This window comes from Pongo abelii, chromosome 22 (genome assembly GCF_028885655.2).
Source record: "Pongo abelii isolate AG06213 chromosome 22, NHGRI_mPonAbe1-v2.0_pri, whole genome shotgun sequence".
In the NCBI taxonomy this organism is placed as follows: Eukaryota; Metazoa; Chordata; class Mammalia; order Primates; family Hominidae; genus Pongo; species Pongo abelii.
Window position 1 is genome coordinate 57000243 of NC_072007.2, and position 127054 is coordinate 57127296.

Here is a 127054-nt window from a genome sequence, read left to right on the forward strand (position 1 = left end):
CATGTGGAGACTTGCATCATGAATTTTTCCTCCAGAACAACTGAAAGAACAAATCAAGAAACCTGAGAGGACCCACAGACCCCTTGAAGGAAGCGATTGCTCCTGCAGGACCCAGGAGAGAACCTAAATACTCAGCCGCAGCAAGACCCGCCCAAGGAGAGTCTGAGCTCAGATATGCCTAGCCCTGCCCCCACCCAATAGTCCTTCCCTACCCACCCTGGTAACTGAAGACAAAGGGCATATACTCTTGGGAGTTCTAGGGCCCCACCCACTGCCTGTTCCTCCCCATACTACCACAGCTGATGCTCTCTGGAAAGTGCCAACTCTTGGCAGGAGGCCAACCAGCACAAAATAGTGCATTAAACCGCTAAAGCTAAGAACCCTTACAGAGTCCATTTCACCCCTCACTGGTGCCACCTCCACTGGAACAGATTCTGATATACATAGCTGAGAGACCCACAGACAGTTCACATCACAGGACTCTGTGCAGACAATCCCCAGTATCAGCCCGGAGCCTGGTTGACTTGCTGGGTGGGTAGATCCAGAAAACAGATAACAATCACTATACCTTGGTTCTCAGGAAACCACATCATTAGGAAAAGGGGGAGAGTACTACATCAAGGGAATACCCCATGGGACAAAAGAATCTGAACAACAGCCTTCAGCTCTAGACCTTCCCTCTGAGAGAGGCTACCCAAGTGAGAAGGAACCAGAAAACCAACTCTGGTAATATGACAAAACAAGGTTCTTTAACACCCCCCAAAATCACACTAGCTCACCAGCAATGGGCCCAAACCAAGAAGAAATCCCTGATTTACCCAAAAAAGAATTCAGGAGGTTTGTTATAAAGCTAATCAGGGAGGTACCAGAGAAAGGGAAAGCCCAATCTAAGGAAATCCAAAAACTGATATAAGAAGTGAAGGGAGAAATATTCAAGGAAATAGATAGCATAAATAATAAAAGCTACAGGAAGCAATGGACACATTTATAGAAATGCAAAATGCTCTGGAAAGTCTCAGCAATAGAATTAAACAAGTAGAAGAAAGAAATTCAGAGCTCAAAGACAAGGCCTTTGAATTAACCCAATCCAACAAAGACAAAGAAAAAATAATAAGAAAATATGAACAAAACCTCCAAGAAGTCTGGGATTATGTTAAAAGACCAAACCTAAGAATAATCAGTGTTCCTGAGAAAGAAGAGAAATCTAAAAGTTTGGAAAACATATTTGGGGGAATAATCAAGGAAAACATCTCCAGCCTTGCTAGAGACCTAGACATCCAAATACTTCTGAGAAGCACAAAGAACACCTGGGAAATTAATCACAAAAATATCATCACCTAAGCACAATGTAATCAGGTTATCTAAAGTTAAGGCAAAGGAAAGAATCTTAAGAGTTGTGAGACAAAAGCACCAGGTAACCTATAAAGGAAAACCTATTATATTAATAGCAGATTTCTCAGCAGAAACCCTACAAGCTAGACGGGATTGGGCACTATCTTCAGTCTCCTCAAACAAAACAATTATCAGCCAAGAATTCTGTATTCAGCAAAACTAAACTTCATATATGAAAGAAAGACACAGTCTTTTTCAGACAAATGCTGGGAGTATTTGCCTGTACCAAGCCACCACTACAAGAGCTGCTAAAAGGAACTCTAAATCTTGAACCAAATCCTGGAAACATATCAAAACAGAAAGTCTTTAAAGCATGAATCTCACAGGACCTATAAAACTAAATATAATTTAAAAAACAAAAACAAAAAGCCAAGGTATATAGACAACATATAGCATAATGAATGGAATGGTGCCTCACATCTCAATACTAACATCGAATGTATATGGCCTAAATCCTTCACTTAAAAGAACTTGCACAAACTTAAGGTAAACGGGTGGAAAAGACATTTCATGCAAATGGACACCAAAAGTAAGCAGGAGTAGCTATTCATATAACAGACAAAACAAACTTTAAAGCAACAGCAGTTTAAAAAGACAAAGACGGACATTATATAATGATAAAAGGCCTTGCCCAACAGGAAAATATCACAATCCTAAACATATATGCACCTAACACTGGAGCTCCCAAATTTATAAAGCAATTACTAATAGACCTAAGAAATGAGATAGACAGGAACACAATAATAGTGGGGGACAGGCCAGGCGTGGTGGCTCATGCCTGTAATCCCAGCACTTTGGGAGGCTGAGGCGGGCGGATCACGAGGTCAGGAGATCGAGACCACAGGGAAACCCCATCTCTACTAAAAATACAAAAAATTAACCAGGCACGGTGGTGGGCGCCTATAGTCCCAGCTACTCGGGAGGCTGAGGCAGGAGAATGGCGTGAACCTGGGAGGCGGAGCTTGCAGTGAGCCGAGATTGCACCACTGCACTCCAGCCTGGGCGACACAGCGAGACTCCGTCTCAAAAAAAAGAAAATAATAATAGTGGGGGACTTTAATACCCCACTGACAGCACTGAACAGGTCATCAAGACAGAAAGTCTACAAAGAAACAATGGATTTAAGCTATACCCTGGAACAAATGGACTTAACAGATATATACAGAACATTTCATCCAGCAACCACAAAATATACATTCTATTCAGCACATGGAACTTTCTCCAAGATAGACCGTATGATAGGTCACAAAATGAGCCTCAATAAATTTAAGAAAATTGAAATTATATCAAGCACTCTCTCAGACCACAGTGGAATAAAAATGGAAATCAATTCCAAAAGGAACCTTTAAAACCATGCAAATACATGGAATTAAATAATTTGCTCCTGAATGATCATTGGTTCAAAAATGAAATCAAGATAGAAATTTAAAAAATTCTTCAACTGAATGACAATAGTGACACAACCTATCAAAACCTCTGGGACACAGCAAAGGTGATGCTAAGAGGAAAGTTCATAGCCCTAAACACCTATATCAAAAACTCTGAAAGAGCACAAACAGACAATCTGAGGTCTCACCTCAAGGAACTAGAGAAACAAGAACAAACCAAACCCAAACCCAGCAGAAGAAAGGAAATAACTAAGATCAGAGCAGAACTAAATGAAATTGAAACAAACAAACAAAAACAATACAAAAGATAAATGAAACAAAAAGCTGGTTCTTTGAAAAGATAAATAAAATTGATAGACCATTAGCAAGATTAACCAAGAGAAGAAGAGAGAAAATCCAAATAAGCTCAATAAGAAACAAAATGGGAGATATTACAACTGACACCACAGGAATACAAAAGATTATTCAAGGCTACTATGAACACCTTTACATGCATAAACTAGAAAACGTAGAAGAGATGGATAAATTCCTGGAAAGATATAACCCTCCTAGCTTTAATCAGGAAGAATTAGATATCCTGAATAGACCAATAACAAGCAGTGAGACTGAAACGGTAATTTAAAAGTTACCAAGAAAAAATGTCCAGGACCAAATGGATTCACAGCAGAATTCTACCAGACATTCAAAGAAGAATTGGTATCAATCCTATTGAAACTATTCCACAAGATAAAGAGAGAACCCTCCCTAAATCATTCAATGAAGCCAGTATCACCCTAATACCAAAACCAGGAAAGGACAAAATCAAAAAAGAAAACTACAGACCAATATCCCTGATGAACAAAGATGCTAAAATCCTTAACAAAATACTCACTAACTGAATCCAAGAACATATCAAAAAGATAATCCACCATGATCAAATGGGTTTCATACCAGGGATGCAGAGATAGTTTAACATACACAAGTCAGTAGATGTGATACACCACATAAACAATTAAAAACAAAAATCACATGATCATCTCAACAGATGCAGAAAAAGCATTCGACAAAATCCAGCATCACTTTATGATTAAAACTCTCAGGAAAATTGGCATACAAGGGACATACCTCAATATAATAAAAGCCATCTATGAAAAACCCACAGCCAACATAATACTGAATGGGGAAAAGTTGAAAGCATCCCCTCTGAGAACTGGAACAAGACAAGGATGCCCACTCTCACCACTCCTCTTCAACATAGTACTGGAAGTCCTAGCCAGAGCAATCAGACAACAGAAAGGAATAAAGGGCATCCAAATCAATAAAGAGGAAGTCAAACTGTTGCTTTTTGTTGATGATAGGATCATTTACCCAGAAAACTCTAAAGACTCCTCCAGAAAGCTCCTAGAACTAATGAAAGAATTCAGCAATATTTCCAGATACAAAATGTATGTACACAAATCAGCAGCTCTTCTATACACCAACAGCGACCAAGCTGAGAATCACATCAAGAACTCAACCCCTTTTACAATAGCTGAAGAAAAAATTTAGGAATATACCTAAACAAGGAGGTGAAAGACCTCTACAAGGAAAACTATAAAACACTGCTGAAAGAAATAATAGATGACACAAACAAATTGGAAACACATCCCATGCTCATGGATGGGTCGAATACATATTGTGAAAATGACAATACTGCTAAAAGCAATCTACAAATTCAACACAATTCCCATCAAAATACCACCATGATTCTTAACAGAATTAGAAAAAACAATTCTAAAATTCACATGGAACAAAAAAAAAAGCCTGCATAGCCAAAGCCAGAGTAAGCAAAAAGAACAAATCTGAAAGCATCACATTACCTGATTTCAAACTACACTATAAGGCCATAGTCACCAAAACAGAATGGCACTGGCATAAAAAGAAGCACATAGACCAATGGAACAGAACAGAGAACCCAGAAATAACCCAAATGCTTACAGCCAACTGATCTTCAACAAAGCAAACAAAAACATAAAGTGGAGAAAGGACACCCTTTTCAATAAATGGTGTGGGGTAATTGGCTAGCCACATGTAGGAGAATGAAACTGGATCCTCATCTTTCACTTTTTACAAAAATCAACTGAAGATTGATTAAGGACTTAAATCTAAGACCTGAAACTATAAAAATTCTAGAAGGTAACATTGGAAAAACCCTTCTAGACACTGGCTTAGGCGAGGACTTCATGACCAACAGCAAATGCACTAAAAACAAATATAAATTGCTGGGACTTAATTAAACTAAAGAGCTTTTGTATGGCAAAAGAATAGCAGTGTAAACAGCCCATGGAGTGGGAAAAAAATCTCCACAACCTATACATCTGACAAAGGAGTAATATCCAGAATCTAAAATGAACTCAAACAAATCAACAAGAAAAAAAAATCCCATCAAAAAGTGGGCTAAGGACAATTCTCAAAAGAAGACATACAAATGGCCAACAAATATATGAAAAAATGCTCAACATCACTAATGATCAGGGAAATGCAAATCAAAACCACAATGTGATACCACCTTACTCCTGCAAGAATGGCCATAATCAAAAAATAGTAGATGTTGACGTGGATGTGGTGAACAGGGAATACTTCTACATTGCTGGTGGGAATGTAAACTAGTACAATCACTATGGAAAACAGTGTGGCGATTCCTTAAAGAACTAAAAGTACAACTACCAGCAATTGATCCAGCAATCCCACTACTGGGTATCTACCCAGAGGAAAAGTGATTTTATGAAAAAGATACTTGCATATGCATGTTTATAGCAGCACAATTTGCAACTGAAAAAAATACTGAAGCAACCCAAATGCCCGTCAAACAACGAGTGGATAAAGAAATTGTGATATTTATATATGAATACTGTATAGTCACAAAAAAGGAGTGAATTAATGGCATTCGCAGCAACCTGGATGAGATTGTAGACAATTATTCTAAGTGAAGTAACTCAGGAATGGAAAGCCAAACATTGTATGTTCTCGCTCATAAATGGGGGCTAAGCTATGAGGATGCAAAGGCGTTAAGAATAATATAATGGACTTTGGAGACTGATATGATTTGGCTGTGTCCCCACCCAAATCTCATCTTGAATTCCCATATGTTGTGGGAGGGACCCAGTGGGAGGTAACTGAATCACGGGGCAGGTCTTTCCTGTACTGTTCTCATGATAGTATATGTCATGAGATTTGATTGTTATTATATGGGGGCAGTTTTCCTGCACAAGCTTTCATTCTCTGTTTGCCTGCTGCCATCCACGTAAGATGTGACTTGCTCTTCCTTGCCTTCCACCATGATTGTGAAGCTTCCCCAGCCATGTAAAACTGTTCTCCATTAAACCTCTTTCCTTTGTAAAGTCTTTCCTTTGCCCAGTCTTTCCTTTGCCCAGTCTTGGGTATGTCTTTATCAGCAGTGTAAAAATGGACTAATACAGTAGATTGGTATTCAGTAGAGTGGGGTGCTGCTTAAAAGATACCCAAAAATGTGGAAGCAACTTTGGAACTGGGTAACAGGCTGAGGTTGGAACAGTTTGGAGGGCTCAGAAGAGACAGAAAATTGTGGGAAAGTTTGGAACTTCCTGGAGATTTGTTGAATGGCTTTGACCAAAAGCCTGATAGCAATATGGACAATAAGGTCCAGGCTGAGGTGGTCTCAGATGGAGATGAGGAACTTGTTGGGAACTGGAGCAAAGTTGACTCTTATATTTTAGCAAAGAGACTGGTGGCATTTTCCCCCTGTTCTAGAGATATGTGGAACTTGGAGCTTGAGAGAGATGATTTAGGGTATCTGGCGGAAGAAATTTCTAAGCAGCAAAGCATTTAAGAGGTGACTTGGGTGCTGTTAACGGCACTCAGTTTGATAAGGGAAACAGAGCATAAAAGTTCAAAAAATTTGCAGCCTGACATGTGATAGAAAAGCAAAACCCATTTTCTGAGGAGAAATCGAAGCTGCCTGCAGAAATTTGCATAAATAACAAGGAGCTGAATGTTAATCCTCTAGACAATGGGGAAAATGTCTCCAGGGCATGTTAGAGGTCTTCACAGCAGCCCCTCCTATCACAGTCCTGGAGGCCTGGGAGAAAACAGTTTCATGGGCCAGGCCCAGGGTCCCTGTGTTGTGTGCAGTCTAGGGACTTGGTTCCCTGCATCCCAGCCACTCCAGCTGTTACCCAAGGGTGGCGGCCCCAAGCCTTGGCAGCTTCCATGTGGTGTTGAGCCTGTAGGTGCACAGAAGTCAAGAATTAAAGTTTGGAAACCTCCACCTAGATTCCAGAAGATGTATGGAAATGCCTGGATGCCCAGGCAAAAGTCTGCTGCAGGGGCAGGGCCCTCACAGAGAATCTCTGCTGGGGCAGTGCAGAAGGGAAATGTGGGGTTGGAGCCCCCACACAGAGTTCCTACTGGAGCACTGCCCAGTGGAGCTGTGAGAAGAGGGTCACCATCCTCCAGACTCCAGAATGGTAGATCCATACACAGCTTGCACTGTGGGCCTGGAAAAGCTGCAGACACTCAATGTCATCCCATGAAAGCAGCCAGGAGGGAGGCTGTACCCTGCAAAGCCACAGAGGCTGAGCTGTCCAAGACCATGGGAACTCACCTCTTGAATCAGTGTGATCTGGATGTGAGACATGGAGTCAAAGATTTGACTGCCCCACTGGATTTCAGATTTGCATGGGGTCTGTAGCCCTGGTGTTTTGGCCAATGTCTCCTATTTAGAATAGCTGTATTTATCCAATGCCTGTACCCCTACTGTATCTAGGAAGTAACTAACTTGCTTTTGATTTTGCAGGCTTATAGGCGTAAGGGACTTGCCTTGTCTCGGATGAGACTTTGGACTGTGGGCTTTTGAGTTAATGCTGAAATAAGACTTTGGGGGACTGTTGGGAAGGCCAGATTGTTTTTGAAATGTGAGGACATGAGATTTGGGAGGGGCCAGGGGTGGAATGATGTGGTCTGCCTGTGTCCCCACCCAAATCTCATCTTGTATTCCCATGTGTTGTGGGAGGGACTTGGTGGGAGGTAACTGCACCACGGGGGCAGGTCTTTCCTGTGTTGTTCTCATAATAGTAAGTCTCACAAAATCTGATGGTTAGTATAAGGGAGAGTTTTCCTGCACAAGCTCTCACTCTGTCGTTGCCTGCTGCCATCCATGTAAGATGGGACTTGCTCCTTCTTGCCTTCTGCCATGATTGTGAGGCTTCCCCAGCCACATGGAACTGTGAATTCTCCATTAAACCTCTTTCCTTTGTATGTTGCCCAGTCTCAGGTATGTCTTTATCAGAAATGTGAAAATGGACTAATACAAGGACTCAGGGGGAAAGGGTGGAAAGAGAATGAGGGATAAAAGACTATAAATAGGGTGCAGTGTATATTGCTTGGGTGACGGGTACACCAAAATCTCGCAAATCACCACTAAAGAACTTACTAGTGTAACCAAACACCACCTGTTTCCCAATAACCTATGCAAATAAGATAAAATTTAAAAATTGCTACAGAAAAGAAAAAAAAAACCTGAATGCCAAGCTCCAAATCTCAGATAAATCCATGGACTGGATTGAGAACCTCTCTTCCCATTTGGCATGCTTTCCTCTGATTGACCCCCACCCTTCACCTATTTTACATATACCTACCCTTCCCTAATTGTTTTTTTACATTGTTGTTTCCATCTTTGAGTGGTGCCTTTGTTTTAGCCTTTTTTGCATACTCACAAACCAATCACCACGCACTCCCCCATTCTGAGCCCATAAAAGCCCCAGACTCGGCCGGGCGTGGTGGCTCATGCCTGTAATCCCAGCACTTTGGGAGGCCAAGGTGGGCAGATCACAAGGTCAGGAGATTGAGACCATCCTGGCTAACATGGTGAAACCCCATCTCTACTAAAAACACAAAAGTTAGCCAGGTGTGGCAGCATGCACCTGTAGTCCCAGCTGCTGGGGAGGCTGAGGCAGGAGAATGGCATGAACCTGCGAGGCGGAGCTTGCAGTGAGCCGAGATCGTACCACTGCACTCCAGCCTGGGCGACAGAGTGAGACTCCATCAAAAAAAAAAAAAAAAAAAAGGCCCCGGACTCAGCCACACTTGTGGGGACTGCCCACCTTCAGGCAGCGGGAGGACTACCTGAGTTGGGTAAGGGTAGTGCACCCAACTCGTGTCCCCCTCTCTGCTGAGAGCTGTTTTGTCACTCAATAAAATTCTCCGCCCTGCTCACTCTTTGGTTGTCTGCATAACCTCATTCTTCTTGGACGCGTGACAAGAACCTGGGGCCCGCTGAACAGCAGGTGCAAAAGGAGCTGTAACATTGTAGCCCTCCTTTACTCCCCTGATGCCAGGTGGACCATGCGATGGGAGTTTTGGTGGGGCCAGGCCAGCCTGGGAGCCATGGGCCAGAGTGGGGTGATGGGAACAAATGAACAGAGGTCCTGCTGACTAAAGCTTCCAGCTGGCAAAGCAGCAACAACAACAACAAAAATCCTGCATCAACCTCGGTAAACACAGAAAAAGCTTTTGAAAAAAATCAAAAAAATCCTAACAATATAAGGGAAATTTACCTGATAAAGGGCAAGTACAAAAAACCCACAGTTAACATACTTAATGGATACTTAATGGATCCTTCCTCACAACCAAGAAGAGGAACACCCAGGGGCTGGGGATTTCACAAGATGTGAAGACCAGTAGGAAAGGGTGGGGGGCACTTTAGTGCACTATCTGCACACCACCCAACACTCCTACTTTCTTGAATGAGTAGACTGCAGTCCAGAGGGGCCTGGCTACTGTAAGCCTGGGCAAAGGCAGTGATGTCCCTGCTCAGGGATCCTTGGGTATTAGAGAAGCTGAGGCCTTTTCCACTCTCTGCCTTGCAGAGTCAACTCTTGAGTGAGGGGGCTGGTACACTCAGAGGATGGTCACAATTCCTCTAGAGGTATAATCTAGGCAGACAGTGCTGTCTTGCTGACCTGGTGTTATTAACTTCCCTGAGGATAAAAATCACCTGAGTTCTTGTTTGATCAGTCTCACAGCTAAAAACCCCAGGGAGTCATGGTCCCACTTCAGACCTGGGGGGCCTGGTACTTGGGATATGTAGCAAGATCCCAGCAGAGTTTCGTGCAGTGAGCTGTAGGGGGCCATGGGACCCAATATGCCCTCTGCAGTGTCCCCCACCCCCTCACAGAAGAGGAAAAGTTCAGGAGTGGCCTTCTGAACACCTGAGATGCACTCAGCGATCTGTATTTTAAATTAGGGGTGCTGGGGTAAGGAGATATAAGAAAAGCTCCTTCTAGCCCAGCCAAGTCTGGCCTCCTTCCTGCAAGGTTTAGATCCTGGGGGCTTTGGGCTATTTTCCTGAGAAGAGTGCCAACCTCATCCTCAGCTCTCTGCTCAACATCCAGCCCTGTGTAAAAGCTCTAGGCTTGCCTCATGCTAACTTGCTTGAATAATGTGTATTTTCTGCACTCCTTCAGAGAGAGGCCAGCCATTTTCTCCCTAAATGCAGTGAAAGGAGGTTGTGCCATTGTCTTGCCTGCCAGGTCGCTGGGGCCAGTGGAACCTTCCTCTGATGTCCAAACACTTCCATCTATCTGCAATTACAAACATCTGATTTGTGTCTGCACAAGATAAGGGTGGAATCCCTAAATTTAAGAACCCCAAAACAAAAGCAAACAAACCCAGGTGTCTCCCACAACTTCCTAAGAAGAGTTTCCAAACTCTCTCCAGGGTCTTGGCTGGGGGCATGTGGGTTCAAGGGCCCCCATTTTGCCTTGGAGACCAGGATGGGGCCTCACAGGGCAGAGCTGCAGGGAATAGTAATGGGCCCATGGGGCTCACAGGGTGTCATGCTGTGGAGACAAACTGCCCACAGTGGAGATACCCAAGTAGGGCCCCAGCCAGCCTGGGGAAAATTTGATTCCCTTGTTGGTTGCAAGAGGAGCAGGGTCTGGCTGAACAGGCCTGGGTCCCTGCAGAGGTGGGGATCTGGAACAGTGGACAAGAGAGAGCCAGAGCTTGACAGAACGCCAGGGGAGCCCAGGATCACCAACTCTCCACTTCCGTCCTCACTGCTCCCTTTCCCCAGGCAGAGGCATGGGGTCAGGAGGGCACATAGCCCAGGGCTTGAGAGCCCAATAGCCTTCCTGCTGTCTCTGTCCCTGCTGGTGGGTACAGGTGGGGTATGTCCAGATACTGCCTGGGGGCCCAAGGCCTTACCCCCCGCAATCCAATTATTAGATGATGATTCCTCCTCTTGGTGGCAGGAAAGTCTGGCAATTGTGTTGCTTGTACTTCTGGCAGGGACAGCAGCCCCTGTAGAGGATAGTCCGCAGGGTCCAGAGATGGTGGGTTCTCGCAGCCCAACTTCTCAACAGCACCTTCTCACTGCAAGTCAACAAATGGGGTCCTCAGCTTGGCCCCAGGGTCTCCACCCTGAGAGACCAACACTGCTGGCAGGGCCAGATTTGCAAAGTGGCTGTGGCCCAGAATCTTGTGGATCAAACGGAGAAACTGATGGAGCACAAAAAATTCTGTGGCTGAACTGGCCATGGAAATGGCAGCCTGGGCAACAGGTTCATGAAAACAGACTTTTCACATGGTCCTGCCCTCCAGGCCTGAGCGAACTCCATGTGTTCCTGGTCTAAGCTGGGGGCGGGTTTCCCCCACCCCCTTGCCCGGGCCCATCCCCTGTCCACCTGGGGATGCTGGAGGCAACCTTTGGGGTAGGCCAGGCCTGTGCTGGCCACCAAGCTGTGGGGACTACCACCACCCACTCATGGAACTGGAAGGTGCCTCTGGGTGAGGGCTGGCCACACTCAGCTAGGGATTGCCAGGAGAGGACGGTTGGCATTTACAACCTGGAGCTAACGGCAGTTGATTGGATAAGTCCCCCCAGACCCCCTTTGGATGGTGGAGCCCCCGTGTGCTCAGAAGCTGCCCTGGGAATCCCTGAGGGATGGGGCTGGAGCCAAGCTCCTTGGAGGACCAATGTTCTCCCTGTCTGGTTTGGAAGCAGAGGGGGCTTCTGGGGACTTAGTCACCTTAGGATTCTTGGATCAGTGTGGGCAGAGGAGGCTCTGGAAGGGCCGATTCAACTTCTGGCCGAGGCGGCAGAGCATCCTCTGGGGAGGAATGCAGGTGGGATGCGGGCACCCGAGCCAAGGGCAGCCCAGAGCTGCCACCCGGCAGCAGCGCCCCTCCCGCCCCCCAACTTAGGGTCGCACCCTGGGCCTCCTAAGCTTGTTCTCCTGCTCCCCAGCCCGGAGCACGCACCAGGACCAGCCTTGCAGGGCCTGGTGCAAAATGAAAACATCGCCCTTTGGCGAAAAGTAACCAAGAATTTCCAGACGGCGAGAGCTGAGCGAGAAGTGAGCACAGGGCCCTAGGGACTCCCCAGGTGGCTAGATGTGAAGTGGCCTCGCTGGGTCCCCTCCGGCCGCTCCCAGGCCCCTCTCACCACCCCATCTCTTGGGCATCACAGCTGTGGTTCCTGCGTCTGCCCCACCCAGCCTCGGGCCCTGCGAGCCTCCGGGCCTCCCACACTGCCTGGGACAGGCAGGACTTCCTGTTTTACCCGCTACTGTTCAGAAGGCACAGAGGGACCCTGAGGAATGTGAGCTTTCTGAGATGGAGGCCACGGACCACAGGGAGCGCAGTGAACACTGGGAATGGGGCTGCTGGCCCAGCATGCATCGTGGAAAGGCACGTGACTGCCCAGGACCATTGGCAGCTCCCCTTCCTGGTGATTGGCTTAGGGAAGAACACGTGACCCAACAGGCCGGAAGTCCCCTGTGGAGTGGCTGGATACCCCCGGGGAAGCCTCCCTCTCCCGGGGGCAAGAGGGGAAGCTGCGTTCATTGCTTGCGTTCCCTTTTGATGGCGGTGGAGCGCTGTTGCTGCGCTTTTTTTTTTTTTGAGAGGGAGTCTTACTCTGTCGCCCAGGCTGGAGTGCAATGGCGCGATTTCGGCTCACTGCAACCTCCACCTCCCGGGTTCAAGCGATTCTCCTGCCTCAGCCTCCCAAGTAGCTGGGAATACAGGCTCGCGCCACCACGCCAGGCTAATTTTTGTGTTTTTAGTAGAGACAGGGTTTCACCATGTTGGTCAGGCTGGTCTCCAACTCCTGACCTTGTGATCCACCTGCCTCGGCCTCCCAAGCTGCGCTCTTTTTATTGAACGCAGGCCCTCGCGGTGGCTCAGAGCCCCGGGTAGTGCCCTCGGAAGCCGCATGTGCTGGAGGTACGTTGGAGGCAAGGATCCTGCAGCCGCGACTTGAATCGCATGGGGCACGGAGGCCACGCTGGAGCCCCCAGAGCTGGCTCGGATTCCGAGTTCTGATCGAGTTGCTTTTTCCAGGAGCGCTGCCAGCGCTGAGTGTTCACCTGGTGATCAGGCGCATCCCGGGAAGCAGGCCGAAGCCACCACGCCCTTGCAGGGCCACACTGGCCAACCAGGTGTTATCTGCATGGATGAGGAACGCATTTAAAGAACAGCAGTGTTTTCAAATGATGCTGGATAAGGCTTTGTTTTTTAAAGGTAGTGGAAGCTTTAAGGGTGCCCCAGGGTAATTTCTGTAGTCAGGGTTCCCTCTGGGTTAGGGTCTACACGGCCATGGCGGGCTGCACGGTGCACGCTTTATCACTGAGACCTGACTCCTAAGTTACTGTTAACAAGAGTCCATGGGGCCAGTCAGCTTACACACAGGCCTAATATAGCAGAAAGAATGATGCAGGCCGTTAAAACAGCCTTTGGAAAGAGGTTTTCAATTTTTCAATCACAAAGCAAATCAAGCTTCCTAATTAGCTACAACACGGCTGGAAAGCTCAGCTCCTACTAGGCTGCAAGCCCTTGCTGTCTGCTTTCTTGTGTGACCATCTCTGTTACAGGAACGGCTTGACTGCTTTCTAATCTCACTCATGTTCAAAGAACTCGTGGCAGGCAGTGGTAACCATGGCAACAAAGGCCATAAATTCCTGGAAGTCACATTCGCCGTCTCCATCATTGTCCAGTGTTTCCATGACTTTGTCCACAACCTCCTGCTCTTTGATTTCCTAAGAGAGATAAAAGAAGTTGCTGACCTTGTTTTTAAATGGAATTTTGGACCATCGAAACATGATTAAAAGTTGAGTGACTCTGATAATTTGTGTCCGAAATAACCTAAGAACATCAAATGCAAAATATCAGAAAAGATGTCTCATGTGACCAGGGGGCTGTTGTCCAAGTAGAAATCTCTGGGGGTCAGTGTCTGGCCCTGAGCTACTGGAAAAGGCTGAATGGAACAGCTAAGAGGTGAAAAACTGAAGGTTGTTATCATACTTAAAATACCTGAAAAAAAAAAAAAAAAAAAAGAATACATCTAGATCAGCCTGAACAAATGTCTTGAAATAAAAATAAACTTTTGGCCCTCCTAAACTTTTCATGTGTTTTGTGTGTGGAAGCCCCTGTCTCAAAGGCCTCCAGTGGAATTTAATGTTTTGAAAGTCTTCTTTGTTGCTGAAGTAACTCTTGGGAACATGGCCTACATTTGTTAACCCTGTATTCTTTTTCCCACTTGAATTGCTTTCTAGGTGTCATGAAACTTTTCCCTGACAGTTCTGCCTGGCATTGAAGCCAAATGAGTGGTGTGGCTGTTAAGTGATGTGCACAGCCTCAGAGGAACAACCACAGTGCAGGGCTACAAACATGGTGGGAAAAATTTGGGTATTGAACACTGATGAAGAGCATAAATGCAGAGTAACAATTCCCTGGGATAGGAAGGCTTGGCCTGAAGAAGTCAAGTGTAATGTGCAACAGCTGCCTTGGCTATAAGACACACAGGGGTCAGGCACGGTGGCTCACACCTGTAATCCCAGCACTTTGGGAAGCTATGGCAGGAGGAGAACTTGAGCCCAGGAAGTTTGAGACCAGCCTGGGCAACATAGGGAGACTCCATCTCTACAAAGAAAAAATGAAACAATTAGCTGGGCATGGTCCGTGTGCCCATATTCCCAGCTACTCAGGAGGCTGAGGCGGAGGATTGCTTGAGCCTGGGAGGTTGAGCCTGCAATGAGCCAAGATTGCACCACTGCACTCCAGCCTGGGTGACTGAGTAAGACCTTATCTCAAAAACTAAATAAGTAAACAAAACATACAGAAGATTGTAACTTCACGGGGGTAGGGGTGGGGAGGCACCTGTGGATGGGCAGGAGCAGGGCACTAACTTCAATTATATTATACATCTGCTTCCGAACTGAAATTACCTTGATAAAACAGGGCAGCAAATGTTTGTGATGCCTTGAAATGCTTACCATGCATTATTTATCATTTACACATTGAGACTCCCACGTGCGAAGCTTTTTCTGTGTATAAAAATAATAATAGTAGCTACTATTAGTTGAGCTTTCACTATATGTTAAGCACTTAAGCACTGTCCCGTTTCATCCTACAACAGCCATTGTTCCGAAGAAGAACCTGGGACTTTCAGATCAAGTCAGAAGCCAAGATTGGTGCAACTAGAAAACTGCGTGTGTGAGTGGGACTGCTGTCACTCTGTTGGCTTGAATGCCTGAGAAAACCAGTCCTGGAATCAGATGTGGGGACACCGTCTGCAAAGTTTCAGGCCTGTCTGCTCCACTCTGAACCATTCACAGTGGGGCAGTGTTTGGTGGGAGTGGGGACAGGAGAACCAGCCAGCGCCCCCTCCCGCTGCCCTGAAAACATGGACTGCCGTGCTGCTGGAGCCAGGGCTTGCCGTCTTGCACTGAGAGGCTTGGCCAGCTCAGGAGGGCAGCTCCCCGTCCCCATGTAGCAGAGCCCTGCCCTGGTATTTATCCTGGAATAGGGTTTGGTGAGACACTAGTGCACTGGCTCATTGTCTGGTCATTTCTCCCGTTTGTGATTGCTCATATCAGTGACCCAGGAAGCCCTTCATTACATTTCATATGTGCACACCACTGGTGCTTCACTCTGGTTCAAGGCGTGCCTCAAGCCAGCCTTGGTTCTAAGAGAGCATCAGGTACCGGCGGATCACAGTTCACTTCCATGAGGGCATGAAGTGGGCAGTAAGGACAGGTGGGTCTGATCCAAGGACAGTGGAGATGGTGATTGTGATTGCTCATATCAGTGACCCAGGAAGCCCTTCATTACATTTCATATGTGCACACCACTGGTGCTTCACTCTGGTTCAAGGCGTGCCTCAAGCCAGCCTTGGTTCTAAGAGAGCATCAGGTACCGGCGGATCACAGTTCACTTCCATGAGGGCATGAAGTGGGCAGTAAGGACAGGTGGGTCTGATCCAAGGACAGTGGAGATGGTGGGTAGGAAAATGAGTCCTAATGCAAGGGTCTGGACATACTTCCACCAAAAGCCACAGCGGGAACTGTCTGAAGAACAGGGCTTGCCAGGAGCCCTCACACAGCTTCCTAAAGTAGGGGCCCCAACTAAAGACAGTTCCTCACCAATATCCGTTACTCCACAGAGCCTCCTGCAAAGCCCCAGGGCTTCCAAAGGATGTGTACAGACCCCTGTCACGCCCTCAGTTAAGCCAGTCATGGTCATTCATCCATGTGCCAGGCTGGGTGCCCCAGAGCAGAAGCCATGTCTGTCATGCCTGCATATCTCACAGTTCTTAATTAGTGCTCAGTCAGTGTTTACTGAGTGAAAGTCTGGCATATCTTATCTCCATAGTAAATACTAAACATCTAGCTAAAGCCAAAATATATCCTTTTCCTAAAAACATTCCCAAAGCTTATTTTTAACAGTTTCCTTTTATGTTCCGTTTGGCCCATTGTAAGTAATGAGTCCAGCATTATTTGGGACGCTTTGGCCTTCGGGACCTTGATGCACCTGCTGTACACAAGATGGTTGATAAGGAAATGAAAACAAGGGGCTCATTTGAGCCAGCCCCACATTGAGGGTTCCGTTACTCAAACAAGTTTGCAGAAGCAGCCCAGGAGTCTTGGAAGGGAAATGAAATCACCTTCAGGGCAGCTGAGAAGATAAAGCCAGCGTACAGATGGATTTTAAGAGGAGATGGAGAAAGTGTCAAGTTTAAAAAGCAAGACTCACCTCTAAGAAATGGGAAAGCTCATTGTTGATGAGCTCCTTCAGTTCGGATTTCTTCAGCTTGTGCTTGTCTCCCTCCCTTCCAGAATATTGGTGGAAAACGTCGATGAGGGCCACCATGGCCTTCTCCAGCTCAGACATCCTAGGGGCTCGCAAAGGAAAGTTGCCTTCTCATCTATACCTCATCATAAAACATTTCACGTGTTATCAATACAGACCTCAACCCGGACAAGGGGGATGGAATGGCCTTGGCACTCTTTTCAAGCTCAGAGCAGCAGGCATGGCCTGGAGGGGCATTCTGGGAATTTGCACTTTTATCATAATCCTTCTCCCTGCCTCTTAGACAGCTGTGGGCCACAGGGATATATTCCCATGCCCTCTGAATTCTGGCTGGGTTGGGCCAACAGGGAAACTGGCAAAAATACAGAGGCAGAGCAGCAAGGGAATTCAGGGATTAATTTCTGCTTCCTCCCCACAGGGTCCCTCTCTGTTCCTGTAAGGCTCCAAGATGAGGTGGTAGAGTGCAGGTGAGCAAACCATCAACTACAAGCTGTTAAAATCAATCTGAAAGTGAGACAGTGACTAGGAGCAAAATAAGAAGACAAAAATCAATAGCATTCCTATATTCTATCAGTAAAGAAGTAGAAAATACAGTGCAAAATATCCTATGCATATAGCAATAACGTGATCTAAGACTAAGTTTAGGAAGAAAAATGTAGGTCCTTCCAAGAGATTCTGAGGAACATGAAATGTAGGAAGTTTTTCCTTTAAATTCATATGTAAATTTAAATCATTTTTAATAAAAATAATGGAATTATTTTGGATGGGTGACATGAAAAAAACAGTTGTAAAATTCATCAGGAAAAATAAATATGGTAGAATTGCCACAATCTTTTTGAAGAATTAACAGTGAAAGTTATTTGATCTACCAGGAAAAAAAATGTATCCTAAGTTTAACTGATTAAATGGGTGTGGTTCTGTCGCAGGGAGGGACAGAATCCAGCAGAAAGCTGAGCTGCTGAGCCTGCGTTCCACCTCCAGTGTACGAAAGGGTGGCTCATTCACTGCAGTGACTGGGACGGGGTGGTGGGGCGGGGGCAGGAAGAGGTGTTTCTCTGCAGCTGTCAAAGTAAGAGCCCTCCTACCTCCCTCACAGCAAGTACCTTACGCCACAGCCTACAAACCAAGGAAATATCTGGTCAGTCTGGAAATGAGGCGCATTTTACAAAGGTTGCCTTGTCAGTTGTTTCACAAAACAGATGGGCAGTCAGAGAAATTTACCAGCTTTTGGCCTTGAGTTCTAATCATTAAATAAGAACATTTGCACTGTCATAATTAAAAACAAATTAATAAATCAAATAGTGTTGAAAAATCGTTCCCATGTTGAATATGTGACTTACATCTTAAAAATAATTTGGAATTAGATGTTAAAAATTTTATTTATTTCTGATCCTCCGAAGGAAACAGGATTGAAGATTTTTTTATACTGGCCAGATCTTTGCTAAAGTCGTTCTGTTAATAATCAGTGTACTTTATTTTGCTCTTGAGTCCCTAAAACTTTGATAATTCACAAATAGAACAATTAAGATGGATTAAAATCTTTAACATTTCATGCTTTCTTGTTCTTTGCACTGAAGTTTTCAATTATTGATATATGCATGTTTGTATGTGTGTGTATTTTTTTAAACAAAACAAGACACTTTTACATCATTCGGATGCTCCTCAAACTCCATGATGATTTTGGGAAAAGGAGGTTAAATTGTTTTTCTATGAATTATGATTAATGGGATTATTACAAAGGAAAGGCATAAAACATGTATCCCATATATTAGAACACTAATAGAAACCACTAGAAAATATGGTTTTCTTCATAACCACACTACAAATCACTTAAAAAAAATTCTTGTTAAATTTTTCCCTTTGACCTAAGAAATAGTTGATGGTTTATAGTTTATCTTTTAAGAGAAATGGAAATAAATGTCCGTTTCTTTCTCACATTCTTTGAATGTCCTACATTAATCTTTTAATATTGAGAGCAAGAGAACTTTTGAACTTTAACTCTTTAGAAAGACAAGTTACCTAGCGTGTGAGGATCCCTCTAACGAAGGGGTTCGACCTCCCTGAGAAACTGTGAGACTGAGGAAAGTTAAAACCCACCAAAACCCCGATTTCTTTGACCCAATTTATTTGTAATTGTTACGTAATTTCTGAGTGGCGTCCTGAGGCTGTGGGGACCCTGGCACTTCAAACTGAGGGAAACTGGAAAACTGAAGAGTTACTTACCCAGGGCAGTGGAAGAAATAATAAGGAGAAAAGGGAAGCATTTATTTATGATATAGGACTAAACTAGCATTAGGTTCTCCATCATTTTCAGCCCCAGTGGGAAGCAAAATCTTTACTCTTCAAATAGTTACAGAAGAGGCAGTATTTGTAGTACCACTGGGAAAATGTCAACAATCACTTCTGGGCCACGAAACCTGACGTTTCTCTGATTTATGGCAAAACACACCTCTAGCTGTCTAGTGCTGATGCAGTCAGGTGTCCACAAAGCAGCAGTAATGTGGAGATTAAAACACATCATCCTATTGACACTTCTGAAATGCTGCCAATTGTCCTAAAGGGGCTTTTTAAGCTACCACTTAGTTTCTACCCCTCCATTCCCTTCCACCCAAAAGAAAAGAACCATTTCTTCCTGAGCGTCCTCTTGGCCTGGCTCTTTCTCACCTCTTCCTTGTCTCACCCCTTCCTGGTCTCCTTGCTGCAGGCGTCGTCTCTGCTGTGGGTCCTGGGCGGCAGGACTGGTGGGCAGAAGCAGCCTCTTATTCCCTCTGCCCAGGGAGGATGCATGAACCCTGGTGCAGCCCACTGCAGGCCGTGGCAGCCAATGGGAGCCGAGGGCGGGGGTGGCAGGGCTGCCAGGCCTGCACACAGGGCTGCATTGACCAAGCAGCCCCGGGGAATTGCTGGGAGCCAGGATTGCACATGGGCTGAGGAAGAAAAAAGGGCCTGTAGGGCAGGAAGTGGGGAGTCAGCTTTTTGTGCGATTTATTTATTACATGAATATTGATGTTCCCCTAAAGGCAAGGTTGGGGGTGGGGAGAGGAGAGAGACTTGGATTAATTGATTCAAACAAAGCAAATGTGCAGCCAGGAACAAGCAGCTTCCAAGTACAGGCTGCGCGTAGGAGATTAAGTGGCCTGCAAGCTGGTTTCTAATGGAGAGGCCCCTGGAGCTTCTCTCCTCTGCCATCCTCCCAGTCTGGCCCCACTGGGTGTGAAGTTCTGTGGACAGTAGTGCTTGTCTGTGGTCAGCCCTGGGCTCAACAGGGCTGCCTCAGAGAAGCTGCTGAGGCTGGTGTCTGCAGAGACTAAAACGGGTGGTTCTTTTAGCAGAAAACGTGATGTGTGGATTGTATCCCAAGGCCTTTCCCTCCACCCCAGGATGGAAGGTCACAGACTGTCAGAGTTGGACAATGCCTTAGAGATGTCCTGTTCGAACGCTGTTTTACAGAGGCATGTGGACGGTGTAAAAGCCTCCAGCCAGCCTGAGGAAGGAGAAGTCCAGCTGTCCCCTCAACTCGCTCGACTGGAGCCTCTGAACATGGGGGCCAGTTTATGGGTTCTTCTTCACAAGAGTGAAGAAGTAGGTGTTCCTTCTGACAAATTACACAAGAGCAATGGCCCAAACTCTCCAAACATGTCCATGGTCCCCAACGGATGCCTGACCCAGCATCAGGTCCTTCTCCCAACCCAATTTCAAAGTGGCCGTGAAAGGGTTTCCCACAAGATATCTGTGTACATGGCTGTTTTGCTGTCATTGTTTTATCTAGGAAGTTCTCTACCATTCAGGATCCATAAGTGTGCCCTGGAAATAGCACAGGGCTGAGAGCTGTGGTCTTGCGTGGCTTAGCCTGCCCCAGCCTCCTGTAAGGAATGGCCTGAGCAGTGTGGTTGGCCCTCACTTCCTCATCGGCTTCACCACCCCTGGCTGTGGTCTCTGCTGAAGGATCTGACACAGGCTTGCTCTGTGAAGCACAGAGCTTGCCTAGACCCAAGGAAGGCACAACTGTGCTCTGTGCCCCTTCCTTGCTCAGATGTTGGAGGGACCATTCCTGTAAGTGCTGACCACTTCCCCAGAGTGGCAACCTGAACTCTGGATTAACCCTTCAGTATCCATAGAAAACGATCTAGCCTGCTCCTGCAGGGGTTAAAAATAGTTTGAAATCCACTCATGCAATGACCGTACACCTGTGCCTAGGGCACTGCGTTCAGCAGGAGGGCCCAGGCGGGCCTGCCCTCTGCACACTGCAGCTTCCTGGGATGGCAAGTGCGGGGCTGTGGGTCCACCCTGTTCCAGGTCTTGGAAGCAGGCTGAGAGAGAGGATCTGCCACAGGGAGGAGAAGGGCTTTCAAGCACTCTGGGGCCCCAGGATGGTACTCTCTGCCCAGGCTCCCCAGGAGCTCGTGGGTACAACCTCACCAGCTTCCCACAGATTCCCACAATTGCTGGGTCTGAATCTTGGCTCCACCATTTAACAGTGGTTTGACTTTGGATAAATTCCTAAGCCTTTCTGTGAAAGGGGTGACCGTAGTCCCTACTTTGCAGGGTTGTTCTGGGTGTTTTTCCCTGACCTTCACACTTCCTGATCACCCTGGCTTACCTGTCCTGACCCCTCAGTTTTAATCTTATCCCATTAGACTGGACAGCCACCAGATCCAATCATGTGTGACTCCCACATTCACCCACCCCTGCAGGTGTATTCCACAGGAAGACCCTTCGCTAAGTAATGAGAAATGCATTATTGAATGAGTGGAACACCTGAAAAGTTCCATGGTCTGTAGCCTACATATGACCATATGGATTGCTAGACTAGACCCCTGATTTCAGCGGGATGATAATATTTCAGAGTAGCAGGCTAAGACAAGGTGGGCATGTCAGCCATAAACAGCAGAAGGAACACACCAATAATCAGAATGCCTTGGTCCACAGAGATTTTTGGCAGTGGTCAGTTGCTCACAGTGTTCCTTAGAATGAAGAGATGGACAGTCACTAGAGTAGTCTTTAATCCACACAACAGGAAAACCTCTAGGTCTGGTCACCAAAATACCTAACTTGAATCACCACAGTGGAGATCGTGGGCTCTCTCTGAGTTTCCAGACCTAAGTTGCGTCAGACCTAGAGCATCTTGATTGAAGGGAGAAGCCAAGGCCCCTTGAGAAAGAATCTGTGCTAGTGAGAAAGAATACCATAAACCCTCTTCCACACCTTTTCTGAAGTGTCCTGCAGCCATCAACTAATGAAAAGGAAGTAACCTAGATGTCTCAGGGATTGCCTCAATTGACACAAATTCCTGGGAACCAGAAATGGCACTGTGGCTCACCAGTCAAAGTAGAAGCTTGTGATGGTCAGTTCTTCACTTGATAGAGGCTCTAACATGAGCCCGACTCACAGGGGGCCCAGTTGGTACACTATTCTCCCTAGAGTTAGTTTTTCAGTTCCTGGTTGTATAATTGAAACAAACATACACTAGCTAAATCCCCTCACTGGCTCTCTTACGTATGAGATGAGGACGATGACGGTAGGAGAAGTTTGGTGAAAGTCCGGGAACTTCCCCTTCTTATCCAGAAATACTGAATCTCTGAAAGAGCTTTGGAGATTAATGCCACCATTAAAGGGTTGAAGTAAGCAGGCACTGTGACACCTCTTACAAACCCATTTAACTGGCCACTTTGGCCTGTGCAAAACTCATATTGTTACCAGAAAAAGGAGTCTCGATCCAGATCCAAAGAGGGGGTTCTTGGATCTCACACAGGAAGGAATTCAAGGTGAGTTGCAGAGTGAAGTGAGAAGAGATAGTTTATTGAAAACTCTTACTTTCCATTACAGAGTAGGGCATCCTCAGAAAGCAAGCAGAAGAATGCACTGTCTTTAAGTGCATATATAGCTGTTTTGTCTATGTAAAGGTTAAGCTAAGCTGTGACTATATGCGGGCGAGCAGACAGCATGGCAAAATTTATTATTCTATTGATTCAAAGAAAACTACCCTTAAGATTTAGTGTGTGTGTACATTAAAGCATAACTCTTCTTATCTTGAAAGCGTTTATTGTTTGGGTATTGGATGTCTGCACTCTCTGTTGTTGTAGCAGTGTGTCCTTGCAAGTATCGTTCAGCTGTTTCCTCAGCTATAAACATCTTAGGTCTACAGGTTTCGACTGCAAGAAATGTGCCTTGTTAATCTCAAAATGGAGCTGAACTTAAAGTGGCATTACTCTGACTCTTCTAGGCGCCTGCTTCCCTAACGATATGGATTATGAAGAATGTGGACTATTGCAAATGTAATCAGCTGGTGACTTCAATTACAGCTGCTGTGCCAGATGAGAAATCTCTACTGGAGAAAATCAACATATTCTCTGGCACTTTGCATGCAGCTACTGATCTTACTAATGCTTTTTTCTCAAACCAATTTGCAAGGACCACCAGAAGCAGTTTACTTTTACCTGACAGGGTGAACAATATACACTCACAGTGTTGCCTGAAGGACATGCCAGTTCTTCTGCTCTATGCAATGATATTGTCTGCAGAGATCTAGTCATCTTGTCAGTTCACACAACATTACACTGGTCCACTAATATTGACAATATTATGCTTATTGAATCTGAAAAAGAGGAAGTAGCAAAGGTGGGAGATGATCTCCACAAAACTTAGGGGCCCTCCACCTCAGTGAAGTTTCTAGCAGGTTCAGAGGTGTGGAATATGTTGAAATAGCCCCTCCAAGTGAAAAACAAGTTGATGTATTTTGCACCACCTCCTGTGAAAAAGAAACACAATATTCAGTTGGGCTTTGGGGATTTTAGATACAACGTTTATTATATTTGCATGTGCTACTTTCAGCCTATGAGGCTGGAAGTTTCAAATGGGGGTCAGAGAAAGTTTAGGCTGTAATGCAAGCTGCTTTACCACTTTGCTCATAGGATTCGGTAGATCCAGTGATATTTGAAGTGTCTATGGCACACTGAAATGCAGTGTGGACCCTCTGACAAGCACCCGTAGGAGAATTGCAGCACAGACCTCTGGGATTTTGGAGTAAGTCTACGTTCTCTTCTGCAGCTAACTGATCTCATTTTGAGAATCAGCGTCTGGCTTGCTTTTGGGCCATAACCATGGGACATCAGGAGACCATGCAGCCTAAGTGCTATCTGGTCTACCTGGCCATAAAGTTGGGTGTGCGTGTAACAGCAGTGTACACGCACACGGAAATGATGTATGAAGCTGATCTTAGGCAAATGTGAAGGTGCAAAAAGTGCATGAGTAAGTGACTCAGATTCCTTTGACACCAACTCCTGTTACATTGCCTCCCCTCTCTCAATCCATGTCTATGGCCTCCTGGGATGTACCTTACAGCCAGTTGACCATGGAAGAAAGCAGCTTACAGCTGGTTTACAGATGGGCTTGATATGTTGGTACTTCCCTGGATTGGGCAGTTGCGGCACTGCAACCACTGTCAAGGATTATCTTGAAGGACAGTTGTGAAGGGAAACCCTCTCAGAGGGCAGAACTTTGAGCAAGTACACTTAGTTGCCCACTATGTTTGGAGTGAGAAGTGGCTGAAAGTATGGATCAGTATTAATTCATCAGCAGTTGCTAAAGGTTTGGTTTGTTGGCAACTTCAAAGGAACAGGATTGGAAAATTGGTGACAAGGAAGGCTCTGAAAGAGGCATGTGATGGACCTCCCTGAAGGGGCTTATATTCCTGCTTCTAGTGGGACATGTTTGCTTTGTCTTGCTCCTGCTTCACAGCCCATCAGTGGTGCTTGTGCATGTGTATATCTGGTGGTGCTCTGTTCCAGCCACAGGTACAGAGAGGGCAGCCCTGGGTGACCTTGCAGCCTGGCCTGGGCCTGTAGCTGACCACTGCACACTCCAGAACTTCAGCTACGCAGCTCCTTCTGCATGTCCACCCATCGGCCTCAGCTTGCCTGTGCCCTGGGGTGTTGTTTCCTGCTGCACTGTCCAGGCTCACATCCACAATTGGACCCTGACACCTTTAGTGCACCCAACCCCCAGCCTTGGCTCACCTGTGCTCTACAGGATTGTTTGAAGAACTGTAAATGCTCTGAGATTTTATTCTGCTCACAAGCCAACAATGTAGAACATTATAGATGCTGGCAGAAGACATGAGGTTTGTGGGTCAGAGATTACTCATGGCAAAATTAGTAGCCAGCGTTTCATGTTCATGTTGGTTTCCTGTTGCCCCCATTTTGTCCGTTTGTCCCTCCACTATGATGCAGATGAGCCTAGATGCAGGCATGCACATGCCAAGAGTCGTGCTACAGTTGGCTACAGTCAGCAACACTGTGCTACAGTTGGCAACACTGAGCTTAGGGACTTGTGGATTTCATAGAGCGTGGTGATGAGACTTCTCTTTGTCCTTATTTCTGGATATTTCTCACTGCAAAAACAACTCTGGGAAGTGACCTGGGTAAATCGCTGTCAGGGCCTTGCATTCCTGGCTTACATAGCAACAGCCTGCAGGGATACTCAGTGCCATGGTAGTTGCCTATCCCAACCGGTGTTTTTCTGCTGCCTCACAATTGTGGACCAGCCCTGGCCTGGGCAACCAGCAAACTTTTCCCACAAAGTATGAACCCTGGCCTTGGGGAGGGGGGTCCCTCTTCTGAGTGTGCCTTCCTTGGTTGTTCTCCCTCAAGCCCAAGGTACCCTTTAGATTTCTCTTTGTAGTTATTGTCCTATCATAGTTTTATCATTGTTTATGTTGAACTTTCCTGTTTAAATTACTGTGTGGTTTCTGTCTCTTGATTGCACCCAGACTGATGTATCAACTAACAAGAAAAATGAAAAGTTTGGTAAAATTTTGAAATCTTTTGTCAGTCTAAAATTATTTTTTAAAAATTAAAAAACCCGGCCAGGTGCAGTGGCTCACGCCTGTAATCCCAGCACTTTGGGAAGCCGAGGCGGGCGGATCACAAGGTCAGGAGATTGAGACCATCTTGGCTAACACGGTGAAAACCCGTCTGTACTAAAAAATACAAAAAATTAGCCGGGTGTGGTGGTGGGCGCCTGTAGTCCCAGCTACTCGGGAGGCTGAGGCAGGAGAATGGCGTGAACCAGAGAGGCAGAGCTTGCAGTGAGCCGAGATCACACCACTGCACTCCAGCCTGGGCGACAGAGCAAGACTCCATCTCAAAAAAAAAAAAAAAATTAAAAAACCCATAATACGTGGAAAGAGTAAAGGTAGAAGGGACAAAATAAAATAATAACACTGATGCGTAATCAATAGTTATTTGTTTCTTCTGCTTATTTTGGATTTAATTTGCTCATTTTCTAGTTTCCTACAGTAGAAGCTTAGATTACTGATTTTATATTTTTCTTATTTTCTAACCCATGCATTCAATGCTGTCAGTTCTGTTTTGAGCATGGCTTTTGCTGCATCCCTCAAATTTTGTGAAGTTGTATTTTCCTTTTTACTTAGTTCAAACTATTTTAAAATTTTCCTTCAGATTTCTTCTTTGACCCATGTATTATTTAGAAGTGTGTTGCTTAATCTCCAAAGATTTTGGGATTTCCAGTTATCTTTCTGTTATTGATTTCTAGTTTAATTCCATTGTGGTCTCAGAGCATAGTTTTATAATTTTTATTCTTTTAAATCTGTTAGGGTGTGTTTTATGGCCCAGAATATGTATCTTGGTGATTGTTCCATGTGAGCTTTAAAAGAATGTATTTTCTATTGTTCTTGGATGATGTAGCCTGTAGCTGTCCATCATATTCAGTTGATTGATGATGCTGTTGAGTTCAATTGTATTCTTATTGATTTCACATCTGCTGGATCTGTTCATCTCTGATAGAAGGTTGCTGAAATTTTTAACTATAATAATGAATTCATCTATTTTTTCTTGCAGTTCTATCAGTTTTACCTTGTATATCTTAGCTGCCTCTTATTAATGCATAGAAGAAGTTAAAAATTGTTATGTCCTCTCGTAGTATTGACCCCTTTGTCATTACGTAATGCCCCTCTTTATCCATTATAATTTTCTTTGCTCTGAAATCTGCCACTTTTCTGGATTCATGTTAGCATGGTGTATCTTTCTCCATCCATTTACTATTAAATTATATGTTTCTTTATATTTAAATTAGGTTTTTTTGTAGACAATATATAGTTTGGCCTTATTTTTGATCCACTGTGATAATCCCTGTGTTTTAATTGGCATATTTAGATAATTGCTGTTCAAAGTAATTATTGATATAGTTGAATTAATATCTGCCATATTTTTCACTGTTTTCTATTTGATGCCCTTGGTCTTGTTTTTGTCTTCCACACTTTTTCTGCATTTTGTGGTTTTAAGTGAGCATTTTATATGATTCAGTTTTTCTTCTTTCTTGGCATATCAATTAATACTTCTTAAAAAATATTTTTAAGCATTGCCTTAGAGTTTTTAATATATGTTTACAGCTAATCCAAGTATACTTTCAAATTACACTATTATCACTTCTTGGATAGTGCAAGAACCTTATAATAACAAAAATGAGATTTACCATCACTTATTCATTCTCTGGTGCTCTTCCTTTCTTCATATAGACCTGAATTTCTTTTTTAAAAATGTTTAAGTTCCGGGGTATATGTGTGGGTTTATTATGTAAGTAAACTTGTGTCATGGGGGTTTGTTGTACAGATTATTTTGTTATCCAGGTATTAAGCCTAGTACCCATTCATTATTTTCCTGATTTTCTCCCTCCTCTCACCTTCCACCCTCCAGTAAGCCCCAGTGTCTGTTGTTCCCCTCTATGTGTCCATGTGTTCTCATCATTTAGCTCCCACTTATAAGTGAGAATATGTGGTATTTGGTTTTCTGTTCCTGCATTAGTTTGCTTACGATAGTTTGCCTATATTCCTGCAAAGGACATGTTCTTGTTCTTTTTTATGCTTGCATAATATTTCATGGTGTATATGTACCACATTTAGTCTACCACTGACGGGCATTTAGGTTGACTCCATGCCTTTGCTACCGTGAATAGTGCTGTAATCCCACATGCATGTGTCATTATGATAGAATGATTTATATTTGTTTGGGTATATACCCAGTAACAGGATTGCTGGGTTGAGTGGTAATTCTGTTTTTATGTCTTTAAGGAATCACCACACTGTTTTCCACAATGGTTGAACTAATTTACATTCCCGCCAACAATGTACAAGCATTCCTTTTTCTCCGTAACCTTGGCAGCACCTGTTATTTTTTTACTTTTTTTTTGGTTTTGTTTTTTGAGACAGAGTCTCATTCTGTTGCCCAGGCTGGAGTGCAGTGACTCGATTTTGGCTCACTGCAACCTCCACCTCTTGGGTTCAAGCAATTCTCCTGCCTCAGTCTCCTGAGTAGCTGGGATTACAGGCACGTGCCACCACGCCCGGCTAATTTTTGTATTTGTTTAATAGAGATGGGGTTTCACCATGTTGACCAGGCTGGTCTTGATCTCCTAACTCAGGTGATCCGCCCACCTCGGCCTCCCAAAGTGCTGGGATTACAGGTGTAAGCCACCGTGCCTGGCCATTTTTTGACTTTTTAATAGTAGCCATTCTGACTGATGGGAGATGGTATCTCACTGTGGTTTGGATTTGCATTTCTCTAACAATCATCAGTGATGTTGAGTTGTTTTTTTTCAATATGCTTTTTGGCCACATGTATGTCTTCTTTTGAAAAGTGTCTGTTCATGTCCTTTACCCACTTTTTAATGTGATTGGGTTTTTTTTTGTGTGTAGATTTGTTTAAGTTCCTTATAGATGCTGGATATCAAATCTTTGTCAGAAGCGTGGTTTGCGAAAATTTTCTCCCATTCTGTTTACTTTGTTGATAGTTTTTGTGTGTGTGTGTGTGCTGTGTAGAAGCTCTTTAGTTTAATTAAATAGATCACATTTGTCAATTTTTGCTTTTGTTGCAATTGCTTTTGGTGTCTTTATCATGAAATATTTGCCCATTCGTATGTCCTTAATGGTATTACCTAGGTTGTCTTCCAGGGTTTTTATAGTTTTGGATTTTACATGTAAGTATTTCTGTATGTTGATTGTTGTTCACAAACAGGGTTAGTCTGACTTCCTCTCTTTCTATTTAGATGCCCTTTATTTCTTTCTTTTGCCTGATTGCTCTGGCCAAGACTTCCAATACTATTTTGAATAGGAGTGGTGAGAAAGGGCATTCTTGTCTTGTGCCAATTTTCGAGGGGAGTGCTTCCAGGTTTTGCCCATTTAGTATGGTGTTGGCTGTGGGTTTGTCATAGATGGCTTTTATTATTTTGAGTTATGTTCCTTCAATATCTAGTTTATTGAGAGTTTTTAACATGAAATGGTGTTGAATTTTATCAAGAGGCTTTTCTGCATCTATCATGTGGTTAATCATGTGGTTTTTGTCTTTAGTTCTGTTTGTTTGATAAATCACATTTATTGATTTGCCTATGTTGATCTAACCTTGCATCCCAGGGATAAAGCCTCCTTGATCATGGTGGATAAGCTTTTTGATGTGCTGCTGGATTCAGTTTGCTAGTATTTTGTTGAGGATTTTTGCATCAATGTTCATCAAGGATTTTGGCCTAAAGTTTTCTTTTCTTGTTGTGTCTCCGCCAGATTTTGGTATTATGATGATACTGGCCTCATAGAATGTGTTAGGGAGGAGTCCCCCCTCCTCAATTTTTTGGAATAGGTTCAGCAGGAATGGTACTAGCTCTTCTTTGTACATCTGGTAGAATACAGCTGTGAATCCATCTGGTCCTGGACTTTTTTTGATTGGTAGCATATTTATTCCTGATTCAATTTCAGAGCTTGTTATTGATCTGTTCAGGGAATCAATTTACTCCTGGTTCAGTCTTGGGAGGGTGTATATATCTAGGAATGTATCCATTTCTTCCAGATTTTCTAGTTTGCATAGAGGTGTTCATAATATTCTCTGATGGTTACTTGTACTTCTGTGGGGTTAGTGGTAATATCCCCTTTGCCATTTCTAATTGTGTTTATTTGGATCTTCTCTCTTTTCTTCTTTATTAGTCTAGCTAGTGGTCTATTTTATTAATTTTTTTAAAAAACCAACCCCTGGATTTGTTGATCTTTTGGATGGTTTTTTGTGTCTCAGTCTCCTTCACCTCAGCTCTGATTTTGGTTATATCTTGTCTTCTGCTAGTTTTGGGGTTGATTTGCTCTTGGTTCTCTAGTTCTTTTAGTTGTGGTGTTAGGTTGTTTGATTGCGAGCATTCTAACTTTTTGATATGGACATTTATTGCTCAAAATTTCCCTCTTAACACTGCCTTAGCTGTGTCCAAGAGAGTCTAGTATGTTGTACCTTTGTTTTATTAGTTTCAAAGAACTTCTTGATTTCTGCCTTAATTTCTTCATTTACTCAAAGGTCATTCAGGAGCAGGTTATTCAATTTTCATATAATTGTATGGTTTTGAGCAATTTTCTTTCTTTCTTTTTCTTTTTTTAGATGGAGTTTCAGTCCATCACCCAGGCTGGAGTACAGAGAGGCAATCTCGGCTCACTGCAACCTCCACCTCCTGGGTTCAAGCAATCTTCCCACCTCAGCCTCCTGAGTAGCTGGGATTACAGGCATGTGCCACCATACCTGGCTCATTTTTGTATTTTTAGTAGAGACAGGGTTTCACCATGTTGGACAGGCTGGTCTTAAACTTTTGACCTCAAGTGATTCACCCGCCTCAGCTTCCCAAAGTGTTGAGATTATAGGCATGAGCCACCCCGCCTGGCCTTGAGCAATTTTCTTGTGCTGTGGTCCAAGAGAGTGGTTGTTATTATTTTAGTTCTTTTGCACTTGCTGAGCAGTGTTTTATGTCTTATTATGTGGTTGATTTTAGAGTATGTGCATGTGGTGATGACAAGAATGTATATTCTGTTGCTTTAGGGTGGAGAGTTCTGTAGATGTCTATCAGGTCCATTTACTCCAGTGCTGAGTTTAGGTCCTGAATATCTTTGGTAATTTTCTGCCTCAATGATCTGTTTAGTACTGTCAGCAGGGTGTTGAAGTCTCCCACTGTTATTGTGTGGGAGTATAAGTCTCTTTGAAGTGCTCTAAGAACTTGCTTTATGAATCTGGGTGCTCCTGTGTTTGGTATATATATGTGTGTGTATATATATATATATTTAGGATAGTTAGGTCTTCTTGTTGAACTGAACCCTTTAGCATTTTGTATGCCCTTCTTTGTCTTTTTTGAGTTTTGTTGGTTTAAAATCTTTTTTGCCTGAAATTAGGATTGCCACTCCTACCTTTTTCAGTTTTCCATTTGCTTGGTAGATTTTTACCCATCCCTTTATTTTGAGCCAGTGGGTGTCATTGCATGTGAGATGGGTTTCTTGCATACTTGTCATAGATGACAGCATACTATTGGGTCTTGGTTCTTTATTGAGCTTGCCACTCTGAGTCCTTTAAGTGGGAATTTAGCCCATTTACATTCAAGGTTAGTATTAATATGTGTGGATTTGATCCTGTCATCATGATGTTAGCTTAGACCTGAGTTTCTAAAATATCATTTTCCTTTTCTCTGGAGAACTTCTTTTAACATTTCTTCAGATCTGTTAGCAACAATGTTTGTTTTTCTCAGAAAGTCTATTTCTCCTTTACTTTTGAAGGACAGTTTTGCAGACCACAGAATTCTAGGTTGGTGGGTGTATTAGTCTGTTCTTACACTGCTAATAAAGACGTACCTGAGACTGAGTAATTTACAAAGGAAAGAGGTTTAATTGACTCACAGTTTAGCACGGCTGGGGAGGCCTCAGGAAACTTACAACCATGGCAGAAGGGAAAGCAAACACATCCTTCTTCACATGGAGGCAGCAAGGAGAAGTGCCGAACAAAAGAGGAAAAAGCCCCTTATAAAACCTTCAGATCTCGTGAGAACTCACTCACTATCATGAGAACAGCAGCATGGAGGTAACTGCCCCCTATGATTTAATTACCTCCCACCAGGTCCTTCCCATGACACATGGGGATTACAATACAAGATGAGATATGGGTGGGAGCACAGCCAAACCATATCAGAGGGTTTATTTTTACAACACTTTAAATATAACCATGTGTCATGTAACAACATTTTGGTCAATGACAGATTGCATATGCGATGGTAGCCTCATAGATTATAATGGAACTGAAAAATTTCTATTGCCTAGTGATGTTGTAGCCATCATAACATTGTAGTGCAATGCATTACTCATGTGTTTGTGGTTATAGTGGTGTAAACAAACCTACTGTGCTACCAGTCACATAAAAATATAGTACATTAAATTATGTCCTTCGCCCACTTTTTGAACAGACACTTCTCAAAAGAAGACATTTATGCAGCCAAAAAACACATGAAAAAATGCTCACCATCACTGGCCATCAGAGAAATGCAAATCAAAACCACGATGAGATACCATCTCACACCAGTTAGAATGGCAATCATTAAAAAGTCAGGAAACAACAGGTGCTGGAGAGGATGTGGAGAAATAGGAACACTTTTACACTGTGGGTGGGACTGTAAACTAGTTCAACCCTTGTGGAAGTCAGTGTGGCGATTCCTCAGGGATCTAGAACTAGAAATTCCATTCGACCCAGCCATCCCATTACTGGGTATATACCCGAAGGACTATAAATCATGCTGCTATAAAGACACATGCACACGTATGTTTATTGCCGCATTATTCACAATAGCAAAGACTTGGAACCAACCCAAATGTCCAACAATGATAGACTGGATTAAGAAAATGTGGCACATATACACCATGGAATACTATGCAGCCATAAAAAATGATGAGTTCATGTCCTTTGTAGGGACATGGATGAAATTGGAAATCATCATTCTCAGTAAACTATCGCAAGAACAAAAAACCAAACACCGTATATTCTCACTCATAGGTGGGAATTGAACAATGAGAACACATGGACACAGGAAGGGGAACATCACACTTCGGGGACTGTTGTGGGGTGGGGGGAGGGGGGAGGGATAGCATTGGGAGATATACCTAATGCTAGATGACGAGTTAGTGGGTGCAGCGCACCAGCATGGCACATGTATACATATGTAACTTACCTGCACATTGCACACATGTACCATAAAACCTAAAGTATAATAATAATAATAATAATAATAAAAGAAAAAAATTATATACGATACATAATACTTGACAATGATCATAAATGACCATCTTACTGGTTTATGTATTCACTATACAATACATTTTATTATTTTAGATGGTACTCTTTCTATCTATCTATATATGTAAAGTTAGTTAACAGTTACCAGTAAAATAGCCTCGAGCAGGTCCTTTGGGACATATTCTAGAACAAGGTGCTGTTATCATAGAGAATGACAGCTCCATATGTCTTATTGTCCTTGAAGATCTTCCAGGGGGAAAAGATGTGATGTAGAGGTGGAAGACAGTGATGTTGATGGTTCTGACCTGTGTAGGCTTAGGCTAATGTGTTTGTGTTTCAGTAAAAAAAAAAGTTTAAAAAGTAAAACAGTTAAAAATTGTTAAAAATAGAAACAAGCTTATAGATTAAGGATATAAAGAAAGAAAATATTTTTGTATAGCTATACAATGTGTTTGTATTTTGAGCTAAGTGTTATTACAAATGAGTCAATGAGAAAAAAAGTTTATAAAGTAAATAAGTTATGGTAAGCTAAGTTTAATTTATTATTGAAGAAAGAATAATTTTGTTTTGTTTTTGTTTTTGTGACAGAGTCTTGCTCGGTTGCCCAGGCTGGAGTGCAGTGGTGCATTCTCGGCTCACTACAACCTCCACCTCCCGAATTCAAGCGATTCTTCTGCCTCAGCCTCCCAAGCAGCTGGGATTACAAGCATGCGCCACCAAACCCGGCTAATTTTTGTATTTTTAGTAGAGACGGGGTTTCACCATGTTGGCCAGTCTGGTCTCGAACTCCTGACCTCAAGTGATCCACCCACCTCGGCCTCCCAAAGTGCTGGGATTACAGACGTAAGCCACCATGCCCAGCAAGAATATTTTAAATATTTTAAAATAAATTTAATGTATGACTGGCTGCAGAGGCTTAAGCTTCTAATCCTAGTACTTTGGGAGGCCGAGGCAGGAAGATTGCTTGAGTTCAGAACAGCCTGGAGTTCAAGAACAGCCTGGGCAACGCAGTGAGACCTTGTCTCTGAAATAAATAAATAAATAAGTAAATAAATAAATTTAGCATAGCTTAAGTGTACAGTGCTTATAAGCCTACAGTAGAGTACAGTGGTGCTTATAAGTCTGCAGTAGAGTACAGGAATGCTGGTAAGTCTGCAGTAGAGTACAGTAATGCTTGTAAGCCTACAGTAGAGTACAGGAATGCTTGTAAGCCTACAGTAGAGTACAGGAATGCTTATAAGTCTGCAGTAGAGTACAGTAATGCTTGTAAGCCTACAGTAGAGTACAGGAATGCTGGTAAGTCTGCAGTAGAGTACAGTAATGCTTGTAAGCCTACAGTAGAGTACAGGAATGCTGATAAGTCTGCAGTAGAGTACAGTAATGCTTGTAAGCCTACAGTAGAGTACAGGAATGCTTATAAGTCTGCAGTAGAGTACAGTAATGCTTGTAAGCCTACAGTAGAGTACAGGAATGCTGATAAGTCTGCAGTAGAGTACAGTAATGCTTGTAAGCCTACAGTAGAGTACAGGAATGCTGGTAAGTCTGCAGTAGACTACAGTAGAGTACAGGAATGCTGATAAGTCTGCAGTAGAGTACAGTAATGCTTGTAAGCCTACAGTAGAGTACAGGAATGCTTGTAAGCCTACAGTAGAGTACAGGAATGCTTATAAGTCTGCAGTAGAGTACAGTAATGCTTGTAAGCCTACAGTAGAGTACAGGAATGCTGGTAAGTCTGCAGTAGAGTACAGTAATGCTTGTAAGCCTACAGTAGAGTACAGGAATGCTGATAAGTCTGCAGTAGAGTACAGTAATGCTTGTAAGCCTACAGTAGAGTACAGGAATGCTTATAAGTCTGCAGTAGAGTACAGTAATGCTTGTAAGCCTACAGTAGAGTACAGGAATGCTGATAAGTCTGCAGTAGAGTACAGTAATGCTTGTAAGCCTACAGTAGAGTACAGGAATGCTGGTAAGTCTGCAGTAGACTACAGTAGAGTACAGGAATGCTGATAAGTCTGCAGTAGAGTACAGTAATGCTTGTAAGCCTACAGTAGAGTACAGGAATGCTGATAAGTCTGCAGTAGAGTACAGTAATGCTTGTAAGCCTACAGTAGAGTACAGGAATGCTGATAAGTCTGCAGTAGAGTACAGTAATGCTTGTAAGCCTACAGTAGAGTACAGGAATGCTGGTAAGTCTGCAGTAGACTACAGTAGAGTACAGGAATGCTGATAAGTCTGCAGTAGAGTACAGTAATGCTTGTAAGCCTACAGTAGAGTACAGGAATGCTGATAAGTCTGCAGTAGAGTACAGTAATGCTTGTAAGCCTACAGTAGAGTACAGGAATGCTTATAAGTCTGCAGTAGAGTACAGTAATGCTTGTAAGCCTACAGTAGAGTACAGGAATGCTGGTAAGTCTGCAGTAGACTACAGTAGAGTACAGGAATGCTGATAAGTCTGCAGTAGAGTACAGTAATGCTTGTAAGCCTACAGTAGAGTACAGGAATGCTGATAAGTCTGCAGTAGAGTACAGTAATGCTTGTAAGCCTACAGTAGAGTACAGGAATGCTGATAAGTCTGCAGTAGAGTACAGTAATGCTTGTAAGCCTACAGTAGAGTACAGGAATGCTGGTAAGTGTGCAGTAGAGTACAGTAATGCTTGTAAGCCTACAGTAGAGTACAGGAATGCTGATAAGTCTGAAGTAGAGTACAGTAATGCTTGTAAGCCTACAGTAGAGTACAGGAATGCTTGTAAGCCTACAGTAGAGTACAGGAATGCTGATAAGTCTGCAGTAGAGTACAGTAATGCTTGTAAGCCTACAGTAGAGTACAGGAATGCTTGTAAGCCTACAGTAGAGTACAGGAATGCTGGTAAGTCTGCAGTAGAGTACAGTAATGCTTGTAAGCCTACAGTAGAGTACAGGAATGCTTATAAGTCTGCAGTAGAGTACAGTAATGCTTGTAAGCCTACAGTAGAGTACAGGAATGCTGATAAGTCTGCAGTAGAGTACAGTAATGCTTGTAAGCCTACAGTAGAGTACAGGAATGCTGGTAAGTCTGCAGTAGAGTACAGTAATGCTTGTAAGCCTACAGTAGAGTACAGGAATGCTTATAAGTCTGCAGTAGAGTACAGTAATGTCCTGGGCATTCACATTCACTCTCCACTCAAGCACTAACTCACCCAGAACAACTTCCAGTTCTGCAAACTCTGTTCATCATAAATGCCCTATATCGGTATATCATTTAAAATCTTTTATATCATATTTTTACTGTAACATTTCTATGTTTAGATATAAAAATACTTACCACTGTGTTTCATTGCCTACAGTATCCAGTAGTAACATATTGGACAAGTTTGTAGCCTAGAAGCAACAGGCTGTATCATACAGCCTAGGTGTATAGCAGGCTGTACCAGCTAGGTTTGTGTAATTGCACTGTATGATGTTCGCGTAAGGACAAAATTGCCTAATGAAACATTTCTCAGTATGTATCCGCATCATTAAGTGATATATGACTCTATTTCATTCCATCTTCTTCTCGCTTGCGTAGTTTTTCAGGAGAAGTTAGATGTAATTTTTATCATGCTTCTCTATGGTAAGGTGTTTATTTTCTCTGGTTTCTTTTGAGATTTTTCCTTTAACTATGATTTTGTGAAGATTGAATGTGATATGCCTAGTTTTGGGGGAGGGGCATTTATCCTATTTGTGTTCTCTGAGCTTCCTGGATCTGTGATTTGGTGTCTCACATTAATCTTGGGGAAATTCTCCGTCATTATTGCTTCACATATTGCTTCTGTTCCTTTCTCTCTTTCTTCTCCTTTTATTCTCATTATGTGTATGTTACACCTTTTGCAGCTATCCCATAGTTCTAGGATATTATGTTCTGCTTTTCCCGCTCAGCTTTTATTCTCTTTGTTTTTTAGTTTGGGAAGTTTTTATTGTCATGTTCTCAAGCTCTCAGAGATTTTTTCCTCAGCCATGAGTCTACCGATGACTCCATCAAAGGGATGCTTCATTTCTGTTACAATGGTTTTCAAACTCTAGCATTTATTTTTGATTATTTCTTAGAATTTCCATCTTTCTGCTTTTGTTGCCCATCCACTCTTGCATGCCATCTGCTTTTTCTGTTAAATCCCTTAACATATTACTCATAGCTTTTCAAAATTCCTGGTTTGATAATTTCAGCATTCCTGCCATATCTGACTCTGCTTGTGATGCTTTTTTAGGCTCTTCAAACTAGTTTTTGTCTTTTAGTGTGCCTTGTAATGTTTTTTGAAGGCTGGAAATGAAATCTGGCTAGAAGGAACTGCTGTAAAAAGACCTTCAGTGATGCGGTGGTAGGTGCGGGAGAGGGAAAGCATTCTACAGTCCTATGAGTAGGTCTAGGTCTGTGGTGACTCTGCCTCCCGGAATTGTGACCCTCACAAGTGCTCCCCCATCCTGTAAGTGGAACAGGATGGCTGTAGGGGGCTGAAATTGTGTATTTTCCTTCACCTGCATGAAAGTCCAGAGCCACCTGGAGTTGGTACGTCAGGCTCTGATGTAACCCAGCCAGTTTGGCTGGGATAAAACAGACTCCTGAGGACAGGCATTGTTAAGAACAGAATGTCCTATCTCAAGATGTTTCCTTTTTTCTTCCCCCTGCTGAAGCACAAGGGGATCTTTCTCCAATATTCACTGTGAGGACCTGGTTGAGCTCCTGGAGGTAAAATTCACAAAAGTGTAGGGGCCCTCAGGACGGGGATCCCCCTGGAGGTTTTTGTCCCTCAGACTTGCCACACTGAGCCTCCAGCAATTTTTCAGGTTTTCCTACCCTGGCACTGGAGGTTTCTGCTGGAGATAAGTTGTGATTCTCTCTCCCCACCTGTCTGTCTCTCCAATGTTGGGAACAATAGTTTGTCCTGTGACCTCACTTCTCTACTGGATCTAAGAGGGGCTGTTAATTTTTCAGTTTGGTCAGCTTTTTACTTGCTGTTAGGATGGAGCAAAGATTTCTTAGCTCCTTACATGTTGAACTGGAAACCAAAAATGAGTAGTTACTTTCTGAAGATATAAAATCCCCAAAGTAATATAATAAGACATCACAAATGTCACTAGTCCACCTGTAAAATAATGTGTACTACTTCTTCCTCCCAATAATAAAAAAGCTTAAGCAGACAAGTGCCAACAGGCAGCTGGTTGCTGGAGAGCGATCACCACGGTGTTTCCCAGGAGAGTGAGACCATGCACTCTTTGGCTTGGGAAGAAAGGTGCCATTGTGAGCAACGCTGCCATGACTCTGTGGCCAAGAGCTATCACTTGACTCATGGTCATGGCATTGTGGAGAGCTGCCTGGCATTGCAGCCTGTGAAACTGTGGAGGTAATTGGGAGGGGGTGATGGAGGCTCAAGGCCCGTGGTGTCTAGTCTACCGCACCTTGAATGCCAAAGGCACCCATGTGGTTCACCCTCCGTCTACTCTGCAGATGGAGGGAAATGAGTTGATGTAGCTCCAGGTTTCCAAATGACGACCTGCCATGACAGGAAGGGGCTCTCCTTCCCAAGCAACAGTGCTGCCTGCCCAGGCCAGAGCACGAGGGAGCTTGTGGGTCAACAGGGGCCTCTATTTGAATATATAAATCTTCTGTTAAGATCTTCTTCAGTCGCTTGGATGTCCCTTCTCCCTTCATCCATTCAGCAAACTCTTGGCTCCAATCAACTAGGCAGCCAGCCCAGGGCCTTGCTGGGGCTGGTCAGGGGGTGGGAAGAGGTCATTCCAGAAAGGCCTGGGCAGCAACATTGTTTTCTCCCACAAAGGACGGTGCCATCCGCCACCAAGCCACTCACGAGGCTGATTCCAGTGACCGATGGCCACAGGCAGAAAAGGAGGCTTGTGTTCTAAAGGAATGTGAAGAAGAGACAAAAAGCTTCTGTTGTAGCAAATGCAAGTATTGATGCAATGAGAACTCACTGCCTTTCCTGTTCTAAAGAATGCTACTCCCAGCCAGCAGGCAGCCATGGGGTCAGGGCTTGGGTGCTGGAGCCTTGGAGCTGGGTTCAGATCTGACCTCTGAAAAAATCTTGTCAAACGACAACCTTTCTCAGGCTGAGTGAAAGAGAGAAAAAAAGCTGCACCCCTGAGAGGGCTGTCGGAGGAGTAAAGGAAATTGACATGCATATACATGTGCACACATACAGACACACGTGAAATGCCCAGAAATTGACACGCACATACATGTGCACACATACAGACACACGTGAAGGGCCCAATACACTCACTTGGGAGTCATTATTATTATTATAAAAGTTACTGTTCTTGTCTGCGGAACCTGGAGCTGGCAGGAGTCAGACTGGGCAAAGCAAACAGCAAATAGCAAAGGGACAGAGACTTCTTTCTGAGCCAGATATATTAGGTCTAAAAGGGCAGAGTGAACCTACTGGCTACTTTAGAATACTCTAAATCCAGGAGGCCTCCAATCTGGCAAATTAAGACAGAATATCAGCATTTCATGGGTATCACATTTTATTATTTTTGAACTGTGTCAAATTCCATTAATTCATTTGGGTTCTAACCAGTCATTCCAAAGTCTGTGCTCCCTTCCAGAAGTGCAGGCCCAGCATGAGCTGAGCCGGGGGCAGAGCAGGAGCACTGCTGTTTGCCCTGGGTCCATGGCAACGCCAGAGCCCAGCTCAACACAGCAGGGCTTTTGTTTTCATTTTTCAACTTTTTTTGAAGCTTTGAGAAGGAAGTGGAGATTGGAGTGTGAAGAGCCCACCCCACACAAAGCCGCTTTTCATGGCACTTGCTGTGCCTGTGGTTTCTTGCTCAGGAACTGAGTCTTGGTGAAATATGAGAGGAAGTGTTTGAACTGATGCTGGGGCAAGATCTCAAAAGGAAAACTGAGTTTTGTCTTTTGTAGAACTCTGTCACAGATATTTATTTTGATTATGCTTTTTATAACTTTTAAGGATTCTTGGAAATATGCAATAAAATAATGTCAGGATTAAATTTTTAAAAAATCATAGGATTAGCCTATTTGTTTTTTCACTCAACAGGAGTGTTTTCCATTTGACGACTTCAGAAGATCCCACGTCTTACAGCCCGTCCCTTCCTGTAGGACGCTGTGGGCCAGGATAGCACAGTACTTGGCCACATGCAGAAGTGAGCAGCCACAAAAGTCTAATCAATTGGTTGTTCAAACTACTTAACTCACATCTGTAATCCCAGCACTTTGGAAGGCTGAGGCGGGCGGATCACTTGAGGTCAGGAGTTTGAGACCAGCCTGGGCAACATGGTGAAACCCTGTCTCTACTAAAAATACAAAAATTAGCCAGGTGTGGTGGCGCATGCTTGTAGTCCCAGCTACTTGGGAGGCTGAGGCAGGAGGATCCCTTGAACTCGGGATACGGAGGTTGCAGTGAGCAGAGATCCTGCTACTGCACTCCAGCCTGGGTCACAGAGATTCTGTCTCAAAAAAACAAACAAAAACAAACAAAAAAACTCTACTTAACAAGTGAGGATGCATACGCCTTGACTGTAAAAATGCCTTCGTGGAATTGAACCACCTCGACAGCAACGACCCAGGAGGTGGAAATGAGTTATTTTATTTTAGAGATTTAAATAAAGAACATACCAAACATATGAGAGAAGAGGAAAGCTGAGAACCTAAAATCTGGAAGCTCGGTTGGGCACAGTGGCTCACGCCTGTAATCCTAGCACTTTGGGAGGCCGAGGTGGGCAGATCACCTGAGGTTAGGAGTTCAAGGCCAGCCTGGCCAACATGGTAAAACCCCATCTCTACTAAAAATACAAAAAAAATTAGCCAGGCGCCTGTAATCCCAGCTGCTGGGGAGGCTGAGGCTGGAGAATCGCTTGAACCCAGGGGGCAGAGGTTGCAGTGAGCTGAGACCGCACCATTGCACTCCAGCCTGGGCAACAAGAATGAAACTCCGTCTAAAATACATATATATATATATAAAATTTAAAAAAATCTGGAAGTTCAATCCCTAGCAGTTTTGCTACTGCAGAACAATAACCTCTTTTGCTTTTGAAAAACAAACTTCAAGTTAAAAACACTGTGAATAACCTGGCACTATATTTCAATTTTTAGTGTAACTGGAATACATCCACAGGTGTATTTAGCATCTAGTAGTTCTATTGAGTGCTAATGTAAATAAAATTTAAATCATAGGAGGAATAAACTATTTTTGGAATTAAAACTTAAGACAGTCTCCATAATAAAATCAAATAATTTGATGTAATTCCTGTAACATATGTATTAACATTAAGTTCAACATTTAAAATTAATTATGTTATTGTGTATTAATTTAGAAAATTAATTGCAATCTTCTGAACTCTGCCTTTGGGGCTCCCTGGAATGACGCCCGGGGCCGTGTTTGCCTGAGTCGCATGCATGCACCTCCCTTCCCCAAGTGAGGCCCACTTGGCTGTGCGCCTCCCCACAGCGGGGACCATGAGATGCAGAGGCAGACAAGGACAGCGTCTTGGTGATCACAACTTTTAAAACAAAAAACTCAGATGCCCAGGATGAGAGAGTGCACACCCCATGCTGATGCCCCACCCTGACCTTGCTGCTGCTGTGATGATGACCACAGAAGGACACCTGTTCATGGAGCCCTGGCTGAGCTTGCTCTGTCCTCAGCCTGTGCAGCTGGCCAGGTCCCTTGGCTGTAGGAAGGCTCCAGAGGCCTCTTTGGGTAGGAGAGTGTGGGGGACAGGTCAGCTGCTCTGCACACCAAGGAGCCAGGCCTCACAGGGACTCTTTTAGGGTCCCTAGATTTTGCAACTCAAGTGACAACCACTCCTGCCCCTGGAGTGTTGATTTGTGTGCTCCAATGCCCCCCAACATGTTGGCCATCAGGTGCCCTGCCAGGCCCTGCGTGTTCAGTGTGCTCTGGTTCCTGGGAGGCAGGTAAGACACTGAGTTCTGAACTCTGGAGGTGGAAGGGGGCTCCTTGGACAGTCACCTGATTAAGCACAGCCCTGACCCCATCCTGGTCACAGGGCTCCAGAGCACCGTGTGATAAGTCACACGCAAAGGAAACCCAGGCAATGGCATAAATGAGGTCCTCCCCTTAGCGGGGAAAGGAGCTTAGCAGCCTTCGGAGCCTCAGCCTGCATAGGAAACGCATGTTTCTTCATCATGATGGGGGAAACTGAGGCTCAGATAAGTAGTTCACCCAGGTTGTATCACTCAGTGTCAAAGCCAGGATTTGAACCTGGGCCTGCCTCCAGAGTCCAAGTCCCAACCACATGAAATGCTGCTGTCGTGGATCAGAGCAGGAGGAAACGCCCTGCTCTGAATCAAGGAGGTGCTTGGACTCTGCTTTGTTTTTGTTTTTGTTTTTGAAACAGAGTCTCGCTCTATTGCCCAGACTGGAGTGCAGTGGTGCAATCTCAGCTCAGTGCAGCCTCCTTCTCTAGGGTTCAAGTGATTCTTGTACCTCATCTCCTGAGTAGCTGGGATTACAGACATGCACCACCACGCCTGGCTAATTTTTGTAATTTTAGTAGAAATGGGGTTTCACCATGTTGGCCAGGCTGCTCAAACTCCTGGCCTCAAGCGATCCACTTGCCTTAGCCTTCCAAAATGTTGGGATTACAGGCGTGAGCCACCATGCCCAGCCAGACTCCACTTCTTGATGGAGAAATGGCAAGAGAAGAGCATGCGGGGAGGATTGCAGACATTGCTATGACCAACTTTGGAAAACACATTCTGCCCTCTGGCTGCACCCCCTACACATGCAAAATAGACTCACCCAGACACCCATGGTCTCATGCCATTATGGCAGCCAGAGCTCCAGGTCTCACCACCTAACCAGGTGCATGCGGGGTGAGGCTCCATGGGCACGACTCCTCAGGCACAGCCTCTTCAATGTGTTTGCTTCTCAATCCACAGACTTGTGACCTCAAGAACCAAGCACCTGACCCCACCTCTTCATCCTATGTCTAATGGGGATGTGGATAGGACAGACACCTTGGCCCCTGCCACTCAGAAGGGGGAAACTGAGGCAAAAAGCAGGCAGTCTGCAGAGATTCTGAAATCCAACCTGACCCAGGTCAACAGGTCTGCGATTAGGGCCCAGTGTTGCTCCAGGGACTGATTCTCTAGGCACCTGAGAAGAAAATAAAAGCCAGCTTGGATTAAAAGAACCAGATAGTACAAAATGAAAGTAGGCCAGTGGGCCCCTGAATTTCTACAGGCTAAGAAGACTGCTCAACCACAAACACGGGCTGCTTTTATTTTTCTAGTATAATTCCTTTAGTAACTTTGTGGGTTTTCTATAAATTTTATTGATGTTCACTCCATTAGACAAAACCTGCACCCCAGATCTCTTTTAAATAGACTATTTTCTATTCGGGGCTCTGTGTGAGGCTGTTGTGGAACAATGCTGTTAAGATTCCCAGAAGGTCTCCTTAATAGGGGCCTTGGAGGCACATGTGTACCATCCCTGGGAGGTCCTTTGCATCTGAAAAGGCTGGTGAGACACCAGTTGAACTCTTTCTGCATCTTAATGGAGGGTTTTATAATCCCACTCTTGGCATCATGTCTGCTCTGAACCCACATATTCCCTACAGGGCTGCGGGTCCCAACTTTGCCCTGAGCCCTTTCATTCTTTGAGAATCTTCTGCTGGGAGAAACTGGGGATGAAAATTAGTTTCATTTTCGAGCCCAGCAAATCCTGGCTCCTTCATGTTTTTATAAGTTCTGTTTGAAAACCCCATCATTCCTTCTCCAGTGCCTCTCTCCCTAATCATTCCTCATGATGTGCAGGTGAAAGAAGCCAGTCATTCAATGACAAGAGCCTTCTTTCCTTCACTTCCAGAACATGTGCTTGCTTTTCCTCAGTCCCTTGCCAGCTGCCTCCTCTCTGGGGCTGAGTCCCACAGCCAACCCCCAGTGTTTTTTGGCTTTTGTCATGGTAGCATCCCACTTTAAAGTACCCGATTCTGTTCTGGTTACTATTGCTGCATAAGAAACCACCATCTAATAGCGTAAAAGCATCAGCTGTTTTATTTTTCTCCCAGGGCATGATCGGTTGGCACAGGGTGCTGGTGTGGCTCAGTGTCTAGGAACTCAGCTAGGGAGACAGAACAGCTGTGGCTCTGCGGCTGGGGTAGGACCATCCCAAGGTCACGTAGCACCAGATAGGAAAGAACATGAAGGCTGGGCTCACCTGGAGCTGACATTTGCAGCACTGTGCATGGTGTCTCTGCGAGGCTGAGTTCTGAGGAGTGTCCCAAGAGCCTGCATTCCTAGAGGACTGAGAGAGCTGCATGGCCTTTCCCGAGCTGCCTCGGGAGCCACTGCAGGCCTCGCGACCTAGGGGTTACATCAGACATTACAAGCCCAAGACCAAGGGGAACGAACACGGACCCTGTTTCTCAATGGGAAGATGTCAAAGAATTTACAGCCATTGGGAAAAAAAAAACACCACAGCTTACTCTGTAGCCATGTATTATTTACATATTAGTCCATTCTCATGCTGCTATGAAGAAACACCTGAGGCTGGGTAGTTTATAAAGAAAAGAGGTTTAATTGACTCACAGTTCCTCATGGCTGGGGAGACCTCAGGAAATTTACAATCATGGCGAAAGATGAAGGGGAAGAAAGGCACCTTCTTTACAGGGTGGCAGGAAGGAGAAGTGCTGAGCAAAGGAGGAAAAGCCCCTTCTAAAAACCATCAGATCTCATAAGAACTCACTCACTATCATGAGAACAGCGTGGGGGTAGCTGCCCCCATGATTCAGTGACCTCCCACAGGGTCCTTCCCACCACACATGTGGATTATGGGAACTACAATTCAAGATGAGATTTGGGTGGGGACACAGCCAAACCATATCAAGGACTGAATTGTGTCCCCTACCTCCAAATTCATATATTGAACCCAATCCCCAATGTGACTGTATTTGAAGATAGATCCCTTAGCAAGGTATTCTATGCAAACCTGCCCCCAAAGGCGAGGAGGCTCAGAAACAGGCTGACAAATCAGTTTCTTAGAAACATTTAACAGGGATTTGTGAACAGAAGCTATGTCTGTGTCTTGGGCGGCAGTGAGGGAAGTGGGTGGATCTCCTCACTATTATCCTCCCAGACCCAGGGCTTATAGACCATAGGGGAAGAGTATGCATGCTTCAGAGGTGATGTGTAGGATAACTGCATGGTAAGTAAGGTAATGTCAAGATTGTTTTGCCCTAAGGGCAGGATTTACGGTAAGTGCATGCTCTTACACAAGGACCAGTAGTTAAAATACAAATCTTAGAGGCATTTCAGGAACTGGGGTCAATCAGAAGTCAACATGGAGGATCAGCATCCAAGATGGAGCTGCCTTAGGCTCCACAGGAGGTCATTAAGATTCAACAAGGTCATAAGGGTGGGTCACTAATCTGATAGCACCTAATCTGGTGCCCTTATAAGAAGCGGAACAGATACTGGAGTGCTCTCATTGCATGCACACAGTGGAAAGGCCGTTTGAGGACACAGCAAGAAGGTGGCTGTCTACGAGCCAGAAAGAGAGCCCTCACCAGAAATCTAATTTGCTGGCACCTTGGTCATGCACTTCCAGCCTCCAGAACTGTGAGAAAATAAATTTCTGTTGTTTAAGCCTCCTAGTCTGTGGTATTTTGTTAAGGCCGCCTGAGCGGACTATTGTATGAAAACCAGCTATCATCAGCTAGAAAACCAGCTATCATCAGCTAGAAAACCAGCAGCTATACCTGGTTATTGGAAAAATTGTTTTTTGAGGTTGTGGGACTGAGGTCCTTAGTTCTTGCTGGCTGTTGGCTGTCAGCCTCAGTGAGTTCCTAGAGGCAACCCTCAGTCCTTGTCATGGGGAATGTCCCCAAAATAGCCACTTGTTTTATCAAAGCTAGCAAGAGAGTCTCCTTGCAAAATGGAGGTCAAAATCTTATATCACAGAAGTGACATCCCATTACATCCCATTACACTTGTGGTATTCTATGGTTCAAAGCAAATCAAAGGTCCTGCCCACTAAAGGTAGGGGGACACTGAAGGCGTCAATAAGGGGCTGACTGCTGACAGCTCTCAAGCCCTGCTGCCCTTCCTCTGCATATCTTGGTGGTCTGATGAGGAAGTGTGCACATGGCTTCCCGTGGGGCCAGTGGGAAGCTCAAACCACGCAAGTCCCACTTGCACACATGAGCTCTTCTCTTTCCCTGTGCCCTAACCCCAAGAAAACCCAGGCTACCCACCTCCATCCTTTCCCAAGCCACTCAAGCCAGTTCTAGACCAGCTTGGGTGCTGGGCTGCTGCACCCAGAAGCACCCATGGTGGCTAACAGGTGTTTTCATGCCCTCTTAGTGTGTGTCACGTCATCCATCTCAACATTCGACCTATTGATTGGGAGGGGACAATCCTGAATTAGCAGATTGAACGCAGCAGGCACAGATACCAGGAGGCAGGGAAAGTGCGGCCACTTCAGAGCTGGCCAAACTTTGCTTTATGACAAACCATAGGTCTACTTTGCTTTCTTGGTAAATGTTCCACGTGTACCTGAAAATAACAGGCGCTCTGCTAGGGGTGGATAAAGTGGATATACTGATTTTATATATTTGTGTATATATGTAAGTCTCATGACGTATGCCGACATGACGTGTGTCATGTTGGTTAAATGAGCTGTTTGAATCTCTGTCCTCTGCCTTCTTGTTCTGAGTTACGTGACAGGTGTGTTAAATTCCCCAACTACAATTATGGATGGTTCCATTTCTCCTTTGAGTTATATTAATTTTTGAATTTCTGGATTTTATATTTTGAAGCTATGTTATAGACACACAAATTTGGGGCTGCTATTTCTTTCTACTGAATTGACATTTTATCATTATGAAATAATTCTCTTATTTCTGGTAATACCATTTGCATTAAAGTCTGCTTTTTACAATATCAGTATGATTTGTGTTTTACACTATCAGTATGGTTTGTGTTGGTGTGGTATTGTTTCACTCTTTTACTTTCAACTAAATGTTTCTTTATAGGTAAAGTATGTTTCTTATAACTGCCATTTAGTGAAATCTCTAAAAGAGATACTTAAAAATATTGGCATTGGCCAGGCACGGTGGCTCACACCTGTAATCCCAGCACTTTGGGAGGCTGAGGTGGGTGGATCACTTGAGGTCAGGAGTTCGAGATCAGGCAGACCAACATGGTGAAACCTCATCTCTACTAAACATACAGAAAAAAAAATTAGCTGGGAAGGGTGGCACACGCCTTTAATTCCAGCTACTCGGGAGGCTGAGGCATGAGAATCATTTGAACCCAGGAAGCAGAGGTTGCAGTGATCTGAGACTGTGCTACTGTACTTTAGCCTGGGTGACAGGGCTAGACTCTGTCTCAAAAAAAAAAAAAAGGCATGTTTTCTATCTTTACATTTAATGTCGTTACAAATATAGTTGGGTTTAATTCTGCCACCATGCTGTTTATTTTTATTTTATTTTTTATTATACTTTAAGTTCTGGGATACATGCCTAGAACATGAAGGTTTGTTACATAGGTACACACGTGCCATGGTGGTTTGCTGCACTGCTGTTTATTTTTCATTTGTCTTGTCTGTTTTTTATTTCTGTAGTACTCTCTTACCATTTTCTTTTCCATTTTTTAAATTTATTATTTTTCTTTTATCTTCTATTTTGCTTGTTGTCATACATCATTGTATTTTTTGAGATCTCAATATGCACTCTTGACCTGCCTGAAGTTATTAGGATACTTTTGCTTTGTCCTAACAAAGATCCAGCACATTACAATTGTTTATTTATCCCCCTTGCTCTGTGTGCGGCTGTTGGCATATATTCCACCTCTACACATTATAAACCTCACAAGTCACAATTATTGTTGATTTAAGGACAAATGTTAAAAATATATTTATCCATTTATTTACACTTTCTAGTACTCTTCTGTCCTTCCTGCAGTTATGAGATTATCTTATTTTAGCCTGAAGTTCTTCTTTTAGCATCTTAGTGCATGTTTGCTTCAGTCAGATTCTGTTTATCTGAAAATGAATTTATTTTGACTTCCTTTGTAATGGCTACTCTTCTTAGGCTTAGAATTATACATCAGCAGATTTTTCTTTTTTTTTTTAAATCATTATACTGTAAGTTCTGGGATACATGTGCAGAATGTGCAGGTTTGTTACATATACACGTGCCATGGTGGTTTGCTGCACCCATCAACCCATCATCTACATTAGGTATTTCTCCTAGTACTATCCCTCCCCTAGCCCCCTGCCCCCGACAGGTCCTGGTGTGTGATGTTCCCCTCCCTGTGTCCACATGTTCTCATTGTTCAACAACCACTTATGAGTGAGAACATGCGGTGTTTGGTTTTCTGTTCTTGTGTTAGTTGCTGAGAATGATGGTTTCCAGTTTCATCCATGTCCCCGAAAAGGACATGAACTCATCCTTTTTATGGCTGCATAGTATTCCATGGTGTATATGTGCCACATTTTCTTTATCCAGTCCATCATTGACGGGCATTTGGGTTGGTCCCAAGTCTGCTATTGTGAACAGTGCTGCAATAAACATATGTGTGCATGTGTCTTTATAGTAGAATGATTTATACTCCTTTGGGTATATACCCAGTGATGGGATTGCTGGGTCAAATGGTATTTCTGGTTCTAGATCCTTGAGGAATCACCACACTGTCTTCCACAATGGTTGAACTAATTTACACTCCCACTAACAGTGTAAAAGCGTTCCTATTTCTCCACATCCTCTCCAGCATCTGTTGTTTCCTGACTTTCTAATGATCACCTTTCTAACTGGCGTGAGATGATATCTCATTGTGGTTTTGATTTGCATTTCTGCAATGACCAGTGATGAAGAGCTTCTTTTCACATGTTTGTTGGCCGCATTCATGTCTTCTTTTGAGAAGCGTTCATTTCTCTTCATTATTTTTTCTCTAATCTTATCTTCACACTTTATTTCATTAAGTTGATCTTCAGTCTCTGATATCCTTTCTTTTACCTGATTGATTAGGCTATTGATATTTGTGTATGCTTCATGAAGTTCTCGTGCTGTGTTTTTCAGCTCCATCAGGCCATTTATGTTCTTCCATTTGGGGCTGGGTTTATAGTTTTGTAACCCCTATGCCAAATGTTGACACCTTATAGTAATTGGCAGGGATAAGTAGGAAATTGCTTGATAAATAAATGCAAACAAAATGTATGCTGGCAATTCTTAAGACATTTCTAAATTACTTTGCCTCTATTTTTAAAGCTAACTTATTTATTAAAGATTTTAAGTTAAGTAAACTTAACATTTGACTAGTCTTTCCCTTTTTCTAATAAAGTATTTTATTTGAGCACTTTTATTTTTATTTAATTAATAAATAATTTATTTGAGCACTTTTATTTTTCTTTAATCCAATTAATTAGAGCTCTTCTATATTTTTTTAATAGAGAAACATTGTGTACACAACACATAAATACATACATGTATTAGGTATACCGATAGAAGTACATCTTATAGATTCCTAAGACCTCCTTTTTTTTCTATCTTAGATTTGCAAACTCTTGATAACCTGTGTCACTGCCCTGGCAGTTGTCAGCTAAATAGCCCTAAATCTGCATATTGAAGGAAACTATTAGATGAAAAATTAGATAGCAAAATTTACATTTTAAGGTACAGAGAGGAAAAAGTCTGGTGGTGCTAAAGAGAGATTAAAAATGGATGCCAAATGAAACATAAAATTATGAAAATCTATCATAGGATTGTATAAGGAGACCAATTTTATTTAGATAGAGACTACCTATATTTTAACTGGATCTCTGAGCTCTGGGCAGACCCTACACTGAATCCTGGGTCTCCAAAAAGCGAAAATTATTATCAGGTTAGATTACATCATGCTTTTACAGTGCACTTAAAAAATTTTTTTCAACAAAGACATTTCTATGTGTCTAAACTATACTATTCCTTAAGAACTCCAGAGTAGCCTCTGTTGCAGTAAATATTTTAGTAAAAAAATTAGGTAACACAATACAAAAGCAAGCAGTTTAAGAGCTGAGATAAAAAAAAAAAAGAGCTGAGACGAACTTGTCTGTTTACACATTTGGGGTTCCATAAGGAAACAGAGGTTTCTCCTCCAAGGGGAATCTGGCACCTTCTCCGTTTTCTGTAAGGAACCCTGGGTATTATAAACTATATTAGGTTTCTCATGAAACAGACGGTGCAAGAGAAAGAAGAGACGGCAAAAGTAAATGAAGAAAACAGAAGCCAGTCAACTAAGAAGAAAAAAACTTTTGCTCAAAAAGACAAGGTCCTAAGAGAGAAACAAACAAACAAACAAACAAAAAACAAAACTCGAAGCCTTTTAAATACAAACACACACACACACACAGGCACACATACACACATATGTTGGATGTTAGCTTTTAATTAAGCTTTTAACCATTGAGCTCCTTAAAAATAAACTTTTTAAATCTCATTACTGGCTGGGCATGGTGGCTCACGCCTGTAATCCCAACACCTTGGGAGGCCGAGGTAGGCAGATCACTTGAGGCCAGTTTGAGACCAGCCTGGCCAACATGGTGAAACCCAATCTCTACCAAAAAAATACAAAAATGAGCTGGGTGTGGTGGTGCAGGCCTATAATCCCAGCTACTCAGGAGGCTAAGGCATCGGAATCACTCGAACCTGGAAGGTGGAGGTTGCGGTGAGCTGAGATTGTGCCACTGCACTCCAGCCTGGAACACAGAGCAAGACTCTGTCTAAATAAATAAATAAATCTCATTATCATATTTCAGCTAGGACAAACTGCTGCTATTTCAGAAGTACCAAGTATCAAACCAGAAAGGGCTTAATTTAGGAACTAAACCCAGGCTGTTGTGGTGGAAAAAAAGAAGGCAGAACCCTTAGGTATGGAACTGCAGCGTGGGGTGACAGACATTACTCTTTTTGGTTGGTCAGGCTAGCAAAAATGTGGCCTTGTTACGTTAGAAAAGCCCTTTAAGTAGTCAAAATAACATTTTTTTCTTTTTCCTTTTGCTAGCTGTTTTTCTACCCCCACCACATCACCTTTTGTGTGTGTGTGTGGTGGGGAGGGGGGGAAATTTAGCCACTTCAGAGGCCTCGCTTCTCATAAGTTGGAACTTTCCTTTGGTTTTGATCAAGTCAGATAGAGTTCATCAAACTCAATGCGAAAAAGACAAAAGAACAAAAAACAGAAACAACAACAAAAAAACCAGTTAAGCGAAACGAAGGATTGGGCAATTTATAAGATTACTGAGCACACTAATGGTAAGGAGAAATTAAGACCAGCTGGTTGTTAATAGCCAAGACAAACCCCAATTCAGCTACTTCCTAGGGATGGGTCTCAGGTTGAAGATTGCTCTCTACCATCCTATAAGCAGGGGAAGAAAACCCCTCATCTTTCCCGTGGGAAGCGAGCTCAAACTCCATAAAGGAGTTACCTGCCTCCCATTGCCATGGAAGCAAGAAAAAACTTGACATCCTTACGTTAGAAGAGAGTAAGGCACACCCCACCCCCCAACCCCCCCCACCAACACACAAAAGGAGTTGTACAGCAAAATAAACTAGATCTTGACCAAATCTGGGTAGATCAGGGATTCTCTGGAGTGGGTGCTTCCAGGCCTCAGCAAATTGTCCTATTGGTTTGAGCCATAAAGATAGCTCAAGCTGGTAATAAGGACTGACAGGAGATTTGTCAAAGGTCAGTGGCACCTCTACTCAGAATCCCTTTGTGGTTACCAAAATGTGAACCTTGAATATCTGAGTCAGATCTCAGTCAACTTAGGAAGTTTATTTTGCTGAATTTAAGGCTGCACGCCCATGACACCGCCGTCAGAGGCCCCGATGACATGTGCCCAAGGTGGTCAGAGCACAGTTTGGTTTTATACATTTTAGGGAGACATGAGACATCAATCAGTATATGTAAGATGAACATTGGTTTGGTCCGGAAGGGCGGGACAACTCGGAGCAAAGGCAGGAGAGAGCTTCCAGGTCATAGGTAAATATGAGACAAATCGTTGCATTCCCTTGAGTTTCTGGTTAGCCTCTCCAGAGGTGGCAATCAGATACGCATTTATCTCAGTGAGCTGAGAGATGACTTGGAATAGAATGGGAGGCAGGTTTGCCCTAAGCAGTTCCCAGCTTGACTTTTCCTTTTAAGCTTAATGATTTTGCAGCCCCCAAATTTATTTTCCTTCCACATTTTTTTTTTTTTAAATCAGACTTAAGGTCTGCCTTGATGTTAATGCTGCAGGAGTGTAAAAAGACATGTCCAACTCTTACTTCCCCTTAAGGCCAGAATAGTCTCTCAGGTTGAACTTCAGGGTTCCCTGGCAAAGGAGGGAGTCCAGTCAGACGGCTGCGGGGGATGGGGGGCTTCGAATTTTATTTCTGTTTTACAGACATTAGTGCCACCCATTTCTCCTTAACCCCAAACTTCCTCTCCCCAAAACAGAAGAGTCATCATTCTGCTTCCACTTATCCAGAAGGCAGGCAGAGGGCGCACACTGCGCAGCGCGGATGAGAAAGTTAAATGAATTATTTGCGGGAAGACAGAGGAGGGGGGGGTCCCCCAAGCCCCAGCCATTTTGTGGCTCGTAAGGGTTGTCGCTTCCCAGGCCGTGAATGGCCCAACCCCGCCCCCCACCCCAGGTCGGACTCCTGCCCCGCGCCCCTCTGGGTCGGACCCTAAGCCGAGCCCCCCAGCGGCGGGGCTGGGCGATTGGAGACGAGCTCCACACATGGGGGAGTTAGCCTCTGCTCGCAAGACCGCGGGAGGCGCAGATGTGAAGTGCGCCTGCGCGGGGCGCAGCCTTAGCGGCAGACGATCTGTGAGCAGTGCGCCTGCGCGAGTCGAGGGCGGTTGCTCGGCTTCCCTGGAATGGGGGATGTCTTAGGACTGCGCCGGCGCGGGGCGCCGGGCTCTGGGCGGGGCCTTCTCGGCTGACGGCCTGCGTGCACTGCGCTTGCGCGGGTTGAGGGCGGTGGCTCAGGCTCCTGGGAAGGACCGTCCGCCCCTCCGCGCTGGCGGTGTGGACGCGGAACCCAGCGGAGAAACGCGATTGAGGTAGGTGTCCTGATTGCCAGCTCAGGTGGCTGGACTGCACGTAAGGAAGGACAGGCCAGGTGAGGCGTCCTCGCACTGCGTGTGCGTCGCTGGCGGACAGAGGCCTCCGCCCCCTTTTGGGACCTCCGAGCGCCTTCGCGATCTCTGCCACCTGCCCTGGCATCCAAGCGGGAGCTTGGTCCCCGTCACACCCTTCCCTGCGCGCCGCGCCCCTTCCCGGCCACTCCCACCATCCAGCGCCTTCTACAGCCACGCCCACCCCACCACCATCTCTGTCACGCCCTTCACGGCCACGCCCACCTGCCTGGCGGCCCCTGCCCCGAAGCTCGCGGCGCTGTCCCAGCCTGACCCTCTCGTGCCCCTGCGTCCACGCGTGGCCCTCTCGCTTCCTGCCCCCTTCTCACCCCCCTTCATTGGCCACCTGTTCCCACCCTCCATGATCCTGTTCCTCCCGAGGGCATCTTAGGAGGGCTGGATCCTGCGCGCACCGCGGCCTCCACTCCGACCCCGTCCCAATTTGGACCCAAGTTTTCCAATGAAAATATAATTATGTAAATCAGTAAGCATTTGTAACTACGAATATCACAAAATAAGCTTCAAGTCTGGATTTAGAAGTGAAGCATGCATTTTAAACAAAGAATTGCTATGCAATTTTAAGAACACATTGATCCCAGAGCAGTGTGTGGATTACACTATCACTGGAAATATAAGAATTGAGAAGAAGGAAAAGACTGGAAGATGCAGACCTTGGTTCCTGTTAGTAGAAACACTGTAAAGTCCCAGGTAGGGACTTTTAATTGGAATTAAAGCTATCACAGTTCTAAGAAATTAACGAATACTGTCGACACCTGATCTAACAGAAACTAACAGGCTTCAGCAAATGAACAAGATTAACACCTTGCAGACTAGTGAAGAAAACACACTACTTGAAGTTTATGATTTTTAAATGCTTTTGTCTCTGTAAAGAATTGTAAATTTTCATTTCTATACTAATCTTCACACATACACATTTTACTTCTGTTTGGTAGAGGACATTTATTATGCACCTTAGAAGTTAAGTGAACTCAATTATTAAGCAATGTAACAAGTACTTTGTGTCTCCTTCTCTTTTTAAAAGTAGAAATGGAAAAGAAAATGAAATAAAGCAGCAGTTATGAGGCAGAGCCTAAGAGAACTATGGCAACATCAGGTGACTGTCCCAGAAGTGAATCGCAGGTAATTTCGGTTCCACTTCCTAAAAATCTGTGTTTAATGAATGTGAGCATTACAGAGAGCTAAGCGTCAGCTCACAGATGTGATGGAGCTTTGACTTGTGCCTTGGAAGGTGGCCACCGGCAGTAGAATGCTTAAATGTGAAGATTGTGAGGCAGAGGAAACGCAGTGCCTGTAAGGTGACATCCTGCCTTGGGCACCATAACAATTCTAAGGAAATACTTAGCCCCAAAACATAGCATCATTTAGGGTTCCGTTTTTGGTACGTGAACTGGCAAAGCAAGCATATTTTCTGAGCTGTTCAATAAAATTTCAGGCATAATACCAGCAATATATTGAAGGCAAGTTGGACACATTAGAAAAGATTTATGTATTCATACTGTTTCTGCTTGGGGTACTCATGTAGTTTCGTTCAAGTTAGCAGTAAAAAAAAAACCCTCAAATTTTAAGGAATGTTGATTATGTAAAAGTCACCAACTGAATAATAGATACTGTTTTTAAAAATCCAGCATTTCCGTATCTGTTATGTCAATTTTAATGTTTTCTTTTTTTCTCTTTCATTCCAATGATCTTTCATTTGGCTTTTTATATATAGGAATTTTATTTATAGTCAGAATCGTTCATTAATTTCTTTAATTATTCATAAAATGTTTTAATTCCGTGGACATCTTATTTTTCTTTCGAGAAATTTAACAAATGTTAGGACATTTCCAGAATGATATTGTAAACATCAACTACATTAAACGGTGTACATTAAGCTATATATATGTGTGTGTGTACATACATATATGCGTGTGTGTGTGTGTGTATATATATATATATATGTATATATAAAAAATACTGTCGGGTGTGTCTGTAGTTCAGCTACTCAGGAGGCTGAAGCGGGAGGATCACTTGGGGCCAGGAGTTTGAGGATGTGGTGTATTATGATTGTGCCTGTGAATAGCCACTGCATTCCAGCGTGGCCAATAAAGTGAGACTTCATCTCTTAAAAAAGAAAAAGCAACACTCTAGATAAAGTTTGTTCCCCAGTCTCAGTCCTATTCCTCCTCTTCTCTCTCTAGAGGCAAACACTACTGTGAATCATGAATCTGTTTTGTGCCACTGCACCATTTTTGTACCTCTATGGCTTATATAGATATCCTTGAATGACATATGATATTGTTTATGTGCGCTTTTTAGAGTTTCCATAAGTGGTGTCATACTCTCAGTGTCACCTGTAGCTTGCCTCTTCATTTAACTTTACCTTTGGGGAATTTGTCCTTGTTGTTATATGTGTAATGCTGGTTCAATCCTGCCACAGTAGGATAGTGTGTTCCTTCTCTGAAAGTGTAAAGTATCCTATTTGTAGATATCTGTATGGGCCTGTTGCAGTATATATAGGGTATATACACAGTAGGCATATACCCCATTTTACTTATTCCCCTTTTGTTGGACACTTAAGTTGTTTCTAGTTTTTTCTATTTCAAACAATGCTGTAGTGACCGTCCTTCTCCATACCTCTGTGCTCCAGTAATGGCATTGCAGGGTGCAAGGGATTGCAAGTTTCAGTTTTACTGGATAATGATCAGTTGTTCCCTACAATGACTTTATGAGTTCACAGGTCTGTCAGTAGCCCACAGTGGTGTTTGCTGACACTTGAGAGTATCAGACTTTTAAGTTTCGGTCAGTCTCATGGTTTAGAAATCGTATCTTGTTATCTCAATTTTGCTGACTGGTCATGGTAGTGCTTCAGTAATACTTGTGTTCATCCTGTTAATACCACCCTCCATTATAGAAGAGGTGTCTTATAATGGTAATTTGTGTTTTATCGCTTTTTTTCACACTTGATTAGTCTTTTCTTAGGGTTTTATCAATTTTATTTTTATAAAGAACCAATTTTATCTGTGTTGATTTCTCTGTTTTTCTATTTCATTGATTTCTGCTTTTGCCTTTATTTCATTCTGTTGTATTTGGGTTAATTTTTGTAACATCTGAGAGGGAAGCTTAGATAATTTATTTTAAACCTTTCTTTAATAGTCTTTAAAGCTATGACTTTCCTCTAATCACTGCTGTAGCTGTACCTCACATATTTAAATGCATTTTCATTCTTCAAAATATTTTCTAATATATTCAATGGAAATTAGAAGTTTTCTGGGCTATTTGAAAGTATGTTGATCAATTTCTAAACATTTTGGAAATTTTACTTTTTCTTATTTAATTTTGCTTTGATTACATTGGTTAGAGAACATAACATCCTCTATAATTTCAGTCTTTTAAAATTTATTCAGGCTTGCTTTATATTCTAATCATATGGAATATTTTGGTGAATGTTCCATGAGTACTTGCAAAGACCATGTATTCTGCAGTTGTTGAGTGTAGCATTCTATAAATGTCATGAAGATCAAATGTGTTATTAGTATTGTTCAAATCTCTATCTTTTCTGATTTTTTTGCCATCTTCTATCAGTTACTAAAAATTCTCCACTTCGATTGTAGATATATCTATTTTTCCTTTTGGTTCTATCACTTTTTGCTTTGTATATTTTGAGTCCCTGTTATTGGGTGTATATATTTAGTATAGGTTTTGTTTTCTAGATTAATTGACCTTATTTTTTATAAAATATCTGTCTTTTTACCTGTTAATAAATACTTCTTTTCTTGCATGTACCTTTTTTTAATGTTAATATAGCTGTACCAGCTTTTTTATCATTAGTGCTTACATAAAGTGTGTGTGTGTGTGTGTGTGTGTGTGTATTTTTTTTTTCCTCAACTTAAGTCCTTATTATTTAAAGCGTTTTTCTTGTAAAGAGCTAGTTGGGTCTAGCTCTTAGGTCTGTTTTTTTGTTCCTCTGTTAAACACAATTTCTGCCTCTTAATTGGAGTATTTAGTCTATTAACATTTAATGTTATGACTAATATGATTAAGTGTAACATTTTGCTGTTTGTTTTATATTTGTCACATTTCTTTTTTGTGCATGTCTCCATTCCTGCCCTCTTGTGGATAAAGTATTTTCTATAATTCCACATTGCCTCCTTTACTAGCTTGTTAGCTGTATCTTTTTATATTGTTTTAGTGTTTTCCCAAGAAATTGCAGTATGCATCCTAACTCAATTTCAGTCTTTTTTTTTAACCACTTCATAAGGTAAAGATCTTAGAAGTTAGTTTCATTTACCAGCATCCATATTTTTGTACTGTTGATGTAACATTTTAATTTTACATGTGTTGTAAACCCCACAATAAATTATCATTGTTGCTTTATGCTATCGAGTCTTTTTTTATAAAGTAAAATAAATAGTCTTTTTTATGTTTCCCAACATATTATTTGCCTTTTTTGAGGTCTTTCCCTTTTTCTTGCATTCTGTGTTTTCATGTAGGATCATTTCCCTTCAACCTGACAACTTTATGTTTATATTTACTAGTGTGAGTCTGCTGTGTCAAACTATGAAATGTGTTTTGCCTACATTTTTTTTTTTTTTTTTTTTTGAGACGGAGTCTCGCTCTGTAGCCCAGGCTGGAGTACAGTAGTGTGATCTCAGCTCACTGCAAGCTCCACCTCCTGGGTTCGCGCCATTCTCCTGCCTCAGCCTCCTGAGTAGCTGGGACTACAGGCGACCACCATCACGCTCGGCTAATTTTTTGTATTTTTAGTAGAGACGGGTTTCACTATGTTGGCCAGGCTGGTCTCAAACTTCTGATCTCAGGTAATCTGCCCACCTTGGCCTTGATGTTTTTTTTTTTTTTTTTTAATTTTGGAAAAATCTCCACCATTATCTCTTCATTTATTTTTTTCTGCCTCATCTTCTCTCTGCTTTTTCAAGGTCTCCATGTAAACATAAGTTAGAATTTTTGCTGCTGTTTGACATGTCTCATGCTCTATTCTTTTTTTTTTTTCATTTTGTGCTTCAGTTTGGAAAATTTCTGTTGACCTGACTCTTGAGGTGCTGATCATAAACAAGATAACTGGGAAAACAGTATGTTTGTAAAACAATTTCTTGAGATGTCAAATAGTATCTATATTATACAAAGAGTAGTCCCAGCTACTTGAGAGGCTGAGGTAGGAGGATTGCTTTAGCTTGGGAGGTGGAGGTTGCCATGAGCCAGGATCGCGCCACTGCACTCTAGCCTGGGTGACAGAGGGTGACCTCATCTCAAAAAAAAAAAAAGCGTATTCTTCAACCCTGGCATTCTATCCTCCAGAAATAAAATGTCGTCACATAAGCTTATCTGTGCACAGACTTCTTTTGTTGCAGCATCGGTTATGGTGGTAGAAAACTGGATACCAAGACAAAGTCTATCAATGGGGGATGGCTGAAGAATCAAGTGGAATTCCTGCTATGGAATATCATATAGCCATTGAAGGTAGTAAATCAGGGTTCTAACAGTTGGAGAGTTTTTCCAGAAGGTATTGTGTAAGAAAAGCAAAGTGCAGGTCAGGCGTGGTGGCCCACGCCTGTAATGCCAGCACTTTGGGAAGCTCAGGTGGGCAGATCACTTGAAGTGAGGAATTCGAGACCAGCCTGGCCAACATGATGAAACCCCATCCATTTCTAGCAAAAATGCAAAAATTAGCTGGGCGTAGTGACACACGCCTGTAGTCCCAGCCTCTCGGGAGGCTGAGACATGCGAATTGCTTGAACTGGGGAGGTGGAGGTTGCAGTGAGCCGAGACTGTGCCACTGCACTCTAGCCTAGGCGACAGAGCGAGACTCCATCTTAAAAAAAAGAAAGCCAAGCAAAGAAATGGCCTGTGTGTGTGTGTGTGTGTGTGTGTACACGTGTACACAGGGCTTTGTGTGTGACATGGGCATGGTGGAGGTGTGGAAGGCCGCACACCGGGCAGTTAGTAAGGGTTGCCTGGGCTGGGTGGATCAGGGATGGGGTGGAGAGCAAGCAGAGGGCAGTGCTGCCTTAGAGTGAGTCATGCTCCTGGCATAGGGAAAAGCACAAAGGGTACAAATAGGCAGTAAGGTAAAAAAAGATGCCAGCAAGTATTTTAAAAACGCCTAACCACACAAAGAGAGGGAAATGGAAGTAACAAAAGTGATTTTTACCCATGAAATTGACAGAGACTAAAGTGATTGGTATCTATTGAGTGAGAGTGTGGAAAGATTGGCGGTTCCCTCTCAGTAAGCGGTCCAAGGAACACCTTTCTGGAGAGCACTGGGTAGTAAAACCAAAAGCCATAAAGTACGCATAGTCTTGGTCCATCAAGTTCACATTCAGAGACTTACCCTAAGAAGATTAAGGTACATACAGAATGATTTATGTTGAAAGAAGTTCATCTTAACATAATTTAGAATAGTAAAAACTGAAAAGTCTAAATGTACAAGACTAGAAAACTGGATAAGTAAGTCATGATAATTCATAGACTGGAATACCATACAGATATTAAATAGTGTTAGAAGTATATTTAATAAGAAAAATGTTCAGAGTTTATAAAGTGAAAACCATAGGCCACAGGCTTATTGTGTGAACCCAGTGAACGCTTTGTACTTGTGTTACATGTCCACTTTTTTAAAAGTCTGAAAGTATAAACACCAGTGTGCTGTCTGTTATTATCTGTGATCAGTGAGCGAAATTACAGGAGGTTTTAATTTTCTTCTGTGTACTTGGTGTTTTCACACATTTTCTAAAGGAAACACGAATTACTTTTATGTTTAGGAAAATGTGTTTAAAATGTATGTATTGAGACAAGGTTGATTCATTGAACTGGAGTGTGTGATTTGAGGTTCTGCCCCCTGCAGTGATGTCTTCCAGGCAAGCTTATTCTTATATAAAGTGAATGGCCAGGCATGGTGGCTCATGCCTGTAGTCCTAGCACTTTGGGAAGATGAGGCAGGTGGATTGCCTGAGCTCAGGATTTCGAGGCAACATGGTGAAACCCCATCTCTACTAAAAATACAAAAAATTAGCTGGGTGTAGTGGTGCACACCTGTAGTCCCAGCTACTTGGGAGGCTGAGGCATCAGAATCACTGGAGAGGAGGCAGCAGAGGTTGCCCTGAGCTGAGATCATGCCATTGCCCTCCAGCCTGGGCAACAGAGCGAGACTCTGTCTCAAAAAAAAAAAAAAAAAAAATGGAGAGGTTGGGGGAGGCTCCAAGGACCTGTGTGGGTCCAAGCTGGGCCCTGCTGCCTCGTGGGGTTTGTGCCATGCCATCAGCTCTTTCCACAGGCTCCTGGCTGTGCCTGCCTGGGGCGCTGGGCCCCTGGCTCTGTCCTCACACTGGTTTCTCTTCATGGAGTTGATGATCACCTTCAGGAAGCAGAGCTGATGAAGGACAAGGGCTCCTCACCAAATAGACACTAGCGGTGCCTGTTTCTGACTTCTTGCTTTGATGTTCTCTTTTAGGGTCCAAATCATTTTTTTTTTTAGAAAAGAAATGTAGAGTGAAGGTGAATATTAAATAAAAATCCCATCAATAGTAGTAAAGATGATCCAAATAGTTTGTATAATAAATACTTGGACACATGAATCTGTATTTGAAATTTGAAACCATCCTAATAACATAGCCAAAAAAAAAAAAAAAAAGCTCCAGCGTCCTCTCCTCACCCTTTCCTTGGCTTTGAGCAGGGAGAAGAGCCTGCTGAGTGCAGTGAGGCCGGTCTCCTGCAGGAGGGAGTACAGCCAGAGGAGTTCGTGGCCATCGCGGACTATGCTGCCACCGATGAGACCCAGGTAGCCACGCGTGGTGGTCAATACTTTATGGCTTTCGGCATGTTCAGTGTCAAAATGAGATAAATTTTGCAGAAGTCACACCAAAGTTAAATGAAGAAGTATTCAGATGCTTAGGGCCACACAAGACCTGTGCGTGAAGCTCACAGCCTAACCAGTTCTGCCTCAAGCATGATGTAAAGATACCAGGCATGGAGTGGGGACCCTCAGCCAGGGGCAGAAGCATCTGTCCTGGTTTCTACTTGGAATTTAGAACCCACCCAGTTAATGAATAGTAAGGCTACCAAATATATCAAGCTATATCTGCTTGGACGTAGCTTTGTTTACTTTGTGACAGGAATTTCTTAGAGTAAGCCTCCAGTAACTCAGTTGGCATAGTTGAGTTACAATGAAGAAGCTGTTGAGAAATTCTCTCCTAAGCCATTTGAAAATGTTTACTCCTTCTTTTAAAAAATATCAGTTAAGCTGTGCCCTCCTTTCAGGTAGATGTTCCAGAGGCATCGCTAAGTCATGGTGTCACTTGCAAATATTCTCAGTTGCTGTCATTACCCACTGACTCCTGTTTGAAATCTCTGTGATTTTGTCACCATTGATGGGATTTATCACTGAGCCACATTTGAAATACCAATGACTGGTTTTCTTATTGAATTTTAACTTTTTTTTTTCCAGCTCAGTTTTTTGAGAGGAGAAAAAATTCTTATCCTGAGACAAACCACTGCAGATTGGTGGTGGGGTGAGCGTGCGGGCTGCTGTGGGTACATTCCAGCAAACCATATGGGGAAGCACGTGGATGAGTACGACCCCGAGGACACGTGGCAGGATGAAGAGTACTTCGGCAGCTATGGAACTCTGGTATTGCTTTCTAAATTCCCTGTTCAGCTGGCCAGGCGGTGGGTTCTCTCTAGCTTTAGTTCCTACTGCACCGTTCAGAGCAGGCCCATAGTCTTACAGGCCAGAGCTTCTCTGTTGTAGCCACTCAGCTTTGACATGGTTGTGTGGAAGCCACTGTGGACGACACACAAAGTGTGCAGTGTTGTGTTCCAATAAAACTTTATTTATGGATCTTGAAATTTGAATTTATACTGTACAGTTTTCATATGTCACAAATTATTTTCTTTTGATTTAAAAAAATCATTTAAAAATGTAAAAACCACTGTTAGTTTGGAGGCCATCCAAAAACAGGTGGTGGGCTAGATTTGGCCCATGGCTTAATTTGCCGACCCCTGGCTTAGAGATGTGATTTGAGCAATGAGATTATGTGCATGCTCCCTCAGTATTTAAAAAAAAAGTAGTAAATTTTACTTTAAAAATGAAATTAGGCTGAGTGTGGTGGCTGACACCTGTAATCCCTACACTTTGGGAAGCCAAGGCAAAAGGACACTTGGCTTGAGACCAAGTGTTCAAGACCAGCCTGACAACATAGTGAGAAAAAATAAAAAATATAATTCGTCTCTACAAAAAAAATAAAAAATATAATTAGCTGGGCATGGTGGTGCATGCACACCTGTAGTCCCAGCTACTCGAGAGGCTGAAGTGGGAGGATTGCTCAAGCCTTGGAGGCCGAGTCTGCAGTGAGCCATGATGGTGCCATTGCACTTCAGCCTGGGCTACAGAGCGAGAGCCTGTCTCAAAAAAAAAAAAAAAAAATTCTATAAATCTATGAATAATAATACTTAGGTCAGGTATGGTAGCTCATGCGTGTAATCATAGGACTTTGGGAAGCTGAGGTCAGAGCATCACTTGAAGCCAGGAGTTCAAGGCTGTGGTGAGCTATGATTGCGCTACTGCGCTCCAGCCTGGGTGATTGAACCAGACTCTGTCCCTAAAAAAATAATAAAATCCCAACTTCTAAATAGCTTACCAAAATTTTTTCCCTGCCATGGAGAAATGCCTGTAACCCGATCGTCCAGGCAACAATCTCTGGTTACATTTTAAAACTAGATGAAAACAGTTACTTGCAGGATGAATGTTATAAAAATGATGTTAGTTGAAAGAAGGAATAGGGCAAAGAATCTATAACGTTTGACTCAATTATATAAAGTTAAGAGGCCACATTAGAAGGTTTTTTGTTTGTTTTTGTTTTTGTTTTTGTTTTTTTTTTTGAGACAGAGTCTTGCTCTGTCACCCAGGCTGGAGTGCAGTGGCAAGATCCCAGTTCACTGCAGCCTCTGCCTCCCGGGTTCAAGCAGTTCTCCTGCCGCAGCCTCCTGTGTACCTGGGACTACAGGTGCGTGCCACCATGCCTGGCTAATTTTTGTATTTTTAGTTGAGGGGGTTTTGCCATGTTGGCCAGTCTGGTCTCGAACTCCAGGCCTCAAGTGATCCTCCTGTCTCAGCCTCCCAAAGGGCTGGGATTACAGGCATGAACCATTGCGCCCAGCTGGAAGGTACTGTTTGTGAGTGCGCATGGGTGCTGAGACTGACTGAGGGCAGGAGTGGCTCCCCTGATTGTTGAATGGAGGTTACCTGCTGGTAGGGGAGGCTCTGGGACCAGCGTGGCTGAGTCAGGAGTTCTGACGTGCTGGCAGTGTTCTGGGGTTGGATATAGGTATAGAGGTGTTTGCTATATAACAATACTTGATAAACTGTGCAGATACTTTTTATTGCACTTTTTTGTAGGTATGCCATATTTCACAATTAAAAGTTAAAAACTATTCATGTCTGTACGTGGTTAGTGATTTCTATCCATTAAGGAAAGATACATAATGAAAAGCCAATGCCAGCCTCCCAGCTCTGCCGCCTCTTAGCTGCAAGAACCACTGCCCACCAGATTCCTCTGTGCTTACGAAGTCCAAGTGACACCTAATGTATTTTATGTTTTTAATGTATAGAAAAGACATTGTTCCGCTACTCAGGTCTTCACCTTGCTTTTTTCACATAGCTGTAGTATTTTGAAGATCTCTCATATTGGCACCTGTCACTCTTTATAACAGCTGCAGAGCATTGTGTTACTTTAAAAGGATCCTGTTGATATTTGGACAGTGGTTATTTAATAGCTTTTTATCATGATAAATAATGCTGTAATGGAGTCCTATATAATCCTGTTAAATGCTGTTTAGAATTTCTATAGGGTAAATTCCTAGGGGGGGTGTGTGTGTGTGTGTGTGTGTGTGTACGTACGTGTGGTTTCCTTAAGTGGATCTTGCCAATTAGCCCTCCAGAAAGATTTGCTAATTATACACTTAGTCTGTTTGTGCTGCTGTAACAAAATACCTTAGACTAAATAAATTATGAAGAACAAAGCTTTGTTTCTCGCAGTTCTGGAGGCTGGGGAGGCACTGGCATTGGTGTCCAAGATGGCACCTCATGGCTGTCCTCACGTGGTGAAGGCGGGAGGGCTGGGAGCACCTCTTCCACCACAGACCCTTTCTTAGTAACCTCCAAAGGTGGCCTCTTAATGCCATCATGCTGGCGATTAGGTTTCAGTACATGGATTTTTGGGGACATTTCACACCATGGCATGGATCCACTGATGGTGTGTGAAAGCTCATTTCCCCACCACAAATCAAAGTGAAAAAGGACTTTGACCTTAAAGGTTAAATATGGCATCTTTTAGTTTTGATTCCCATTTTTTAAGTAAGATTGATCATCTTTTATGTGTTTATTGGCCTTTTGTATTTTTTCTTTTTTTGTAAACTTTCATATTATTTGCCCCTTTTGATTTTTGTTGATTCGTGTGTTAAGTAATTTAGCCTGAATTTGTGAATTTTTGTGACTTTGTGAAATTTTTTCCCACATACAACTTTTTTCTTTGTGTAGCCTAATATGTTTTTCTTCTCTTTGTGACTTCTTTTTCTTCTTTGTGAAAAACCTTCCTCACTGTAAAATTATAAATACCCACACTTTTTTTTCAGAACTGTTATGATTCTATGTTATTTTATTTTTGTTTTTTATGTTTTTTAGAGATGGCGTCACACTCTGTCGTATGACAGGCTGGAGTGCAGTGGTGCAATCATAGTTCACTGTATCCTCAAACTCTTGGGTTTAAGGGACCCTCACCTTAGCTTCCCAAAGTACTGGAATTACAAGGGTGAGGCACCCTGCCTGGCCTTCTGATCCTATTTTAAACAATGAGATTTTAAATAATAAAAAATCTAGAAATTATTTGTTGTAAAAAATATAATGTAAAATTCAACCCTAATGTATGCCCACAAATCTCCAGCGACCCCAGCCTCAGTTACTGGACAGTTCCCTTCGCATTGATGTGAAACGGTGCATTTGTCGTGCTCTGGATTTCAGGGGTCTGCTGTAGGATTCCTGTTGTTTCACTGGTCTGTTTACTGCAGTTCCCAGTGCTTCATCATTTCCATCACTGCACCTTTGTAGGATCTGCAAGAGCTAGGTCTCCAGCGTTCTTTTTTTTTTTAAAGCATTTTCCTCATTAGCCTTGGGCACTTCTGTTTTGAAACTAATTTTATTATCATTTTGTTGTGCTTCCTCCTTTAGTAGGTACTGCATGGAATGTTTATGTTAATTTTGGGAGAACCGACATCTTTATAACATTGACTCTCAGTCTCTGATTACTTAAGCTTTGTTTAATATCTCTTAGTATTTTAAGATAAGGATAATATCTCTTTATCATACGTGGTTGTGCACCTTTCTTGTTAAATTTGTTCCTAGATATTTTTTGTTTATTATTACTGTTATAAGGGGTTGGGTGAAGTGTTCTCTAAATACCAATGAGGTTAACTTGGTTGACAGTGATGTCCAGGCCTTCCACAGTCTTAAGAATTTTTCTCTCTACTTCTGTCAGTTACTGAGAGCACAGTGTTGAAATCTCTGATGATAATTGTGAATTTGTCTATTTCTTCTTGCATCTGTATCGGTTTTGCTCTATGTATTTTGAAGATCCGTTTTTAGGTACAGAAGTATTTAGAATAATCATGTCCTCTGGGTGAATTGATTCCTGTGTTGATGTGAACCGATGGGAATCTGCTTTGCTCTGAGCTGTGTTCTGTGTGGTGCTGATGTAGCTGCTCCAGCTCTGTCTCCATTGGTGTTGGCACTGTAGGCCTTTCCCATCCTTTGCTTCCGGGCAGGAGAGTTGGGCCTTGCTTTGTTGTCTATGTCTCCCACCTCCTCCTGCCTGTCCCTTTGTTTTTTATTCTGTGGAGTCTTGGGAGGCTCCACGGTGGGCTCTGAGGGCCTCGTGCAGGCTCCTGTCTGCTGGCATGGTCTGGGCGGCATCCTCACTCTGCTCCCACCTGCTGCCTGTCTTCTTTCTGGCAATGCTGTTTCTAGGCTGAGCCTTCTGCAGCTTGAGAGTGCTGGTGGGAGGGATGCAGCCTTTTCTCCAGCCCATGGTTTTGCTGTCTGCCCTGAGCAAGCCTTTCTCTGCCTCCTTTCCGGGTGGCTGATTCTCATGTGGGTGTCCTTGGGTTTCAGGCATTTTCCTCCCTCAGGACAAGGCTGGGTCTCTCGCTTATCCCTCGGGGTGAGCTCGTGTGTGCAGAGGACTTTGGGGGACCCCCTGCCCACCTACGCTGGCCTCTCTCTCATGGTGTATTGCTGTTTTCTCTAGTTGGACACCTGGCCCTGGGGAGTCTGGTTGGGATGCGGTGGTCCCTCCTGCCTCAGGTGGGCATGGGTGGTCCGGGCGACATTGCACCCCTGTGTGCACAGTGGTCCCTCTTGCCTCTCTGCTCACCTGGCCATGCTGTGCTGAGCTGAGGGACTCCAGAAGCCTATATTGTTGCTCTTGTGTTTTGCTCATATTTTTAGATGTGGGGTGTTGGGGTCAGGGGTCATCAGCTGTGGCTCTGACCCTCCATCTCAGTCCAGACCTCAGCATGGCTCTAGGTCACAGGCAGTGATTCTGAATATGCATTTCTTCCAGAAACTCCACTTGGAAATGTTGGCAGACCAGCCACGAACAACTAAATACCACAGTGTCATCCTGCAGAATAAAGAATCCCTGACGGATAAAGTCATCCTGGACGTGGGCTGTGGGACTGGGATCATCAGTCTCTTCTGTGCACACTATGCGCGGCCTAAAGCGGTGAGTGGGGTCTCGAGCGCATCCCAGGTGTTTGTGCCAAGGCTGGTGACGTCTGAGGTGGCCTCTGAGCGTGCTGACTTGTGACCCTGAGCTGTTGGGGGCTCACTGATGACACCATGGTCTTGGTGAGCGTCCTTGCACGTGGGGCTCAGGGTCGGTAAAATAGCAGTGTGTTGAGACTGCATGCTAGAGGCTGTGGCGCCCACGTATAATGAGTCACAAACAGCACAGACAGGAATAGGGCAGAATAGAAAATATCCCATGAATTGCGTGGGGCGGGGTATGTTCTGTGAGACGTTTATTTCAGTTGAGTAGAGAAACAGGTGCACCCACATGTCTGTACTGGGCCTTGGGTGTGGATGGTCTCATGGGGATGGGAGGGATGCACACGCTGGGCCCCCTCCCCACCCCTCTTGGGCCGTCTGTACTGTGCTGAGCCGAGCCGAGCTGCAGCCTTGGAGACTCCTTACACAGTGGGTGGGGTCGCAGCACAGTGTCCACCCAAGTCCAGGCTCTGCAGGACCCATGACCCAGCGCTTGGGCGCTTCCCACCAGACCCTTCCTTGAGAACCTGGGTTTGAAATTGTCTGACAGGCCTCAGATGTGGCACAGACCAGCATTGTCACTTGGGTGCTAAGAACTTGCTGTGCTGGTCATGGATTAAGATTGCTGTGCGTGTGGCAGCCGGCTCGGGCAGGCAAGCCTTCCATCCACTTGCAGCCCTGCATCTGTGTCTTGTCCAGGAGGTGGGGGCAGTTGGGAGGGTTAGAGGCGGCTCCTTTCTGGGTGCCCCTGGAGGGGCAGGTGTGGCCCAGCCCTCGCTGCCTCTGCTGTCTGGAACGCTTCTTCCATCTTGTGTCATTGACCGTTTCTCGTGATGCTGATTGTGACTCAGGAGAGTAGATGACGGGCCGTGTGCAGGCTGGATGTGCACTGACGGTGCCTCTGCTGCTGCAGGTGTACGCGGTGGAGGCCAGTGAGATGGCACAGCACACGGGGCAGCTGGTCCTGCAGAACGGCTTTGCCGACATCATCACCGTGTTCCAGCAGAAGGTGGAGGATGTGGTGCTGCCTGAGAAGGTGGACGTGCTGGTGTCTGAGTGGATGGGGACCTGCCTGCTGGTGAGGGCGGGTGTGCGGGCAGCTGGGGGCCGGAGCTGGGGGGCTTCTGAGCACAGGCTCGTCTGGGCCAACCTCAGGATCTCAAGGGTCGTGCATGATTCATTTTGATGTTTTCCCTAATGTGAGGTATAATTAATTTCTTGTGTGGACATTGGCTCAGTGTCTTGAATTTTCACCTGATTTAAAAAACGCCTTTATGAGAAATTTAAGTCAAAGTTCATGTAACATTTTCATGAGTGATTTACATGAACTGTGTTCTCCTCAGGGATCTGTAAAAATCCTGTGCCTAACAGGTAAGGCTGTTTCTTTAATGCCAGTAGGGCCTTCATCCCTGGCCAGGGTCTCCTCGCCTTAGAGTGGCGCCAGTGATGCTGTGACGCCACTTGGGCATCTGTAGGGCCAGCATATGCCTGTCCTGTCCTGGGTTGCTCACCCTGAGTTTCACATGTGGGTGGAAGTGGACTGTTTTCCGGTTGCTTGCGAATATGCCCTGCACAAACGCTGTCTGCTTGGAGGGAAGTTGACGGGAGTGTGGCTGGATGCTGTCTGCCTGGCGCTGTCTTCCTGGGCTCAGCATCCTGGGACACAGGACATTGTAGTTGAGCATCCCAACCTGAAACTTTGTCTCAGTGTAGAGACCCAGAAAGATGGGGTCTGGGTGAAGGAGTGTGGAGTATGGCTGCTGCTTCCCAGGAAACGGTTTCCCCTGGTAACAGATGGCATTGGGCCTTTAGTCCTGTTGAAATTTTGTTGTCAGAAGATAAATGTAAATAGACTCAATGTCCATGCTGTGACTTGGCTTATTAATAACATCTGTGGAGCCATAAGATGACACACAGGAGAAACGGGCTCCACTCCTACCCCCCGAAGGGGCATTCACCTTTGTCCCCGAACAGCAGCACCCATTCAGTAAGTATCTGTTGACAGCTGGTGCCCCGGCCACGGGGACAAAAAGAGGACGGAGGAGGAGTGAGGCTGTGGTGAGGCCAAGGTTGTGTGGGCAGCGATATGGGGAAGCCTGGCTGCTGGAGTGTCCGGCTGTGCCCTGGGTTGGGTGAGAGGGACACAGGAGGAACGCGGGGCAGAGGGAGGGGAGAGGAGAGGAACGCGGGGCAGAGGGAGGGGAGAGGAGAGGAACGCGGGGCAGAGGGAGGGGAGAGGAGAGGGACGCGGGGCAGAGGGAGGGGAGAGGAGAGGGACGCGGGGCAGAGGGAGGGGAGAGGAGAGGGACGCGGGGCAGAGGGAGGGGAGAGGAGAGGGACGCGGGGCAGAGGGAGGGGAGAGGAGAGGGACGCGGGGCAGAGGGAGGGGAGAGGAGAGGGACGCGGGGCAGAGGGAGGGGAGAGGAGAGGGACGCGGGGCAGAGGGAGGGGAGAGGAGAGGGACGCGGGGCAGAGGGAGGGGAGAGGAGAGGGACGCGGGGCAGAGGGAGGGGAGAGGAGAGGGACGCGGGGCAGAGGGAGGGGAGAGGAGAGGGACGCGGGGCAGAGGGAGGGGAGAGGAGAGGGACGCGGGGCAGAGGGAGGGGAGAGGAGAGGGACGCGGGGCAGAGGGAGGGGAGAGGAGAGGGACGCGGGGCAGAGGGAGGGGAGAGGAGAGGGACGCGGGGCAGAGGGAGGGGAGAGGAGAGGGACGCGGGGCAGAGGGAGGGGAGAGGAGAGGGACGCGGGGCAGAGGGAGGGGAGAGGAGAGGGACGCGGGGCAGAGGGAGGGGAGAGGAGTAGCCACTGTGTTTACCATGTTGCTGTGTTCCAGGGCTGCTCAGTGGCCGCATTGGCCAGACTGTGTTGCATCAGGGAGGCAGAGGCCAGATGTAGGGAACTGTGTGTCTGAGGACTTTGTGCCACATCCTGGGCACCGAAGGGAGTGCCACTGGTATGTGAGTGATGGAGTAAGAGGTGGGCTGTGTTTTGGAGGCCCCTGGGTATGTGTGGCCGGGACTGGAGGCTAGGGACTGGCTGTGGTCCAGCCCCAGCATGCAGAGAGGCCTGGGACAGCCTGTGTGAGGGGAGGCCCCTCTGTGTGGGAGGTGCACAGACTTCCAGGACTGACTGTGGCTTTACTGTCAAGATGCAGGAGCCAGGGCTTGGCATGGGGCAGGTGTGGGGATGCAGAGCAGGGCCAGCAGGCAGGATGTGCCGATGGGGGCCTGGCATGAGCAGGACGGTGCCTCCTAGCCCTGAGCCGCAGGGAGTGGGCCACCGGGACTGGCTGGGGGCCGGGGTAGGGAGGGCCCTGGGGAGGGTGGACATATGTGTGGGTCTTGAACATAGGATGCCCATCCGATGTGCAGGGCCAGCTATTGATTGGGCAGTGGGGACATGGCCTGGGGTCTCAGTGGGTGATGGCCTGGAGGGGCCACCCTGAGCAGGACATTTGGAGGAGTGCTGGGGCAAGTCAGACAGGACCATGTGGTGGTTTTCTCCAGTGCAGGCAGTGGAGGGGGAAGGCAGAGCTTTGCAGGTGAGGGCTTGAGGCAGTTCCGACTTCAGACTCCCCCCCAGGGAGACTGAGGGACCACCACCATCATTACTCAGGCCAAGGAGGCCCAGGACAGGGCAGACGGGGCTGCGAGAGTTCCTATGGCGATAGTTGTTGGGGCATAGGGTTGGTAGGCTTTGAGGGAGGGAGGGTGTGAATTTGGGAGTCGTTGGTGCAGCTGCACCCACCTTCACTTTCCATCCCCAGGCTGCCCCTCTCCTGAGCTGCTGCATTCTCCCCTGCACCTGTGCGTCTGGCCCTCTTCATGTCCCCCTGGCCTGCTGTCTGTCTGTTCTCAGAGCCCCTCAGCCCTCAGGCCTTCATCTCTCCTGGCCCATCTCCCTACTCTGACGCTGACATGTCGTAAAAGTCTGAAGACAGAGAAGAGTGCGTGTGCGTTTAGCACAGGAGGGGCAGCTTTCAGTCGGTGCAGCAAGGGCATGTAGTTGTTCAGAGATGGTGCTGGAACGACTGATTTGGAGAAAAGAGGCCCTTCTTCACACCGTCTGCTAAAATAAACCTCAGATGGGCTCAAGAGTTAAATATTTAAGAAAAGGAGGAAACATAAAAAAATTGCTACAAGTTTATTGTTAGGATGGGAAAGGTCTTTCTAAGAACCAAGTTCATAATGAAGCTGTCAAATAAAATATTTGACAAAAAATTCCGCTTCATACATTAGCACAGCTAAAAATTATTAAATGGTAAATGCAACTAAAGAATTGCAGCTAAAGAATTGCATGACGTAAAGGGTTGCAATAAGAAAAGCATAAGATAAAGGTAACCTTATGGAAGGTGAGCAGGGACCAGAAAGGCAGAGAAATGCCAGAGGCCAGAAGCTTGAACATTGTTAAATGCCACCAACAATTTGAAAGTAACTTTAATAGTTTTGACCTGGGAAGTTGGCTGAGCGATCCTCTAATATCTGATGCTCCTCGTGCTGAGGTTGTGGGGAAATGTGCACCACCATGCCCTTTTTTTGGCAGTGTAAATTGGTAAAGCCTTTTGAAGGAAAATAGGGCAGAATAAGTCAAAGAGCATTAAAATTTTTTTGTTCTTCCAGAAGCAGCAAAGTTCTGAAGGAGACGCAAGTAAAGATACCACAGGTGTTCTAGATTGTCAACAGACCATTTAATCATTTTTGTTAACAAAGCAGGTGACAATGGAGCCCTAATTTGCGTTATCATTAGTTGTTACAGGATCTTGCTTGTTCTCCTGAGGCCACACCACGATTTCCGAGAAGCAGGTTGCACACTCAGCAGTCTTCACAGGGGCTGCCTCCTGGATTTCAGGACGCTTTGCAAGGTCACTGAGGGTCTCCGTTACACATTTGGTAGAATTAAAAGACTGCCAGACTCAGTCTTACCGTTGTTAGTGTATTTGTGCTGTCAACATGTGATGAGGACATATTATATTCCGTTATTCTCTGTAGCTCAAGGAAGAATAAAGAATTTGGACCAAAATTACAACCACATTATGACCAATTTTCTAAGCAAAAGAAACAAAGTAACTGCTGAGGTTAACAAAGATGTAATAATTCTCTTCACACAGCCTTGTACTGTTTTATGGACTGTATTATCACAAATCCTGAGCTTAACAAAAATCTTTATAAGTCAGCTCATGAAAACAGGCACGTGGCCAGTAAGAATTTAATTTCACACCAATAAAATTTTAGACTTTGGATTTATTTAAGGCTGTTTGCACATATTTATAGAATGTGTAGTATAGATGATGGGACAGCTCCCCCTCAGCAAGACTCTGGCCTAAATGTATTTGCCTTATTTACACAACAAGAGGATAAGAGTAAACACACAGGCACTTTCAGTTTGTGGCACTGAAGGATGATCTACACAGGGCACCCTGCAGAGGCCACAACCAAGGCTGCCTGACTTCCCAGTGGGACAGGCCTAAGGGAGGACTTCTGGTCCCTTTGCTTGACGTTCATGTTTTATGCCTTGATATTTCTTTTTGGTTGCATTCCCTGGAGCTCATGTAGATCATTTTACTTTTCAGAGGTGCTAGTTCTGGTGCCCACACGCACACACACAAAACCATCAACTCTTCTGGATTCCTTGGTTTTAAAGCTTGCCTCGTACAAAGTACAGAGACATCTTTTTCAGGAAACATTGCCACCACATGCTTGAAGGACCGCTTATGGCTACACTTAGACATCTCCAACCGAGGTCTCTTCACCTCCTTCTACAACAATGCACTTTGTCTGCACTGGGACAAAAAATGACAGCCTTTTTTCTTTTCTTGATTTTTTTTTTTTGGTGTGGAGCATTTCCTAACTTTCACGTCATAAAAAATGCAGCATAGTTAATCAGCAGCTTGCACTTCTGAGGGCACATTCACCTCAGGGGAAGAGGAAGAGGAGGAGCTGGTGGGTGCTGAGACTGCAGAGTGTCCTCCTTCCCAGCAGCTGGACCCAGAGACCGGGCACCAAATTTTTTTGATGAAATTATCCTAAGGAAATAATCAAATTTGTACAGAAATTTATGTTAAAAAATGTTCATGGCAGCACCATTTAAAATGGGGAGAAAATTGGAAACAGAATTGTAGCAATACATATGATCATTAAAAATTACGTTTTAGAAAGATTTTTAACAGTCTTTGGAAAAAGTTGGTGACATGTTGCTAGTTTTTAAAAAAAGTACAAAGAGTATGTACAGTATGATTCCAATTTTGTGTTTAAAAATTAGACATAGTGGTAACCTAGCTTCAATTCCAGGTAAGATGGAGAAGGCACACTCCTTTCATCTCTCCCACTGAATGCAGCTATAAATCCTGGAGAGTAGACAGGGAGAATCTATTTGAGGACTCTGGAACAAAGACGTAGTAGCAATCGATTGGTGAAGAAGACAAGAATTTGAAGTACAGTGAAGTATCTGTGGGCTCCACATCTGTAGATACAACCTACATGTATTGAAAATATCTGAAAATAAAAATAACAATACAACAATAAACATCAATACAAATAACACACCAATACAGTATAGCAGCTACTTACATAACACTGACATTGTATTAGGTAGAAGTAATCTAGAGATGATTTAAAGTCTGTCGGAGGATGTGTGTAGCCTGTATGTAAAAACCACGTTATTTTATATGGGGGACTTGAGCATCCAAGGATTTGAATATCCATGGGGGTCCTGGAACAAGTCCCCCATAGACACCAAGGAACAACTGTATTCCTGAAACAGTATTGAATTATCATTTTCCTTCTTCTCCCTCTATGTACGTACATAGAGTGTACGTACATAGAGTGAGAAGCAAAGAAGGTCCACGAAATGGACCAATTCTTTTGAAAACTGCAAATTATCACAGTTCATCTAACATGAAATAGATAACCTGAATGGTCCAATAACTAGTAAAGATATTGAATTAATAGTTTAAAAACCTTCTGAAAGGCAAATCTCTAGCCTAAATGATTTCACTGGTGAATTCTATCAACATATTTAATGAAGAAAAAACTCCAATTCTAAACAACTTTCAGAAAAGAAGAGGGAACACTTACTCATTATATGAGGAAAGCATTGCCCTAATACCAAAACCAATGTTAACACAAAATATGAAACCTACAGACCAATAACCCTCATGAACATAAATGTAAAAATCCTCAAGAAAACATTAGCAAATTTAAATCAGCAGGATATAAAAGGAATAATAATACACCATAACAAAAAAAGAAACTATCCTTGGAATGCAAGGCTGGTTCAATATTTGAAAATCAATCAGTGTAATCTACCATATTATCAGTCTGAAGAAGAAAAATCATGATTATATCAATACAGAAAAAAATTGACAAAATTCAACATCAGTTCATGATAAAATTCTCAGCAAACTAGAAATGGAAGGAAATTTAACAGGACATAGGACATCTACAAAAAAAACCTACAGAAAATCCTAAGGAATCTATGAGAAAATTTCCTAAAACTAGTAAGTGAGTTTAACAAGATCACAGAGTGCAAGGTCATCATACAGAAGTCATTTTTATATCTTAGCAATGTACAATTAGAAATTAAAGAATATCATTTACAGTAGCTTCAAAAATATGAAAGGCTTAGAAATCTAACAAAACGTGATCTGGACGCTGAAAATGATGAGATGATAATGAAAGAAATCCCAGAAAACCTAAATAAATGGAGAGATAAGAAGGCTCAACCTAGTAAAGATGTATGTTCTTTTTAAATAGATCTGTAGACTTAATAAAATTCCAATTAGAATCCAAGCAGGATTTGTTCTTATAGACAAGCTCATTATGAAATGTATATGGAATGTAAAGGAACTAGTGCTATGGTTTGTCCCCACCAAATCTCATGTTGCAATTTGATCCTCAGTGTGGTGGTGTTGGGAGGTGGGGCCTAGTGGGAGGTGTTTGGGTCATGGGTGTGGATCCCTCATGAATAGATGAATGCCCTTCCTCGTGGGTAGATAAGTGAGTTCTAGCTCAGGTCCCAACAAGAGCTGGTTGTGAAAAAGAGTCTGGCATGCCCACTTGCCTCTGCTCTCACCCTGTGTTCTCTGCACGTGCCAGCTCCCCTTTGCCTTCCGCTGTGAGGGGAAGCAGCCTGAAGCCCTCACTGGATGCCCAATCCTGAACTTTCCCAACCAGCAGAATCATGAGCCAAATAAACCTCGTTTCTTTGTAAATTACCCAGCCTCAGATATTCCTTTTTGGCAACACAAAAATGGAGTAAGAGAACTACAGTAACTGATACAATTTTTAAAAAGAAGAGTAAAGTTGGAGGAACTATACTACTTGATTTTAAAGCTACAATATTCAGGACAATGTGGTATTGGTGAAAGGACAGACATGTAAGTCAATGGAATGGAGACGAGAGATAGATTTCTACAAATATGGTCAATTGATTTTTTTAACAAAGTTACAAAAATCAATTTAATGGAGAAAAGACAGTCTTTTCAGCAAATGTTACTGGAATAGTTGTCATCCATATCTAAAAAACAACACCTCAACCTCACATCTCATACACAGCTGAACTTAAAATCGATCATAGATCTAAGTGTGTGAAATATAAAACTATAAAGCTTCTTGAAAAAAATCATAGAAAATCTTCATCACCTGGACTTGGGCAAAGAGTTTTTACTGTAAAAGCATGATCCGTAACAGAAAATGTTGATTAATTGAATTTCATCAAAACTAAAATGACTGCTCTGCAAAGGGATGATGCTAACAGAATAAAAAAGACAAGCTAAGATTAGGAGAAAATATTGCAAAGAATATATCCAGTGTGTGTTCTGAATATACAGAGAAATCTCAAAGCTCAACAGGAAGAAAACAAACCAATTGAAAATGGGCAAAATACTTGAACAGACACTCTACCAAAGTGGATATACAGATATCAGATACACACATGAAAAGATGTTCAACATAGCCATCAGGGAAATGCACATTAAAGCCACAGTGAGATATCACTTACACCCATTGAAAAATGACTAAAATAAAAAGAAAATCTGATAGTAATACCAAATGCCATCGAGGATGAGGAACAGCTGAAAGTCGTGCATTGCTGGAGGGAACATGCCACTGTGGAAACAGGTGGGTGCTTTCTTATAGACTTGTGTGTGCTCTCACCTTATGCCCAGGAGTCCCTCTCCTGTATGTTCAACCCAGAGATATGCAAGCTGTGTTCACACAAAAACCTGTACGTGAATGATTATACTAGCTCTCTTTATAATTGCAAAAAACACCTGGAAACAACCCAAGTGTCCTTCATCTGGATAATCTTTAAGGATAAACTGGTACGTCCACACAACAGAATACCACTGAGCAGTGAAGAGGAGCCAGTTATTGAAACAGGTAATTTGGACGAACCCCAGAAACGGTACAGTGAGTGAAAGAAACTTGTCTTGAAAGGTTATGTACTGTTTGGTTCCATTTATACGATATTCTCAAAAAGACACAAGACCATGGGGATGGAGACCAGATCGGTGGCTTGAGAGGCTGGGGCCGGGGAGGGCATGACCACCAGAGAACAGGGTAAAGAGTGTTTTGGGTGGCAGATCTGTGTGTATGCTGGCTGTGGTTGTGAGGACAAAATCCACACAAGCGCTAAAGTTCATAGGCTGTACACCAAAAAAGCTGTTTCACTATATAACTGAAAAAATAAGATTGAAAAATAAGATGTATATATTTTTTGTGTGCGTGTGTAGAAAAATACTTGACGGTAAACTGCAGAGTGATAACAGTGGTTCCTTCTGGGTATTGGGTTAATATGTGATTTTTATTTTTGTTTAAGCTTTTCTAAGTTTTCTACATTTTCCATACAAAACATGTATTCTATAATAAAAGCAGCTTGAGATTATTTAAGGAAGCAAAACACTTCTGTTGTTTCTCATCAACTACAGGATGAAGCGCAGGCTCCCCAGGTGGCTTGCAAGGGCCACAGGCCTTGGCCCCACCTCGCTGGTGCTCCCTCTACTCCTTTCTGTGTTTGAAGCAAGTTCTGGTTCAGACAGAAAGCCTGGCCTTTGAGGGCATTGGGTCCCCACTTCCTCAGTCATAGATGTGATGTGCTTCCCTTGACTTGGGACCTTCTGAGGGATGCAAGGTGGACCAAAGGACCACGTGAATGGCCAGGGCATGCCTGCGTGGCTTTTGGTTTCTTAAGCAGTGATTTCAGTCCACTTAAAGGGTTGTGAAAATTCTGAGAATGCTACAGACCAAATATATTTTATGTAACAGTTGGGACCCTGCAACACTTCAGGGTTCTTTCAAAATCTGGTAGCTATGAGCTCTTCTGTGACTGAGATGGGCCAAAAGTGAAGATTTGTCCTTGCTTTTAGCTCTGCTCCAGTTCATAGTTCTAATGGGAAATTATGTGACTTAAACCCAGGCTGTGAGATGCATCAGTGACCATTACGTGTGGACATAAAATAAACCCTCGAGATGTTCTCTTGCATGGTACACTGGCCTAGGCAGGAATATTCTTGAGGCTAAAACTGTAGAACTCTCAGACTAGTGTTACGAATGTGGTGGTGAGAGGCCTGTGTAGCCACAGGGCCTGTGATGTGTCTCCTGTGTGTCTTTCATTCCTATGCAGTTTGAGTTCATGATCGAGTCCATCCTGTATGCCCGGGATGCCTGGCTGAAGGAGGATGGGGTCATTTGGCCCACCATGGCTGCGTTGCACCTTGTGCCCTGCAGTGCTGATAAGGATTATCGTAGCAAGGTGCTCTTCTGGGACAACGCGTACGAGTTCAACCTCAGCGCTCTGAAGTAAGTGTCCACAGCTGGGACTGGCACCGTCTTGTGGGGCCTCCTGGTCCACAGTCTGCAGGTGGGCCAAGGCCCTGGGAGATCCCATACGACGGTTGGATGAATGAGGGTACCTGTGCACCCAGATAGGACAATCTGTTGTAGCACTGGAGTAATTAGAGCAGTATGGTGCTATAACAAGAACTGTGCACCCAGATAGGACAATCTTGTAGCGTTGGAGTAATTAAAGCAGTAGGTGCTGTAACAAGAACTGTGCACCCAGATAGGACAATCTTGTAGCATTGGAGTAATTAAAGCAGTAGCTGCTGTAACAACTGTGCACCCAGATAGGACAATCTTGTAGCGTTGGAGTAATTAAAGCAGTAGGTGCTGTAACAACTGTGCACCCAGATAGGACAATCTTGTAGCGTTGGAGTAATTAAAGCAGTAGGTGCTATAACAAGAACTGTGCACCCAGATAGGACAATCTTGTAGCGTTGGAGTAATTAAAGCAGTAGGTGCTGTAACAAGTGTGCACCCAGATAGGACAATCTTGTAGCGTTGGAGTAATTAAAGCAGTAGGTGCTGTAACAAGAACTGTGCACCCAGATAGGACAATCTTGTAGCGTTGGAGTAATTAAAGCAGTAGGTGCTATAATAAGAACTGTGCACCCAGATAGGACAATCTTGTAGCGTTGGAGTAATTAAAGCAGTAGGTGCTGTAACAAGTGTGCACCCAGATAGGACAATCTTGTAGCGTTGGAGTAATTAAAGCAGTAGGTGCTGTAACAAGAACTGTGCACCCAGATAGGACGATCTTGTAGCGTTGGAGTAATTAAAGCAGTAGGTGCTGTAACAAGAACTGTGCACCCAGATAGGACAATCTTGTAGCGTTGGAGTAATTAAAGCAGTAGCTGCTGTAACAACTGTGCACCCAGATAGGACAATCTTGTAGCGTTGGAGTAATTAAAGCAGTAGCTGCTGTAACAAGAAAAGACAGATGGGCAGAGCAGGGTAGAATGCAAGGAACAAAAATTCTCATATGTGAAAAAGGTGGCATTACGATCAGGAGGGAGTGAGGGCCAAGTCAGCAAATTATTCTGGAGCAGTTGATTAGCCCTTGTTCTCTCACACCATACGTGAAAACTTAATTCTGCATGGAATCACCGTCAACGACAGACATCCATGGGGGCCTGTGTGCACCATCTTAGGTGGAGAAATGAGCAGCAACAATGGATGGAATGGACCCTGGGCTAGATAGAATCTGGCAGTCTATGTGGCAGAAATCAGCAAAAACACGATTGTAAAAGCAAACAAGTAATTAGAGAAATCACATGCTGACAGGTCTTGGAATCAATTAGAAAGAGATGACTAGCGAGATGGAATTGCAGCCCAATCATGTGAACAGGCAAACCGCAAAAAATAAATAAAATTACCAATAAATATATGAAAAATTATAATGTTGTTAGTAGTTAAAATGCAAATTAAAATACATGCTGTTTTCCCTATCAGACAAGCAAAGAGTAAATTAAAATAGTAGCCCGGGCTTGCCTGGCAGTGGCACGGAGGTGTGGCTGCCGGGGCCTTGGAGGTTGGCATCAGGCCGCCCACCCCAGTCACTGCCAGAGCCTCCCACCTGAGTGTTCCTCCCGGCACTGGAAGCCAATGGCCGTCCAGAGGAACGTGATTGAATTGCTGTATATCCATCTGGTGGAGCACTGCTGTGCATCTGTTAAAAAAGAAACCATAGGTTTTTAGGGATATGTAATGATATTTAGAAAGGGTTTAAGAAACAGTAAAGCTTGGCAGAATAAACTGTGTATACAGAATGGATGTTTGCTTGCATAAATAAATTTATAAATATGTCTGTGGGATAAAAATAAGCATATCACAATGCTAAGACAGGCATATGGGGAATTTAAGCTTTTCTTTATACTTGTCCATAGTTTCCAATTTTTAAATTCGTAATTTTTTTATCAGAAATATAAATATGTAAATATAGTGGAATATTTATTAAAACATTCACTTTTATTTGCTGTTTCAGAAGTTACTGCTTTGCTTATTTTTGAAAACATTTCTGTGGTAAATAATAGGTGACTTACAAGCCTAGTACAACCAGTGATGGGGGTTGGCAAACGGTGACATGCAGGGGTCATGCGGCATCTAGTGTCTGTTTCTGTGTTGAATTTGTGTAGCAACAGAGCAAGTATGTCTCCTGAAACTCAGACTCACTCAGGCCACCTCAGCCCTTCTAGTTCCTTTCGTTTATTATAGAGTAATCTACAGCAGGAATACCGCGTTCATTTACTGTTAATAGAAAATCCAAAAAGATACTTTGAAATCAAATACATTCTAAAACTAGGCAAGACACGCTGCAACTCCCCTTGTCCTCTGGGTTATGAGGGGTGAGCATTGGTTTCCGTGTGCTCAGATCCCATGAATGAGACCTCACAGGGAAGCGCCCAGTGACTGGCAGGCTCCTTAATGCCTCCAGGTCTGGCTCAGGAAGTTTCTGGATGCCTGGGTAGAGTCTGGGTCCTCTCAGAGCGGGAGGCACCCAGGGCCTCTGGAGGCCTGAGGGCTGCTCTGGGGTTCCACGGCCCCAGATAGTGGCTTAGCATCCTGGTGACACAGAAGGGAAAGCACTCATTGCGGTCCCACGCGTGTGTTTTGAAGCCTAAGATGTTTGCAATGACTCTCAACAGTCGCTTTGACCTTTTCCCCTAGATCTTTAGCAATTAAGGAGTTTTTTTCAAAGCCCAAGTATAACCACATTTTGAAACCAGAAGACTGTCTCTCTGAACCGTGCACTATATTGCAGTTGGACATGAGAACCGTGCAAATTTCTGATCTAGAGGTGAGAAAAAGATGAGTTGCTCCTTATATTCGATAATCAGTGACCACGAAACACTCAGACCAGAGCCTGGCTTATCATAAACCTTCAGTGAGTGCTGGGGGTGTGAGTGAATAACTAATTATTTTATTATACAAATAAGTGAATTTATAAAACGTTTGCTACTGATTTTTTCCGGTCTTTTTTTTTTACGTTCTATTTTGATTCTTTCATATTGTGCATCATTTTCTTTATAAATGTCTCCAGCGTCTTCATTTTAGATTTATGTTTAATATTCTCAGCATCTTCAAAATCAAATAAATTATATTCCGTTTCATTATGGTATTTGCATTACAGTTTTTTTCAGGTGTTTTTAGCCGCTCTTCATGACAGGATTGTTAGAATTCCCTCCGTGAATCCCTGTCTGTGGCCGCGCGGTGGCGCTCGTGGGCTCTGGGCGGTTTCCCGGCGCCCCCGCCCTGCCTGGCACCCCAGTTGGCGCCGCGTCCGGAGATGGGCGGGCGTGGTGGCGCGGGCGTGCTTTGGTTTTTAGTTCGTTCTGCTGTGGAAAGGCCCAGCCTGGAGCTCTCCAACTCCCTAACTTGAAGAGCTGAGCGCCGAAAAGATGCCGCAGGAATCTGGGGCGGAAAATTGGGCGCAAGAAGCTCAGATGCTTGAAACGTTTCTGACTGAAGCCTCTGAACTCACGATGCGGGTTTTGGGGGTGGTTTCCCCAGGGTGGGGGGCTGTTCTTTGGTTCCTGACGCATTCAGCGTCTGCGCGGGGCGCGCGGAGCGGGCCGCCCCAACCCGGGCCCTGCGGTGCCACGCGGTGCCCACGCGTGCCTTGTCATCTGCTTGACCCAGACCCTGAGGGGCGAGCTGCGCTTCGACATCAGAAAGGCGGGGACCCTGCACGGCTTCACGGCCTGGTTTAGCGTCCACTTCCAGAGCCTGCAGGAGGGGCAGCCGCCGCAGGTGCTCAGCACCGGGCCCTTCCACCCGTGAGTGTGCGGGGCGCGGGCACGGGGGTGCGGGGTGGGGGGCGTGGAGGATGGGGCGGGGCGCGGAGATGCGGGGCAGGGGAGTAGGCGGGGTGCGGGGATGGGGCGCGCAGGAGGGGGTGGGACGCGGCGTGGCGGTCGTGGGGGAGGTGGGGCACGTGGGGGTGCGGGCGGTGGGGTGGGGGCGGCGCGCATGCGGGCACAGGGGTGGTGTAGACACCGCAGCCTGTGTGCTCCCTTCCGGATCTCGCCACCACTCTGGGCCCAGCCTGAGGCTTCCCCCGCACAACAGCCCCAACGGAAGGAGCTCCCTGTCTTCCACCCCTCGAGGAACACCCACAGCTCTTCATGGTCTGACCCAAAGCGCCTCCACAGGACGTCGGGGTTCACCTGACGCTTTTGGAGGCCCTCGTTTTTTGGGACACATTTCCCCGCCAGCACCCTGGGCATGTGTGGCGGTGGAGCTGCCTTTGGGGCCCTGCAGGCCTTCCCTTTGGGTGGGGTTGACTACCCCGCTCTGGCACCTGCCCCACTGACTCCCCAGCGTGGTGGCCCCGCGAGGGAACCCCGGCTCCAGGGAGGTCGCAGAGGTGCGGGGTTGATGGCCTGGCCTGGCATGTGGTCCCCATCACATGAGTCCTGTGGTGCCCCCTCCAGTGCTGTCACCGGGTGGAGGTGGGCAGCTTGGAGGCCGGTTATACCCATCCCCGAGTCTGGGGGCGTGGAGGGGGCAGTGACCTGGGGCACAGGCTGGGGTGAGGGGTGTGACCAGAGTCAGGGAAAAACTGGAGACGTGAGGAGACCCCCACTTCACTGCTGGCCCCACCGTGGACAGTGGGAGTTTGAGGGAAGACAGAGCCTGAAGAACTTAGAGACGTTTCCAACGCAACCCAGTGCAGAATCCTAGTGTTGTACTATTTCCCCCCAAATGTGACAGTTGTCCTCACCTTGTAACCTTCACAGAAGCGACTCCTTAGACCTGATTCTGTCTGTGTACACCACAGTTTAACAGCAGGAGCTAGATCACCAGCCTCTGCAGCTTAGGCAAGGGTGCAGGAAGGGGGTGCACAGCCGTCCTCCTGGCGGGCCGGGGAGTCGACATCACACGAGACCTTTAGTGCAGCTGTGTGTCCCCTGAGCTCCCGCATCCTTTGGGCCACCCAGGGTGAGCCGTCCACACCTCCTGGAATCTGGTCTCAGGAGCAGCCTTGTGTTTGGCATTGGCAGGATCTGTCTCACCAGCGTAACTTCGATCCCAGTGTATCCCATAGAGTCCCTTTAGATCACAGGGCTGGGGGTGTATATGTTCCCTGAGTTAGCCTGAAAAGCCAAGCTTTGTGTCCCCAGGCCCTCAGGGTGGACTGCCGGCTGTGTGGGTGCTGTTGGGGGCGAGAGCCAGTGCAAGCCTGAGTCAGCGCCCCGAGGGCCATGTGGAGACTGCCCTAGCTCAGCCTCCAGGTCACATGCACCCCTGTCTTGCAGCACCACACACTGGAAGCAGACGCTGTTTATGATGGACGACCCAGTCCCTGTCCATACGGGAGACGTGGTCACAGGTTCAGTTGTGTTGCAGAGAAACCCAGTGTGGAGAAGGCACATGTCTGTGGCTCTGAGCTGGGCTGTCACTTCCAGACAAGACCCCACATCTCAAAAAGTAAGATACGTAGTTGTAAGATTCTGTCCTGTGGGTGCCGGTCCTCAGGGAGACAGGCCTGGGTGGTGGTAGTGATGGCAGATGCTGGCCCACACTGGGGTCCACGCCTTTTGTGCAGGAGTGATTTAATCCTCACACAGAAAGCACCTGTTGTTATTGGCTTCATTTCCCGTCTGACAGCACAGGAAGTGGAGGGCTCTGGAAGGGAAGTCATTTCCTCAGGTGACACGGTAAGTGAGGGAGAGCAGAGACCCACATCAGCCTGAGGCCCCTCGTGCCATGTCCAGAGGGGCCCCCAGATGGACAGAAGCCTGAGCTGTGCCTTGGGGCTCCCTTTACACAGGCCTCCGTGGCTTCCCAGGCAGCAGTTAGTCTAGGTGTGTCATCCGTGATGCGTGTTCTGACTGGCAGCGTTTGGATCCGTGTGTGAATTCATGTGTAGCTCGCCTAGCTCACTCGGGCTTCCTGTCTCAGAGGCTGCTGAAAATGGAATGTTCTTCTTTGGACTCAGGATTAATGTGGCAAAGAAAATAAAAATAAATGGTTTTCTTTCATTTTTTGTATTTGTTTTGTGCTTTGCTTTGTGGTAAGTTTTTGTTAAAAGTTTGTCATTTAAAAAAAATTCTGCACCTGAATACTGTTCTCTTGTCCAATATTAAACCATTAGGAAATGTAGTAGGTTAATCAAATGATTTATCATCTGATTGACCTGTTGTCATTTATCTTCTTCAGGTTGGAGAAAAAGTCTTCCCCATCTGGAGATGACAGTTGATGCTTTATTTGGAAAGCAGTGTGCATATCTTGAGGGGTGATGAACACAAGCAAACCAAGTTGCACCTGGCTTCTGCACACTCCTGCGAAAGTCGGTGAACATTCACTCCACACTGACCCCTCCCTAGCCTGGCAGGTGATGTCAGGGTCCTTCACAGACAAACACGCTTGGGCTCGGCAGGAGCTGCTGTGGCCACCCCCGCTGCCCGGTGTCTGCCCTCTAGAAGTAGGCTGTGTTTCCAGGTGTTCACCCGTGGTGCCCACAGTGCCGACCCGTGGCTAGGTCGGAGCTCCATGTTCCTAAGCTAGGTCTAGGTCTACACTCCTAGGACGCACGCATATCAGCCCGTGTACCCTGTGACAGTGACTGTCCCCGCCTCCTGTGTTAGTGGTGCCCTTACTGCTGTCGCTCATCCACTCGTGTGGGACGTAGGATTGCACAGGGCTGTGCCAGTGGCGTGTAGGGAACACTGCCCTGGCTCAGTGTGCGAGCTAAGGTGGCGATGTACGCGATGGGACTCTGCATGGGATAGTACAGTTGTGTAGACGTCTTCCAAATAAATTATGTGTTGCTGCATCGCATATGCTCAATAAATATTTTTAAATGAGTGAATGTCGTTGTGTATCCTGTTTTATGCATATATGTTATTTTTTGTAATTACAGGATCATACTATATGCATTGCTTTGTAAGTTTTTCTCAATGTTGTGAAAAAACTTCCACATCAGTAGATACATGTCCGTAATTTTTTTTTGTATTGTTTTGATTTTTATTAAATTTTATTGAAATATAGGCTGGGTGCAGTGGCTTACCTCTGTAATCCCAACACTTTGAGAGGCTGAGGTGGGATGATTCCTTGAGCTCAGGAGTTCAAGACCACCCTGGGCAACATAGCGAGATACTATCTACCAAAAAAATACAAAAATTAGCTGGACATGGTGGCGTGTGCCTGTAGTCCCAGCTACTCGGGAGGCTGAGGCGGGAGGATCACTTGAGCCCAGGAGGTTGAGGCTGCAGTGATCTAGGATTGCACTGCTGCACTCCAGCCTGGGTGACAGAGCAAGACCCTGTTTTAAAAAAAACCCCAAAAAACAAAACTGAAATATTAAATATATACTGAAAACAGCGCTACTCATGGGTACATAGATGATGGCATTTTATAAAGTGGATGCACATGTAACCAGCATCCAGGCCAGGACACACTACAGATTCCCCGATTCCCCTTCCACTGAGTGCCCACCCTCTTGAGGGTGGTGTCCTGACTTGTAACTGTCGATTACTCTTGCCTGAATGGAGTTGTACACCTGTTCTTTTGTGTCTGCCTTTAATTAGACATTGTTTGTGAGACTCATCTATGAATTTTAGACAGTGTAGTTGTGGTTGACTTTTTCATTGTGGCATAGTATTCAACTGCATGAATAGACCACAGTTTATGAATCTTGTTTCACATGGTGTCCTTTTGGGTTGTTGCCATGGTTTAGCTATGATGATTACTGAGACTGTGGACATTTCTGTGTACGTGTTTTGGTGCATGTATGTACACATTTCTGTTGGGTGTACACTGTATACCAGGTTTTCAAGTCAAGGAATCTAATATCCCTGCCTGCTGTGCATGAGAGTTGGCATCCTCGTCAACACCCAGTATTGTGTTTTGCATTTTGCCTGCTCTGGTGGGCGTGTGGATTTGGTATACATTTCATTGATGACTAATCCAGTTTTGTAGATTTGCCACTCATTTGGATATCCTGTTTTTGAGGTGCTTGTTTAAGTCTTTGGCCCATTTTACTATCATGGTTTTTTTTTTCTTTCCTAGTTCTAATTGAGATTCCAAGTGTTCCTGATATAATCTGGCTGAGTCCTGTAACACATATATTTTTGTGAATATGTTTTCCCTTTCTGTGGCTTTTTTTTTTTTTTTTTTTTTTTTTGAGTATCGAGCTGTGAAGAAGCTGTGTCAGGATTTTCTTTTTTTTTTTTTTCTTCCAGACAGCGTCTTACTCTGTTGCTCAGGCTGGACTGCAGTGGCGTGATCTCAGCTCATTGCAACCTCTGCCTCCAGGGTTTAAGCGATTCTCCTACCTCAGCCTTCCAAGTAGCTGGGATTACAGGCATGCACCACCACACCTGGCTAATTTTTGTATTTTTGTAGAGACAGGGTTTCACCATGTTGGCCAGGCTGGTCTCGAACTCCTGACCTCAGGTGATCTGCCCACCTTGGCCTCCCAAAGTACTGGGATTACAGGCGTGAGCCACAGTGCCCAGCCTGTGTCAGGATTTTCTGTCATAGACATGGAGGCTGGTGGTCTGGGTGCAATTTCATATATGGTCATTAGAAAAGGCATCTCATCCAAATGCGGTGGCTCGTGCTTGTAATCCCAGTGCTTCAGGAGGCCAAGGCAGGAGGATTACTTGAGCCTAAGAGTTTGAGACCAGCCTGGGCAACATAACAAGACCTTGCCTCTACAAAAAACTTAAAAACTAGCTGGGTATGATGGTGCACACCTGTAGTCCCAGCTACTTGGGAGGCGGAGGAGGGCAGATCGCCTGAGGTCAGGAGTTCGAGACCAGCCTGGCCAACATGAGGAAACCCTGTCTCTACTAAAAATACAGAAATTAGCCAAGTGTGGTGGCGCACACCTGTAATCCCAGCTACTCAGGAGGCTGAGGCAGGAGAATCACTTGAACCCGGGAGGCAGAGGTTGCCATGAACCGAGATCATGTCACTAAACTCCAGCCTGGGTGACAGAGCACAAAAGACAGGCATGACTGTACTTATTGCTCAGCTTTGTAACCACTGGGGGCCCAGATGCTCACTTGGATTCTAACTTTGTTGGCATCTGGGCCTAAAAGCCCTGATGCAGGTGAGCAATGATGCAGAGGGCTCTGTGTGCCTAGTGGGCTCTATGCCTGCTGGGCTCTGTGCGTCTGGTGGGGTCTGTGCGCCTGGTGGGCTCTGTGTGCCTGCTGGGCTCTGTGCGTCTGGTGGGCTCTGTGCGTCTGGTGGGCTCTGTGCGTCTGGTGGGCTCTGTGCGCCTGCTGGGGTCAGTGCGCCTGGTGGGGTCTGTGCGCCTGGTGGGCTCTGTGCGTCTGGTGGGCTCTGTGCGTCTGGTGGGGTCTGTGCGCCTGGTGGGCTCTGTGCGCCTGCTGGGGTCTGTGCGCCTGGTGGGCTCTGTGCGCCTGGTGGGCTCTGTGCGTCTGGTGGGCTCTGTGCCTGGTGGGCTCTGTGCGCCTGGTGGGCTCTGTGCGCCTGGTGGGGTCTGTGCGCCTGGTGGGCTCTGTGCGTCTGGTGGGCTCTGTGTGCCTGGTGGGCTCTGTGTGCCTGCTGGGCTCTGTGCGCCCAGGAAGGTGCGGCCACCCTCACGCGGAAGGCGGCCAGCGGATCCTGGTGCGCGCAGCTCCCAGCGCTGGGGTCCCAGCGCCCCGCCTCTTCCTGGAGCAACCAGCGGGACCTGCCGTCCCCCGGGACACCCCGAGGGGTCTGCGCCCGCTTATTTCCGAAACCGGAAGGCGCTGGGGGCTCGGCAGCCAGAGGGACGGATTCAGGGAGCGTCCGGTGAGCCTAAGACGCGCCTTTGCCGGGGTTGCTGGGTGTCTGCCTCTCACTTAGGTATTAGGAACCGTGGCACAAATCTAGGTTTTCCTCGGGGGGTGGGCGGAGGCTCAAAACTGGACGGTTTTCTCCTGGAGGACTCTGTTCAGACAAATACTGGTTTCCTTATCTGCACGTGTGCGCGGCGCTAGCAAGTGGCCAGCAGGGATAACACGGGGCGAATTCGGAAAGCCCGTGCGTCCGTGGACGAGCCACTTGGAAGGAGTTGGGAGAAGTCCTTGTTCCCACGTGCGGACGCTTCCCTCCGTGTGTCCTTCGAGCCACAAAAAGCCCAGACCTTAACCCGCTCCTTTCTCCCGCCGTGTCCGTGCAGAACTCCGCCGTTCCTGGGAGGGGAAGTCCGCAAGGCGTCGGAAGAGACACGTCCTCTGGGAGCAAAGAGCCCCTCTGAGCGAGCGGCGGGGACGCTGGGCAGACAGGGGACCGCTGGGGCAGGGCGGAGAGGACCCGCCCTCGAGTCGGCCCAGCCCTAACGCTCAGGACCGCCTCCAGCCGGAGGTCTGCGCCCTTCTGAGGACCCTTCTTGGGGGAGCTTATTGCGGTTCTTTTGCAAATACCCGCTGCGCTTGGACGGAGGAAGCGCCCACGCGTCGACCCCTGGAAACGAAGGCCTCCCTGATGGGAACGTATGCGTCCAGGAGCCTTTATTTACTCTTAATTTTGCCCTATGCGTGTACGTGTGTGAAATGCTTCAGATGCTTTTGGGAGCGAGGTGTTACATAAATCATGGAAATGCCTCCTGGTCTCACCACACCCGGGGTGACAGCTGAGATGCGGCTTCTCCAGGGTGGAGCCTCCTCGTTTTCCAGAGCTGCTTGTTGAAGTCTTCCCAGGGCCCCTGACTTGCACGGGAAACTGCTCACCTTGGCATCGGAATGTGGAACAAGAAATGCTTTTGTTTTCATTCGTCCTAGTGTTCATAAAATGGAAAACAAGGACACACAAAAACATTAATAAAATAAATTAATGGAACTAGGTTTTTCAGAAAGCACAACAAACACAAAATCCAAGTATTGCCATGTCAGCAACACATTCCTACTTTAAGTTTTATGCAGTTAATTGGAGTAGTGGAGAACAAAAGTGGATGTCGGGCAGATCTGCGTCCTGCATGCGTCTTGCAGCCAGACTGTTCCAGCTGTTCCAGACCTCAAAATAGAGAGGACCCAGGTTTTCTAAGACCATGTCGCTACACTCTTAACTGCAGTGGGTGGAGTTTGGGGATGGACTTCTCCTCAGCTCCCTGCTGCCGCTCTCCAGCGTCTCCGGGTGCAGCCCCTCTGCCGCCACAGCTGGAGACTCCCAAAGGAGGCAAGCAAGCCTCAGCGATCCCAGGAGGCCCCATCGGCCCTTCCCAGGCTTTCCTCTCTTTAAGCTCCTCCTCCTTCTTCCTTCTCTTCAGAATGGAATCTAGGCAAGGATTTCACAGTCTGAGTTTTGACCAAGGACAGTAACTGGGTCCAGGGATGGAAAACTTTGCTTCTAGGTCCTGTTTTGCTACAGCCTTGCAAGAAGACTGTGATCAGGCCTCAGTTTCCGTCTCTCTAAACTGAGGAGTGCTCTGCTGGGATCTCTGCCTCCTTTACAATATTTCCTCCAGTGATGTCTTCATTATTAGAGCCGCTGACTTCAAATGACATTTCATAATGTTGTCCCTCTCTGTTGTGTCATCCAGAGTCGTTTTTCTTCTTATATCTTGAAAATAGATAACTAAGATAATATGAATATCAAACTGAGCCCCTTTCTTTGGATTTTGTAAGAAGGAAAATTCCTAGTAATGATCAAGTAACTAAATGAATCTGGATGTGAGCTTAAATGAATCTGGATGTGATCTTTATTTTATGATTGGATTAGGGTATATCCATGAGCCTTGGACTTATCTAAAACTGTAATTTATCTAAAATTATGCAGTGTTCATTATTTAGCAAAGGTATCATGGCTTGCTGTCTAGCATTCTTGGTAGAAAGCCATCGCTGTGTTAGGGAGTGTTGGCTGTTTATTGAGGCCATCGGTGAGGCAATGCAAGACAGACAAATGTGGCTTCAGTACTTCTAATATGACAGCAGACAGCCACCAGCTGGAAAGGTGTATTGAGATTGTAAAGATGCGCTCCTTCCCGAGGCCAGGGACCAGGGCCACTTACAGTCCCACAGTCATCTTTTTGAACTGTAAATCTGAATTCCTTTCCCCATGACAAAGTTGGGCAGGGAACCATCAAACTGGGATTCTGGAAATCAGGATTGGGGAGCAGAGAATCCTGCACCCTCACAAACCCCTTTTGCTGTGTTTGCTCCTGGTGCAAGTTCTCACTTCTTCATGGCTTGGGGACTGAGCAGAGTTCCTGGGGGTGTTGGTGCTACCTCAGCTCTCTGTTCCCACTGCTTGGAGCCAGAGAGGAGGCAGGGATAGAAGTCATGGATTAAAGGTCTGGAGACAGGGCAGGAAGAACGGCAAGATTCAGAGGAAAATGTTTGTTTACAGCCAGAATCAATTGATAGGCATCAACACGGCGTTGGAGAGAATGATGCAGCACAATGCCCTGGCCTGGCACGCAGGAGCCTGTGACTGTTCCGTCCCCTGAGCCACCTCAGGCTCCTCACTCCCACCCTCAGAATGTGGACTTTCATGGTTGCTTTATCCTGGGCCACAGCCCTTCACGAGGCTCCTCTCTGGCAGGGCCACAGAGAATAAAAGGGAGCAGAAACTACATCCTCCACACAGATAGAACCTGCATCAGCCAAATTTTCCATCTGACCAAGGGTCTCCCTTCCGCACTGCACAGGGGGCTACAACGTGTTGTTTGGACCACGGTTACTGTACCTGACTGTCTTTAATTTTTTGGCTCAAATTGTTTTCTCTCCTTGATTAGATTAGGTACCTTGGTAATAGTTAAATTTGTCTGGAGCCTAGAGGTTGCAAGATCATGAAACTGCAGTTATACCTTCCCAGAGGGGTGGATGGCATCCTCAGATCCTCGACTTGTGGAATGACCTGTGTGGATCTGACTCTAGGCCATCTCCCATTGGAAGAGGAGGAGGGCTTTTATGGTTGAAAGAAGGACCATTGCATTATAATAGGTGCAGTCATTTTGGAATTCTCGGTATGGGGAGAGGCATGTGCTTGTGTATGTGCACACATGCATACTTGCTCAGGAACCAAGGGGGTGGCCTGCAGTGACATATGTCATGATTTTTGTTTATTCTGCTGCTGTATTCATTGTCAATTACTGTTGTAACAAATTACTACAAACTTTGTGTCTTAAAGGAACACAAATTTATATTTTTACAGTTCTGCAGATCAGAAGTCCAGTAGGGTCTAAAATCAAGGTGCCAGCAGTGCTGTGTTTGTTCCTGGAGGTTCTAGGGGAGAATCACTTCCTGCGCATTTGGGCTGTGGGCAGAATTCAATTCCTTGTGGTTGTAGGACCGAGGTTCCCATTTTCCTGCTGGATGAGGGTCATTCCCAGCTTCTAGAAGCCATCTGCATGCCTTGGCTTGAGGACCCTTCGACTATCTTCAAAACCAGCTAGGGTAGGTGAAACCCCTCTCACAGGCTCTTCTTCCTTCCTTTTTATGGACTCATCTCATTAGGTTTGCAGCCACTTGAATAATCTCAGATCATTTCTCTATTTTGAGGTCAGCTGATCAGGTAAACTGATCAGGTCAACTGAATTCTACCTATAACCTTAATTCTTTTTTGCCATGTACGGTAATGTATGCATAGATTCTGGAGACTAGTATGTAGACATGCTAATTACATTGTAGCTAGATATTTATGTCGGCGGGGGGGCATTATTCTGTACCTAGAAGAGAGGGGATTTGTGGGGCTGTAGGGTGTGCATATGTTCAGTGTTAACTGATTCTGCTAAGTGGTTTTCCAAAGAGGAATGCTCACTAAACACTATTCTCTTTCATTGGTCTGTTTATTTATTCTCATGTCCATATCATACTGTTTGAATTACTGTCTTGATATCTAGTATTCTAAATATTCTTACTTCGTTATTCTGTGAAATTGTATTTGCTATTTTAGCCTTTTGCATTTCCATATAAATTTTAGAATCAACTGGCTAATTTCCATAAAAATACCTGCTGGGATGTTGAATGGGATTGCTTAGATTCTATAGATTATGTGGAGGAATAATTTATATTTTACAATATAAAGATTTTCAGCCCATGAACATCGAATATCTCTTTATTTATTTGGAGATACTCTTCTTTAATTTATGTCAATGTTTTATAGTTTTCTTGCACACATTTCACTAGTTCCTAAGTGTTTGATATTTTTAATACAATTGTAAATGATGTCATTTAAAAATTAATTTTCAGGCAAGGTACAGTGGCTCACTCCTGTAATCCCAGCACTATGGGATGTTGAGGCAGGAGGATCACTGGAGGCCATGAGTTCAAGACCAGCCTGGGCAACATAGGGAGGCCCCATCTCAAAAAAAAAAAAATTTAGCCAAGCGTGGCAGTACCTGACTGTAATCCTAATTACTGGGGAGGCTGAGGTGGGAGGAGGCTGTGGTGGGAGGAGGCTGAGGTGGAAGGAGGCTGCGGTGGGAGGAGGCTGAGGTGGGAGGAGGCTGAGATGGGAGGAAGCTGAGGTGGGAGGAGGCTGAGGTGGGAGGAGGCTGCGGTGGGAGGAGGCTGAAGTGGGAGGAGGCTGCGGTGGGAGGAAGCTGTGGTGGGAGGAGGCTGAGGTGGGAGGAGGCTGAGATGGGAGTAGGCTGAGATGGGAGGAGGCTGAGGGGAGGAGGCTGAGGTGGGAGGAGGCTGAGATGGGAGGAGGCTGAGGTGGGAGGAGGCTGAGGTGGGAGGAGGCTGAGATGGGAGGAGGCTGAGGTGGGAGGAGGCTGCAGTGAGAGGACTCTGCTTGAACCCAAGAGTTCAAGGCTGCGGTGAGTTTGTGCCACCGTACTCCAGCCTGGGTGACAGAGTAAGAGCCTGTCTCAAAAAATAATTTTCTAATTGTTGCTATTGTTTCAAAATACATTTGATTCGTGTATACGATCTTGTATCTAATTACTTTGCTTGTTGATTATAAATTTCTTTGGATTTTTCATGTACACAGCCTATCTATCCAAAGGAACCGAAATCAAAATATAAAAGATATACCTAAACTTGGAATGTTTATTGCAGCACTATTCACAATAGCAAATACATAGAATCAACCCATTTTCATCAACAAATGAATGAATAAAGAAAATGTCATATATATACACAATGGAATTCTATTCAGTCATAAAAAGAAAGAAAACATGTCATTTGTGGCAACATGGATGGAAATGGAGAGAATTATCTTAAGTGAAATAATCCAAACACAAATAAATATTGCATGTTCTCACTTGTATGTGGGAACTAGAATATTTGATCACATGGAGGTCAAGAGGGGAAAAATAAATAACAGATTGGGAAGGGTGAGTGTGGGAGAAAAGAGAGGAAGAGGAGGACTGGGTTAAAGGGTACAAACATATGGTAAGACAGAAGGAATTAATTCCATATTTGATAGTGGAGTAGGGGGACTGTACTTAACAAAAATCGATTTTACTTGGGTGACAGCTGTCCTCAATACCTTGACTTGACCGCTATGTGTTATATACATGTACCAAAATTTATTATGTACCCCATAAGTTTACAGAAATAAAAAACAGCAAAAAATTGTATAAATAATGTTCGGTTATCTATTTTTATTTAATTTAGAAGCAATCATCTAGGTAAAAGACCAGTAGGAACAACCCTAATATAGCTAGTTATAGCAAACCTACTATGATACAGAAACCTGGCTAAGTTTCAGTCAGGCAAAATCTGACTTCATCCTACCAATGACCCTATAAGGTCGGCATTATTATTATCCCTATATTTTAAATATGTAAAAGTAGTAGTAGCCTGACCAATGTAATGCCCAATGGCAGAATTGGGACTTAGGCCTAATGTACCTGACTCAAGAAGTAGCAATTTAATCTGTATCTCCACGTCTGTATATGGACCAAGGAGAAGTAAATTTTGTGTTTGTGAGTACCTTTAATTCTTTCTGTCCATCCGAAATATTCTAACCCCCAACCCCATGCCATGAGTGGTTTTTTAGGGAAAGAATTAAGACCATGTTGTAAAATCCTGTAAGTTGCAGTTTGCAGAATTAGTATTGGACCAGCAATGTCCTCCCGCTCAAGTGGCATAACGGTAGAAAACACTGTTACTAGTTAGAAATAGAATCTTAGGGGAGAAACCAATAGTCTAAACTACAGAACCCAGATTAAAATAGAAAAATTCTGTACTCTTCCTTAAAATAATTTGACTAAATTTTTAAAAAATTATTTCTGCAAATAAACAGTATTTTAAAGTGGTATATTTAAACAAATAAATATCTAGCTACAACGTAATTCTTTTTTATCTAATCTTGAACTAGTGGTTCTGGCTCCGTCTTACCTTGTCATAATCTTTGTAACTCATCTTGAATGCTTTTTTGGAGTTGCACCTGTTCCTTGGTTTATATATGCTCCAGGGATTTCTTGTCAGCTGGCCATAAGACTTGATTTGGCAATTTGTCATTCCATTTACTGGACTCATTTAGCTGTGTAAAATGGACACTTATGGATACTTTAGTTTCAGGAATCCTTCTTATAACAGTGTGCTTTCACAATCTCCTTTCTATGCCATGCAGAAATAATCCTCCATAAGCCAAGCACAAAAGAAAAATCAGGTTGGTGGAGAACAAGTAAAGAAAAGGAGGAGAAGGTAAGTGAGAGGGAGGAGGAGGAAAGGGAGGGCCTGAGAAAAGCAAAGGTGAGAAAAGTCTCTGCTGCCGTAGAGCCTGGAGCAGCACGACCGGCTTGGCCTTCTCCATCCCCAGCCAGCAGTGCAGAGGACACCGCAGGGATGCCTCAAGTGTCTGCACCCCTGGGCCTGCCAGGGCCTCCACCTGCTGGGCTGCCCTCCCTGTGCACAAGGTGTGAGGAGATTCTTGGAGAGAGTTCCCCTGGGTTGCAGAGTCCTAATGGAATCTCAGAGGAAAATTGCATGGCCCCCAATATCCTAGGTGTAGCGTTCATTTCAGTTTTTCCATTAGAAATGTCTCCCTGAAGGCTCATATCTGTGCCTTGAGAAAAGAGAAGGCCATCGGTCACAATAACCCTCCATTCTGACCAGGATGGAGTTGGGGTTGCTATTGCTCAAAAGTTTCCAGAACCTTCTGCTCCCACTCAGAATAAACCCAGAACCCTTGCCTGACCCAGAAGCCCCTTGGGGATCTGCTTTACAGCCCACCTCACCGATGGCTCTTCTCCCACCCAGGCCCTTGCTAATGGTCCTCTCAGTGCACTGCCATCTACTCTTCAGACCTGCCCATACCTCCTGCCTCAGAGCCTCCAACCTTCTGTTCCTTCTGCCAGAAATCACTACACACAGCTTTGTCTTGTCTCTTTTTTTTTTTTTTTTTTTTTTTTGAGATAGAGTCTTGCTCTGTCACCCAGGCTGCCAGGCTGTAGTGCAGTGGTGTGATCTCAGCTCACTGCAGCCTCCACCACCTGGGTTCAAGTGATCCTCCTGCCTCAGTCTCCTGAGTAGCTGGGACTACAGGCACCCACCACCATGCCCGGCTAGTTTTTTTTTTTTTTAAGTAGAGACAGAGTGTCACTATATTGGCCAGGCTGGTCTCGAACTCTTGATCTCAAGTGATCTGCCCGCTTCAGCCTTGTCTCTTTCTGCAGGTCTCTGTTCAAATGGAGTCTCATCTCAGTGGCCTTTTCTAACTACTCTACAGCAGCTTAGGCCATCATTATCTGTCCCTTACTCTACTTGATCCCTGCCCATTCTACTCTACGCTGTCAGTGTTGTATGTCTATTTTCTTTCTTCCCTCCATGGAAGTGAGCCTCGTGCTTGTAAGGCCTTTATCTTGATTTGCTTGGCGTGGTGTCCCTGTGCCTGTAGCAGTTCGTAATACAGAAAGGAAGCACATCAAGCGTTTCATGAATAACTATAGAGATTACTGGACTAACATGTGTGTTTGCTTTTTTGTTTGTGTTTTTCACTCAGAATGATTCCTTCCTGGGGGCTTCTGAGTCTCCTCCCTACCCCATTGTCTAGCCCTTTAAATACATTTGACAATAAAGTTCTATCTGTTCACCAGACATATTTGGACATGTCTGAATCCCAGCAAGAGAAGTAGTTTGTTTTTACTCCTGAAGGCTTCCAGCTGTGTGCAAGCAGACTTCCAAAGATGCCACATCATCCCCTTAGCAGATGTGTTCTGATATTTCTAAATCTACCTAATTGTAAGCTGAAAATTCTCAATTGTGTTAAAAATTCTAAAATTTGTAACTATTTTTATTTCCAATGTAGTTAACATTTCACTCTACTTTTAAGCAGTATTCTTTTGCACTAGATTTCTAATTGAAAGTTGTTAAGAATTAGTTGACATCCCAAACTTTTATTTGTATTTTTTTGGTTTTTTGTTTTTTTACCAAAATTTTGATTTGTAAAAAATGATCTGTTCTGCTTCTGTTTTTTTTTTTTTTCTTTTTTTTTCTAAGTCATACTTTAAGTTCTGGGATACATGTGCAGAATGTGCAGGTTTGTTACATAGGTATACACGTGCCATCGTGGTTTGCTGCACCCATCAACCCATCATCTACATTAGGTATTTCTCCTAATGCTATCCCTCCCCTAGCCCCCAATCCCCCAACAGGCCCTGGTGTGTGATGTTCCCTTCCCTGTGTCCATGTGTTCTCACTGTTCAACTCCCACTTATGAGAGAGAACATGCAGTGTTTGGTTTTCTGTTCTTGTGTTAGGTTGCTGAGAATATGGTTTCCAGCTTCACCTATGTCCCTGCAAAGGACATGAACTCATCCATTTTTATGGCTGCATAGTATTCCATGGTGTATATACGCCACATTTTCTTTATCCAGTCTATCACTGATGGGCATTTGGGTTGGTTCCAAGTCTTTGCTGTTGTGAACAGTACTGCAATAAACATACGTGTGCATGTGTCTTTGTAGTAGAATGATTTATAATCCTTTGGGTATATACCCAGTAATGGGTTTGCTGCGTGAAATGGTATTTCTGGTTCTAGATCCTAGAGGAATCGCCACACTGTCATCCACAATGGTTGAACTAATTTACACTCCCACCAACAGTGTAAAAGTGTTCTTGCTTCTCCACATCTTCTCCATCATCTGTTTTTTCCTGACATTTTAATGATCACCATTCTAACTGGCGTGAGGTGGTATGTCATTGTGGTTTTGATTTGCATTTCTCTAATGACCAGTGATGATGAGAGCTTTTTTTCATATGTTCGTTGGCTGCATAAATGTCTTCTTTTGAGAAGTGTCTGTTCATATCCTTCACCCACTTTTTGATGAGGTTGTTTGGTTTTTCCTTCTAAATTTGTTTAAGTTCCTTGTAGATTCTGGATATTAGCCCTTTGTCAGATGGATAGATTGCAAAAATTTTCTCCCTTTCTGTAGGTTGCCTGTTCATTCTGATGAGAGTTTCTTTTGCTATGCGGAAGCTCTTTAATTAGATTCCATTTGTCAATTCTGGCTTTTGTTGCCATTGTTTTTGGTGTTTTAGTCATGAAGTCTTTGCACATGCCTATGTCCTGAATGGTATTGCCTAGGTTTTCTTCTAGGGTTTTTATGGTTTTAGGTGTTACGTTTAAGTCTTTAATCCATCTTGAGTTAATTTTTGTATAAGGTGTAAGGAAGGGGTCCAGTTTCAATTTTCTGCGTATGGCTAGGCAGTTTTCCCAACACCATTTATTAAATAGGGAATCCTTTCCCCATTGCTTGTTTTCGTCAGGGTTGTCAGACATCCTCAACTTTTAAATTTAAGAATTTACATTTTTTAAAGAAACTGATAGTCATTTAAAAATCCATAACTAAAAAAATAATAATTCCTCCTATGTTTTCAACCAAGAGAAGTGAAAATCTGTTTACAGAAAGGCCTGAATATAAGTATTAATAACAACTTTCTTAATAGCCAAATATTTTTAAAATAGTTTATCACTGAAGAATAGATAAACAAGCTGTAATACATTCCCACAATGGTTACTACCCAACATAAGAAGAATGACATATATACTGGAAACAACATGGACATATCTCAAAGGCATTAGAATATATGAAAGAAACCAGGTATAAGATAATTTACTATATGATTCCATGTATATCAAAAAATTTTTTTTGAGACAGCATCTCACTCTATCACCAAGGCTGGAGAGTGCAGTGATGTGATCACAGATCACTGCAGCCTTGACCTCCCAGGCTCAGGTGGTTCTTCATCCTGAGTAGCTGGGACCACAGGTGTGTGCCATCACACGTGGCTAATTTTTTTTGTGTGTGTATGTTTTTTGAGATGGGGTTTTGCCATATGCATGTTGCCCAGGCTGGTCTCAAACTCCTGGGCTTAAGTGATCCTCCCTTCTCAGTCTAATGCTAGGATTTACAGACATGAGTCACTGCTTGTGGCCTGTAACAAATTCTAAGAAAGACAAAACTAGAGTGAAAGAAAGCAACTGCCAGGAGCTGTGGTGTGGGGAGGGCACAGAATACAGCAGCATACGAGGGAATTTTGGGGGTAATGAAATGTATTTTAATGGTAGTGTTGTGTATATGACTATATATATTTGTCCAAATGCATTCATTTTACACTTAATATTGGTAAATTTATTATATGTAAATTAAACTCAATCAGATGATAAAAATAAACTTTTGATCCTGAAAAAATACCTACATACATACAAACTACCTCTGAAACAAACGACTTTTTCAGAATTTCTAATTTAAATATTCAGAAATATGAATGATGATGATGAATTTTAACAAGGCTTGCATAATTCAATTCTTTTTTGGATCATGCCTGAGAGGCATATTAGCTGCTGGACTTATGTAGACTTCCTTACCTCCTTTGCATATGAAAAAACAGGAGGTTGAGACAGAAACAAGATATGTAATTAATATACAATGAAACTTTCTACTGCCCAGTAAATAAAGCTTTCTATTGCCCAATGAATTGTGCCTGGCAGCACAATTGATCATTCTTTTTACCCTCAAAGCATCCTTGAAATGATTGACTCATCCGTGAGAGAAACACTCTAAATATTCTCAGATACAAACGAATAGGATCAGCTTCACAGAACACCTGCAGATGCAAGTAACTAAAAATCCAGCTCAATTTGACTTTAATAAGAAGGCGCTTTATTGACTCAGGTGGGTAGTTCAGAAGGAGGCCAGGCTTCAGGGTGAATTTGAGCAAAAGGAAGCTCATGGATGCTACCCAGGACTCAGTGTCTTCCCAATTTTCTGCTCTGCCTTCAGTGAAGTCAGAATCATTCTGAGTGTGGCAAAATCTCTAGGAATAATTTATGAGGCTGCATTCTTCATCAAAGAGGGAACATGAACAAGCACATTCTTGTTCCTAACAACCTAGCACAACTTGTATTTGACTCTAATTGGAACAACTCAGGCCCTTGCCCATCCCCAAGTCCATTAGGGGGACCAAGGGAGTGCTGTGTGGCACCTGGCATGAGCCTTAGTTATGCACCCACCTTGGAACCAGTAACTGTGACATAGGGTGAGACAGTGGTGGTTAGGTTAAGTCAACCAGCACCCACCCCATGTTTCAAACCATGTGACTAAATAATTCAGGGCTCTGTTAGGAAGAAGAAAGGTGGATCCTTCTTGAATAGCACCCAACACTCAACTACAATTTGATTTGACAGGAACCCGGAGGCCTTCTCCGTAGAAATCTCTCACAGTTGCTTGGAAAGAGAGCACTCAGTACAAAAATCCTATGAGAGCAACCCTGTGGCCTCAAGGGTGCTACGGACTTGGTGTGGAGGGTGGGGAAGGACTCAGTCTCTTCTGAAGATGAAGCAGAAGAATAGATGGCACTGCTTTAGCAGAGTGGAAAACGTTTAACCCCAAGAGATGCCTACAGAGGCAGCTGAGCCATACCACAGACTCCTAGAAGGGCTTGGGTTAGGGCTTCCACGTGTCTAGGTAAGCAGAGGAGATGGTGAGGCAGACACGGAGGGTTGGTTCAAAGCACATCGGGAAGAGAGATGCCTACAGAGGCAGCTGAGCCACACCACAGACTCCTAGAAGGGCTTGGGTTAGGGTTTCCACGTGTCTAGGTAAGCAGAGAAGATGGTGAGGCAGGCACAGAGGGTTGGTTCAAAGCCCACTGGGAAGAGAGATGCCTACAGAGGCAGCTGAGCCATACCACAGACTCCTAGAAGGGCTTGTATTAGGGTTTCCACGTGTCTAGGTAAGCAGAGGAGATGGTGAGGCAGGCACAGAGGGTTGGTTCAAAGCACATTGGGAAGAGAGATGCCTACAGAGGCAGCTGAGCCATACCACAGACTCCTAGAAGGGCTTGTATTAGGGTTTCCACGTGTCTAGGTAAGCAGAGGAGATGGTGAGGCAGGCACAGAGGGTTGGTTCAAAGCACATTGGGAAGAGAGATGCCTACAGAGGCAGCTGAGCCACACCACAGACTCCTAGAAGGGCTTGGGTTAGGGTTTCCACGTGTCTAGGTAAGCAGAGGAGATGGTGAGGCAGGCACAGAGGGTTAGTTCAAAGCTGATTGGGAAGAGTGTGATCCCAAGACCCCTCAGTCCACACTGGCAGTCAAATACTCCTCCCTGACATCGGAAAAAGAAACAATTTATTTTCTTCAGACTTTGAAACAGGACTTTTCTAAGCTCCAGGACACTGAGTAATGCTGCTTATGCAAAGAGAGTATTTAGTGAAAGCCAATTTACTGAGCAGGGAGATCCTTAGACTCTTTCTCCCTCTTGGCTCCCAGAATGCTAGGGTCAGGCTTGCAGTCTTAGGAGATTGGCAACCTCTTTTTGGAGAGGATCTGCAGATACCAACATTTTCAGGGTTTCCTCAGGTCCAGCAGATACCAACATTTTCAGGGTTTCCTCAGGTCCAGGAGTGCCAGGCTTCTGTGGACTCTTCCTCTGTGGAAGCAAAGGAAGACTCCATCTGTGCATACGGAATGTATTAATTATATTTTCTTATTTTCTGTTTTCTTGATCTTCTAGCATCTGGGGTTTACTGGGAAAAGATTGCCTTTCCCAGGGCCAGCCAATTAAACTACCAGTCCAGAACCAATACTCCTAACCACCTACTTTATCTGGCTCTGATACTGTAGGAGACAATACCGCTCTTCCATCATCACCCCAGGGCCAGATACTAGGCAACTAGAGATGACCCCTATGCCCCAGAGCCTGCTGAAGCTATTCATGCTGGACAGCCTAAGCCTGCCTGCCCTGCCTGGCCTTGCTGTCCCACAGAGACCACAACAGAAGCTCCTGCCCATGCCTTTCCCTCTCTCCTTCTGCCTCTGCCTAGGGCTTCCCTGTGCCTCCTATTTCTAGGGATCTGTGAGTATGAACATATTTCCATGGGACAGTCACTTCCATGTCTGCAGGTTTTAACATCCCTGATTAAAACAAAATCTGAGTACATTTTAAAACATAAGCCTTCCAATGGAATTTTTAAAACCCTTATACGGAGAATTTTAAACATATATGTAAACAGACAATGAATATAACAAACCCCTATATTTCTATGGCCTTTCAGAACAACCAGAAACAAGGACAATTCTATTCCATCTGTGTTCCCAAATAAAGTTCATGCATTGTGATTAGCCGATGTGTTTTTAAGTCATTATAATTTATACATTTCCATTATATCTCCTATGTATCATTTTCTTGTAATTTCTTTGTTGAAGAAGCTGCGCTGATTTTCCTGATTCATCTTTGGAGTTTAAAATAGAATTTCACAAAAAGAAAAAAATAAAAGCAGACAGAAGGAATAAAAATGTCAGAAAAGAAATCAGTGGGATTTAAATGGTACAGTTGCTTTGGAAAACAGTCTGGTAGTTCCTCAAAAAGTAAGACATAGAATTACTCTTTGACCCATCAATTCTACTCAGTTCTTCATACTAAAGAGAATTCCCTTCATTCTGAAAAGAATTAAAAGCATATGTCCACACAAAAACTTGTACACATATGTTCATAGCAGCATTATCCATAATAGCCAAAAAGTAGAATCAACCCAGACGTCCACCAACTGATGAGCGGATAAATAATATGAAGTGTCTCCACACAATGGAATATTATTCAGCCTCAAAAAGGAATGATTGCCAGAGGTTGGAAGAGGCAAAAATGGGAAATACAGTGTTTCTTTCTGGGGTGATGCAAATGTTTTAGAGTTAAATAGTGGTGAAGTCTGTGCTACTTCCAGAAAGTGCTAAATTGAACACTTTAAATGAGTAAATTATAGTATGTGAATTATATCTCAACTTAAAAATCAAGAACATTTTCCAGAAATAAAGTTTAGGAATTTCTAGATTTAAAAGATCTATTGAGTTCCCCTCAAAATGAATTTCAAAGTTCTTCTACACTAAAGCACATTATTGTGAAATTTGATAACATCAGAGATAAAGATCTGAAAAGCTTTCAGAGAAGTGAAAGAGAAAGATCACCTGCAAAGAATCAAGAACAAAAACGGCACTGAAGTTTTTCACTGAAATTCTAGATATAATAAGAAAACGAATTCCAACACTATGTTGAATAGGAATGGTGAGAGAGGGCATCCCTGTCTTGTGCCAGTTTTCAAAGGGAATGCTTCCAGTTTTTGCCCATTCAGTATGATATTGGCTGTGGGTTTGTCATAGATAGCTCTTATTATTTTGAGATACGTCCCATCAATACCTAATTTATTAAGAGTTTTTAGCATGAAGCGTTGTTGAATTTTGTCAAAGGCCTTTTCTGCATCTATTGAGATAATCATGTGGTTTTTGTCTTTGGTTCTGTTTATATGCTAGATTACATTTATTGATTTGCATATATTGAACCAGCCTTGCATCCCAGGGATGAAGCCCACTTGATCATGGTGGACAAGTTTTTGATGTGCTGCTGGATTCGGTTTGCCAGTATTTTATTGAGGATTTTTGCATCAATGTTCATCAAGGATATTGGTCTAAAATTCTCTTTTTTGGTTGTGTCCTGCCCGGCTTTGGTATCAGGATGATGCTGGCCTCATAAAATGAGTTAGGGAGGATTCCCTCTTTTTCTATTGATTGGAATAGTTTCAGAAGGAATGCTACCAGTTCCTCCTTGTACCTCTGGTAGAATTCGGCTGTGATTCCATCTGTTCCTGGACTCTTTTTGGTTGGTAAGCTATTGATTATTGCCACAATTTCAGATCCTGTTATTGGTCTATTCAGAGATTCAACTTCTTCCTGGTTTAGTCTTGGGAGAGTGTATGTGTCAAGGAATTTATCCATTTCTTCTAGATTTTCTAGTTTATTTGCATAGAGGTGTTTGTAGTATTCTCTGATGTTAGTTTGTATTTCTGTGGGATCAGTGGTGATATCCCCTTCATCATTTTTTATTGCATCTATTTGATTCTTCTCTCTTTTTTTCTTTATTAGTCTTGCTAGCAGTCTGTCAATTTTGTTGATCCTCTCAAAAAACCAGCTCCTGGATTCATTAATTTTTTGAAGGGGTTTTTTTTTTTTTGTCTCTATTTCCTTCAGTTCTGCTCTGATTTTAGTTATTTCTTGCCTTCTGCTAGCTTTTGAATGTGTTTGCTCTTGCTTTTCTAGTTCTTTTAATTGTGATGTTAGGGTGTCAATTTTGTATCTTTCCTGCTTTCTCTTGTGGGCATTTAGTGCTATAAATTTCCCTCTACACACTGCTTTGAATGTGTCCCAGAGATTCTGGTACATTGTGTCTTTGTTCTCATTGGTTTCAAAGAACATCTTTATTTCTGCCTTCATTTCGTTATGTACCCAGTAGGCATTCAGGAGCAGGTTTTTCAGTTTCCATGTAGTTGAGCGGTTTTGAGTGAGAGCTTTAGTTCCAACTATGTGGTCAATTTTGGAATAGGTGTGGTGTGGTGATAAAAAAAATGTATATTCTGTTGATTTGGGGTGGAGAGTTCCGTAGATGTCTATTAGGTCCACTTGGTGCAGAGCTGAGTTCAATTCCTGGGTATGCTTTTTAACTTTCTGTCTCGTTGATCTGTCTAATGTTGACAGTGGGGTGTTAAAGTCTCCCATTATTATTGTGTGGGAGTCTAAGTCTCTTTGTAGGTCACTCAGGACTTGCTTTATGAATCTGGGTGCTCCTGTATTGGGTGCATATATATTTAGGATAGTTAGCTCTTCTTGTTGAATTGATCCCTTTACCATTATGTAATGGCCTTCTTTGTCTCTTTTGATCTTTGTTGGTTTAAAGTCTGTTTTATCAGAGACTAGGATTGCAACCCTTGCCTTTTTTTTGTTTTCCATTTGCTTGGTAGATCTTCCTCCATCCTTTTATTTTGAGCCTATATGTGTCTCTGCACATGAGATGGAAGTTCTGGCCAGGGCAATTAGGCAGGAGAAGGAAATAAAGAGTACTCAATTAGGAAAAGAGGAAATCATGCAGATGACATGATTGTATATCTAGAAAACCCCATTGTCTCAGCCCAAAATCTCCTTAAGCTGATAAGCAACTTCAGCAAAGTCTGAGGATACAAAATCAATGTACAAAAATCACAAGCATTCTTATACACCAATAACAGACAAACAGAGAGCCAAATCATGAGTGAACTCCCATTCACAATTGCTTCAAAGAGAATAAAATACTTAGGAATCCAACTTACAAGGGACGTGAAGGACCTCTTCAAGGAGAACTATAAACCACTGCTCAATGAAATAAAAGAGGATACAAACAAATGGAAGAACATTCCATGCTCATGGGTAGGAAGAATCAATATCATGAAAATGGCCATACTGCCCAAGGTAATTTATAGATTCAATGCCATCCCCATCAAGCTACCAATGACTTTCTTCACAGAATTGGAAAAAACTACTTTAAAGTTCATATGGAACCAAAAAAGAGCCCACATCACTAAGTCAATCCTAAGCCAAAAGAACAAGGCTGGAGGCATCATGCTACCTGACTTCAAACTATACTACAAGGCTACAGTAACCAAAACAGCATGGTACTGGTACCAAAACAGAGATATAGATCAATGGAACAGAACAGAGCCCTCAGAAATAACGCCGCATATCTACAGCTATCTGATCTTTGACAAACCTGAGAAAAACAAGCAATGGGGAAAGTATTCCCCATTTAATAAATGGTGCTGGGAAAACTGGCTAGCCATATGTAGAAAGCTGAAACTGGATCCCTTCCTTACACCTTATACAAAAATTAATTCAAGATGGATTAAAGACTTAAACATGAGACCTAAAACCATAAAATCCCTAGAAGAAAACCTAGGCATTACCATTCAGGACACAGGCATGGGCAAGGACTTCATGTCTAAAACACCAAAAGCAATGGCAACAAAAGCCAAAATTGACAAATGGGATCTAATTAAACTAAAGAGCTTCTGCACAGCAAAAGAAACTACCATCAGAGTGAACAGGCAACCTACAAAATGGGAGAAAATTTTCACAACCTACTCATCTGACAAAGGGCTAATATCCAGAATCTACAATGAACTCAAACAAATTTACAAGAAAAAAACAAACAACCCCATCAAAAAGTGGGCAAAGGATATGAACAGACACTTCTCAAAAGAAGACATTTATGCAGCCAAAAGACACATGAAAAAATGCTCATCATCACTGGCCGTCAGAGAAATGCAAATCAAAACCACAATGAGATACCATCTCACACCAGTTAGAATGGCAATCATTAAAAAGTCAGGAAACAACAGGTGCTGGAGAGGATGTGGAGAAATAGGAACACTTTTACACTGTGGGTGGGACTGTAAACTAGTTCAACCATTGTGGAAGTCAATGTGGCGATTCCTCAGGGATCTAGAACTAGAAATACCATTTGACCCAGCCATCCCATTACTGGGTATATACCCAAAGGACTATAAATCATGCTGCTATAAAGACACATGCACACGTATGTTTATTGCCGCATTATTCACAATAGCAAAAACTTGGAACCAACCCAAATGTCCAACAATGATAGACTGGATTAAGAAAATGTGGCACATATACACCACGTAATACTATGCAGCCATAAAAAATGATGAGTTCATGTCCTTTGTAGGGACATGGATGAAATTGGAAATCATCATTCTCAGTAAACTATCGCAAGGACAAAAAACCAAACACCGCATGTTCTCACTCATAGATGGGAATTGAACAATGAGAACACATGGACACAGGAAGGGGAACATCACACTCTGGGGACTGTTGTGGGGTGGGGGGAGGGGTCAGGGATAGCATTAGGAGATATACCTAATGCTAAATGGCGAGTTAATGGGTGCAGCACACCAGCATGGCACATATATACATATGTAACTAACCTGCACATTGTGCACATGTACCCTAAAACTGAAAGTATAATAATAATAAAAAAAAAAGAAAATGAAATTTGGCCTTCACATTCTGAGAGAAATATATACATTTTAAACCCAATGAAACCATCAACCCAGTGTGAGAATTGTGCACAGGCATTTTGGGACATGCACAGCATCAAAGCTTTACCTTTGTTCAGGAAGCTACAGTAAATTGGCAACCTAAGAAATGGGAGAACTTAATTCCAGGAGCAGGTGATCCATACAGGAGAGAGGAGCAGCATTGCTGAGAGCCAGGGGTGAAGCAATTCAAGCTGGAGATACCGAGACAAACACAGGGGCGCCTGGCAATCTATGAGAGGCAGTACAATGGTTCTTACAACTCAGTAAATGTGGTAATTACCTCTTATGTGGTTACAATGCATCTTCCCAGGCCTGCCAGCAGGGATTCTAAATCCTAATGGAAATGATATGGCAACACTTGTGATTATAGACATGAGTGTTTGAATCACAGATCCAGGTCGAAACCCAAATCCTCTCAGTAATTAACTGTATGCTGTCATGTAATTACTTTATCTCTCCAGCACGCCACTTACCTCTGGCCAATTCATATGGGAATATAAAGTCATCGGAGTGTTATAAAGGGTAGTTTGTACAATGAGCTCGCAACTATGAAATGCTTAGCACGGCATCCAAAAAGTCCTCATAAGTGGTGCAACAATACATTTTTATTACAGGAAACACACCCAACACAGAAAACAGTTTTCATAGAGGACTAAGAGAAGTAACTACAGTCAGGTGAGCAGAGGGAGCCAGCCATGGGGAGGGCCTTTCCTAGATGAGGCACCCATCACATTTGAAAGTGGGATGCAGGGCCAGAGCTGAACATCAACCAGGATGGGCAGGAATGAAGTAAACAGCTCACACCTGTTCCTTCACGGGTCAGTTCCTTTCATTTTCACTTTTGACTCTGATGCAAAATTAGAACTTTTCTTTGCTCAAATATCACTATTCTTAATAAATAAAGTAAGCAGGATCCAAAAACTTCAATTGTGTAAAATACATGCTCTTGTTATTGCAAAGCAAATGGGAAATATTTTGCAATTGGTCATCGCCATCACAATAACACAAATTCTAGAACTTACACTGTTTACAAATGAACCACACCCTCAAATAATAAAAAAAGGGTCCCTTCCTAACCTCTCTCCCCGTGAGAGAAGGTCTTTGGCCGCCCCAACCTGAGCAGGAGAGCAGGTGGAGAGTGGGAGCCCGCAGCTGCAGTGGCAAGAAGCCTGAGGGCTGATGACTTTGACCAAATAGTCGGGTTGAGTTGTTTGAATCATTTTCCAATAACTGATTTATAAAATAGATCAGACTAATTGAAGGAGCTGGGGAATGCGATCCCACCCCTCCGTCTCCATCCTCCCCAAACTACGTGTTTCTCCAGAGTAACCTCGAGCCTCTCCCAGCATGGATTAAAATCCATGGCCCTTCCAGATCTAAAATCTGAGGCTCTACAATTTAAGTCATAGTTAAGCACTTCCATACCTGTGATGGTAATGAGAGACAGGACTAGCTAGATTTCCTAGGCTGACTAAGAATTCCTAAGCCTAGCTGGGGAAGGTGAGTGCACGCACCTTTAAACACGGGGCTTGTAACTCAGGTCACACCCCACCAATCAGGTAGTAAGGAGAGCTCACTAAAATACCAATTAGGCTAAAAGCAGGAGGTAAAGAAATAGTCAATCATCTATCGGCTGAGAGCATAGGGGGAGGGACAATGATCAGGATAGAACCCCCACGCCCCCTGCATTGGAGCCGGCAGTGGCAACCCCCTTTGGGTTCCCTCCCATTGTATGGGAGCTCTATTTTCACTCTATTAAATCTTGCAACTGCCTACTCTTCTGGTCTGTGTTTGTCCTGGCTCGAGCTGAGCTTTCACTCATCGTACACCACTGCCGATTGCCGCGTTGCAGACCCGCCACTGACTTCCACCCCTCCGGATCCGGCAGGGTGTCCCCTGCGCTTCTGATCCAGCGAGGTGCCCACTGCTGCTCCCAATGGGGCTTGAGGCTCATCATTGTTCCTGCGTGGCTAAGTGCCCAGTTTCATCCTAATCGAGCTGAACACTAGTCGCTGGGTTCCACGGTTCTCTTCCGTGACCCATGGCTTCTAATAGAGCTGTAACACTCACCGCATGGCCCAAGGTTCCATTCCTTGGAATCCATGAGGCCAAGAACCACAGGTCAGAGAACAAAAGGCTTGCCACCATCTTGGGAGCAGCCCACCCCCATCTTGGGCGTTCTAAGAACAAAGACCTGCCAGTAACAGTAGCATGCTTCCATACTCAGTCTATCATTGTTTAACATTTAATGAAAGATACACATTTTGTTTACTTATTATGCAGCAGCTTGTCTGTGTTTACCTGCATTGTCTCAGGGTCAGCTCTTTATTTCCAAGAATCCTGTCCCATTTCCTGGAGCCTATGGACTGGGGGAGAGATGTGGTCAAAAGTTAAATGTATGTTGGGTGAAACCTTAGAAACACAGCTTTTCTGACAAAAACAAGCAATGGAGAAAAGACTCCCAATTCAATAAATGGTGCTGGGATAAATGGCTAGCCATGTGCTGAAGATTGAGGCTGTACCCCTTTTTTATACCATACACAAAAATCAACTCAGGGTGGATTAAAGACTTGTGTAAAACCCAAAAATATAAAAACCCTGGAAGACAACCTAGGCAATACCATCCTGGACACAGGAACAGGCGACGATTTCGTGACAAAGACACCAAAAGCAATTGCAATGAAAGCAGAAATTGACAAGTGGGATCTAATTAAACTAAAGAGCTTCTGCACGGCAAAAGAAACTATCAACAAAGTAAACAGGCAACTTACAGAATGGGAGAAAATATTAACAAACTATGCATCTGACAAAGGTCTAATATCCAACATCTATAAGAAACTTAAACAAATTTACAAGAGAAAAACATCCCCATTAAAAAATGGGCCAAGGACATGAAGAGACACTTCTCAAAAGAAGACAAATATGTGGCAAACAAGCACATGGAAAAAAAGCTCTAGATCACTGGTCACCAGAAAAGTGCTCATCAAAACCACAGTGAGGCACCATCTCACAGCAATCAGAATGGCTATTATTAAAAAGTCAAAAAATAACAGATGCTGGCAAGGTTACAGAGAAAAGTGAACACTTATACACTGTTGGTGGGAGTGTAAGTTAGTTCAACCATGGTGGAAAGCAGTATGGTGATTCCTCAAAGAGCTAAAAGCAGAACTACCATTCGACCTAGCAATCCCATTACTGGGTATATACCCAGACGAATGTAAGTCATTCTGCCATGAAGATACGCGCATGCAAATGTTCATCGCAGCACTATTCACAACAGCAAAGACAGAATCAACCCAAATGCCCATCAGTCATGGACTGGATAAAGAAAATGTGCTACATATACACCATGGAATGCTATGCAGCCATAAAAAATAATAAGATTATGTTCTTTTGCATTAGTATGGATGAAGCTGAAGGGTATTATCCTTAGCAAACTAAAGCAGGAACAGAAAACCAAATACAGCCTTTTCTCACTTATAAGTGGGAGCTGAATGAGAAGAATTGTGAACACAAAGAAAGAAACAGCAGACACTGGGATCTACTTGATGGGGGAGGGTGGGAGGAGGGTGAGGAGCAGAAAAGATAACTATGGTCTCTCTCTCAATGACTCAGCTCTTCCATTATACCATGAAAGTAGCCAGAGACATTATATAACACATGTATTGGCTGTGTCCCAATACAACTTTACTTACAAACGCAGACTGTGTCAGACATGGCCCATGCATGGTAGTTTGCCACACCCTGTTTTAGAAAGCTCAGGTTTATGATGTGATGGAGAATGCCTACAAGAGCTCTTGTTTTAAATGGTAGAGGGAACATACACTGGAATTCTATCCTGCTTGACCCAAGCTCTTGATAGCGAAAGGTAGAAAAGATAGATAGTAAATAGATAGATAGATGATAGGCAGGTAGATAGATGACAGATAAAGAAAATACATAGCTGTTCCAGAAAACGGAAATGGATAACTTCATGAACAGAAAGCAGAGTGATACACTTTAGAAAGGAAGCAGGCTGGAAAACCCACGGTTGCAAAGCAAATAGAATTTCCAACTGCCTCTTGTAGTCCCTTCCTGGAAGTAGTCATAGTCCAGGGTGTTCGACTTCTTCCTCTGCTTTTTGTTTGTTTGTTGTTTGCTTTTCTGTGGGGTTTTTGTTGTTGTTGTTTGCTTTTTTTAAAAAAAATTCCCTTTCCCTGCTTTTTTGTCACAGCAGCCTTTGTCACTTCAAACACCACAAGTGTTCTTTAAAAAAAATCATATCAGCCTTTCATTTAAAATGCAACATCTGAAACTCGGTATCTAGAGAGGTGAGATGGACAAAGGAGCCCTTGTTACTGCACATTTTCATTCTCCAGACTTCACCTTGCACACAGTAACAGACAATGCACAAAGCCACTTCCTTATGGATGGAAATTCTGAAATCTTTTTATACCTGGCCTTTCCATCCTTCAACTTCCCGTCTCCTATGCTGTGAATGATTGTATTGGACATTTTTGTTTTAATCTCAGTGACAGGGGAACACAGGTAGCTCTAATATAGCTGTGACCCAGATGCTTCTGTTTCTAGCATGTATTTATTTTGTAGCAAACATTTACATCCATGATTTTTCACTGTCTTTTGAAAATAATTAGGCAATATCTCATCTGAGGTAGGATATTTCTAGTGGTTGTGTTCTGAGGGAGAAAAACTAATCTGTTCTCTTTCCACTGCATTCTAGGAACAGTAAGAGGATGTTGTGCATGAATAATTTGTTTCCACACTGCAGAGTGGGTAATAAGCAGATTAGTAAAAACAATTCTGCTTCACTTCAACAACAGCCTCCTCCAACCCATTTTTTCTCAACAAACTTATTTTTCCAGCAGAAGAATCCCAGACTTCTTAGAGAACCCAGTGACTTTTCACACCTTAAATCTGTGAAATCCTCATGTTTTCTTCTGCCACATCCATAGTTCAAACAAAGATGAGGCAAAACTAGATGCATTCCTGAAGGAACCCAAGAAATTCCTCTCTTTCTCTCTCTGGAATGAAATGAATTGTCTAGACCACCAGTTCTAACCTTCAAAAACCAAACCTGTTTGTGAGATCTCCTTCAAATACTACTGTAGACCTCAGTGTTTATTCATTAAAATTTTTAAATATTTGTTTTATTTGGAATCAAAGTATTTGTAATTTTAGCATTTGTATTAATATAAGGGAGAAATGTTTAAATCTGTCTATGCCATATGTGCCTCTGGCTTATTGCCCAATTAATTGTAGCCTCAGGCTAAACTGGTTTCTGTCTTTAATTTTTGTCAGAAGAAATATAACTGATCTCAAAACATCTGCTTTTATGTAGGGACTCGTGCTGCCATCTCCATTCCTCTCTCTTTTCTTGCAATCTGGGTGGAAGCTCTTTAATATGAACATTTCAACCACCTTCACTCTCTCGTGTCCACTGTGAGCACATTCAAACTCATCCAGCCAAGGGTGTCATCTTGGGCCAGGGATTTTTTAGGAATCTATTTTTCTGTGATGCGGCTGGCACTGCTTTGACTCACTGTAGCACCCCAGGGTTCTTTTCATTTTAGAAGCCCAAGAGGGCAGAAAAAGAAGTAGGTGAGCAATTAAACACTCTGAGTCAGGAGCATCTCTGCTTGTGTTAAGCAATGTTGTAGAACATCGTATTTAGTAAGCTCCTTGCAGATGAGCCACGTGGCTGCTGAGCACACATGCCTGCTTGCTGCTGTGAGCTCAGACACCATCATCATTAGTCTTTTCTACCTCTAGAGGGAATTGTAAGGGCCACTTAATAACCTGTAAATCATAGAGAGTTAAGGGTGCTTCCCCAAAACACTGATGACAGAATGAAAGGTGAGGAGTGTTAGCCACAGGTCAAAAGTGCAGGAAAGTCTCTCAGTGTGGGTTGTTGAAGAAATGCAGGTATTTTTTCTTTTGGAAGTCTCCCTAGAATGGGGTCAAGGACTCTGCCCATTCTAGGATGAAAAATTGGAATATTAGACACCCTCAGATAATTATCCCAAGCTTTCATTTTGGGCTCTTAATTAGTTTGTTCATCCATCACAATCTCAAATGCTAAGCAGGGCATTTGAATCTCTCCACAGTCCAAATCAGCACTGTCTTTTAAAGTTGAGTTTCTTATTATTCTCACCTGTTATACCTTATTTATCCCACACCCACCCCAATAACATATCGTGCTCACTGTTATCTTTGAGACAACACTTGAATTTTGCTCAGCCTGGAGCGCTCTTCACATATCTTGTCCAGATCCAGTTCAGACTCATTCTTCAGCCATGCATCAGTCAATGGGGGTTAGGTTAAACTGTGGTGACAAACAACCTCCAAATTTCAGTGGCTCAAAAATCTTCTTCCTCATTTATTTACATCTCTTCACAGGTCAGGTGAGAGGTAGCTCTGTGCTGTGTCATCCTAACACAGGAATCCAGATGGAAGGAGGGACCATCAATAAGATCCCCATTGCTATAGAAAAGAGAAAAAAGCATACAGAATAGAACTCTGTTTCTTGGAGATTTCTCCTGAAAAAGTCACATGTTATTTCTTCTCACCTCCATTGGAAAAAAAAAAAAAAAAAGTCATGTGGCCATGGGAAAATTTAAGTAGGTGGGATGGAACAGTCAGAATGCATTCATAAAATATGAACTGAAAATATTTGGAGAACAGCATCAATGACTATCATGAACACCAACATGCATCCCTAACAACCCGGTGCTGTTACCCTCCAAACTTTTTATGTCTTGCAAAGTATTAGAACTTCTTTTCTGAAGCCATATCACTCAGAGGGAATGCAAAATACATAATGACATCTCCTTTAGGATGTCCTTACAGAATTCAAGGAAAAGAAGTTAAATAATTTAAAAGTGCTTTTGGGTACAGCTCTTTAGCACTAGATGGTAAGATTAGACATAGATTGTCAAGATAATAATAGGGTTAGGGATAGGATTAGGATCTGGGTCAGAGTCAGGGCCGGAAGTATGGTTAGAGGTGGGGTCATGGTCAGGGTCAAGGTCAAAGTCAGGGTCAAAGTTATGGTCAGAATTAGGGACCAGGGTAGGGATCAGGATTTAGGTTCAGGGTCAAAGTCTTGGGACAGGGTTAGGGTTAGGATTAGAACCAGAGCTTTGTTCTCCTCAGGACCTACCCAAGGGTGGGTCACCAAGGCTTTAGAGCACCTGGTAGTGTGGCGTGTCCACAGTGAAGACCAGAGTTTCATTGTCCTTAAGACTGACCTGGAGAGACGTGGGTGCAGGCCATTGAGGAAGGTGAGGCAAAAGCTTCCTGTCTGCTCCCCATGTGCTGAGGAGGGAGCTCTGCCATGGGCTTTACTTTCACACGTTATATTCCACAAGTCTTGTTTTACAAAAGCATCCCTTCCTTGAGGCTTCGGCTGCTCATCGCTGCTCATCATCATAGCGTGCCATAACATATAGTAAGATTTGGGTTTGTTTCTGGGGAGAGATCTTGGTATAGAGAAAGGAGAAATGCTTAGAGCCACCATCAGGACAGTTGGGATGAAAGCTGGGGATGGGCAGAGGCTGGAGGAAACGTGCACCCACTGTAAACACTTTATTCATGTTTTAATTACTCATTTTTCTTACAGTGTTAAATTAGTAAAAATAGTATTGAAAAATTGAAAAGTAGGCATATTAAAACTTGCAACACTATTTAAGCTTAGATATATTATTTGTACCTCATCAACATTTTTTATTTTGTTGAGAAAGTCTAAGGTTAATTGGCAACATATTTCTAATAGTAGATAGAATAATGTCTTTTTTATAAACATTGACATCCTACCTTACATGTGTGAACCCTGAAAATCTGAGACAGCTCTCAGATTTTTTAGGAAGTTTATTTTGCCAGTCTTGAGGATGTCCACCTGTGATGCATCCTCAGGAGGTCCTGACAACATGGGCCCAAGGTGGTCGGGGCACAGCTTGGTTTTATACACTTTAGGGAGACATGAGACATCAATCAATATGTGTAAGATGTACATTGGTTCCGTCCAGAAAGGTGAGAAGGCCAGACAGGGGGCTTCTAGGCCATAGGTAGGTAAGAGACAAATGGTTTCATTCTTTTGCATTGCTGATTACCCTCTCCAAATAAGGCAATCAGGCATGCATTTATCTCGGTGAGCAGGTGGGTGTCTTTGGATAGAATGGGAGGTAGATTTGCCCTAAGCAGTTCCCAGCTTGACTTTTCCCTTTAGCTTAGTGATTTTGGGTCCCCAAGATTTATTTTCCCTTCATAAGGTTTTCCTATGAGCATTAATTATTCATTGTGTACTTTATTACACAAATAAGGCACAGATTTTTAAGAAATCATCAACTTCATGGCTACCTATATAGACATAATTACATAGAAGCTCAACTAAATTTACAAACATTCCAGAGTTTGGGTTTCCCATAATTCTTTGTGATTCTTTAAAAGGTAAAGTATTTTTTTCCCATAAAACATAGCAACATTTAAAATCACCCATAGAATGTCCTGCCATTTTTGGTTTTCTAGTTTCCTCATTTTCTGCAAAGCCTCGCTGAGGAAATTGACTTTGAATATCCTTTTACACTCTTCTGTTTTAGAAAGCATTGTGGTAAAACATTGAATCATCATGGTCATAAGTTCTGTTCACATTCTTTCTTTCTTTGAATATTTTTTCCCAGTGGCCAATATTTGATTCTGCTGTATTATGGCTAAAAAGTAGGCATGGGAACAAAATAAAGACAAGAAGTCTTTGGAATAAGTTATCCCATCACAATGAATCAATTTGCCGTTGGAACATATTTTCACAAAGTCACTCTTTTGAAAATATTTAGCTATGAATTGAAACAGAGTCTGTATGGTTAATATTTTTCCTGGTCTAAGGTGAACAGCATTTTAGAGAATGAACCCAGAACACAACCACAGCACAAGAAAAAAATATGATAATTAAGTTTACACATATATGTTACTACTGTAACAGAAAACATGTAAAGAACATTTGTTTTGATTTATATATCAGTCTGCAGTGTTTAATTTTTTGTATCATAAATGCCCTTATTTAAAAAAACAGGACTATTTAACAGTGTCAATTACTAGTAATTCATGGTATAAATAATTAAACAAGGAAGTGTTAAAAAAAGTGTTTTAAATAAAGTTTTATTTTACATAATTTTTTTACTTACACAGAAATTGTCAAAACAAAACAAAACAAAACATTTCCCATGTAGCCACAACCTAGTTTCCTCTCTTATTAAGGTCTTCTATCAGTGTGTCTCACATGGCTTAGTAATATCTTACATAATTTATCACAGTTAATGAACCAATATTGACAGACTATTATTAACTAAAGTTCACATTTCATTTGGACTCCCTTAGTTCTGTCTTACTCTGACCCAGGATCCCATCCAGGATCCCGCATGACATGTAGTCATCACGTGGGCTCTTCCTGGCTGTGACAGTGTGTCAGGCTTTCCATCTCATGATGATCTTGATAGTACTGAGGAGGATTGGTCAGGCATTTTGTAGAATGTCCCCCATTGTCACTTCATGTTCTCAAGTTGAACTGTCTGTCACCTTTGATGTTAACTTGGATCATTTGGCAGAGCTACTGTTTGTCAGGTTTCTCCACTGTGAAGTTATTTTTCCTCCTTGTCTGTACTGCATGTGTTCTTTTGGAGCAAGTCACTATGCAGAGCGTCACTCCTTACGGAGTGAGGAGTTGGCTTCACCTTCTTGATGGCTGATTGTCTACATCAATTATTTGGAATTCTTCTGCAAAGGAGATTTCTATGCAACTCCATTTGCTTATTCACCTATGTATACAAATACAGACACCTAGATAATTACTTTAAGCTTTAGTTATTATTCAACACTACGGTATTATGTTGCACAATTCATTCCTGTGTTGGCCATCGGTAGCTGTTTTTATTGGCTCTTATTTTTCTTTGATATATTTTAATTTTTTTAGTACTTACTTACTTTCTGATACTTCCAGATTATCCTGGCTCCTATATTTACTGTCCCAGTTCTAGTATCAGACATTTCTTCAAAGACCCTGATTCCTTTCAGAATGGTAGGAAAACTTACATCTGGTTGCTGAATGAGCACATTGTATCTTGTCCCTCATTAGCAATGCTAGGAAGTATATGTGTGTGTCTAACCTACCTATACACACCTAATTATAAAGTTTTCTATGTAGAACTGTGTGTATCTATATTAAACTAAACATAAGTTTATGTTGATGTCTCCACCTCTGATCTACTATCACATGAATCATTCTAGCCTTCTCGCCTTGCTAATTTGTAACCTCCCACTTCAACAGTGAGAAACCTGGTTCCCACCATCGCGACTTATGTAAGTTATTGTTTTATTCCAGATACAGACACTGTGGTTTTACAATTGTTCACAATTGCTTCTGTTGGAAAGAACTTTATAAAATGGAATCCTATGACGAAGTATAGTTCATTTGCCTTCAGCCTATAGATTCTATTCATTTTCAAAGTGACTTAGGTCAACACCATTTTCCCTACACCTTCAGTGAGTTTTTACCTACATTTGTGTCTTAGTCCATTTTGTGCTTCTGTACCAGAATACCTGAGGCTGGGTAATTTATAAGTAAAAAAGGTTCATTTGGTTCACAATACTGGTGGCTGGAATGTCTGAGTTTGGGCAGTTGCATCTGGTGGGGCCTCAGTCTTTTTCACCTCATGGTGGAAAGTGGAAGGGGAGCAAGGGGTGCACCAGAGATCACATAGCAAGAGTGACAGCAAGAGGGAAGCCAATGAAGCCAGACTCTTTTTAACTAGCTACTGCTGCAGGAATTAATCCATTCCTGTGAGAGCAGAGCTCACTCACCCCCATGGAGAACGTTAATCTATTCATGAGGGATCCGTCCCCATGACCCAAACACCATCCACTAGGCCCCGCTGCCCCACACTGACACATCGGGGGTCAGATTTCAACATGAGTTTTCGTGGGGACAACCCACATCAAAACCGTAGTAATTTGTAGTATAGTTAAATTCTTTTTCACATGATGTATTCTGTCCTGGGATACTCCACATCCTGAGTAATTTTATTTAATTTGAATAGAGTTTGCTGTAACCATTTGGCTGTAAAATTCTGCATATTTTGACAAATGCATTGTGGCAGGTATCCCACTATTAAAGTATCATATGGAATGCTTCAAACCCCCACCCCATGGAGCCAATGGCTTCCCATCTGTGTAGTTTGCCTTCTCCAGTGTCTCATTAAATGAGGTCACACTGTGTGTATCCTCCTCAGACTGTCTTCTTCCACTTAGCAATGTGCATGCAAGATTCACTCATGTCTTTGTGTGTGTTGATAGCTTGTTCCTTTCTATGGCTAAATAGTATTCCATTGCATGAATGTACCACAATTTGGTTGTGCATTTTGGGGAGCAATACCTTCCTCTTCTAACTTTGTTCCAGGGTTGGAAACCTTCAAATTAACTGACAATAGATACATTAGTAGGAGAGACAATACTTGGCTTCTTGTTCCCCAAGTATCATTGTGGGACAAAATTCATCAGATGGCAGGATCTAGTTTACAAAGAGGTAAAAATAACCCAGAAACAAGAAACAAGACTAGAATCTGATAACCCACAATGGCTATAGTTTTCCTTAAAAAAATTTTTTTTTGAGACAGGGTCTGGCTCTGTCTCCCAGGCTGGGGTGCAAAGGTGCAATCCCAGCTCACTGCAACCTCTACCTCCTGGGTGCAAGCGATCCTCCCTCCTCAGCCTCCTGATTAGCTGGGACTACAGGCACATGCCATCATACCCATCTAATTTTTGTATTTTTGGTAGAGATGGGGTTTCACCATGTTGCCCAGGCTGGTCTTGAACTCCTGGCCTCCCAAAGTGCTGTAATTATAGGCATGTGCCACCATGCCCAGCCAAGTTATAGTTTTCCATTGAAACATAAAATTTCTCTTTGTAGTAACCATCATTTTTGATCATAATCAAAGTAAGACTATTCTTGTTGTAAAAATAAGTCTAGTTTTGTTAGATTTTGCTTGATTATTTACGTAAGTGCAGCAAGAACAGGAGATGACCACATAGGTGCTTTCAAGTTTCTTTGCTGGAAGTTTTCATACAGAATCTCAGATTTGACTTTTAAAAGACTTATTCAGGCTAAAAGCCAAGCTAAGAACATACTATCAAATTTCAGCTGCAGTCCTTATAGCTTTGTGTGAATTCCTCTCTTCTTGAAGACCCCAAAATATCCCTAAATTCCTGGGCCTACTAGGAAATGACCTTCTTTACTAACCTGTAAGGCTGTGAACCCTGTAATCTAGGTATCAGGCTGGCTTTTCTCAGAGTGCTGTTGGGAATGAAGTTTTTGATGTTCCAAAAAAAAAAAAAAAAAAAAAATTAACATGGGAACAAATGATCTCTTAGCAAGGCGAGCTTTACTTTCTGTAGAAAGGGTGCTATTCAATAGCTGTCCAGCCACAAGAGCACACCAAACAAAGGAGACAGAGTTACTTATAACCTGATGTGTCTGCCATATTGCTGTGTCCAGTTTCCATTGGCTGGAATAGGACCTCACATTTTACACTTTACCTGATTGGCTATTAGTTTAAAACTTTCTTAATTAGGTAAGGGGAATAGAACAAAGAAAGAAAAGGAAGTTGCCCAGGGATAGTTAAGGAAGCATCTCCAAATAAGGAATGGCACACACTATAGGCTGGGGCTTGTCTAGTTCTGTCCAGGCATGCTGGAGCAAGCTAGGACAAGTGATTTGGAATACACACACACACACACACACACACATATAAAAATAGTGGATAGTTGTGACTTTATAATCTTTGAGGAAGAACTTTCCCATTTTCACAGTGCTTTGTAAGCATTGTCTCCATAAAAGTCAACCTTACTTCCTTAAAATTGCTGGCCATAACTGATCTTAGGTACACTTCCTAAATATTATATTCCAGTAAAAACCTTGATAATATAACCAACATTTCCAATTATGTCCTGTTATAAGTTGAATAGATTCTTATTGGACTTTTGCTAACAACTATATCATCGTGAAAATAAGAGTATGCAGTAAGGATTTCAAAATTCTGGAAAAATCAGGCAGGGAAAAAAGATAAATGCTTCATTTCTGTTTACAAAAGTATAATCTACTAAACTGTTGTAAGTTACAGTTAGATTAAGAGAAAGAGATTTCTTAAATCCAGAAACTAGAACATTAAAGAGCCAGCAATGCTCCAAAAAGCTATAAAATTATAATCAATTTTCATCAGTTCATTCAGTGCCATGTAATCAATTCCAGTCTTGTTGGATCTTGGGTTAGCAGTGTCATGAACCCATAAATTTCTCAACCATACTTCTGGAGATCTTCATTGAGTCAAGTGTATGGTCTTAAAGTTATTTAAGCAATCTCATCAGAAGCCTATAACCAGAGTACCTGTCATAGTCTTTTCCGTAAGTCTCAGAGGGAGTTCTGTATTGGAGATGAACATTCTGACCTGTAGCTGATTGCAGGAGCTTTCAGGAAAGCATCAGGGGGAAGTGATATCTAAATGACAAAGAGTATGAAATGGCTGTGATGAAAGATCTGATGAAAGTTCATTATACCATAACTGACAAGGATATTCAATTTTTTCTGTGGCATACAACATTTATTTATTTATTTAGAGACAGAGTCCTGCTCTGTCGCCCAGGCATGTGCAGTGGCATGATCTCGGCTCACTGCAAGCTCCGTCTCCCAGGTTCACACCATTCTCCTGCCTCAGCCTCCCGAGTAGCTGGGACTACAGGTGCCTGCCACCATGCCAGGCTAATTTTTTGTATTTTTAATAGAGACAGGGATTCACCGGGTTAGCCAGGATGGTCTGGATCTCCTGACCTTGTGATCCACCTGCCTCAGCCTCCCAAAGTGCTGGGATTACAGGCGTGAGCCACTGTGCCAGGCACAACATTTAAAATAATAATTGGAATTATGACTCATTACTCTATACTGGCACATAGCATGGATAAGGAGGACATTGACAAATTTCCAGGAATTTTATATAATTTCTGAAAACATAACATTTTACCCATACAAATATAACACAGGGAAGGTTAGGTATCTCTTTTTATTTGTATCTTATGTATCGTTTTCCTTATAAAAAATACAACCTACTTTACTTGTGAAACATGCCCTACTTTTCTTGCATGCCTTGCGTAGAGTTGTTTCTAGTTATTCTATTATCTCTAGTAGTTTTATTTACATATATTGATTATAATTTTAATACTTAGTAATCTTTTATTTTCCAGAGAAAACTAGGAAGTAGACAGTTATAAACTGTCATATATTAGCATTCTATAGTAGGTTAGAAAATGTATGAATATACCATCTCCCAACATCTAGAGGGATGTGTTTCCTCATAATACAATTCCTCAGTGTGGCAGAAAAAAACATGTTTAATCACGGGCCAAAATATCTTTAGTCTCTCTGTAAAAATAGGAAGCCAAAAGTATATAAATTTGAATTATTTATGTTCAGTAATTAATGTTTTAGTATTGTATCTTATTTATAAATGGTCTAGATATTTAATGGAAATCTTTTACTTAGCTTAACTTTAAGGTTAAAAATTACCAAAAGTACTTTGGAAACTACTATTAGGCAGATTTACTGTAAACAAATTATTTTTGAAATAATGTTTTTCGCTTTTCACAAGATGGCACCAAAAGCGAAGAAAGAAGCTCCTGCCCCTCCTAAAGCTGAAGCCAAAGTGAAGGCTTTAAAGGCTAAGAAGGCAGTGTTGAAAGGTGTCCACAGCCACGCGCAAAAAAGAAGATCCGCATGTCACCCAGCTTCAGGCAGCCCAAGACACTGCGACTCCAGGGGCAGCCCAAATATCCTCAGAAGAGCACCCCCAGGAGAAACAAGCTTGACCACTATGCTATCATCAAGTTTCCGCTGACCACTGAGTCGGCCGTGAAGAAGATAGAAGAAAACAACACACTTGTGTTCATTGTGGATATTAAAGCCAACAAGCACCAGATCAAACAGGCTTTGAAGAAGCTTTATGACAGTGATGTGGCCAAGGTCACCACCCTGATTTGTCCTGATAAAGAGAAGAAGGCATATGTTTGACTGGCTCCTGATTATGATGCTTTGGATGTTGCAACAAAATTGGGATCATCTAAACTGAGTCCAGCTGGCTAACTCTAAATATATGTGTATCTTTTCACCATAAAAAAATAGTTTTTCAGAAGAATGACAACTTAATTAGAATCAAATCTATAAACTTTAAGATTTTACATTTCTAGTAAGTATAATGTTAGCTTATTTGACTAGAACTGAAGCAGAATAGGAATTTATGTCTTTTATATTCAATAGTGATAACTTTGAAGACATAGTTGTTTTATTACACCAAAAATATTATATTAATCTTATTTAACTAAGTTTTATCCAAATCGTGTTAACTTAAAAAACATTTGATCAGTTCCTATATTTCTAGGAGTTTGGTGAATATTTATTTATAAATGCTTATTTTTTTCCAAGCCAAGTTAGAATAGAGCACTTTTAGAGGATTTTAGAAATGAATTTTGCAATGCTATCTGGAGTTAAGAAAATATCACATATACATAACATGCATTAATAGACAAACACAAATAGAGATTTCATAGCTTTCATCCTGAAATTTCAGCCATGAATCAGGCATAAATATTCTGATGGTTAATTTTAGACATCTACTTGATTGGATTAAGAGACACACATAGCTGGTAAAACACAATGTCTGGGCATATCTGTGAGGGTGTTTCTGGAAGACACTGAGATAACCATGACTCAATGTGGATGGGCACTGATATGGTTTGGCTGTGTCCCCACCCAGATCTCACCTTGAATTGTAGTTCCTATAATACCTACATGTCGTGGGAGGGACCCGGTGGGAGGTGACTGAATCATGGTGGTGGTTACTGCCATGCTGTTCTCATGACAGTGAGTGAGTTCTCATGATCTGATGGTTTTATAAGGGGCTTTTCCCCTTTGGCTCAGCACTTCTCCTTGTTGCTGCCATGTGAAGAAGGATGGCTTTGCTTCCCCTTCTGCCATGATTGTGAGGCCCCTGCAGCCATGTGGAACTGTCAGCCCATTAAACCTCTTTGTTCTTTATAAATTGCTCAGACTCAGGTATTTCTTCATAGCTGTATAAAAATGGATGAATACAGGCACCATCCAATTGGTTGAGAGCCCAGATAGAACAACAAGGAAGAGGAAAGGTGAATTATCTCCTTCTGAAATGGAAACATCCTTTTTCTCCTGCCCTTAACATCAGAACTTCAGGGTCTCATACCTTTGGCCTCAGAATCAGAGTTACACCATTGGCTTCCCTGATTCTGAGTCCTTTGTTTCTGGAGTGAGCCATGCTACCAGCTTTCCAACTTGGAGACAGGCTATTGTGGAACTTCTCAGCCTCCATAATTATGTGAACCAATTCCCCTAATGAATCTTCTCTCATCTATCTATCTACATATATCCTATTGATTCTGCCTTTCTGGAGAACCCTAATGTGATTACAATAACCACAAAATTCACTAGTTTATATAGAAGACTTGGTTTTTGTCTTTGCCCCATTTTATATTTGTATTATAACTGTGTATCTGGAAAATGGAACAAGTTTTTTTCTTCTTCATATTATGGCTAAAGCTTTTTTCTCAACAATATTTTTGGAAATTTTTAAGATTTTCTTCTGTTTTGACATACAATCTAATGGAAGCTGAGAAATAAATTTTTTTTCTATTTTATTTTTCAGCCCCAGGTGTTCGCTTTTGCAGATTCTTGAGCACACTGAGAGCCTCCAAGGCATGGAGCAGGGTGCCTAAAGTTTCAGTGATTATAGGGATTTGAGAGACTCAATTGGGAAAGGAAAGGTCTAAAAGGAGGCAATTTGGAAGATAAAAATTTTATCAGAGGAGCCATTAAAGTTCTAAATAATTCTTAGTAAAGTCATGCAAACAGGAAAGGAAGTAGAATTAGTTCCATATTGGTGGAACACAGAGTCAGCAGAGGTTTGAGAAGGGAGAATTTAGTCAACTGAGAAGTTCCCATGAAAGGAGCAAGATCAAGATGACAGAGACACCTTGAAACAAAAAGCCAGGAATAACTTCCAACCCAAGAGAACAGAGAGGCCTCAAAACCAAAGCTAGGATAAGAAACTTGTAGCCCAAGAGTTACCTTCCAGACAAAGAAGCCTGAGATTCCAATCTAGCTTCAGAGAGTACTCACTCAAAATGTTACTGAAACTGTAGGCTTTTTAATGACTTAGCCATGCATGCAAAAGGCATTCCCTAAGGTGGCACAGAAGATGGAGCCCCCATATCCAAAGATAGCCAAGGAGAAAGACCCCTGTTGCCAGAACCAGTGGGCAAAGGCAACAGAAAAGGAGACAAGGGTCCTAATGGGATGAGATCCTTTCAGATTTAGGCTTATACAAACTCCTGAGAACTGGCAGGTTGGCAGCCATAAATGGGGTACCAATATTTCTACTCATTGGATTACAAGTTCTCAGGCATCCAAAATGATTAACAAAATGACAATTTCTAGGGCTTCTGTGGGAGAGTATGGAAAGGTCTTTTTGAACCTTTTAATGCTGTCAATGGAAGAATGATGAGGTTCATAAATTTGGAAAGGAGACATTTCTTCATTTTTACGTTTATTTTTATTTTTTTTTGAGACAGAGTTTCACTCTTGTTGCCCATGCTGGAGTGCAATGGTGTGATCTTGGTTTACTGCAATCTCCACCTCCTGGGTTCAAGTGATTCTCCTGCCTCAGCCTCCTGATTAGCTGGGATTACAGATGCCCATCACCACACCTGGCTAATTTTTTTGCATTTTTAGTAGAGACAGGGTTTCATCATGTTGGCCAGTCTGGTCTGAAACTCCTGACCTCAGGTGACCCACCCACCTCGGCCTCCCAAAGTGCTGGGATTACAGGCATGAGCCACCACACCCAATGAGAGATTTATTTCCTATAAAGGATTGCAGCCTGCAGGGTTGTCCTTCTGACAGGCTGGGAAGCATAGCTTCTAGCCAGAAGCCAGAAACAGATGCTTCAAGTAGGAGGTAAAGGAAATAGTAATTTATGCTGAGTGGAATGGCCAAATACATTTATTTAATAATCTCTAGGAGGAGTCATGAATATTTATGGAAGGAGAAATGCATGCATGCACAATTGAGTTTCTTGCTTCTTCATGGGTCCCATGTACAAAAAATGGCAGAGTTAGCATGATCCCAGGGTGGAGTTTTCAGCCATCTGACATTAAAAAGTGAAGCAGAGGACATGAAAACTCACTCTGTGCATCCTCTATACGCTGGCCAGAACCTCTCTATCATGGGTGGTCTCTTATAAGGCAAGAAAGGAGAGGTTGATATCAGTGGTGGAGGCTTTGAAAGGGCTGGTTTCTGTTAAATCCTTAGGGAAGAAAGCCTCATCATGGTTAGCAAAGGAGGGGGTATAATGATGTGTATCTGACCCCCATCATCCCATCCTAGCAAAGCTGAGAACTCAGTTTTGAAAGTTACTCTGGGGTCCCCTCAGCCAAGAGTGGGTCTGTTCAGTCAGTTGGGAGCTTAGGATTTCATTTTCATTTATCAATGCTAATGGGAAAGAGTATGCTGTCTCCATGTCAGCTGATTTGCAAGAAACTCCTTGGATGGGGTTAATGGCAGTTGTATTTTTCTGGGAGCTCTGCTTTAATGGGATAAAGTAAGTTCTGGTAAGATTTCTTCCTTTATCTTCAGTATCTCAAATGTTTTCATTTAAATAATCTTTATAAGAACTTTTGATGTCTGAGTGGATTCCCACACAGTCATCTGTTGTAAGACTTTCTGATTCCTTTTTTTCCTTTGGTCATTATGAATAGGGCTTCTGTAAATAATTGCATGGTAGCTTTTGTTTGGACATAACATCAAAGTAGTTGTCAAAATACTTAGGAATGTGATTTTTGGATTGTAAGGTGAGACTTGTTTAGCTTTAGAAAAAACTGCCCAACTTGTAATGGGGAGGAAAAAAATTTTCTATGTTTTTGCAATTCTTAGATGGGACCCTCTGTAAAAACTGACAGATTAAAATGAGAAAAATAGAAAAGTTTAAAAACATGTATACCTTATGGATACATGGGAGATACTCAGGGAAAAATGAGTAAATCTCCAACAGGTGACAAGGGTAAGGTTTGTTATACAGACTTAAGTCCATGCATTCTCCATTGAGAAGACTCTTTGGTGATTTAGTTATCCTTCTCTTCTTGGTGTTGAGAGAGGTAGCTTTTAAATGGTGATTTCCTTTATAGATGTAAATTTTCCTTACACAAGTGTAACTTCTACTCTGTTTTCAGATCCTTTGTTAGCATTTTTTTTTTCAAAATAATCAGGTTGGAATAATTCTTAAGCCAAAGGGACATATTTTGGGGTGGCATATTCTGGTTTCCTACCATTATATTTTGGGGTGGCATATTTTGGTCTTATACACTGTGTTCCATGGGCAATGAAAAGAGTTCTTGTTTTTCCTCCAACAATTTGTCATTTTTTAAAAGAGTTTAGCAGTTCTAAGAGATATAGACCAGCTATGCTATCTCATTGTGGTTTTCAGTTCTCTAGTATGTGGAGCATCTTTTTGTATGTTTACTTGCCACCTGTAGATCTTCTTTGGTGAGGTGTCTGTTCAGATCTGTGTGCATTTTTAATTGGGCTGTTTAACTTATTGTTTAGTTTTAACAATTTTTTCCATATTTTGAATACAAATTATCAGATCTGTATCTTGCAAATATTTTCTTCAATATGTGGCTTGTCTTTTTGTTCTCTTAACAAGGTCTCTTCCAGAGTATAAACTTTAAATATTAAGAAATCCACATTGTCATTTCTTCTGTGTGTATCAACCTTGTGTGTCATTTGTTAAAATTCATTACCAAACCCAAAGGCACATAGCTTTTCTTCTATAGTTTCTTCTAGAAATAGTATAGTTTTGCATTTTTAGTGTAAGGATGGTTTTGAGTGATTATTTGTGTAAGTTGTAAAGTTTTCATCTACATGCATATCATTTCTTATGGTTTCCAATTAATCATTCCCTCACTATATTTGGGAAAGACACAGGAGAGTGGGCTCTGTTAGAGTAGATAGCTAGACATGAACAGGAGGGGGAGCTCCTGGAAAAGGGAAAGTCTGGGAAGGCTCACCTGGAGGGACCACCAAAAATTCACATATTAGTGGCATCTCTAGTGCTGGAGTGGATGGGCACTTGTCCATTGTGGGTAGGAGGGAGAAGAGGTACTTATGCAGAAAGAAACACCCTAGAACTCCTCTTAAGATGCCCCAATGATCATTCACTCTGCAATAAAAATGTCAGAATATTTCTAGCTACATGCTGATAAGAAGGACAAAGGGGACATTCTTAAGAGAAACCTGGCACCATAAGTACAGATTAGGGCAGAGAAGGACATTCAAAAGAGGCAGGCGCAGTAGGTACAAATGTGACCGCTGTCAGCCTGCCTGGAATGGCGGGAAGGAGGTTGGTGCCAGAGTGGATTCGGATTGATCACCACACATGTACCTCAACCAACAGTGAGGAGGTCCCACAAGCCTAAGTAGGGCAAGTCGGGGACCTAAGGCAGTAGCAGGAAAACCAGACAAAGAGAACAGGCGGAGACTTGAGACAGAGGCAGGAATGTGAAGTTCAAAATAAAATTCCCTGCACAGGACTCTTAGGCTGTTTTCATGCACGATCAGCCCACTCCTCCCTATTTTTCAACAATAAGCTCTTTACACTGTATTTGTTTTCAACGAAGTTATCTGCCATCTTTGTACTGCCTCTTGGTGAAAATCTTTCTTCCAAGTTAAACAAGAACTGGGACATCAGCTCTCCCCAGTAATAGCTCCGTTTCAGTTTGAATTTACAGAACTGATGGGGCTTAATAACTGGCGCTCCGACTTTAAGTGGTGCAGGAGGCGGCCAGTAGGGGACGCCAGCCGTCATACCGGGAATAAGAGGGCCCTGTCTAGTCCCCATCTGCCTGCAAGTGGCGTGCTGCCACGACACTGCCAGCAAGAGAGCCCGGCAGT

The 127054-nt window shown here is 43.5% G+C and overlaps 2 protein-coding genes and 1 pseudogene across 17 annotated transcripts; 2 read left to right on the forward strand and 1 right to left on the reverse strand.

Annotated features, from left to right (window-relative positions):
• Positions 1–13263: 13263 nt before the first annotated feature.
• S100B (S100 calcium binding protein B) lies at positions 13264–19744 on the reverse strand. Of its 2 annotated transcripts, none has more exons than XM_054542735.2 (3): positions 19533–19744; positions 16812–16957; positions 13264–13816 (listed from the first exon to the last, which is right to left on the reverse strand). In XM_054542735.2, exons 2-3 carry the CDS (start codon positions 16947–16949, stop codon positions 13676–13678), a joined length of 279 nt encoding a protein of 92 aa, XP_054398710.1. In that variant the 5' UTR covers positions 16950–16957; positions 19533–19744; the 3' UTR covers positions 13264–13675. The 2 variants fall into 2 exon arrangements, with proteins under 2 accessions (XP_054398710.1, XP_024095303.1); XM_024239535.3 differs by having other exon boundaries at positions 16812–16950; positions 19533–19737.
• A 33109-nt stretch (positions 19745–52853) lies between these two features.
• On the forward strand, positions 52854–84546 carry PRMT2 (protein arginine methyltransferase 2). 15 transcript variants are annotated; one of them, XM_054542406.2, is made up of 13 exons: positions 52899–52988; positions 53647–53771; positions 54109–54203; positions 60754–60858; positions 61525–61707; positions 66692–66853; positions 67811–67975; positions 77518–77693; positions 80400–80529; positions 81372–81508; positions 82991–83162; positions 83303–83392; positions 83506–83711. In XM_054542406.2, exons 3-13 carry the CDS (start codon positions 54165–54167, stop codon positions 83590–83592), a joined length of 1446 nt encoding a protein of 481 aa, XP_054398381.2. In that variant the 5' UTR covers positions 52899–52988; positions 53647–53771; positions 54109–54164; the 3' UTR covers positions 83593–83711.
• Positions 84547–120671: 36125 nt separating this feature from the next.
• On the forward strand, positions 120672–121191 carry LOC129052394 (large ribosomal subunit protein uL23-like; annotated as a pseudogene).
• Positions 121192–127054: the final 5863 nt, after the last annotated feature.

Excerpts from the sequence above, each read along its gene's own strand:
- S100B (XM_054542735.2), bottom strand. The coding sequence starts at position 16,949 with ATGTCTGAGCTGGAGAAGGCCATGGTGGCCCTCATCGACGTTTTCCAC. Across the intron at positions 13,817-16,811 it reads AGCTTTCCCATTTCTTAGAG|GAAATCAAAGAGCAGGAGGT; the intron begins GTGAGTCTTGCT and ends TATCTCTCTTAG.
- PRMT2 (XM_054542404.2), top strand. The coding sequence starts at position 54,165 with ATGGCAACATCAGGTGACTGTCCCAGAAGTGAATCGCAG. Across the intron at positions 66,854-67,810 it reads ACTATGCGCGGCCTAAAGCG|GTGTACGCGGTGGAGGCCAG; the intron begins GTGAGTGGGGTC and ends CTGCTGCTGCAG. Across the intron at positions 77,694-80,399 it reads TTCAACCTCAGCGCTCTGAA|ATCTTTAGCAATTAAGGAGT; the intron begins GTAAGTGTCCAC and ends CTTTTCCCCTAG.